The 141020-nt window shown below is 42.6% G+C and overlaps 11 protein-coding genes across 16 annotated transcripts in view; 5 read left to right on the top strand and 6 right to left on the bottom strand.

The window, feature by feature from the left end:
- Positions 1 to 714: 714 nt before the first annotated feature.
- Positions 715 to 10103, top strand: exoc1 (exocyst complex component 1). 4 transcript variants are annotated; one of them, XM_022751537.1, is made up of 20 exons: positions 715 to 763; positions 1373 to 1504; positions 1610 to 1740; positions 1861 to 2020; positions 2328 to 2345; positions 3168 to 3355; positions 3491 to 3718; positions 3966 to 4098; positions 4207 to 4316; positions 5706 to 5855; positions 6326 to 6434; positions 7091 to 7135; positions 7535 to 7698; positions 7793 to 7906; positions 8200 to 8279; positions 8461 to 8689; positions 8820 to 9003; positions 9080 to 9279; positions 9388 to 9582; positions 9678 to 10103. In XM_022751537.1, exons 2-20 carry the CDS (start codon positions 1381 to 1383, stop codon positions 9828 to 9830), a joined length of 2715 nt encoding a protein of 904 aa, XP_022607258.1. In that variant the 5' UTR covers positions 715 to 763; positions 1373 to 1380; the 3' UTR covers positions 9831 to 10103. The 4 variants fall into 4 exon arrangements, with proteins under 4 accessions (XP_022607258.1, XP_022607259.1, XP_022607261.1 ...); XM_022751538.1 differs by lacking the exon at positions 2328 to 2345; XM_022751540.1 differs by lacking the exon at positions 7091 to 7135.
- Positions 10104 to 10435: 332 nt separating this feature from the next.
- Positions 10436 to 18792, top strand: cep135 (centrosomal protein 135). Its single transcript, XM_022751499.1, has 26 exons — positions 10436 to 10504; positions 10863 to 10977; positions 11093 to 11283; positions 11380 to 11547; positions 11698 to 11839; positions 11923 to 12007; positions 12107 to 12235; positions 12407 to 12622; positions 12755 to 12820; positions 12993 to 13143; positions 13230 to 13459; positions 13559 to 13714; positions 13800 to 13937; positions 14327 to 14404; positions 14561 to 14712; positions 15021 to 15136; positions 15247 to 15401; positions 15554 to 15609; positions 15705 to 15873; positions 15972 to 16082; positions 16183 to 16368; positions 16497 to 16706; positions 16824 to 17026; positions 17127 to 17231; positions 17999 to 18136; positions 18390 to 18792. The coding sequence occupies exons 2-26, from the start codon at positions 10865 to 10867 to the stop codon at positions 18409 to 18411; spliced, it is 3486 nt and encodes a 1161-aa protein (XP_022607220.1). The 5' UTR covers positions 10436 to 10504; positions 10863 to 10864; the 3' UTR covers positions 18412 to 18792.
- An 86-nt stretch (positions 18793 to 18878) lies between these two features.
- Positions 18879 to 21920, bottom strand: chst14 (carbohydrate sulfotransferase 14). Its single transcript, XM_022751498.1, has 2 exons — positions 21252 to 21920; positions 18879 to 20229 (listed from the first exon to the last, which is right to left on the bottom strand). Exons 1-2 carry the CDS (start codon positions 21543 to 21545, stop codon positions 19402 to 19404), a joined length of 1122 nt encoding a protein of 373 aa, XP_022607219.1. The 5' UTR covers positions 21546 to 21920; the 3' UTR covers positions 18879 to 19401.
- Positions 21921 to 36844: 14924 nt separating this feature from the next.
- Positions 36845 to 44089, top strand: kiaa1211 (KIAA1211 ortholog). Its single transcript, XM_022751510.1, is given in 9 exon segments — positions 36845 to 37013; positions 37331 to 37463; positions 37563 to 37718; positions 38278 to 38526; positions 38604 to 40935; positions 42065 to 42255; positions 42370 to 42532; positions 43919 to 44048; positions 44050 to 44089. Coding segments are annotated over 8 exon segments (3303 nt in total). The 5' UTR covers positions 36845 to 37013; positions 37331 to 37421.
- A 1555-nt stretch (positions 44090 to 45644) lies between these two features.
- Positions 45645 to 54037, bottom strand: aasdh (aminoadipate-semialdehyde dehydrogenase). Its single transcript, XM_022751405.1, has 14 exons — positions 53724 to 54037; positions 53365 to 53485; positions 52491 to 52750; positions 52222 to 52414; positions 51886 to 52127; positions 51688 to 51803; positions 51417 to 51589; positions 49577 to 49916; positions 49386 to 49498; positions 48619 to 49306; positions 48381 to 48544; positions 46825 to 46950; positions 46614 to 46745; positions 45645 to 46049 (listed from the first exon to the last, which is right to left on the bottom strand). Exons 1-14 carry the CDS (start codon positions 53960 to 53962, stop codon positions 45645 to 45647), a joined length of 3312 nt encoding a protein of 1103 aa, XP_022607126.1. The 5' UTR covers positions 53963 to 54037.
- Positions 54038 to 54598: 561 nt separating this feature from the next.
- Positions 54599 to 58419, top strand: LOC111226378. 3 transcript variants are annotated; one of them, XM_022751488.1, is made up of 8 exons: positions 54599 to 54727; positions 54872 to 54935; positions 55663 to 55718; positions 55826 to 55859; positions 55956 to 55981; positions 56064 to 56139; positions 56266 to 57822; positions 58040 to 58419. In XM_022751488.1, the coding sequence occupies exons 1-8, from the start codon at positions 54650 to 54652 to the stop codon at positions 58093 to 58095; spliced, it is 1947 nt and encodes a 648-aa protein (XP_022607209.1). In that variant the 5' UTR covers positions 54599 to 54649; the 3' UTR covers positions 58096 to 58419. The 3 variants fall into 3 exon arrangements, with proteins under 3 accessions (XP_022607209.1, XP_022607208.1, XP_022607210.1); XM_022751487.1 differs by having other exon boundaries at positions 57990 to 58419; XM_022751489.1 differs by having other exon boundaries at positions 57913 to 58075.
- A 136-nt stretch (positions 58420 to 58555) lies between these two features.
- On the bottom strand, positions 58556 to 71892 carry ppat (phosphoribosyl pyrophosphate amidotransferase). The gene is made up of 11 exons (XM_022751470.1): positions 71203 to 71892; positions 63271 to 63337; positions 62833 to 63039; positions 61651 to 61763; positions 61420 to 61565; positions 61127 to 61199; positions 60887 to 61038; positions 60677 to 60804; positions 60368 to 60589; positions 60004 to 60124; positions 58556 to 59271 (listed from the first exon to the last, which is right to left on the bottom strand). Exons 1-11 carry the CDS (start codon positions 71328 to 71330, stop codon positions 59096 to 59098), a joined length of 1533 nt encoding a protein of 510 aa, XP_022607191.1. The 5' UTR covers positions 71331 to 71892; the 3' UTR covers positions 58556 to 59095.
- A 44-nt stretch (positions 71893 to 71936) lies between these two features.
- Positions 71937 to 75504, top strand: paics (phosphoribosylaminoimidazole carboxylase and phosphoribosylaminoimidazolesuccinocarboxamide synthase). Its single transcript, XM_022751471.1, has 9 exons — positions 71937 to 72052; positions 72152 to 72349; positions 73466 to 73644; positions 73730 to 73909; positions 74018 to 74131; positions 74221 to 74304; positions 74650 to 74830; positions 74926 to 75084; positions 75172 to 75504. The coding sequence occupies exons 1-9, from the start codon at positions 72037 to 72039 to the stop codon at positions 75336 to 75338; spliced, it is 1278 nt and encodes a 425-aa protein (XP_022607192.1). The 5' UTR covers positions 71937 to 72036; the 3' UTR covers positions 75339 to 75504.
- Positions 75505 to 77370: 1866 nt separating this feature from the next.
- LOC111226379 (GTP-binding protein REM 2-like) lies at positions 77371 to 85713 on the bottom strand. The gene is made up of 5 exons (XM_022751490.1): positions 85656 to 85713; positions 81842 to 82151; positions 81619 to 81692; positions 79949 to 80126; positions 77371 to 77915 (listed from the first exon to the last, which is right to left on the bottom strand). The coding sequence occupies exons 1-5, from the start codon at positions 85707 to 85709 to the stop codon at positions 77623 to 77625; spliced, it is 909 nt and encodes a 302-aa protein (XP_022607211.1). The 5' UTR covers positions 85710 to 85713; the 3' UTR covers positions 77371 to 77622.
- Positions 85714 to 89204: 3491 nt separating this feature from the next.
- LOC111226356 (transcription factor MafA-like) lies at positions 89205 to 92701 on the bottom strand (the record flags this gene model as incomplete). Its single annotated transcript, XM_022751458.1, has 4 exons — positions 89205 to 89497; positions 90303 to 90518; positions 91594 to 91881; positions 91979 to 92701. Coding segments are annotated over 4 exons (1389 nt in total), but the record flags the coding sequence as incomplete, so codon positions are not given.
- A 25194-nt stretch (positions 92702 to 117895) lies between these two features.
- The window catches only part of LOC111226325 (capping protein, Arp2/3 and myosin-I linker protein 3-like), a 32834-nt gene continuing 9709 nt past the window's right edge, over positions 117896 to 141020 (bottom strand). The window contains exons 12-40 of the mRNA XM_022751404.1: positions 139960 to 140046; positions 139321 to 139430; positions 139108 to 139185; positions 138928 to 139004; positions 138344 to 138448; positions 138084 to 138153; positions 136726 to 136807; positions 136472 to 136568; positions 136197 to 136251; positions 135581 to 135753; positions 135421 to 135489; positions 134884 to 134977; positions 133662 to 133760; positions 133453 to 133572; positions 133254 to 133367; positions 133001 to 133176; positions 132771 to 132858; positions 132561 to 132680; positions 127076 to 127142; positions 126613 to 126800; positions 126352 to 126431; positions 123003 to 123179; positions 122359 to 122557; positions 120985 to 121726; positions 120791 to 120897; positions 120577 to 120703; positions 119494 to 119565; positions 119255 to 119362; positions 117896 to 118509 (exon numbers count right to left, since the gene is read on the bottom strand). Coding sequence (XP_022607125.1) covers positions 118469 to 118509; positions 119255 to 119362; positions 119494 to 119565; positions 120577 to 120703; positions 120791 to 120897; positions 120985 to 121726; positions 122359 to 122557; positions 123003 to 123179; positions 126352 to 126431; positions 126613 to 126800; positions 127076 to 127142; positions 132561 to 132680; positions 132771 to 132858; positions 133001 to 133176; positions 133254 to 133367; positions 133453 to 133572; positions 133662 to 133760; positions 134884 to 134977; positions 135421 to 135489; positions 135581 to 135753; positions 136197 to 136251; positions 136472 to 136568; positions 136726 to 136807; positions 138084 to 138153; positions 138344 to 138448; positions 138928 to 139004; positions 139108 to 139185; positions 139321 to 139430; positions 139960 to 140046 — 3722 coding nt within the window. The 3' untranslated portion in view covers positions 117896 to 118468. The remainder of the gene's footprint in view (positions 118510 to 119254; positions 119363 to 119493; positions 119566 to 120576; positions 120704 to 120790; positions 120898 to 120984; positions 121727 to 122358; positions 122558 to 123002; positions 123180 to 126351; positions 126432 to 126612; positions 126801 to 127075; positions 127143 to 132560; positions 132681 to 132770; positions 132859 to 133000; positions 133177 to 133253; positions 133368 to 133452; positions 133573 to 133661; positions 133761 to 134883; positions 134978 to 135420; positions 135490 to 135580; positions 135754 to 136196; positions 136252 to 136471; positions 136569 to 136725; positions 136808 to 138083; positions 138154 to 138343; positions 138449 to 138927; positions 139005 to 139107; positions 139186 to 139320; positions 139431 to 139959; positions 140047 to 141020) is intronic.

Genomic DNA, 141020 nt, shown 5'->3' with positions numbered 1-141020 from the left:
TTGTTTCTTCTCCATCTCATGTCTGACTCCACTGTGTTGACACTGTTGACTTTCAGCTGACTCTTTATCGCTTCATGGACTGTTGCTGTAGATCAGAACAATGGATACATCCTTTTTATTGTTAAAACAGAACAAATACATCATTACAGCACTGACAACAAAGAGACACACACAGGCCGTATGTAAGAACACAACACATAAAACAGGGAACTGGTATTTATGGCAATTATAGCTATTATGTGGATTCACAATGCCACCTGGTGTTCTGAAAAGATCATGTAGACAGTCTGTGACATGACTTGTCTCAAAAGGTCCAGAAGAGAGGCTCAGAGCCTCCTCTCTTCTGATTGGCTCACCGACCTGTTGTTTTTAGAGCTACAGAGAGAAGCCTGAGAGAGGAGATGTAAAACTACACTGAGATCGTTTTTATATCTTCTTATGGCTCAACACTTCAAATAAAACACAGAAGAAGAGGAAAATATGGTGCATTTTAAAATATGTATACTGTATATTTGCTCTAATAATGAAGGAAACTAGATTTTAGCGTAAGCGCTTCAGGCTCAGGTATTGAAGCAGAGTCCATCTTTATATTGTGTTTTAATATGGGCATATTATCACAAAGCAAGTCCCACACAGCTCAGCTCAGCTCAGCCTCTGTGGGTGGAGCTGGATGTTGACAACAGTGTCACCACCACATGACAGCTACGTCACAGAACCAGGAAGTGGAGAGGGCGGTGCTTTGCTGGTGGGCTGACAAAACAAGGTAACGGCAACTAATGACATATACCTCTGTCAAAAATACAAAGACAGAGCATTTTGACTAAAAGAAAAAAAAAAGAAACCACAGAGGTGCAGTTTAGTTTATTTCCCTGGCGTAGTGTCAAACTCTACGTGTTCTACTGTAGCTAGCTCTGTCAAGCTAGCAGCCAGCAAGCTAACACACAGAGAGGACATCGGTGCATTTACATTGTGAAGGGCCTCATTACTTTTAGTGCAGTGTTTCCGTGGCCAACACCGGTATCTACCTTAAGAAATTCGTTTTTAACGTCTTTAACATTTTTTACGTAAACAGCCTCTGAAAACATGTCAGCTAGCTGCCGTTAGAAGAGTGTTTGACAGGCTAAAAGACACCAGTATTCATTAGCGTTAAGATAACTGCTGAAAATATGTCATGAATAAGTCAAACGCAAAGAACAATGGTTGTAATTTATGCTAAATATAATTAAGTAAATGTTAGATTGATACATGTGCACTCAGGAGGAAGGTTTGTCCCTTCTCATTAGCAGGACTGGCTCTCCGCTTTCATACATTTGCAAAGACTGTACAGTGAGTCACCTACATGTCTGCAACATTATGCTGTGCTGTGTTACAGTTTCCACCATGACAGCCATCAAGCATGCCCTCCAGAGGGACATCTTCACGCCCAACGACGAGCGGCTCCTCGGCATCGTCAATGTCTGCAAGGCAGGAAAGAAGAAGAAGAACTGCTTCCTGTGTGCTACAGGTCAGTGGGTAACAACCACAGGAGCAGCTGTAAATAACTATTAATCATAAAAGGTAAATGTTTCTTAAATGATAATAATAATGTGCTCCCCCCCCCCTCCTCCAGTTACCACAGAGAGGCCTGTCCAGGTTAAAGTGGTGAAGGTGAAGAAATCTGACAAAGGGGATTTTTACAAGCGCCAGCAGACCTGGGAGCTCCGAGATCTGACAGAAGTAGATGCCAAAGATGCGAGCAAGGTTAGAGAATAATGTATTTCTTGTATCTCTTTCCTTTATGTCACCCATAACCATCAAGAAGGTATTTTTCTCCCTCGTTCAGATTCAAAATACTCTCTCGGTTTATTTGTTATCTTATAGGAAAATCCTGAATTCGACCTTCATTTTGAGAAGGTGTACCGCTGGCTGGCCAGCAGCACGGCTGAAAAAAACTCCTTCATCTCCTGCATCTGGAAGCTGAACCAGCGTTATCTGAGGAAGAAGGTGGAGTTTGTGAATGTCAGTTCTCAGCTGCTGGAAGGTGTGGAAACTCTCTATCCCTCAGCCACCCCTGTGACCGCATGCCTCTTTTCATGATTTGATTACATTTGCTTAAAGGCGTGTCTTTTTCTCTCAAAACATTAGCGCTGACCCTAGTGTGTATTGGTCATGTTTGATGTATTCTAATTTTGACCAGAAATAAGGAACTTTGTCAGCTTTCAGTTGATTTGATTTATTAATAGCATGTCTAGAGATCTCTTCTTCTTTGTATCCTGGTTTGTGGTATGGCTTTCTGTGTTAAATTCTCCTTTATTCTCACTCTTCTCTTTTAAACTTTCTCTGGCCAGAACTTCCTAAAGCGGAAGGTTGGTAGGACTTAACTTCCCCCCTCTCCTCACTCCTCTCCATTGTATGCTCATGACCTCAAAGACACCATTCTCATTAGAGACTCTTACCTTCTTAAAGCTCCTGCTGTTTGAATTACTTGTAAATAAGGATGAGCATGATTCCTTTTTTTATTTTAATAATCGTAACACACATCTAGGTCATGTTTTTACTTCACTTAGTTTTTTACTTGTTCATATCATCATAATTCATAAGATTATTTACTGACATGTGCTCATTAATGTACTCTGTATTTAACTTGACCCAAAGTTGTTACCCATATTGTTTCTAATTGATCCAGAGCAATGTAAAATGCAGTTGTTAGTTCAGCAGTTTTGCTTAGAGCAGCTATTTTATCAGGCAGAACAAATATAAAGAAGTACGTTTATCTGATAAAAACCATTTCAGGCTGCAGACGTGCTTCTGTTTCCACCACCTGAGACTGTTTGTGGTTTTATGGAGTTAAATAACCTGCAGTTAGATTTACTATGGTTTAAACTTCATGTTATATTTTCAACAGTGGTAGTGAATTAATACAGTTTCATAGCTTATTTAAAATGTGTTTTAAGACTTAATTATTCTAAAACAGATTATGACTTGTTAAGATAAATATATCTTCAGTCACTTTAGTGAGAATGATTTAAAAAGCCTTTCCCTGTTACTGAATGTATTTATGTGGGTAGTTGTCCCCATAAGAACAGTATAAAGCCTGGTGTGTTTGAGGATGGCAGAATGTGTCTTGAACTTAGTTTGTTTGTGCTCATGGCTTCTTCATGCTTTTTCATCTGTTTTCATGGGTTTAGAGTCAGTGCCAAGCGGTGAGAGCCAGAGCGTCGCCGGGGGTGATGAGGACGCTTTGGACGACTACCAGGAGCTGAGCACCCGTGAGGAGCAGGACATCGAGAGCATGATGGAGATGTGCGAGTACGCCATCTCCAACGCTGAGGCTTTTGCGGAGCAACTCTCCAAGGAGCTGCAGGTTTTAGACGGAGTGAGTGAAGCAACCAGAATGAAAAGTATTAAAGTTCTAAATTACATTATTTTCCCTGTGAGTTTGGACATAAGCATTAACTTTTTAAAAACAAAGAAACATATAAATACCCTCTTCATTGTCTCCTACTTTAAGGCCAACATCCAGTCCATCATGGCGTCGGAGAAGCAGGTCAATATCCTGATGCAGCTGCTGGATGAGGCGCTGTCAGAGGTGGACACCATTGAGGGAAAGCTGAGCAGCTATGAGGAGATGCTGCAGAGTGTCAAGGAGCAGATGGACCAGATCTCCCAGAGCAACCGCCTCATCCAGATCAGCAGCACCAACAATGGCAAACTGCTGGACGAGATCCAGTTCTTAGTGGTTGGTACATGTTAAAATGTTTTCAACTGTATATGCATGAAATTAATCAGTTGATCTAAACACAGTTATCAGAGCCCACTTTGTTTAAAAAAGTAGTCCCCATCTTGATTTTTAAGTGTTTTACTGTGTGTAAACCTGTTTTAAAACATAGATATTTTTATCTTGAAAACCTTTGTGTTTGAATACTAATTTTATTGTTAGATTGCTGGACTTTGTTTGATGACCTGGTGTGTTTTTCCTCACATAGAACTACATGGACCTGTCAAAGGGACATATCAGAGCTTTGCAGGATGGAGACCTGACCTCCCCTAAAGGTATCGAGGCCTGCATCAACGCCTCTGAAGCTCTTCTGCAGTGCATGAACGTGGCTCTCCGACCAGGTTGGTTTAAAGATGAAGTGTTATCGATTACCCGTTGATCAACTAAAGGCATTAGTAGCTGTTTTTGAAGTAAGTAATCAAATTAAACGTCTCCTTTTTTTGTCATAGGCCATGAGAAGCTGATGGCTGTGACGCAGCAGCAGCTCCTGTTCGCTGAGCTGAGAGACACCTTTGCTCGTCGCCTCACCAATCATCTCAACAATGTGTTTGTCCACCAGGTAACAGGCACATTAATATGACAAAGGGTTTAAATAAATAAGTACAGCAAAAGCAAGTACAGAAAACTTTAGTTTTACAATTTTATCCGGTTGATTATTTGGTAATATTCTTGTTGGTTAGATTTTATGACTTTCTGACATTGTCTTTGTGTCTTTTCTGCTTCTTAAAGTTCAGTGTCAGAGATTATTGGTCACTGGTGCAATAACCATCTTCATAAAAGTATATGCAGTTTAAATCATCTTTGAATGCTTTGTCATATTGAGCTGTGAAATTACACAGACTATACATCACTCTTGTAAAACTGATGTAGAGTCAAGAGTTGAGAAAATAATATACATGCTTAAACAAATATACATTTCATTATAATTTATTTCTGGAACCTGATGTCTCTGAATAATAAAGCAGAGTAAAAGCAACAAAGTAGGAGGAGACTGTCAGACTTTGTGTTGTCCTCACACGTTGCCATTGTGAGTCTGCTGCGCCATGGAGGTCTACAGTCTCTCCTGTTCTCTCTCTGTCTCTCTCTCTCTCTCTGGACTTCCTGTTTAGCTGTGACTCTCTTCCTGGGCTTCCTTGTGTCGTTTCCTTCCAGTTGTGTCCCTCCTATTCTTGACTCTCTGTGTTGCTCACTTTGAAACATCCCACTCTGCTCTCTGTCTCTGTGTCAGTTCAACCACTTCAGTCACTTCAAAATGACCATCCCTCAGTTCTATAGGTCCTCCTGTCTGTCACTTCCAGTGAGTACCCTCACAGCAACCCCCACCTCCCCCCACTTTGCTAATGTTTGACCTGGCATACCTCACTCCAACTTACATGTCATTACTTTAGACGCCCTCCAGGCACCCTCCATCATTTCTTGCATGGGATATGTTTTTAACGACTTAACATCTCTCATCTGAGCTCGGAGCTGAAGAGGCACCGTTCATCTTTCTCCTTCACTGACTGTCTGCACTCAGCTAAGGGCTTTTTTATGTTTGGGTGCTAACATGGCTTTGTTGCAAAAGGCCTCGTATCATAAAATCCTGTGCCTGTCTGCTCTGCGTGCATGTCTCGGCGCAAAAGCACTAGAGACTGAACAAGCTAACACTCAGGGGAAGTGAGGCGACCGTCAGTCTGTCAGTAAGAGTTCTGCTTTTCAGTAAGCTTGTCAATAAGTTAAGACGAAGAGGTGTTGGATTTTTGAGTTGTTTACCTTTTTAAAAACATCTGGTTTCATGGTCATTTGAAGTAATGATAGGAAGCAAGATAAAACGCCCTTAACGTGTGGTGTGTTTGTGTGTAAACAGAAAGATGGAATGAGACGTAGTAGCAGTGGGTTTGTCTATATTAACTCTTTAATTGAATATACTGCAAATGTCTGTCTCTTTATCTCTCGCTCCGTCGTCCAGGGTCATGACCAGAGCTCCACCCTGTCCCAGCACACAGCAGAGCTGACCCTGCCCAAACACAGCCCCCTCCACAGGGACCTGCTGCGCTACGCCAAGCTCATGGAGTGGCTGAAGAACACCCACAGGGAGAAGTACGAGGGCCTGTCGAGGGTCAGTGCTCTTATCCCGCTAAAACATTTTGGAAGATATGGGAGAGAGGATTGACACCACACTTGGGTGACAGTGTGGTTACCGTGGTAACGCCAAGTGCAGTTTACAGCAAACTCTTCTTGACCCCAACTTCGTCATAAATACAGCCATAAAAGAGTAATAATAGAATTAGGGCTGTAATGATGTCAGATTTTCACTGCAGGATTATCATGGCTAAAAGAATTCACAATAACGACATTATCGCAAAATCTATAGATAATTTGAAAAAACAATAATAATAATGATAATAATAATGTTAAGTAGTGAACTTTAAAGATGTTTGTTTATAGATTTTTTTTGTTTGTTTCATATTCATCTGACTCAGCAAGAAAAGAAACTAGTGTTTTTCTCAGAAATGTCAAACTACTCCTGTGATACTTGGGACATGGAGTTTAGAGAACCTAAACAAATGTTCTCTCTCTCTTTTTCAGACCTACGTCGATTATATGAGCAGACTATATGAACGAGAAATCAAAGACTTCTTCGAGGTTGCCAAGATAAAGATGGCGGGAACAACCAAGGAAGCGAAGGGCAAGTTTGGTAAGAGCTGTGATTCAGAGACGTGTTATGAAGCATGTCTGTCTCCTGCACTTGATGCTGTTATGTGTGATTAGGATTTTTTTTTTTTAGTAACATATCTGTTTGTCTTTTTCTCCTTTTTTTGCAACATGTAGTTCACTCAAAGGTTGTGTGAATTTCACTGCATCCGGAGTATTTTGTCCAATATTTGTATCGTACTGTCACACAGAAATTAATGTTTAAATAAGGAAACAAGGCCTCATTCTTTTCCAGCCTTTTCTACATCACCTCACTAATGTTCTCTTCCAAAGTGTTTAATGTTCTGCTTCATGTTTTATCTTTTGATAACGTCTCCTCTTCCCTTTTACATAATAAATTCTGTACTCTTTTTATTCTTTAGAATATAAATAGGATCCTTGGTTGAGCTTTGGTTTTGGCAGAATTATAGAACTCTGCTTTCTGCTCTCTGTATTAGCTTTTCCTTCTGAAAACAAAAAAAAAGAAAAAAGAATTTGTTTTCCAAAGGTTTGTCCAAAGCTACGAGCACATAAACTGCAGCGCACGTCAGCATATATGTAACTTTGTACATCTAACGTCTGGCCTCACTCCTCCCATGCTGCATGTTTTAAGCCTAACCTGTCTCTGTCTCTGATGCCTGCCTTTTTAACTGGCTGCAGCCACGCTTCCGCGGAAAGAAAGTGCACTCAAACAGGAAACGGAAAGTAAGTACGCTCCATCTGGACAGAGCTTTTCCACTGTTAATTACCCGTTCTGCTTCTCACCACTGTGCCTTACACAACTGCACTAAAAGTTGCTCAAACTCTTTTCACCACCCTGAAACACTTTCAGCCCTACAAACCATTACCTCGCCACGTACCTGGTTGGTTTGTGCTGAATGTTCACAATGCTGCTTAATGCATCATCACATAATCTGATTCTATGATAAATGCCTACAAAAGCTAACCATTGTTAACCATTTGTCTTTTATTGATTTTGAAACTCAATTGTTTTTAATAGTGTCATAATTGACAGACATAAACCTGCAGTTTGAATGATATTCCCAAAACTTGGGCTCTTTTTCATTAAAAGGATTAAACGCTGTATTTGTTGTGCTGTCTCAGGCCTTCATGGCAGCTCTGGGAAGCTGACAGGCTCTACCTCAAGCCTGAACAAGCTGACAGTGCAGGGCTCCAACAGCCGGCGTTCCCAGTCGTCCTCGCTGCTGGACATGGGCAACATGTCCGCCTCCGACCTGGACGTGGCGGACAGGACCAAGTTTGACAAGGTGACACAGCCAGAGATACACAGATTTAATCAAATCAGCTGTGTGTTCCTCTGTTGCTCTGTGATGTGGGATTAAACGTGGTATTTCTCTGCAGATATTTGAGCAGGTCCTCAGTGAGCTGGAGCCTCTGTGTCTCGCAGAGCAAGACTTCATCAGCAAGTTCTTTAAGCTGCAGCAGCACCCGACAGTTGCGCCCCCGCTCGCTCAGGTAAATCTGTGATCATGCACAGGAAATATCTGTGACAGGAGAATCAAACAGCACGCCACCAACTAATGTGTAGTCTGTTGTAACATGAAACTGTCTAATCCAAAATAATAACGTTAACTTCACTTTGCATCAGTTGCTCTACTCATGTGGAGCCGCCTGAAATTGGAACATTTTTCTCAAGAATCGCAAGAAATAATACAGCAATAACAGACGCTGGCATGTTTTCAGATTCATGTGCTCGTCAGCAGATGTTTGTTTGGATTTGTCATGTTTTATGTCCATTGTCCTGGCAGCCCGAGACAGAGGAGTCAGATGGAGGCATGCTGTCGAGAGTGCCTCCCCAGGCAGAACACAGACACTCCTTGTCATCAGAGTGAGTACTCGCACATCGTCTTCGAACAGCTCTGCTGCAAAGGTCACCCATCTTCACAGCCAGAAACATCATATATATATTTATAATGAAACCAAATTATATTCATATTTATCTCATGTGGCGCTCCCTTCTTCTCTCACCTCTGTCTTTTCCACAACTTCCTGTCCTGTCTTGACTGAAGGAAAGACATGGTGCGGCTGATGATGAATAAAATCTTCCAGAGCATCGAGACGGAGCTCAACAGTCTCATCGCTCTGGGTGACAAGATTGACAGCTTCAACTCTCTCTACATGCTGGTGAAGATGAGTCACCACGTGTGGACAGCTGAGAACGTTGACCCGGCCTCGTACCTCAGCACTACTTTGGGAAATGTGCTGGTCACTGTCAAGAGGAACTTTGACAAGTGCATTGTGAGTGGACGCCGTATGACGAGGAAAATTCATGCTTTCTTGTCTCTGGTTCTTGTCAGCACATCCCTAAATGAAAGTATGGTTTATTTCAGTGAAATAAAAAAAAGGCTTACATGTTGTTTTCTCACAGTCTGGTCAGATCAGACAGATGGAGGAGGTGAAGATTTCAAAGAAAAGCAAAGTTGGTATCCTGCCTTTTGTGACTGGGTTTGAGGAGTTTGCTGAGCTGGCTGAAACAATCTTCCGCAACGCAGAGCGTCGAGGGGACCTGGATAAAGCTTACGTTAAACTTATCAGGGCCGTCTTCATGAACGGTAAGAACCACCAGTCATCCAGAATCAAACACTGATTGGCAAGACACTAAGCTCTGAATATTCATTGTCTTTCCAGTGGAGAAGGTAGCCAATGAAAGCCAGAAGACGCCTCGGGACGTTGTGATGATGGAGAATTTCCACCACATCTTTTCCACACTGTCACGTCTAAAGATCTCCTGCCTGGACGCAGAGAGACGAGAAGCCAAGCACAAATACACAGATCACCTGCAGTCCTATGTAATCAACTCCCTGGGCCAGCCTCTGGAAAAACTCAATGTAAGAGGGAATATCGTTTAGAGTGATCATCAGTAATCATATGTAGGATATAGGAATCCTGACTTGTATTAAATGCATCATAGGTAAACTGTCATCTCTCTCTTGCAGCATTTCTTTGAAGGAGTTGAGGCACGTGTAGCTCAGGGTGTTCGTGAGGAGGAGGTGAGCTACCAGCTGGCCTTCAACAAACAAGAGCTACGCAAAGTTATCAAAGAATACCCGGGCAAAGAGGTGAAAAAGGGACTCGACAACCTTTACAAAAAGGTGGACAAACACCTGTGTGAGGAGGAAAGTCTGCTGCAGGTGAGAAATTCAGAGTTTTTAAAGGCGTGAAGATACTCTTCTGTGTCAGCCGCGTCACATTCCTCACTGTTGCTCTTCCTGATTCACTCCACCAGGTGGTGTGGCACTCCATGCAGGACGAGTTCATCCGTCAGTACAAGCACTTTGAAGATTTGATCGGCAGATGCTACCCTGGATCTGGGATCACCATGGAGTTTACCATTCAGGATATGTTGGAGTACTTCTCCAGCATTGCTCAGTCTCATTAGTCCAGCTGCTTCACACTGATAATTAGTGATTCACTACTGCCTCACACTGGCTGAACATACATTAGCTATTTACAAACTTCCCTGTATTGCTTTTTGGATGATGAAACATTTCCTCTATGTGTGTCTGTGTGTTGTAATGAAAGAGTTGCGGTGCAGATGTCTCTGCATTGTGCGTGTGCGCCTGTTTCTTTGAGAGTCAACAACTCTGCTCTAAATATTTGTTATATTTTTATGTCTTTATGCCATATGTACATAATAAATTTGCATCTGCCAACCCTCCATAGCTTTATCGTACCATTTTTTATCTGTTTTATTAAGCGCACAGCATTGAATAGCGTTTATATGCTTGAGCTCAAGCCTGACCCCGCCCCTCCGCCTTCTACTCGGACGACGCCGATTCTCAAAACAAGCCGCTCCAGATGTTCCGCAGCGCGTCTATGAACTTCCATGGTGACGAATCCAAACCGGAGGTCAGCGGCGCTCTTTTCAAACCCCTTTACCGCGGAAACATGTCAACAGAGGAGCTGTTGATGGTCAACCTTTAACCGAGAACGAGATGCGATGCTATAATCAAAGTCATGAAAATAATTTGTCCGAGCGAGACGTTTATGTCGACGATGTAGAGCTAAGTTGATGCTGGTTAAGCTAACGTTAGCACCATCCTTCAAAGCAAGGTGAGTTGAGGCAAACTTCCTGAGATTTAACGCTTTTAAAGTGGCTAACTGTTTTCAAACTGTGCTGACAGGTGGGCTAATGCTACTTGTTAGCTCTTAAAAAACAAGCAGCTCAATAGATACGTGCGCAGATTGCTAATATAGGCTTATTAGCTACTTAACGTTAAGCTAGCTAGCTAACGTTAGCCAACAATAAACGCCTGGCTAACGGTAGTGAGCTTAATTAGCCACTGTTCGCTACTCTCATAACCTGACACGGTTCTCAACAGTGCACGCTGTTTATTTCACGTTGTTTTAAGTATCTTCTTACTTTAGCTACCTTGCTAACCAACGTAAACGCTGCTATGTTGTGCCATAGCCATGAACAGCAGCGCAGAGAGGAAGTTTGTCAACTTGAGAAAGCGTCTAGATCAGCTGGGCTACCGACAGCCACTGGGGATAGAGTCACTGCCACTAGTGGAGAAATTGTTCAGGTAAAAAAAAAACCCTTCACCCCCACTGCACCTCCTCGCCTTCATCCTATAACATCAGCCAGGCAGTCACGGTGGATTAAATGTATTTAGGGCTGATCTTCTCTCTGTGTTACAGTGACCTGGTTCACACCACTGAGAGCTTGCGCAATGCCAAACTGTCAGCCGGTAAGACCGAGAAAGAAAGCCGAAACTTTGATGCTGTTCTGGAGCCGTACAGGACAGAGAATGCCCGGGTGGTCAGGGAGAACAACGAGCTGCACCTCGAGGTCCTGAAGCTGAAGGAGGACAAGGATCGTGTCACCAGAGGTAAGCCGTGATAAACTACTACTCAAGACAGTCTGAGACACACTCATCCACAAAAGACTGCTTTGATAACTTCACATAAATCTTGTCTGGCTTCAGAGCTCAAGACCCACATCAGAAAACTGGACCATGAGACATCTGACCTGAAGTTTTTAAACAATCAGTATGTGCACAAGGTTCGCTGCCTGGAGAAGGATAGCAAGGCGAAAGCCGAGCGCATCCAGCAGCTCCAGGAGAAGAACATGCAAGCTGTGGTGCAGACACCAGGTAAACACCAGCTGTCTGACCAAAGTTTCACAATGAAAGTGGCTGCACTATCTTTGTTTCAAAAATGCTGTTTCTTGAGAAAGACAGGTGAGATCATGTTTGACTTTTAAAGAGCATTCAAAAGTCACTTGTTAATCGTGACATTCACAGGTGGGAAGAAGCGCAGTATTCCTTTCAGACGTCAGAGGATGCAGATTGATGAGCTCACAACTCCCTCCTCCATATCAGCTTACCCTGTGTCGCAGCCTGACGATCCGTACATAGCTGACCTGCTGCTGTTAGCGGACGGAAGGTTTGTTTTCTTTTGTAACAGCTGAAATATATTATTGTATTTGCATCATTTCTGTTTTTACTCACTGTGAGTTTGATTTGTAGAATTCATGAGCTACAGGAAGACATCATAAAGGTCAAACTGGACCTGGAGAATGCTCAAGAATATATAAAACACTTAAACACACAGGTAAGAAATAAATTAACTAGAAGCTTCTACATTTGTGATGCGTTAAATGTTCATATGGAGGACGTTAAGTGTTGTTTTATTCTTATTTACTTCTATGAGGTGGAGGAGAGGAACAAAGAGATCGAGCGTCTGAATCGTGTTCTCCAAGGAGGGCGGCCTCATGATGTCATCTCTCTCGAGGCTCAAAACAGCAGCAACGAGAAGCTGATTTCTCATCTTAACCTTCAGGCAAGTGTAGTTGTCATAGAGGATATTAACTATCATTTATCAACGCATGTGGAATAATTTTTTAATATGCACTATGGTCTTCAGCCAGTTCCTCTGGAAGAAAAGAAGTCTGCATGGTTGCTACCCACCATCCTGCCTGTTGACTGGTATCTATGTCTTTGGGTTCCACAGATTGAGTACCTGCAGGAGACCAATAGGACGCTGGAGCAGAAGGTAGAAGGACTGCAGCAGAAGAAGAAAGACGCCTCGACTGAAGTGGCTAATCTGTCTCTGAAGAACCTGGAACTGTGTGAAGAGCTGACACACATAGACGACCTCGCGAAGCGGCTGGAGATGGACAAAGAGCGGGTGTTGGAAACCGCTGACATGGAACTCCAAGAAACTAAAGTGAGAATATGAGAAAGACTTACAATGAAAATGTACTGTATTTACAGGCGTTGATTATAAGTGCTTAAGGTAACTAAGTGGGGGTTAGAATAATGATAACAATCCAACAAAAGTTAAATGTTTTCTCAACAGAAAGAAATTGAAAGGCAACAGAAAATCATAGAAGACTTGGAGGATGTAATCACAAATACAAGGAAGGTATTTACAGTATAATCTGTTCTCATACTATATTTTCTTCATAGAAATACTCCTGAGTTTTAGTTTGTAATTCCTGAGTGAACATACACCACTATTCTTTGATAAAAACCTGTCCCATGTTGAAATGTTACACAAACCAAAAGCTCAGTCTGTTGGAAATGATTGAATCCAGGAGCAGGCTGAAGGTGAATTTGAAAGAGACCATCTCAGAGATCAGCTGGTGGAGCTCAAAGAGCAGAATGAGAAAATGGAGGGACTGGTGAACTTCCTGGAGGATGAGAAAATCAGGCTCCAGGACAAGATGGAGAAAATGATGGCAGCTGGTGAGCAGCAGTTTGGTGTACCTCAGCTGTTGAACGCTCCTCTTTAAGCAACTTTAAATTGTTGATGTCATTGTATCACTGACCAGACAAAGACCTGGTGCTGGAGCTGGAGACCATGCGGGCTAAACACGGTGTTTGTGGAAGGGAACGCTCCCCGTCACGTCTGGACGCATTTGTCAAGAGTCTAGAGGAGGAGAGAGATTACTATCGCCTGGAGGCTGAGCGCTACAAAAGAGTCCGAGGGGCCGGTGGTCTGGACTTAAGCCCGAGTCGTAGTCCAGGAAGAGGCAGAAGTCCGAGGTCCAAGGTAACAAGGGTAAGAAATCGCTAAATCTGATGACTGTTCTTGTTTCATGGGGTCTTTAAGTAATTTCTGATGCAAAGAATCTGCAGTTTAATGGCTTCAAATTTTCAGGGAAGTATCGCAGAAGCAGAGCTGCTCCGTGTCATGAAGGAAAGAGACGAGCTGAAGGCCGCTCTGCTGGACTTTGAGAAGCACATGGAGGACATCCAAAACAACGTGAAGGCCCTCTGCACCGAGAGAGACCAGTTCAAAACCCTGTTCAGACAGGTGAGTTTTAAAAACAACGTGTCATGAGGTGTGCACTTGAAATGACTTATTTTCTTCTGAAGACCAAACGTTGTTGTTGGTTCAGGCTCAGGAGGATTTACAGCTGGCCCGCAGCACGGATAAGTCAGCTGACGTCTTGAAGCTGCAGGAGGAGCTCAGACAGGCAGAAATCACCATCGAGCAGATGAGCGTTGAAAGAGACACACTGATGGAGAGATTAAAGGTTAGTCCCAGAGTAACCACTTCCACGGTGCACATGACTCTGTTGCTCCATACACGTATTACCATATAATAATAATAATAATAATAATTATATATAGATAAGTTAATAAATCTGCAGTGAAACCAGTACATATCTGTAGATTACACATCTGTAGTCTGTCCTTACTATTGGTCAGACTCATTTTTAGTTGTTGATTAGTCAGTATGTTTACTTTAGTAAAGTTAAGCATATCTGGAATGTTTAAGTTGCTCAAATTTACAGCTGAAATTATCATTAGTCAATAAGTCAGTTAGACAGTCACTTCCCTAACTTTCCTCTCTCTCTCTCTCTCTCATAACTTTGAATGGACAGCACGGAGCCTAACACACTGATATTCACACATTTTGCAGGTTGCCCAGACTTCAGCTCTCACAGACAGACAGGGGGAGGAGAGCAGGATTCTTGACCTGGAAAATGCCTTTAAGAGTGTAAGCCTGATGTTTCTGTAAATCTGCTCCAACATTTTCCCCTGACTGGATCTCAAAAGCCGCAGCAGAGAATTATTATAACGTTCCCTACTGTAACTTTGGTCCTTAGTGGCTCTGTGTTGCTGTGTTTTTACCTTTGTGTGTATTGTGGTGCAGTTGGAGCAGGAGAGACTAGACCTGCGGTCACAGGTGTGTCTGCTGAAGGAGAGCAGGGAGGCTGTGGAGGAGGAGCTGAAGGTTCGGTCTGCCGCTCTGGTCCAGAACGCAGAGGAGGCGGCCCAGCAGAGGGCCGAGTGTAACGCTCTGAGGTTCGTGTCAAAACAATAATGAAAGTTTAAATGTTAATAATATTACTGCTGCCAGAAAGTAAGTTAAATTCATATAGTCTTACAATTGCAGCAAATTTCAAGTGTTGTCAGTGTCTTCTCACTATCCTGTGTGTTTCATGAATCAGAAATCTCCCTCCCTCTCTGTGAAGATGCATTTTAAAGCCAGGTGTGAACTGATGAACTTAGAGCTGTCCACTCGTGATCGGATCACTGAGGACGCAGGTTGATGCCAGGTCTGAACAGGGCCTTACAGATGGACTGACTGGCTTTCCCCTGTCTCTCTACAGGCTGCTGCAGGAGCAGATGGAGCAGTCTCTGTCTGACACCCAGCACAGGCTCTCTGTGAAGATGAACGAGCTGCACGCTGCCCACGGGCAGATCCAGAAACTGGAGGAGAGAATAGGTGAACCTTTGTTGATTTGATGAGGTCTAGAATCAAGGGTTGTGTTGTTCTTCTGCAGTCTCTTCTCTGCGGTTGCTCGGCTGTTTGCCTGATTTGAGTTTGTCCGCCAGGGGAGCTGAGTCAGCGGGGCTCCAAGCACAAGGAGGACGTGGTTGTTCTTCAGAAGTCGGTCTCTGCCCTGGATAGAGAGAAAGATGCTCTCCAGGATGAAGTTGATCAAAAGACTGAAAAGCTGGTTGCTCTGCAGGAGGAGCTTTCCACGAAGGTAGACATCACAAACAAATATCAGGATTACAAACTCTGTACAATGAAAAAGTATTGGTCCCTGTCTGTACTGCCTATTCCAATGTACAGTAAGTGATGGATTAAATTCTGTCTCTGAGCCATAAGTTGAGAACTAATGAAGCGTTTCCACAGGAAAACACCCTGGAAGACGTGAAAATCACTGTTACAACGATGGAGAGCTCAGTAGCGTGAGTATCGTGGTCTCAAAGCTCCCTGGGTCGGTTTTCTAATACAACAGAACGCCATGATAAAAGTCTGACACATTAATGTGTGATCCTCTCAGTCAGCTGCAGGGGGCGCTAAACAGCAGAGAGAGGGAGATCACCAGCCTGAGGAGGCAGCTGGACGCCTCTCAGGAGGAGCTGGCTGGACTCAGGAGAGACAAAGAAATCACCATCAGAGAGAACAGGAGGCTGCAGGACGACCTGGCCACAATGACCAGGGAGAACCAAGTGTGTATTAGAGCTTGTGTTCAGTTCTTCTGTGTCCCACGTAGAGAAGGTGAAGAGATAACAGCAGCTCCTCCTGTGTCCCGTGTGTGTCTGTGCAGGCTGTTCACATGGAGATGGAAGAGGCTTTACATGAGAAGGATGAGCTGAAACTGAGAGTCCACTCCTACATTTCTGAAGTGTCCAGAATCGAGAAACTGATGGCCACAAAGGCAAGAGAGCGCCGCACGCTCCTACTCCTCCTTTTCCACAGTGTCTGGACGTCCCATAGGTGTCCACTCAGTCTCACTTAGCTCGGTGTTTGACCCACAGGAGCAGGAGAACAGGGACCTGCTGGAGAGGTTCAGGATGGCTCACTCTGAGGTGGAGGAGCGCGAGCAGAAGCTGCAGCAGGCTGAGGGCCTCACGAACTCCATTCGCCTGGAGCTGCTCTCCTCAGACACAGAACGCAGGCACCTCCGCGACACTGTCGGCCACCAGGAGAGAGAAATCCATCAGGTGAGACACGAGCTGGAACGAGCAGCCGATACATCCGTGTTAGGGAGAAAGATTTCCAGCAGCTACTCTAGGTCAACTCTTTAACTGACGTGAGGTAAATGAACCTTTCACCCTGCTGTTTTCCTAAGCACACGCAGGCCCTGCAGGCTTATGAGGCCCAGGTATCTTCGCTGGTTCGCGGGATGTCCCGAATAGAGGAGGAGCTACACAAAGCTCAGGAGGAGAAGGCAACTCTCCTCTCAGATGTGGCTTCAGTCAGGGAGCTCTGCGTCAAACTGGACTCTGGCAAGGAGCTCACCGCACGTCAGCTCACCTCCAAGAGCATGGACCTGGAGAGGGTGAGGGTCACTGCGGCTTTGACTTCGCTTTAAACACACGGCTGTGAAACGTTCGCCGGCAGCAGTTCTCTGTTCTGACATACTTGTGCTTTCTGTCAATGTGTGCACGTTGGTTAGGTGACAGGAGAGCTGGAGGATGTTCGGTCAGAGGCGGAGCTACTGAAGAAGCAGCTGGCCAGTGAGAGGTTGACCGTCCGTAACCTTGAGACGCTGCTCTCCACCAATCGGCACAAGGAGTTCCAGACTCACCTGACAGCCAGCGAGAGGGAGTCGGAGCTGAAACTCCTTCGTGACAGACTCACGCTGGCTGACAGCAAAACGTAAACAAATCCAATTCAATAAAGTGCTTGAAATGAAACAATTAAATGTGAAGAAAAGAAAAAAAAAAGTTGAATATTATTTGTGTGTACATACACTCAGTGCGGAACATTCCCGGGAGGTGTCCCAGCTCCGTGGTAAAGTGTCTCAGCTGCAGACGGAGATGGATGTTCTGAAAAGACAGCTGACCACTGAACGATTCGAACGGTGAGGTCGACGACTGCTGGTCCTCACACTGCCCCCCCCCCACCCCCAGACGTAACTCGGCTAATATCAATGTATAATTTATCCTGTAGCCTCATAATTACATGAGTAGCATAGTTAATGCAACAGCAGTGTTCAGGAGCTAGATTATTAACCCGTATTAAACTAGTTTTGTGTGGAACAAGCTACTGAAGCTGTCAGAGCAGGAGCATCTCTCCCTGTCTCCTCTCTTCAGAGAGCACCTCCTCTCCTAACACCTCCAGCACACTAACACGTCTAACTAGCTCTTACTGTCAACTTTCACTGCATCTTCTTGCTCTTTGCATTATTGAATAAATGTAGTATTTAGTTCTTACACCAAGGTTTCCTGCTGCACTGAAGCTTCAGTGATGACCCTCACTGCCAGACCAGTAAATGTAATGATGTAACTACTGAGGACTCGTGGGTCGGAACGTGAACATGTTGACAGGCGTCACAGCTGATGTGATACCACATATTATATTATATCACATTTAAGAAGCTGGAATCAGTTATTTCTGACTTTTCTTTTTTTTTCAAATGATCAAAATTGTTAGTTTTTTGTTTTCGACAATCAATTAATTGACTGATTGTTTCAGCTTTCCTCAAATATAGTTATAGAAAAGCGTGATTAGCTACAGTAAGTATAAGTAGTCGAGTACTTGAAAAGCTTTAACGCATGTAGTACAAGGACGTAAACAACACGCTGGAGACGCAGCACATTGTGACCTCGTCTTGCTGTCTGTCCTCAGAGAGAGGGCGATCCAGGAGATGCGCAGGCAGGGTTTGTCCTTCTCCTCCCTCAGCATCTCCTCCGGTTCTCATCACATCTCCCCGGAGCGCTCCATCCTCCGAAGTCTGGAACGCTCCATTGACAAGTGCGCAGACAAGTAAGACGTTGAAAATGAAAATGATGAAGCTGTTTTTAGGGCTAATTATTTTACATATATTTTATATTTAGTAATATACTTGTTTGTCAAACGGGAATGATCATTTTTGGATGTTGGGGGATAAAATCTGGGTTAAAAACCAGATCTGGTCCTTTGATCAATGAAAACTAATAAAAGCCAAAAAGAACGAACCATAACTATTTTTAACAATTATTTCTCATGTGACTGAACTTTCTTCCCTTCCTCTTTTCAGAAGTGTGAGCTTCAAGGATTAACAACGAGACGGGGCAAATGAAGGCGCCGATGAGTGAGTCAGAAACCACTAGAAGCCTGTGCTTGAAGTCTGAAGTCTGGACGTGAATTGTGAAGGTCTTTATAAGTCTGAGTATTAATTAGTCTGTAGGATACCTCGGTACAACTTTATTCCCCGTCTATCCTGAAGCACCCAGGATGAAATCATGCTCACTAAAGCTCACATTGGAACAGACTGTTACATAACAGGAGCCTCCTCTCTGTCAGTATGTTGTACAGCCACTGATAGAATTAGGACTTAACTTAGTGCCTTAGAAATTAATTGTTCTCAGCAACTATAACCTCACACGTGTAGCAAGGGAAGTGTTGGTTCAGCCCTGTGGTTCTGTGTATTATGTTTAATATTCCTGTTGTTTTTTTTTAATGATGTCTAAATTATTAAATTATTCACAAAATAAAACAATTGAAAATGACAGAAACTGCAGCGATGTACATCACAACACTTGGAACTTCTGCTTTTATTAGATGGAATATAATGAAAGTAAATAGAAAAGATGGGAAAGAGGCTTGATTTAAACCCCACAGCCCTCTGGGTACATGCTGTGTGTGTGTGTGTGTGTGTGTGTGTGTGTGTGTGTGTGTGTGTGTGTGTGTTTTAGCCTGCTAAACCACTGAATGCCCACTGAAGCCATTAACCCTTCATCTCCGCCAATATCTACATGAAGAAACGACTTTATTTACATCTGCGTCTGTCGAGTGAAGTGATTCCTTTACTGTAATAGTAACAGTGTATGTAACGTACATCTCAGTAACTTTCCTTTGTCTGCAGCTGATTTCAAGCTTTAGTGGTTTTGACGTCAAGTCTCCATCTCCTCCAATAATCAGCATGTTGCAACGACGTGAGGACATCTCAAGTAAAAAATGTGTAACAGCCGTCAACGCTCCCTAAGCATAAAAATAATACAAATGATTCTCTATAAAAAATAATCTCCAAACTATAAGACATTGCACGTTTAATGCCGGCAGTGTTCAGTGGTTGTGTTGGGGAGCGGATAAGTGAAGAGGGAGAAGTCTAAAATGTACTTGGGCAGGAGTTCCCTCAGCAGCTTCTGTGGCAGGCTGCACAGATAATAGTGTAACGTCTCTGTGGTGACCGGCTTGTACCACGTCTGCCTCTCCGGGAAGTGAACGTAAGGAGGCGCTCCGATGCGCTGGAGCACAAACTCCGCGTCGCTTTCCAGGTGCTCGTAGGAGCCGATGAAGTCATAAGACACGGCACAAGGTTGGCACAAGTTGTACACCGGCATCCAGTGCTCGTTCATACGCTCCACATCCTCGTCCAGCAGGTAACGGACAAACTCCGCGAAGGTCACATCATCTCCTCTCACGGATGAGTCCTTGGCGCGGCCCTTCCTGTACCGCTTTATGATCTCAACGCCATACTTTTTCTGGTAGGACTCGATCTCTCCAAACTTGTTCCTGTAGGCAGACAGCAGGCGCTCCATGGGCTCCCGCACGAACATGAATTTGAAGTAATGCTTGAGGCGGTAGCGGATCTCCTCGGGTTTCAGAGAGGACAGGAAGAGCAGGTCGCTGCGGTGGTCCATCTTGATGTTGACGTCAACGCTCTCCAGCGCTCCGTTCAGAACCTTCAGAACCCTCTTCCAGTTGGAGCACGCCACCTTGGGGACGTAGCAGTAGAGGAAGTGGTACTCGTCGTTGACCAGGACGTGCTGCAGCAGCGTCTTCCTCTGCAGGGGGCTCAGAGACCAGATGCTGTGGGGCATGTTCTTCTGGCTGCACATGGTCCTGATGGTCCGGTTGCGGATCTCCTGGAGGATCTACACGTGGACACAGAAAGGAGCATTTTACCTATTTTACACCAGTATTACTGAGATGTGAAAACCTTTTGTAAAGTTGCAGAGGATTATGGGAAGTGAAGTACAATGTTTTTGAAATATGACCCACAGTGGAGACTAGAAGTCAGGAAATCTAAATCTCTGCTGCCCAACACTTAGAAATATTAGTTTAGTTTATTGGTCCGACTTTACAATAAGACTACTCTTACAAAGGATTTATAAATGGTTTATAATTAGGTTATTAATTTAGATGTTAACACTATAATCACAAAATAAACAATCTTATAACTGTCTTATTGTAGCTCATTAATAAATTATGATGTGTTTTCCTTTTACAATAAGGCTCCTTATCCAGTTATAAATGGTAGTAAGTCATTAGTAATACTAATGAGTAGTTAACATTAGTTTGATCTTGCCAAATTGTGAGCCTGCATCAACTGTTAAAACTTGTTTATAATTGTTTGTGATTTATAAAGTGTTATTATAAACCATTTATAAATCCTTTATATGGGTCTTATTGTGAAGTGGTACTAGTTTATTTATTTATTTATTTGATTGGGTAAATGCAATTTAACACTTTCAAAACCGAGTATTAAACTAATGTGTTGCTCAGAGAGTTTATAGCTGTGGTAATCCCTAGTTGGGCTTTTACATGTGTAATGGACTTAAAACAAAAACAACTGAACAGTCAGCTGAAGGAACTGATTATAGGAGGCTGCTGTGGAGGGTAAACACACCCAGCTCCCACCTGATCCAACTTCTGAAGCCTGCAGGAAAGTTTCTGCTCAACGCATTAAGTTTTAAAAGAGAGAAATGACACATGAACGTGTTGTGGTTGAGTGAGGAAACGCCTCTGCGGCTTTTCATCCTGTTTACGGCAGATCTGCTAATATTGTGAAATGCCTTCACATAAGTCCGCAGACAAAGCAAAAAAAACCCCTGCAGGCTACACCGAGCCCGGTCAACCTCCGGCAGACCTCCACGGTGCCTTTCACGACTGTTACCTGGGACTCCACGTCCACTGCAGCCGAGCTGTGCTTCCCGGGCTGTCGGATGGAGTCCAGCCGCCTGCCGCTACCCCGGGGTGGAGGCGTATCCATGCTGTTCAGCATTCCTTTCTCTATCATGAGCAGCAGGCCTCCGGATGCGACGATCACCAGGAACGTTAGCACGGACGGCAGCACGGCGGAGCTGCGGCGGACCGAGCCCGAGCTCACCGTGGTCCTAAAGTTCATCACCGAGCCGCTGCGCGCGGCCCCGGTCCTCTTCACCCCGGAGTCCGGCCTGCGGGGAGCCATGCTGGGTGTCCGGCTGCTCTGATCCACACCTATCGGCTGTTTGAAAGTTTACGGTTAACGACTACGTCAGAAGAGACCGTCGGTTATCTACCACGTACCCATACTTAACTTTTAAACTGCGTGAAGTCAGCCGGCGTGAATATATCGATTCCTGTTTGAACTGTCAAAATAAAACCAACTTCACGTGTTACATGTCGCAAACACTTTATCTACAGTGGAAAAACTTCCTTTTCCTGGACTCTGTCACATTGTCTTGCTCTTTATTAATTTCCTCTCACGGGGCGTTTTCATCTGAAGACACTAATATCAAAAACAGCCAGACTTTTAAAAAAGAGATCCGGTTAACATTTTCAAAATAAAGTCATCCACTGTATTTTTCCACTAGAAAGAGTAAAAACATATAAAGACTAACGTGAATACAATTCATGATCATTTTATTTCGTCAGAATACCTTAATGTAGGCATATTTATAACTACAGAAAGGTGTGGGAGTGTTGTGGGGCCTTGCAGAGGGAGGTGCTGTGAACACACCAGTCCCCAGCACCTCCTCCCAGGGACTCCTCAAATGCCCCCAGGCAATCTGGGAGATGTAGTTCAGCTAGTGTGTGCTGTGTTTGCCTTGTTTAGCCAAAGCTCAAAGAACCCTTGAACCTTAACTCCCAATAATTTTTCTCTTTTTTAGTTATTTTTTTTTTCATGCCTTTATTAGAGTAGCAGAGAGAGAGAGACAGGAAGGTGATGACATGCAGCAAAGAGTCATGGGTCGGATTCGAACCCAGGCCGCTGTATAGCTTTATGATCCCTCAGTCTGTTCTTGAACACTCATTGAGGAGTCAACAAGGTCTCTACAGTCAAAGACACACTCAGACTGCGACTGAACCATAAGCACAACACTCGAGTTGTAATGGCCCACTTCATTCTTCTTCATTTTTAGCCCTGTTCACACACTTCCTGTGTTTATACCCCTCTCTGCTGCATTCACGTTCTCCAAATGGTTTATACTCCCAGTCAGAAATAACCGTCTTCTGACAGTGTTTCACAGGCGTCACGGTGCTGTTAGATTCACGTCTGTAATACAGTGAAGAGTCTTTAGTCACGATCCGGTGGAGATCAGTTCTTGTAAAATCGCTCAGAGCCACGTCACCTGGCTCCTCTCACTGTGGAGGAACAGTGAGCTGAGTCAGCCACATCCATCCACTTAATCATAAACTTAATCATTACCATTAGAGCCTGATTCAAAACATGATCACTGCACATTAGCACCAATAAATCCTGCGTCTTTACAGTCTTTAATCAGATGCTACCTGAACCTTTCTGCTCAGGGCTGTTGCTCGCTCTTAATCTTTTCCTGGTGGTAAACCAGAGTCCAAACTCTGAACATCACATTCACATCAAAAGACTCTGAAGTTCATCAACTTCTACACAAAAGGCAAACATTAGGCCTACACAGTCTTTAACCAACTAAACACGTTTTAATGAGTCTGACCAGGAGTTAACTTTTCATCCAGTGTGATTAACATGATAACGCAAAGTAGGTACTTTTTTTTAAAGCATATTTTTTATTGGTTATATCAACTTTGTTATAGTAAATCTAAATATAGGGTTATATATTCACCCCTTTAGTTTGTAAAGCTTATTACATATGGACAAAATAGATTCTGATATTGATCCTGCGCACACGTCCTGCATCATGTATCTGCGTCATCAAGTAATCTTAAATAAGTAATGTGAGTAAAATTATTAAAAATAAAAAAATCAAAGTTTCATATTGTAAAAATAAGTTAAAACATATTTATTTGTTAATAAATATGTTAATAAAAAACAAGCTTTTCAACCTTTGTATCAACAGGTTCATGTCTGATGTTCGGAGGTTGTTTCATGTGACTTTCTGCCCTTTCATTCCAGGGAGTTGCAGTGCTCGGCATGTTGGCGTGTTTCTTATGGAGTCATTAAAAAGAATAAATCTGTAAAAGAATAAGAAAATAAATGTGGAAATATAAACAGGAATGAATAAAGGAATTTATAGATAAATAAATAAATGTGGAAATATAAAGAGAAATAAATAAAACAATAGAAAAAAATGCCTTTACCTGTTGCTTTTGCATTTAACGTATTGTTTTTGCTTGTTATTGTCTATTATTTTGTATTTATTCTTTTTCGTGGCGCTCTCATGACTCCATAGTTTCTTCCAGAAAGCTGATTTTTAAAAAAAAAGCACTGTTAAATATATATTTTTAAAAACAGCCATTTTGTCATGTAACTTTTTATTTATTACAAATTTTTGGACAATAAATAATAATAAAAGAGGAACAACAGTTAAAACACAAAGCCCCTCCTCCTCTCTGACCCCGCCCCCCCTAATAATTTTCGTACAGTCCCTAACATTCAACTGAAGATTACTGACAGATAGACTGGACTTTATGCTCATTAAGGCTCAGAGATGTGAGTTTGAACTACAGTTATTATACAGTATTACTCTGTATCATCGGAACCAGTGTGAGAGAAACACAGTGACTAAGAGCAGTGATGGTTATAAATAGGTCTACAGTTGTATGGTGAGTTCACTGCCCCCTCCCAGTACAGTAAACCACAGATCCCGGTGGGATGAGCACCTTCCCCTCCGGAGCGATGCACCGTTTCCATTCATCTCCTCCTTTCTCCTACTAATTACTTCCGACAGGCACGAGCTTACGTTACAGTAACGTGCTCGCATCGTGACAGGAGCTCGTATGTTGGCGGCGCTCTGTGCTCCACCGCCACCGCCACCATCATCACCACCACCACCACCACCACCACCACCACCGCCGCCGCCGCCTCTCGCCTTTCTCTCGCAGCCACACCCTCCCATCTCCATCTCGCACGCGTGCAGCTGTGCGGGGCTTGACGGCCGGTGCGTGCGTGCGTCTCCCTGTCGGGCACCCGCAGCATCAGCAACACAAAAGGGTCGGAGCAGCCGGAGCCGGTGTTACCTCAGCGCTGATCTGAAGGAGGAGGCGGAGGAGGAGGAGGAGGAGGACTCGCGTTAGGAACAAAAAGGTGCTGGATTTTTCTCCCTCTCTTCTTCTTCTGTTGTTCGTGTTGATGGTTCTGATTGTTTTCTTTCCATTTTCACGACGCTGGTGACCTTGTCTCTGTCTCCCACCTCATTTCTCATTGACCTGCTCAGATCTTCTGCTCCATCCTTCGCAGATGTGTGTGTGTGTGTGTGTGTGTGCGCGCGCGCGCGCGTGTGCATGTGTGTGTGCTGTAAATGGGCTGGGACTTGGGATCTGATGCGACTTGAAATGCGCAAACGCCGATGTCAACAGGCCAAATTGTCATAAATGATTCTGTGTTTAAACGCAGAAATATCGCTGATCAGTTGAACCACATTTTGAGCTCATGCGCGGTTTAATGTGAGAAAAGCAGAGGCCGGATTCTTTGTTCTCCACGCGCCTTTTAGTCTGCAATTAATAGACTGTAATCCCAGTGCGGCAGCATCCGCTAATCTACAGTTGACGGCTGCGTATCGATCCGCGCCTTTAGGTCTGTGTAGATGTAATCTTTCACTACAGCCGTCCGCACACACGGTGCAGCCCTTTGAGATGTCAGGGTGTTTGAGTGAGATGGAAAACCATGCGCAGGCCACAGACTATGGCGTGGGCCTGCATGTGCAAAAAAAGAAAAGAAAATGTAATTATGGATTATATTTCCACGCGGCATTTAAAGGCTTTTTTTAAATCACCGCTGCATTGCTGTCACCGTCAGTGGACTGTGGTGCTGAGGCAGGAGAGGCAGGGAGAGAATGGATGGCAGATTGCCAGAGATTAATTCACAGGCAGCTGGTGGTGGATTTATATGGTGCTGGTTCGAGTAAACGGGTCTGGTTTTTGGTTGGCTGCCTCAGCACCTGATTGACAGGATGGGTCGTAGTGTGTAGTGTCATCTGGAAGATATAAATAATGAATAGATAACGGTTGAGTGATGAGAGCTGCTCCTGTGCCTCCCAGCTTCTAGGGAAGAGACTACATCACCACCCCACTGATTCAAAACAGTGTTTCCTACAGTCCTGCAGTTTCACAGCCGACCTGAGGCCGTGGGCTCTCAGACACAGAGAGACTCAGTTATCCTGTCTTCACTTCCACAAATGAGACTAATGGACATTTTTCAGAGACATCTGTGGAGGGCCTTTGCACTGCCAGACAGCATCCATTTTTTATTTGAGTCATGCTTCACCCTTTGACCTCAGATAAAGCAGCAACGATGGATTTGGATTTAATCGCTTGTACGGCAGACAAGGGAGGTCTGACTCATTGTTTTCTGTGCATTTAAAAGCCAATTGATTCACAGTCTCATTAAACACACAGAACTGGAAACACCCGGTTTGTTAAAACAAACACCTGCATTCAAAATGAAAGGGTTGATTTTGATATTGTTTTATTATCAGTGCTGCTCTTTATCTAAAGCACAAAACTGTAATTACACCCGGCTCAGTTTCTTACGAGGTGGTCTGCCCTAATTATTCAGTCCTGTGTGGTGCAAGTTATCATCAGCCTCCCTGATGAGGCTGGACATGTTCATGTAACACGTCTCTGTCATACAGTGTCTAACCTTTTAACACTGTCCTGATTTTACTGACACGTCTGAGGCGTTTAAGTAACGACAGAAATTTCAGTGTGTATCTGAAATGACAAAATAAACAAAACAAGCCAGAGTCAAACTTTGATGATTCTGAGGCATCGACACAGAGATTTGTAGGTTCCTTTGTGATCAATCATTTATTGTATAAGATAAGATAAGATAAACCTTTATTGATCCCACACTTGTTACTGCAGCAGAGGAAAACGAGGTAGAAGAAGAAAACAAGTAGAACAATAACAAATCAAGCGTAAATAAGACGGTATGTACATTATAAGTTCTTGCATTTGTAGAGATATTTAGAAAGATATTTACATAATGTGTAAACAGAGAAATAAGTAATAGAGTTCACATTAGTACAAAATATACAAATAAAAAAAACAAAAGACAAGATTAGTTTTAAACATATGCAGAGACGCATCAGGAGTCCTCCACCAGCAGGCGAGGAGACAGCAGCTCAGAATAAAGACAGAATTACTATAAATAATAATAATAATGATGATGGTAATAACAAGAACATCAAGAAAAGTCAATTACAAAACATAAACACACAAAATTAAGTTATTTTGAGAGAGTGATTGAGAGATGTGTAGTTCAGTTTAAAATTAGTCTTTTTATTTTCTTTTCTCCCCCTAGACGATCCTTCTCATCCATTAGCTTGTACAACATCACTTCACACACACACACACACTTACATAATTTGTCAACATATTCAGATTTTTATCTCTTGTTCTCACTTCCATGAGGATTCAGAATGACTGCTCCGCCACATGTCAAGAGCGCCGGCTGCTCCCGCCTCACTGAGAGCAGCTGAGGGTGGTTGATCCCGACCTTCTCCTCACGTAAAGTGGAGTCAATAAGACTCTCTGCTTGTCCTGGTGTGTGTGTGTGTGTGTGTGTGTGTTTGTGTGTGTGTGTGTGGATACATGAGGGTGTGTGTGAGAGCATGTTTGCACTGCTTTACTCTGGGGTTTCTATTCCTGCACAGACTCGGTCAGAGAGCAGTCTGTCTTTGAAGTGCTATGCTGCTGTAATATAGGCGGCATCCAGGTTGGTGAAGCCCCATCATTAACATATCTCTCTGAGGCTGCAGTGTGAGGCTGCCAGAACTAGAGAGAGAGAGAGAGTGTGTGTGTGTGTGTGTGTGTGTGTGTGTGTGTGTGTGTGTGTGTGTGTGTGTGTGTGTGTGTGTGTGTGCTGGGGTGGGGGCTGGCCTTATTACACACTAATGCTATGCTTATTACACACGGCTATTATGATTCCAGCTCAGATGAATATGACCATAACGTGAGGATCTTATTGGCTGGTGAGGGACTGATGTGTGTCGCTGCTCTGAACAGACGCAACAGACATTTATGACCGTGATGTTATTAAGCGGTTGTGGTGCGCCACATTACAAGGCATTATAATCACACATGTGCAAACACGGATACTGTTAAGCCACAATGAGAGTCTCTGTGTGCAGCGGCCAGTGGAAGTGATGAATGCCACTCTGTTCTCTACAAACAAAGTGTGACTTTGTGCCTCCTCAGCACAGCAGCACTAACAGACACAGGAGAACGCCCATCTCTCTTCACTCACTGGTCTCCTCTGATGACACGCCCCCCCCCCCACCCCAAGACTCTACATGTGCTCCACTCCAACACACATGTGCACTGGTGTGAGGTGAGCCCACAACACTGGCATGAGTTTCCAGTTTTCAGTCCAGAGTACGTGACTGCGCCTTAGGAGGGCAATCAAACTTTCATCAATATGAGAATATCAATGGATGTTTACTCCGCCATTCTCCACACACACACACACACACACGCACACACACACACACACACATACACACACACACACATAACTAAGCCCTCACTGCATCTGACACCTGACTCCAGGTAATGCCCTAGATCCACAGTGACAGCAGGCAGGTGGAACGGCCGCACACTCGCAGATACCCTCGCACACAGAGCGCCTGCAGGACGGTAAGAAGACATTCTCATACAGGAGGGTGATAAACTGTTAGCTGTAGCTCTTCATACTTTGTGCAGTCTGCATTTATTCTTTCAGTGTACTCGTGGATCCGTGCGTTCAAGACCGTTCTGAGCAGCCGGTTGTCGTACGAGGTGATTCAGTGAAGTGTATCGATATCCCCGTACGTCTGAACCCGTCAGCAGTCACAGTGTTTTGTGTTGGAGATGCTGAGGCGGGATCAGAAGGTCTCTTTGTTGATTGTTTACACACGAGGATTGTTAGTTAACCGTTGGCTAGTGTTGAAAATAAACCGCGGTCATGTGATACGTGTTGCGTGTCACTCTGAAGTCCATTGTTTCTCCTCATGCAGCCTTTGGACGTCCAGCACAGATAAATGCCAAGAACGTCTCGCAGCATAATGTCAGAAAGAGAAAATACTGAGTGTTATATAATCCTCAAAGGCAGCGTTGACGGGTTGTTGGACTGGAATGTTTCGTATCTTGAACCAGGATTTAGCAGCTTGGCCACCATTGTGTTTAATACTTTATTAAGTCAGTTAATGTCAATGAAACATTCTACATTTCTGGTTGTTTAAACATTTTGACATTTAAACATGTTTTCTTTTCTCCCGCTGACCCTGAACACAGCACATACATGACACGATAGGGTGAGCGACAGTGTAGATGTTACTGCTCTATATATCTATACCACCAGGTTCCCACATACAAACACAAACATGCACACGTACACAGATGCACCTACAAACATATACACACCCTTGTACTCATATACAGTTTATGCACAAATGTGTAATTTATTTGTATAGCACATTATCACACACAGAGGTCAGTCAATGTGCTGAACAGAAATAAAAGAAGCATAAAAATAGAAGTAAAGAGAACAATCGATCATAAAATAAGAAGAAAATAGAGCAGTTTTTAATAAAATACAAAAAAAATCAGTTTGTTTCATGTTGCTATTTCATGTATAATACTTAAATCATCTTCTCAACGTGATCCGTCTGATGTTTCATTGACATTCATAGTGTGATTAATCAACTGGCTTCGCTTAATTTGAAGAGGTTCCGTCTTTTTTTCCAGCTTCCTTTCGTTATTATTGATTCTGTAAGTTATTATAAATGTCTTCTTCTGTTTCTAACCACTTGTTTACCCTGGGAGGTTTCTAGCTTTTTCCAGCCCTTTGTTATTTGCGTAAGAGCTGCAATTCTCAAAATCCCAAAAATATAATTCTTCCTTTTGCAGGTTTTTGGGAGTTTTTGTTCCGAGTTTGTTTCACTTTCCTGAACGTCTGTGATATTGAACAGACTGAAACATCTCAACCATTAGGAATCAGGTTTATTGCCAAGTAGGTTTCCAACATACAAGGAATTTGCTTTGGTGTTTTGGTGCATATCAATAGACGAAGTTAGAAGAAAAGAAATATAAACAAGGCAGTTCCTGCAGTGAAGAAAAAAAAAAGTGGATTTCCATTAAATGTTGTTCGTACTGAAGATTCATGGTCGTCAGAGGATGTACCCCTGTCCTCAGTGATCCTCTAGCACCAACTTTCACTTTGTCAGTGGTATTTCCTGCTGTGTCAGCATGCTAACAGGATGAGCACAGTAAACAAACCTGGTTAGCACGAGCGTGTTAGCATGTCGACGTTAGCGTTTAGCTCAGAGCTGCTAATGTGAGTTCCTTGTGGTCCAGTACACTCAGACGTAGATTTGGGTCAGACGTGCTGAACTCGACTTGTTTGCTAACACATGTGGGACTCGTCTGTTGTCACGGCAACGTGAAGATTACTGTGTTTACAGCGTGCGTGGAGCAAAGGTGAGAGGAGAAGGGATTCTCATGAAAACAAAGTGGAACATGATCTTTGATGTCGTGCTGAAATAGACGTCTGAGGAACAGCTCTGTTGACAGCAGCTGTAAGTGAGATGCATGATGGGAAATGTGCAGCAGTTACGTAATGATGCTGAATAATGTGAATAAACACTTTGATTCAGATTAACATCACAGATGAATGTTTACGGTGAAGCCAGTGTAGCAGTGGATGATTCTTCTGGAGGAACGTGGTGTTACTCTCGTGGCTGACTGAGCAGATAATAATTAATCACACCCACACAAGCCTTTTGCTCTGAACTCGTGCTAAATGACAAGTGCGCCTGGGCGCTCCCTCCTCGTCCATGTGCCTGGCACCTCGTCCTGCTCGGTGCAGCTGCTGTTAAAACATCAGTGTTTGTGCACGTGCAGGTGTGCGCCAAGTAAACCATTTCAGTCTGTTTACAGTGATAAGGATTTGTTGTGCGAGTTCGTCTGTCTCCCTCTGGCTCCGGCTGCTGCAAACGTGTTGCCGTGGAAACCAGAGGCTGCTCAAAACTACGGTATATGAGTGAACAGTGATGGTGAAAACGGACGTTCGGTTTGTCGTAGACGCGTCACACATCATGTTCTCCTGTTTGGAAGTGCTTCCTCATCCTCCCTCTCCCATGTCACCCTCCACGCCACCGTCATGTCCCCCCACCATGTCCCTCACTCTGAGTGCACCTGATGCTAACAGACCTAACAAACCCAAACCTGCTCTTGTGTCTCTGTTCTGTATTTATTTCACCGTTTTCTCCCAAAGCCACAGCGGAGGCAGCATCGTCTGGGTAAAACGAGCTTTGTGCAAAAGGGCAGATCGATGTTCCCTAAGGTTTTACTGCAGTGGTGCGCAGCCATCTCAAGCTGTGCAGCTGAAATAGGTAAACTGTTACACGGCTCCGCCACGTCCGTCTGTCTGCTTTGTCAGCAAGCTACTTGTGCTGTAAGGTTATGGCCCTTTGCCGCTACAGCAACACTAAGCCACGCCATCAGGACTCTGGCAGTTGTCTGGCCCGCTCTGGTGCAGAGCTGTGTCACCATCAGATGATGTTGAGCTGCTGGGTTGTTGGAGATGCAGCATCGTGCTATGCCACTGCCATACTATGATGCAGCTGTATCCTCGTCAAAGGCATCGCTCTGCTTGTGTAGAGCACATGGCTGCTCCTCGTGCTTCTCTCATCCCATCTCTATCTGCTCCCCGATCTGTCCTCTGCAGCAGCAGGTTTACAAACACACACCAGCAAACACACACATCTGCTGCACATCAGGAGCGGCAGCCAAACAGTCAAACAATACAAAAAGAAAATCCACAGTATCTCTCTTTACACCAGCAGACACAATCACATACAGTCTCTCACACACTCTGTCTGTGTTCACACACCCCCTCCTACCAAACATGCTTGTTCGCTCCTTGTTCCTGCGCTGGCTGGAGTCAGACGGGACAAAGAGCCTTTTTTTGGGTGGCGAGACATTTCTGAGAGAGTCGGTCCAGCTCTGTCAGCCTCAGGAAGGAAGCCCACGGCATGCTGATCCCACTGGAGACAGCGGGCTCCTCTCCAGCTCTCTCAGTACTGTCTCTCACACCCTCTCTGGTTTTCTACAGCCGGCCCGGGCGCTTGTGGTTTTACACAACGACACACATTTCCGCAGTACATCAGAAAACCTCTGGCTCTGCTCTGCGGATAGGTGTTGGCTGGAGGCCGCGGGGGTTCAGGGTTCAAGAAGCAGTCTGTGCTTTGTTTGTTCCTGTCAGTTTATGAGATGTAAATATAGAGGCGGTTCATGTGGTTTCATGTGATTGTTTCTGCTGTATCTTTATGGAGGATCTCTAATCATTAGACAGGACAAACAGTTATCTGTGTATTTTCTAGTTCTAACATTTCTACACGACCAAGCGACATCGCGCTCCAGGCCGATCACCTCTGTCTTCCCTCACACTTTCTCCTTTAAAGCAGACAACAGCATCCCCATGATCACTTCCTTCTTCTTTCACCACAGCCAAGGTGTGCAGTGACCATGGCAACGGACGCCGTGGAAACTAAGCATGACATGCTTTTAGAGGTAACCGAATCCAAAGGCCCAGGTAAATAGGAAAAATTGAGTGCTTTCAGCGACATCTTAAAGAGACAGTGCGTTCAGCGAGCACGTCAGCAGGAACAAATGACCTCAGTGTGATTCTGGTGTCACTGTCTCTTTAAGAACTGCATGGTGTGGTGATGGGTTTGACCTGATGGGAGAGATCTGAAGAAACCTTTACTGATGTTTGTGGTGTGCTGTGTCTTCTTCTTTGATCACATATACTCCACCACCTTCTCTTTAAACAGTTTCAGACATAATCTGATGAGATATGAGATATGTTAGATCTGTAGTGTCGGAGAGACTGAGGACGGTTGCAACATTTTTTTAAATTTCTCTCAGTTACTCAGAGAATATTTGGACCAGAACAACCAAACTTTTATGTGTCTGCTAATTACCCATACCACTTAAAGATGATTACATATTATATATCAGTCACAATATTTATTTGAATGGAAGAATTCAGATGTTGCAACTGACCCAAAACCCTAATTAACTTTTGCTTTTTGTCTCAATAAGCTTAGTATTCTCAGAATATGCAATGTATATAATATTTGTTCATACAATAATATTAAAGTATTATTTATTTATTCAGTAATGTTTATCCAAAGACAGTTTTGAGCTTTGTTTTCCATATAACATATGTCCAGTTTATCTGTTTTATTGCTTATGATCAACAGAACAGGCAAATATATTATAAAATAATCCTAAAATAACTTGTTTGTATTTTTTTATTTGTTAAAATATTAAAATTATTGTTGCATCTATTGTGCTATGGGACAAAATTAGCTTCATATTTTGGTGAACACTGTTCTGTGGTCTGTTTTGATTTGGCTGCTTGACTGACAAAAATACAGCTCGTGAAAAAAAAATACTTTCATTCGTTTCAGAACAAGTTGTGTTTTTCAATAAATGCAGCAGCAGATGTTGATGTGTCATCACTCTAGTATGTTTCTGATTGGAGAGTCAGACGAGTAGATGGATGCCACTCTCATATATGGCAGCTAAATGTGAGGATATGGCCAACAGGAAATACACCTTTTCACTTTCCTATACCAAAAGTTAGCTGAGAAAATCAATACTAGCAGCAGCTGGTTAGCTTAGCTTAGCTTAGCTTAGCATGAAGACTGGAAACAGGGGAAACAGTTAGTTTGGGCCTAACATTATCCACCTAGCAGCACCTCTAAAGCTCAGAGACATATGTTAGTGAGCATGATATGTCTCATTTGTTTAATCCATACAAAAAAACAAAGTTTGAAAAGGACAGTTTGTCTTTTTATGGTTCATTTATGTGCCAGACTGTTTCTTGGCTCGTCGCAGAGTCTCTGCACCACATTAAACAGTTGTCATTTTTACATTTTATTTTTCTGTATGAATCAAACAAAGGTATACCATGTTGATTTTAATTATTATCATAATTAGTGAGTGTTAATTTTGTAACCTTCTGTCAGAGCCATGCTCGCCGATAACCCCTGTCTTTGTGCTAAGCTAAGCTAATAGGCAGCTGACTGTAGCCTCATACTGAACAGACATGAGGGTGGTATCATTGTTCTCATTCAACACACACTCACCCTTAAAGCAAATATACATGAACCCCTAAATGTCAAATTACTCCTTTAATGACACAGAAAACCCATAAATTTAAACCCTGAATTTTCCGTCTAGAGGCTCTAATAGAAAAGTCGGCTGCATTTTATCTTGTATTAATAGAATTCAGAGGCAGTTCTTCTCAGCCAGCCTCCTGCTGCTTCTCTGTGCTGTCAGTTCATTTGCCCTCACCAGATGTGAACTGTTCCCTGTTCACATGGTCTGAGTGAAAACCAGCAGGGGTCTGAGTCCAGAGGACCTGGGTCCAAACAGACTGCACTGCAGACACACAGGAAGCACGAGTCCACGAGCGTTGGGTTAGTGTGGCAGCTCTGTGGAGCACCGCTGCGTCGTCTACGCTGCAGAAAAAAAATGTCCTTTCTGGTTTCACGCATGAGTATGTGAGCACGCCCAGGGCAATGCATCATGGGCTTTGTACCAGAGTGGAGGCACCGGACGGGCCCTGATGCTGGGAGAGGATGCTGCAGGGAAACAGAGCATCAGTGTCGCGCCTTCACTTCACTCTCTGCACTCACAGCCAGTATTGAACGTGTCGACAGTTTTACTAGTGCTCTGTTCGAACATCGAGTGTCTCTATTTAAACAAGACCTAGATTTTTTATTGTGATTGACAGATGATGAGTGAAGCCATTGAAAAAGATTCATGATTTTTTCAATATATTCTTATTTAATATATTGAAGGATGTGGAATTATTTATTTATTATTGTTTATTTATTATCAACTGTTGTTATTGTTATCACCAATGAGCTAATGGACGAATTTATTTCCCCTAGGGGATAAATAAAGTATCTATCTATCTATTGAAAGAGTTAAATACATGAAATACTTTTAGACGAAACAAAAAACAAACAGAAAGAAAGAAAGAAAGAAAGAAAGAAAGAGAAGAAAACAAAGCAACACTTAATATCATCAAAACCCAGTAGAGTTTAGATGATTAGTAGATTTATTCAATGATTTGTGAACTGATCAGTTTGTCAATAGATTTTTTAAGCCATTCTTCAAATGTAAATATAGAATTCCAGTTTCAGCTCCTCAAATGTAAGAAAATTATATTTTCCGCCTTTTCCTGTCTCCATGTGACACACAACACAAGCAACTCACACTGGGCACTTCATCAAACTTCAATTATATATGTATATTTTAAATGTAACATCTTGGTAAATCTGCTTATTCGTTTTCCTAGAGTTGTATATGAAGCTACAACCAGCAGCCAGTTAGCTTAGCATGGCATAAAGGGGAAGCTAGCTAGCTCTGTTAAACAGTAATAATCCTATTCAAAGGTGTAAAAACAACATGTAGGATTTAAACAAACTGTGTTAATTAGAGCTTCAGCTGTTACTGTTGGACAGACACATGCTAGTTGTTTCCACCTGTTTCCAATGTTTATGCTAAACCAAGCTAACTAGCTGCTAGCGATAGCGTCATCCTTAAGAGTGGTATCAATCTTCTTTCCTAACGCTTGTTGGTTGTGTAGTCAGGGAGATATAAGTACATGTAGCTGGAAGGGCGGGTTTGTAAACTGTTAAAATCAGTTGGGAAAAAATTCCATTAAGAAAAAACACACTTTAAACCTTTTCTCAATAAATTAGATTTTCTCCTTTCAGTGAAAAAACAAAATCATATTTTCAGTCCAAATAGAGAAAGTGGAAGAAAGAGGGAATTTCCAACCTTGTCAAATTCAATATTCTTCTCATTTCTGTGGGACTATATCACAGTTATGGTGATATAAGACTGATGCTGTAGTTTCTGTAAAAACAATTCATGGCTATTGATTGACGTGATTTACATCGTCACATTCACTCTTACTGGATAAAAGCCTTCCCTCTCTGTCTGTACTGACAGGAATAACAAATACCTCCCACACTCTATTGGCAGTATGATCATATTTCTGTAGGTATATATATATATATAGTATATAAATATAAATACTTCACAACTAAACATGTTCTTTACTCTCCCGCACTAAAAGACGCACACGTCAGGGTCATAGATCTAACTGGGGAAATGAGTTTACTGTATCATTTCCCATGATGCCTCTGGTTTAGTGAAACCCCACACCAGTTGCTACTTATAGCTGTGAAAGGGATCCTCAGCGAGCCCCGAGGACGCCTGTCTGCACAGTGGTGTAGAGTAGCTCTGCCTCTCTGTAACCTCACCCACTGAGTTTATCCAGCGGACCTCCAGGAGAATCCGCTCAGACGCACAAACAGACACACGGACGAAAACAAAACACACAGTCAGACTTCTGTAAGAGGACGGAGCTGCTCTGAAGAAACACTCTTTAGTGTATTTTAATAAATAAAGCAAAGGGAGAGAGAGATATCTGTTTTTACATCTTCAAATGACATCATGTCAGCAGATCTCGTCTTTGGGATCCTGAGGAGAGAGCAGAGTGACGTTTTCCTTTTTCACACATGGGAAAGTTCAGCCTGCGGTTAAGAGTTTACAGCTTTCAGGCACGAAGGATGATGAGGAAATAAAGATAACAACCAAAAGTCCAAAGTTAATTTCTCAACTTTGCTTCTTGACTTCCTCATGAACCAGCACTAGTAGAGTTTATTACATCTTTTCTGTTTTATTGCGTCAGTCACATTTCTTATCTCCGGCCTTTATTATGCTAATTGATGGTTACAGGGGTTGCCTCGGTGACTGATGGATAAGAAAATCTTCCAGTGATTAATAGTGAAAAATGTGTCATTAAGTAGCAATTATTGTCGTTATCTAAAATGTTGCAGGTCAAATATGATACGAGTCGCACATTTGACATTAACCCTCGGACAGTCAGGGTGCCTCTCTCTCTCTCTTCACTACTTTCCTTTCTCTCAGGACGAATCATGGAGTTAATGTTCCTCTGTCTTCGGTCAAAGATATTGGTCACTGTTTTGCTAGAGCTGCTATTGGCTGTGGGTCTGTTATCATGCGTGTTGTTTATCTTCTCCGCTTCCTGTAAATACAAGTAAGTATGAACCCAAGGAGCCAAGGTTTTCTCCTCATTCCATCTGCTGTCTTCATTTATTTTCCTCTGATTCAACTGCATTTCGTCATCTACACACATACAGAAACATGCCCCATAGGCAACAGTCCTGCCCGTTATCTAACACGAGGGTGCAATATAAAGATTGATGATGTGATTGTGTGTAGCTGTGGTTATCATCTCTTCTCTTCCTCCGACAGAGAGAAGGCGGCAGGGCAAATTCCAGCCCTTCAGACGACTGTTTGGGAAGAAGAAGAAGCGGGAGGCGAAGGGGGGCTTCGATGGAGCAGAGCTAAAGGCCAGTTTTTCTACTGGGGAAGTGTGTAACGGAGTTGTCTCTGATGACGAGGAGTCCAATCAGAATCTGAGGTCAGTACATGGATCCTTCCAGTTTTATTTTGTCTGTGAGCTTTCACTCTTCGTTTATGTCTCACCGCCTTTACCCAGAGAGTGAGTGACGACAACAGCTTCTTATCAGAGACTTTCACTTTCAGACACATGAAAGCGTTAAAACAGATTCTCATAAACGCTGCACGTTGTGGTTTCACAATCTGTAGATCAAAGCTTGACACTCAAATACGGCGTGTGAAGAGGTCTCTCATTTTAACTGTGCAAAGTGATTCACGTAGAGCTCGTGATGAATGAATGAAAGGCTGACGGTGAAGACGCTCTGTCTCGTCCTGCAGGGAGTTGAATCCCATCGGATCTCGAGCTCTCTCACACGACAGCATCTTCATCCCAGAGGAGCCGGCGACAGAGTCCGGTCTGGATCACAGCATGTCCCAGGAAAACGTGTCGGATAAAGTTCGGAATCTGCAGGTGAGAGCACGTAGAGATGTCCGCTCTGTCACAATCACTCATCTCCTGTGTGTGTGTGTGTGTGTGTGTGTGATTTTTCCCTCTTTGCTGATCTCACAGAGGCAGATAGCACAAGGTATAAAGTTTGGCCAGAGGCCGTCTTCAATGAGGAGGAGCGAGGGAGATGAGGGGAGCTCGGATGAGGAGGAGGTTCCCCGCAGCCCTCTGAAGGTGATGGCCCAGGTAGAAGCTGAGCCACCGAAAACAGAGCCAAAGGTAAGAACTCTTCAACTTGTTCAGATCCATTTTTAAAGGAGTACGACTGTGTGTGTGAAGCCTTTTGTGGCTCCAGAGGAAGCTGCAGGAGCCAGATAGTGAAGTGTGAACTTCTGGCCCAACATATGTCTGGATCCTCGACCCGAGTCCGGCCGCTATCCTCCGCCAGAGGATTTTTCTGTGTGTGCTCCAGATGTGGAAGGAGCATCTGGTGATCGTGCTGTATATGGGCCAGATTCGGGCCGTGGAACCGGGTGTTAACTGGGCCAGAACAAAACAAGCATGTGGCCCGAGTAAGGGCCGGATTTATTCAGCTGATAGCTAAGTGACATCACTGAGCTCACCAGACCTCTGTACCCGCTCCTCGTCAGCACAACCGTCTGCGCTCTGTTGCATTGTGGATAACGTAGGCGCCATATTCGGAGGTTAATGTGCAAAATAAAAAAGACGATATCTCTGATTCTGCTTCATCGATTCCGATTTACGTCCAACAATGTTTAAGATATTAAGACGATCAGGTGTGTTCCAGTTTTAAATGAATCTGTTGTTTTGATGACAGCAGGTCCCGGGGGCCCACGCACACACCACGCCGGTGAAATCCCCCAGATCCAAACGAGTTCTTCCACCCACTGGTACGATTGAGTCCATCAACCTGGATGCCGTCCCGCAGTCTGTTCCTCGCTTGGACAACACCGCCGCCAAGCACAAACTGTCCGTCAAACCAAAAAACCAGAGGGTTTCCCGCAAGCACCGGCGCTTCACGCAGGTGAGCCGGAGCCATCGTCGAGATACGAGTTGTAACGAGCATGTTGTTGATTAATTTTGTGACCTTTCCCCCCGTTTCCATGGTGAAGAGACTAATCGTACTTCCACCTTCCTCCACAGGACCTCCAGGAGGTGTCCATCCCTGGTGTGGTGCAGGAGGACATGGAGGCAGCCGGCGTCTCCGGTGACGACCAGCGCAGAGCTTCTGTTGAAGAGTCTCTGGAAAGCTTCAAGAAACAGAGACTCCATGAGGAGGAGAGACAGGAGACGAGGAGGAGGAGAGAGCTGGAGGAGCAGAGGCTCAGACAGGACGAAGAGGAGAGGAGGAAGAGGGCCGAGGAGATGAGGCTGCGTGAGCTGGAGGAGGAAAAGGAGAGGTGTCGTAAACAGCAGGAGGAGGAAGAGAGGAGGCTTCGAGAGGAGGCAGAGAGGAGGAGGATGGAAGAGGAGGAGAGGAGGATGAGAGAGGAGGAAGAAAGGAGGCGGCAAGAGGAGGAGGAGAGGATGCAGAGGGAGGAAGAGGAAAGGAGGATGCGAGAAGAGGAGGAGCGTCGACAGCGGGAGGAGGAGAGGAGGCGAGTGGAAGAGCAGAGGAGGAAAGAGGAGGAGGAGGAGGAGGAGAGGAGGAAGCGAAAGGAGGAGGAAGAGGCGAGAAGGCAGCAGGAGCTTGAGGCTGAGAGGAGGAGGAAGCTGAGAGAGGAAGAGGAGGAAAGAAAGAAGGAGGAAGAGGCGGAGGAGCTGAGGCTGCAGGAGATGGAGCAAAAGAAGAAAGTGGAGGCGGAGGAGAGGATGAGGAAGGAGGAGAAGCAGAGGAGGGTGTCAGGGGAGGAGGCTGACGGCAGCTCAGATCCACAGGAGAGGAAGAGGAGGGCGGAGGAGCTGCGCTGGAGGGAGATGGAGGAGCGACAGAGGCCGTTCTCCTTCAAGGTTTCCTCTGGAGAGAAGCAGATCTTGTTCCAGAAGGTCAACCTGACGCCTGTGACTCCGCCCCCCGGCCACCAGAGCGGCGCTGCAGCAGAACAAAGAGACGGAGCGAAGGCTTCGTCCTCTGACGGACCAGAATCCCCCAACCTGCCGACGTCCCCGTACGTCCCCCACACGGCCATCTTAGTGACAGGCGCTCAGCTCTGCGGGACCGCCGTCAATCTGGACCAGATCAAAGACACCGCCTGTAAGTCTCTGCTGGGGCTTGGCGAGGACAGAAAGGCTCAGGGGACTCCGCCCCCCAAGAGCAAGACTTCACCTGACCGCAAGTCTGGAAAAACCAAATCACTCAACGAGTCCGCGCTCTCCACAGACCAGTCCAGCGCCTCCATCCTGGCAGAGTGGGCGAGTATCAGGTCCAAGATATTCAAGGGCGTGGAGGAGGGGAAGTACGATGAGTACACAGACCTGAACAGGAACCAGCCTCAGCCCGGCGGCGATGACCAGCCGGCGTTCTCCCACTCCAACCTCAGGAAGACCATGTCTGCCAACGCCAAGTTCTCCATCACCCCTGCGAAGAAGAAGTTTGGAGATTCAAACAGGAACTCCGAGGTGTTCGCTGTCGACGACAAGGAAGCGGGAGAGGAAGCTCCTCCCACCGACAGCCCCACCGCAGCCTCGCCAGCTCCGACCACCAAACCTCCGAGCAGGACGAGTAAAACGGTCCGCATCATCGAGAGAGGGTCGGAGGAGTGTATGTTTGCCAAAGACCTGCCCTCCTTCCTGGTTCCCAGCCCCGGAGAGAAACCTGACGGGGCGGAGCTGAAGAGCAGGGCTCCGAGCGAGACGGAGGCGTCTGACAGCAGAGAGGAGGGGGAGGAGCGGGGCCAGGATGGCGAGGAGAAGCCGTCGCCTTTTGGCATCAAGCTGCGGAGAACCAACTACTCCCTGCGCTTTCACAGCGAACAGTCCACCGAGAAGAGGAAGAAACGCTACAGCGCTGGAGACAGCTTCGACGGCGTCCCCTCGCCTCTTACCCCCATGGAGCCGGACTCTGACGCCTCCTCTGTCTTCTCTGATAAATCAAGTCCTGCCTCGCCCCAGAAAGAAGGCGTGGTCTGCAAGTACTTACACGCATCCGCCTCCCCCGCCGTCCCTCGGGCTAAACCGGGTAAGTCCACCAGCCCGACCCCGCACAGCGAGGGTGAGAAAGTGCTTTCAAAACCGCCGCTCTACCGAAGACCGACTACATCACCCAAACCCACCGGAGCGGTCCCGACACCTCCCCCATCGCCGCTTCCTAAAGCGGTCCACGTGCCGCCCGGCGACTCTGTGGCGCCCGTCCTCTCGTCCAGCCAGGAGCAGACGAGCAGGAGCGAGGAACCTTCAGCCGTGGCACACCTGCACCGCAGCAGCCAAGGCCAGGTCCACGGGGAGGAGGAGCCCAAGGAGAAGAGGTCGTTCTTCCCCTCCATCAACATCCCCTGGAGAGAGAAGGCGGACAGGAAGACGGAGCTCATCAGGAGAGGTGAGTGACGCTACGTCCAGGAGTCCTGCTGCTAAAGGAAGCCTCAAGATGGCGGCTCAGTGAAAGTGCATCTTCAGACACTTTCCCACCAAATAATGAATTTTAAAACATGAAATCTTGGTTCCTGGAGCAAAATCCTCCGACCTGCAGCGCGTTGATCAGGGGTCTCACGTGGGGCTGGATTGTGAACGGTGTCAGGACAGTTCAGGTGTTTTGACGTGGGGTTGTGTGAGGTAGTCACATATAGTCGGTACATTACCTGCATTAGTTCGGAAAGCCGACCGTCAGCTCCGTCAGAGTGATGAGCTGCTGTGGGCGGGGCCACGAGAAAAAAACCTGTTTTAGACACTTTTAAAAGACGCCCACCGAAACAATCCAACATCTGTTTAAATGAAGCTTCATGTAGAATATTTTCAGCTCTTTATCTTCCCGTGAAAACAGCATTTTTCCTTTGGCACTACATTTTTTCTACCGCTGAACTAACGTATTCCTACACGCAAGCGCACCTGCGAATACAGTGCACTCCGTAGGTGCGCTAGTGCGTAGGAATACGGTAGTTCACTTTTTATGTGTGAAAACCCAAAATATGAATCATAGCAGAGGATTTTTACAGAGTTGAAAACATGTCTGGAGGAACTTTAAACAGTTCCTTTTTTAAAATAAAATCTTGTCAATGTTAGTCTTTTTGTTTAGGAAAACTTCTTACTGTTCATCCACTATTCAGATAATAAAGAGGGAATTTCACACAAACTCTGACTGTAACTTGGACGTAGTCTGATATTTTTTCACAGAGCTGTGGATTTAGTTTCCCTTCAAGTTAGATTAAAATTAAATAAGTCAGGGGTTTCTTGCCCAGTAAGAACAGGAGGAATAATTGCAGTTTTATTCAGTGTAAATGTGGGAATGTGAGTGTTGTATTAAAGTAGGCTTGAAAACATGTGAACCCCCCCTTTAATATCTGAGAACTTCTGCTTCTTTTCGTTGAATGGAAAATGGGTTTTGGTAGAAAAACATGCTCATATTTCTCAAAGTGAGGAACAGAAGTGAGAGACCTGAGACACACTTATCATAGGATTTTAAATGATATCTTTCCTAGTAACATACAAATACTCATGTGTTCCTCGTGCAGAAAAACCGTCCCTTCAGAGCAGGCACTCGCTGGACAGTGCGAAGGTCCAGGAGAAGGAGGCCGGACCCTTGTGGATCACACTGGCTCTGCAGAAGCAGAAGGGCTTCAGGGAGCAGCAGCAGAACCGAGAGGAGCGCCGCAGCCAGAGAGAGGCCAAGCTGGCTGAGAAACAGGCGAGAGAGAGAGACAGCGTACGTGTGCCGGACGGCCTCTTCACCCACTTTCTGATCCCACCCCTGATCGCACACAAAATCTCCTCAACGGTAGCTTCTCCCCTCTGAAAGAATCACAAATCTGTGTTGCAGGTCACACTGGTGAGTCCCACCGAGAGCAGAGGCAGCGGGAGCTCCAGTCCTTCCTCTAAACCTCAGACCCCAGAGGAGCCCAAGAGACCCGACAGCCTCCTGGGACGGCTGGAGCGCAGAGAGCACCTGAAGAAGGCCAACACTTTACCCAGCTCCGTCACCGGTAAGACCCACACCCGCTGCGTGATAATCGCTTCATCACTTAAGACGTTCACCAAGTAAAAATGTTAAACAGCCTCTGAAATGTGAGGATGAGTTTACTACTTTACTTAAAGTGGTACTACAACAATGTAAGAATACTTATTCTTTCAAAATACACTTAGTAACAGTCAAATATACTTAAAGAATTATAAACGTTAAATAAAGTTAATGCAGAACTGCTCCCCTAAGTTTAATACACCATTTTACACAGTATATCATGTATCAGTGTCCCCCCATAATCTTTATGTTAATGAGGAACTATAGATGTCAAATAAATCCAGCAGAATAAAATGTACAATATTTCTTAAATGTAATGAAGTAAAAATACAAAGTTGTAAAAATTCACGTCAGGAGAAAACTTGGCTCATGTACTTTGTGAGGCAGGTTGCGCAGGAACAGGATGAGTGGATCCAAAGTGGCAATCAAAACAATTTAATGCAAATTTAATGCAACGTTTTCAGTATTAGACGATGAAGGTCGAGGACTAAATTGTTAGTTGCGAGTCCGACAGTGTGTGGGATTCTTTTTGTAACTGCTCATCTCAAAAGAAGAAGAAACTGAATAAATTCCATATTAAAGCTGCAGCAGTTTGTTGATTAATTGATTAGTCGATTGACAAAAAACGATTAATTATCATTTTTCAACATTTGATGGTACCAGCTTTTAAAATGTGATATTTCTTCATTATAGTAAATAAAGTATTGGACAAAACAAGTCATGTGATGATGTCGCCTCGGGCTCATTGAAGATTACATAAACTAGAATCACCTCCTCGTGGTTGTATCCCTCCAGGTTACATCCCTGTTTATCCAGAGTCATACAGAATATGAACCATTAGTGTGAAATTTTGTCATAATTGATGTGTGAAGTTTTGAGTTATGGCTAAAAAGTGTTTTCTGAGGTCACCATGACCATGACCTTTGACCTTTGACCACCAAAGTCTAATCAGTTCGTCCTTGAGTCCAGGTGAACGTCTGTAGGAAATATGAAGAAGTTCCATCGAGGCCAAAACTGTGTTTTGTGAGGTCACCAGGCCCGTGACCTTTGACCCCCAAAATCTAATCAGTTCAACCTTGAGTCCTAGTGAATGTTTGTGCCACATTTAAGAAGTTCCGTCAAGGTGTTTTTGAGATATTGTGTCCACGAGAATAGGACGGACGGACAACCTGAAAACTCTCTGTTGCTGCACGGAGGAATGAAAATCAATCGAAACAATAATCAACAGATTAATCAATAATGAAAATGATCATTATGATCGGTCAGAATACAGTCTATCAATCTGTCTAAAGAGGTCGTTTGGTTTAACAAAGAGATCTTTAACTTCTTGTGTCTGTGGTTTGCATTTCAGTTGAGATCGCGGACTCGACGCCGTCGCCACCTGCTGTCAAAGACGTGTCAAAGCGCTTCCCCTCCACTGACTCTCCGGCAGGGTTTGGGTTTTTTTCCACAGAGCCGGCCTGGCTGGCGCTGGCCAAGAGAAGCCAAAGCCTGGAGCGACTGTCCTCAGATCATCAAATAACCCCCCCCACCCCCCACCCCCCAGCTCCCCTTCCCCCCAACCCCCCCCCCCCTGTCCCAGCTCCACTCTGGGCTCTGGCACACCCCCTCCCAAAACCCCCATCTCTCACCACGAAAACCCTGCTGACTGTGAAACAAGTAGAGCCCTCCATCACCTGACCACACACACACACACACACACACACACACACACACACACACACTGGCTGGTACTATTATCATCATTATAAAGTGCGCTTCACATTCAAATATTCCAATACAACTGCACAGATATATGTAAACAACTGTTGCGAGCATGCACACACTGTATACACACACAGTATATGTCCTGAGAAGACGGTCCTCAGCAGCCAATCACAACCATGGCTGACCATTGCAATAGCCAACCCCATTTTATTATTATTTTATTTCCAGTTTGTAGGCGACGGTGTCACCATGGTTGTAAATAAACCACCTGCTCAACACAGCAGAAGTGTTGTGTGTTAGAGAGGTGGAGCTCTGACATGTGACAGTGTGGAATCAGCTGAGGGGAACTGTCTGAACCGTGTTTTAAGGGCTACCAGTACTAACAATAACTCAGCTGAGGGAGGCGTCACAGGTGATGTTTATGTGAAGCAGCGGGTCGATCTGTGTCTCTTCTCTGAGCCTCGTTTGTCATGTACAGAAGAAGAAGAAGAAGAAGAGGAAGAGGAAGAGGAAGAGGAAGAAGAAGAAGAATTTTCTCTTTTTTTTTTTTTTTACTCATACTTGGAAACTTTAGCGTAACAAACTCTCACTGTGTCCGTGATTACTGTGACGGCTGTCCACCGAGCTATTGTACAATTCTGCCATTATGAAGTAACAGAATCTGAAATAACCACGCGGTGTTTGCACCTGAACACAGCACTGAAGTGTTACCGGGCATTTCGACAGTGAGCTGAGCTGCACACACACACACACACACACACACCGACCCTCACAGCTGTGTGACGGTGTGCTCTGCACGTGACGGACACGACACCTGCTTGCTGTACCTGTCCTCCTGTAACACACCTGTGTTCGTGGGCTTGACGCCTCCACTTCCTCGTTAATGTGATACGATCTGACATGATGTAAAAGAAACATTTCCTCTATAACACAAAAAAGAAAAAAAAAATCCTACTGCATTCTCATTTCTTGCCACTCACTTAAGGATCTGTATGTATGTAAGTATGTACTGTATGTGAGTGGAAGGCGTTAGCAGAGCTGCGGTCAGAGAGAGTCACTCTGTCATTTCGTTTCTAACTTTGGTCGTGCACAATAGTGTAGTGTACGCAGTGTTATATGTAACAAAAAAAATGTTTGGTATTATTTGCACTTTTTTGTCCCACTTAGAGATATTCATGAGAAGATTCTTAAGGAGATACAAAATGTTATGAATAATGTAAATTAAATACTGATGTCTGAACCGCAGGACTGTAGACTCATTATTTCTGCTCTACATCTAAAACCCTGAACTTTAATTAAAATCCTGTTTCCGCTCTGACACAGATACAGACGCTTCAGTGTTTGTTATAAAAAATTTAAAAAAAATACATTTAATCCTTCTCTGCTTCCTCTTGGACACTCAGCTTCAAACAATACACAGAGTCATTGCGGCACCCGATGACAAGAGACTGTTCATACACCACCGGGGATGAGAACAGCTCCCCGGGCAGAGTGTGCGAGGCCAGCGTTTGTCCGTTGAGACCGTCCAGGATCCAGACGGTGCCGTCTGTGGAGGCCAGCGCCACCAGAACCCCCGTCCTGCCCACAGCGGAGCCATCGAACACACACGGGCTGGAGTACACTTTGCCCGACGTCCGGAAAGTCCAAACCAAAGAGCCGTCGGCGCAGTTCAGACAGTACAGGTGACCGTCGTGAGATCCACACAGAAGCCTCCGCTGGTCAGGTGTGACGCACGGAGACGAGAAGACGGGGCCCTTTGTTGGAAACTGCCACACCTGCGGAGAAACACAGGAGTCACGTTGGAGTATGACCTCACGTACAAGTTGAAATTCTTCAGATTTCAGTCCATGGGTTGGTTTGGTAACACTCGTGGTAACCGTGGTGACGGCAAACACACCGTTAACCAGCTGCAGCAGACGCAACACAAGAGCAGCAGGAAGTGTTGGGTTAGCATCAGCAGCAACCGGACACAGAACAGTGACACAGACACACACAGTCATGTGTGTGTGTGTGTGTGTGTGTGTGAAGCCAGTAACGGTGACAACAATAAAAAGTATCAACACACAGAATGCTGTCCTCTGTTCTCTGACTGTTTATGACATGTTGAAATAAAACAGTCAAACAGAAACTGTAACTGTCATCAGATCAGAGCAGATGCTGTTCATTCCCTCAGGATCATATAAACAGAAGTCAGTATTTGAAAGAGTGACTTTTAAAAACGAATTCATTGAATATTCTGTATTACTGTAAGTTATTTCATTAATAAAGTAAAAACACAGAGGGGTCCTGTCACTTGGAGCGCAGTGGAGGAACACTCCGGTCTACGTTCTTCCTCTCACCAGTTTCCCCGTGTTGCTGAAGCAGCAGATGTTTCCATCCACTGAGCCAATGGCGACGCCACCGGAGGAGGCGTTTGGTGACGAGAAGAACGGGACGTCTCTGCGGACAGACCACAGCACCTCTCCACTGTCCTGGGGAAGAGAAGAACATCAGCTACATGCTTCATTCACTGAAGGTCAATGACTGAAGTCTGTGATTGTCTTCACTCACTGGGTGGAGGCAGAGCAGGTGACCCCCCAGCGACGCCACATACAGCTGCCTGAGGGTTGGCTGGAGCCAGGGGGAGGAAAACACGGCCCCTCCCCCACAGTGACGTTTCCAGACACACCGCTGAAGCTAAAACGTGAGTGATATAATTTTGTTAAAGTTTGGTCACAAGAACAGAAGATACACAAGTCAGAGATGTCACAGCAGGCGACCCGAAAAACACACAAACTAACACACACTCCAAGTGTTTTTAGGTTCTATGACTTCTATTTCTAGACATTCTGTCTTATTCTGTTTTCATTTCTATGATGCAGAAGGTACCTGGTACCTGGGGGGCGGAGGTAAAATGTGTCACAACATTATGGTGCATTGTGAGCTCCATAAGAGTTGTACAGAGACACCCTGACCTGCAGATCATATTCTCCAGATGTAAAGGAACATGTTATTTTGGTATAATTCCAACAAAAATCCCATTATCATTATTTTTTTTATTTTTTTTCAATGAAAATTAAGTGAAAAACGATAATTCCAACTGAAATCTGGACTCATATAACAATGTAGGCTAATTTCTTTCTTTAATTTTTTTTATTGTATCTATGTTGTGAATTGTATTTTATTCGATTTCATCTGTTTTCGTTTGTTTAAAGCTTCTCAAATCAATTTCATTGTATCTCATTGTCATCTTTCTCATACTTTTTTGTTCAGCTCATCAGTCTTCATCAGTAAGTATAGTAAGGCATAAAACGTCATAAAAACGTCTAAGTAAAGCAATGCAAAAAAAGTCATGAAAAAGTCATAGTATGATGATGTCATACTATAGTAAGGCATTAAAAGTCGTAAAAGGTCTTAGTATACAAAGGCAAAAAAAGGCATAGTACAGTGAAACATAAGAAGTCAAAGTATAGTAAGGCATAACACATCATAAAAACGTATAAGAAGTCATAGTATAGTAAGGCATTAAAAATCATCAAAAACTCATAGTATAATAAGGCATAAAAAGTCATGAAAACGACTTAATATAAGAAGGAATGAATACCTCATAAAAATGTCATAGTATAGTAAGGCATGAAAAGGTCATAATATTCATGGTGACATTTTCATGGGATTTTTTGACAGAAATTAAACTCATACTTTTATATATCCACCATTTTATGCTTACTCCTGCTAGGAACCCTAACTGCTAGCCTGCAGAAGACAGAAGCTATGGTTAGATTGCTAGTTAACGCTACCTAACATTGTTAAATGACAATCAGTTGACATTTTTCTGGTGATGTCAGGTACCACTGTGATATTTTCACATGACATGAACCTTAAGATAGCCCCCCACTCTTTCAGCCAAATGCTAGCATGCCTAAATCGATGATCTTGGAGACGCAGCCAATTAGGGACAATTCTATCCTCCCAAAATATAGGTATGGACATGTCCCTACTGTCCTTACCCAAACCTATGCCCCTGGTCTGAAGCTCTTCGAGCCGCACTAACCTGTTTGAAAAGGTCTATTTCAATAAAGTTTGACTGATTCAGAGCCTCAGTGTCTCTTCATGTCAAACACGCTCACCTTTGGGTTCAGGGCATAAACATGTCCATCATGTGATCCCACCATCACCAGACCTGTGTGGGGATCCACAGCGGGACAGCTCTTCACAGCGTCTCCCGTCTCAAATGTCCACCGCGTCTTTCCAGAAGCAGCGCACAAAAAATACACAGAGCCGTCGTAGCAACCTGGAGAAACAGAAAAATACACCTTAACTGACGGTTAAGGTTGAACACAAGATATTGAGAGAATTGCTACTGACCTATAACCACCAGAGTCCCGCAGCGAGACACGGCAGCCGACGCCTCGATTCTGTCCCCGAGGACTCGCTCCCACACGAGGCTCCCGGTGTCCAGGTCTAAAGCCTGGATCCTGTGAGAGTGTGAACCGATGAACACGGTTATTTGGGTAGAATCTGACCTCTGATCTGTTCTTTCATGGACCAGAAGCACCGGCGAGGCGTCCACACATCTGCCTGTATCTGAGGACCAGCTCAGACTGAGGCCCAGAGCAGCAGCTCCCCGTTTCTCAGTCTGGAGGTTTTTACTCGTCTCCTCATTCCTGACGTTGATTTCCATCACATCACCTGCTCGTCTTATAACTTTCACAGCCCGTCTCTCCTCCTGCGGCCTCTCTGCCACTCTAGACTCAGACTCTGTGCGTTGTCTCTTCACTAGAACAACAGGGGGAGCGTCAGTTTGCCGCTTCTTGGCCTCAGGAAGTGATGATGTGCTGTTCTCGAGTGGCAGCATCACTGTCGCTCTGGCAACGCAGCGCAGGATGTCAGAAAAGGTCCCGTCAAGTATAACCTCCAACAGTTGTGGTGCGGGGACTCCCACAGCAGAGAGGATGTCCTCACACAGGTGCAGCGCCTTCAGAGAGTCGCCTCCACTCAACAGGAAGTTGGATTCCTCGTCAATGGTCACAGCTTCAGCAAAACCTAAAGCCTCCTGTTGACAGACGGGTCACAGTGTTGAGTCTGAACACAAGAAGACAACAGGGGATTTAAATGTGGAGCTGTGTCATCACCTGCCACAAAGACTGAAGGGTTTGCTTTAGTTGGCTGACGTCTCCCTGCGAGGACTCCACTCTGTGTCTCTGCCTGTGGTATATTCTCATAAGAGCCTCCATGTCCACTTTACCTGCCGAGATACAAACATTAAAAGCTGAATGAATGAGCCGCTGTGTCTCCGCCGCAGTGACCAGCGTCCCGTGCTCACCATGACGAGTCAGGCTTAACGCCGGGACGAGGACCAGCGTGTCAGGAACGCTGTATGACGGCAGCAGCAGAGACAGCCGGTCCACTATCAGTCTGCGCAGCTCTCCGTCTGCACCGCCCGTCTCCTCCTCCCGGTGGGGGTGGTGCTTTACCAGAGAAGGGAGGTGGTCTTGATACTGACCAAGACCCGAGGGTGATTTCTCCTCACACTGCTGTACAGATGTGAGAGGAGACGCTGCGGTCTGGTCTCCAGATGTAGACGCCACAACAAAGGCGAGCAGCCGAGAGCCGTCGGACAGACCCACAGCACAGGCCTCCACCTGAGGCAGACTCACGATGAGCTGACGGAGGAAAACAAAAATACTTCTGTCATCCAACCAGTCAGGATTATTCTTTTGCTGATGCACAGAAGCAAGATTTATTTATATATTTGGTTATTTATAACCCAACTGGTCTCCTGATAAAATGTAAACCAAGAGAAGTATCAAGCTCTCTCTTTATGGGAAACTAGAATCACCTCCTCGTGGTTGTTTCCCTCCTCCACTCAGACTAGTGTCAGGTTACATCCCTGTTTATCCTCAGTCATATAATTGTGAATTCTTGAGTAAATGGTAAAAAGTGATTTCTGAGATCACTGTGACCTTGACCTTTAACCTTTGACCCTCAAAATCTACTCAGCATCATCCTTGAGTACAAGTGAATGTTTGTGCCAAATTTGAAAAAGTTGCGTCTTGGAGTTACTGAGATGTCGTGTCCATGAGAATCGGACGGACGGACGGACAACCTGAAAACACTGTCGCAGTGCAGAGGAATAAAACATTGCACTTACTGAAGAAGCAGAGACTTTCAGGGCAGAAATTTTACCCCATGACTGAAGGAAGGGAGCAAGTGTTTTGTCTTTACTTTTGAATTCTTATGCATTTTACTGCTTTTTGAACTGAACCTGGTGGATGGAGGGATGAGACACGGTCCAGAGAAGAACTCGGAGCAGATCCGGATCATTTACTATGAATTTGATTTTTTTCCTCTGAAGTCTGGTGTCTGTTGTTTGACACTGACCTTCTGGTTCTTATTTTATTCTATTTCATTTATTTTGTTGTGTATCTGTTGCTGTAGAAACAGTAAAATGAAACAGACATCTATTTTAAAAAACCTGAACATTAAAAAAAACTAACTACAAGTAATGGCCATTTAAAGCTGCACCAATCAATATCTTCATAGTAACAATTGATTAAATGACTGGATGTGATGTAGAAAGGAGTCACATGTGGTGACAGAGAAACATCACGTAACTCTGTAGTTCCACTGTACGGAGCGTTTTAGCTTCTTTCAGTCACAGTTTTGGTTCGAATGATCTGCAGATTTAATGTTTTGCGTCACTCCAACAAACTGACTCTCATTAGCAAACAGACGAACTCAGTCAGTAACGAGCTGCTGAACACTGTGGAGCGTTTAGCAGCTAAAGAGCCACAGATTCTTCACAGGAGCTGCTGCAGACCGAAATGAAGGCGGTGTGAGGTCGGCAAAGGAGGCGCTGATGCTGCTCCTGCTCTGGTTTTTATAAGCTTTTACTAGTGTGTGTTGCATCGCCACCTAGTGGCTAAAGAAGTCAACTGTTACTGTTTGAACTTCAGCTTCAGATCAACGCGTCTACAAGCCTTAAAACTTTACATGAATTCTACATTAGCAAGTGTTCAGACCATCAACTCCTTTTTATTGCCTTTGATTTGTGTATTTCGACGTAGATACATTCATTATGTTGACATTCCCTTTCTAGAAGCTTGAGTTACTACATGTCAGTGACCAAAAAATACACCGTGTGAACATAGAAAACATCTTACCTGCTGCACGCCGTCCAGGTTCACCCGTTTCCCATGGCGTTTTATCAGCCTGTCTCTGCGTCCCAGGTAGTACAGCTGGGCGTCTTTAACGTTCACCCAGTCTCCGCTGGCTCTCATCGTCCCGGGGACGACGGCCTGCTCCTCGTCCAGGAGACACACTCTGTCCTCTCCACCTGCGTCAAGCATCACGTGGATTTACTTCACCACAATTAGATCTACATGCGTGTGTGTGTGTGTATGTGTGTGTGTGTGTCAATGAGCTCTTTCTCACCTATGAACACCTGTCCTTCTCCCTCTGTAACAACGCAGCCATGTTCATCTCTGACCTCCACCAGCGTGTCCATCAGAGGAGTCCCGAGAGGCACTGAGGACGCCGCGCTGGAGGGACTGTGATGTTAAATAAAGTTGTGTTAAAGCTGCAGCTAAAACCAAGAAGCAGATTTAATAATAGATGGTTTTAAACACTCACGGGTCTGTGGCCTGCAGCAGAGACTGTGGGACTCTGCAGCAGCAGGCCCAGCAGGACACCTCAGTGATGCCGTAGATGTTGTAAATGTGTGTTTTGTTGTCCTCGTGTCTCCAGCTCCTCAGCGCAGCCGGCGAGGGACAGGCCTCTCCGCCCAGAGCCAACACCCGCAGCGAGGAGCCAGGCGACAACACTTCCTGTTTGAGGATGCGATGCCCGAAGCGGCTGAGCAGAGTGGGTGTGACCTGTGGAAACAAGAAAACACCACATTACAGAGACAGACGAGGATGTGGAGGCCAGAAAAAGAAAAAGAAACGTCTGTGATGAAGTGACTCCTGCCTGAAGGACGGTCGTCTCATGATCCCTGAACAGCAGCTGAGCCAGTCGACTGGGCGTTTTCTTGATCATAGAGGGAACCATGAGGAGCTGAGCCCCGGATGATAAGGCCAGGAAAATATCCACCACAGAGGGGTCAAAGGTTAAAGGTGAGGCCAGGAAAACCACATCACATGCACTCACCTGAAACAACGATCTGAGCAGAGAGAGGAGCAGGTTTTAGAATATCCATCAAAATAAAGCTCCAGAGACAAACAGGTGTAATCACTGACCTCAGGTGGAGAATATTGGGGAGGATACACTTGTGTGGTACTCGCACAATCTTTGGGAGGCCAGTCGTTCCAGATGTGTGCAGCACATACGCCAGGTCCCTGTTCCCAGAGTCCTTCTCCAGCTGGGCCACAGTCTGCTGTGTGTCTGGTCCGAGCTCAGCGACTGGCAGCAACTCGACTCGTACCACTGTTAGTTTGAACTTGGACAACACCAAACACACCTCCACCGACATGTGTGTGACCACAGCTGTCTGGAAACGCTTGATGGGAAAAGGAAAGAAAATCAATGTAAATATTCACTCAAAACACCGACTGAGAGGGAAACTGCTGATATACTACAGTACAACACACAACCAGAGGATTCCTTCAGGGCAAATACAAAGTAAAGAGATAAAATACAGATCTTTTGTATGAGTTATTGCGCTGCGCTCAGGTTTTTGAGGCACTAGATGTTTTTTATATTTCGGCCCAGGCTGGATTTGTGTGAGTGAATCTGCACCACTAAAGAACAATATCAGCTAAATGGCTCCTGACTTATTACCTAATATTGTGATCTTTTCTTAGAGGCCCTGCATAACAATATAGTACATAATATATATATGTATAATATTAATTTATTTGAATTCATATTGTGCTCACATTGGGTGTTTTTTCTACTTCAGGCTGTGATTTCCACAGATTGACTGTCACTCAGAAAACCTGGAGTCAGGTCGTATTATTTCACCACAGGCGCATTAAAGGGGATCTGGGTTCAGGCTCATAATAACAGACAATATTACATATAGCTGAACCTGAACATGTCTTTACATACTTTTATTGAGCTTCTGATCTGCACAGGTTTATATTTGTATGAATAAAATATGAAGTACTGAACCTGCAGCAGGTCAGTCTTCACAGCACAGTACTTGAGGCCACAGCGGTTCATGACTCTGGCAGAGAGAAGTCCTGGAGCCTCTGGGTCCAGTGGGACATAGGCAGCAGGAGACTGAAGGATCCTGGCGAACAGCGAACCATGATGAACATTAATCATGATGTTTTTCATTTTAGATCAATACTTTTAACAATGTTTATGTTCGTTTTATGTATTTTCTTTTCATGGGAATCACTTGGTGCAGGTCATTTCTTTGTTTTAAAGCACTTTCTGCTACATGAAAGGTGCTATACAAATAAAGTTTATTATTACTATTTTTATTATTGTTATATATATTACCATATACACAGCAGCGGACTCACCCTAGGATCCACACAGGTATGAACAAATCATCACGGCAGTACAGCCCGATGACGCCGTTACTAGCAGAGCAGTTCTCCCGTAAGATCAGAGACAGTTCACCGGTCAGTTCAACCAGGTCTCGGTACAGCAGAGACACCGGGCTCCCCGACACCGGGCCGCCGTCGTATGTCACGGCGGCTCTGTCAGGATGCTCAGCGGCAGCGGCGGAGACAAGCTCCTGCAGCGTCCCGGCAGCCATACTGATGAGAGGTTCACGGACCGCTGGCTCACTGAGTGTCGGTACCGGTTCTAGACAATAACATATCTCACATCATTTGTTATTCAGTTAAGGCGGATGAGGTTTTGTTTATATCCAGACAGAACACGTTTGTCGACTGAAGATGACGCATTACATTACAATGACGTCTCACTAATGGGTCGTTCGCGTCACTGACTGAAACTCTGAATTATCATAGTTAGTCTAAACAACAATGTACAAAAAACAAAAACAATAACAAAAAACACGGATTTGTCGTTATTGAAGTTCGTGAGTTTAAAGACGGAGAAAAGATATTTGTTTTAAACGTCTGCGTGTGATGTTTTACTATCTACCCACCCAAATATTGTTTTAACTATTGTTACACAGAATTATTGCTGACATAAAAAAATATTTGCGCAACTATATCGTTGCTACACATGGGCACCTCCACTATAAAAACAAAAACAAAAAACAAAGAGTTTTTATTTGTACTTCAAATTGAAATATTTAAACACGTTATTTCTAAGCATGATAGCATGAGTTCCTAGTAACAGTGAAGGCACCACATTTCCGTTGTCCAATCACCGTTCGCTCTTTTGTGGCAGAAGGATTTTGAACCCGAAAGCGCCTGAATCCTGCTGCTTTTCACCGTCTGTAAAGATCAAGAAAACGCATTTCACATGCAACATGGACGCTCATTTAAACGATCAACTGCATGAAAATGGCTTTAACTTCAAAAGGTCACTGGAGCGAATCATTGACAAGGTGAGTTGTGGCTGTTGTTGTCGGGCGCGGGTAACGTTAACGTTAGCGTGGGGTAGCTAACGTTAGCTGGAGTTAGCTTTAAATGTAAACTGTAAGAATGTGGAAAAAACCGAGCGTGCTAACCTCTGCTGTTGTTTTCCACAGTATTCAAAGCTTCAGTACCAAGACGGGGGGTATGAGGTGGACCTGGACAATACAAAAACCCTAAGTAAGATAACTATAAGCTAATATAACTGGCGGTGGGTCAATGCAAGAAACTGTCCCTGTATGAATATAAGGTCACAGAGAGGTGGACGATAGAAATATTATTAACCGTTATTTATTCAAGAGAGAGCTGAATGCACAATGTAAATAACAAACAATAAAAATATATATTAAAAAAAAAAACACACGAGGAAAATATAAAACATAATAGATGCCAAGATTATAAAACACAGCCATTTATCCAGTGAATGAATAAAAAAAAAAAAGGTCTCATCAGTCTTCTGTTTTGGGAAGGTTTAAATCTTGTTTCTAAAATGTGGATAACTTATAAACTGTCCATTTTTAAAGAGCTCTGTCTGTATCTTAGTTTGTGTGTCCGGGGCATTAAATCCAAATGCAGTCTTCCAAATTCAGAGTTAACCTTAGGTACAGTTTGGTGTGTACCAACTGAAATATAAATAATTTCCCAGTAAAGGATTTGTAAATAAATAGAAACCAATCCATGTTACCTCTTTCCAAGAGAGAGAATAAACGGTGCATAGAAATGAAACGGTGCTGAAAGGATGAATACGACAAATAAAGTTGACAAAAAATACAAAATTTGACAGATTGATCAATAGAGATTGATGTTAGTTACAGCCGTGCTGTCCTTTGTTTATGTCTTCAGTTCAGTAGTCTGTCATGTGGTCTCATTGTGTATCTTTTCTGTCTTGACTCCTTGCATGGTGAAGCTCTTGGACAATACATGATGCTGTCAAAACAAGAACTGAACAAGCTGGATTCAAAGGTTTGTCGCACTCTGCAGCCACATATAACACAAAGAGCATTCACCTGATTTAGAGAACAGTTTTTATACCTGCAGACTTTATAATCAAACACACGTCTTCTCCTCAGAGCCTGAGAGATCTGAGAGAGGAGTCATTGAGAGGTTAGTATCAATCACCTAAAAGGAGAATAGTAATTAACAGAGTTGTAAATGAATCCTATACTTCATCTAATTATTTGGACATTTCTTCCACCACAGTGCAGGACATTACAAGGAACTCTCAGGTAATTTTACCTTTTATTTATTAAACAGTTCTGTCTTGAAAATCGAACATCTAATGAATTTACTATGTTCGGTTTTCAACAGTTGGACGTCACGCAACAAGATGGCGAAGCTGATGAGACTTGTGTATCCTCTGGCCAACATTCTGGGGATGATTCCGGTAAGAGGAAGGAGAAGAATTTTTAAACAAGACTTGGATGGACAAGTTATGGCATACACTGATCTGACGCAAGTTTTATTTGTGGTCTCAGTTTAGGTAACGTCTCTTTTCTTCTCGTACCTACAGGGATGTCTAGAAGTGACACGACCCAGCTGACTGTGAGCCCTTTGGATGAGAGTCAGAGAAACGTCTCTGAAACCGAGCTCCAGCCTGAGGATCAAGACGAGGAACTGGAAATGACTCTGAGAAGTCACGGTAGCTCCTTTGTGGAGCTGTACCCCAGCATGATCAGTCGAATAAACAGGGCCCGGCACCGGCAGAACGTCTCTGAGGCCGCCGACTCTGTGCTGAGGAGGTACCGCAGGTGGCGGCAGCAGTCGAGCAGGAGCAGTCTCAACAGCACCTTCAACAACACCTTCATTGTGACACTGAGGAACACCAACAGCAACCCAAGAAAGATGACCAGCAAGATGCTGCACACGGAGAACTTCAACCCAAAGAAAAGGCTGTTCACGAGGGTTGAATCTGTCCCTCGCTCGATCAATCTGCAAGCGCAGCAGCCATCTCCTGAGAGAGGGAGGGGCTCGCTGAGAAGAGAGCAGCACCAGTCGATCCTCGTCATGGACCTCTCCGGTGCCCCTGACACCTCTCAACTCAAAGAGAACTCGTTGAATGAGACCTTCACTGTGTCTGAACTGTCCCTGCTGGGAGAACAGCCCTGCACTTACACCGCCAGTCCTTCACGATCTTACTACCCTGCTGCGAAAGCGTCCTCGGACCTGTCTCTCAGGTCTAGAAGGCTTTCTCTCTCGGCTCACTCGGAGCAGGCTGCTGGTTGCTCCATGTATGCGTCAGAAATCAGCGCAGTTAAAGAAAGAGCTGATAATTACGGCTCCCCGGTCCGGCAGAGTCCCTTAAAGGCAAGGATGATGACCAGCCTCAAAACACCACCTCACGGCTTTTTTAGAAGCTTCAGAGAATTTTCTGTAGAAAGCTTTTCCAGAGATTCTCCGAGGCCCAGATCAACGTCCACCTCTCTGTCCTCTCCTCCACGGAGGCCCTCTGTGCCGCTGAGGCTGCTTTGCCCTCAGGACTCACACCTCTCCCTCCAGCCACGGCCGCCTTCACCTCAGCCGGCCGCGGCAGCAGGTCGTCTCAGGCTCCGGCGGCACCTTTCCTTCGACTCCTCGCAGCCTTCGATCTCTGTCTCCTACTCACCGAAGAAGCTTGACGAGGACTTTCTGAAACTCTACCACAAGTTCGTCTGCCAGAACAAATCCTCTTTCTTCAACAGCCAACCCTGCCGTCTCTGCGCTAGAAGCTCTGAGGCCAGCAGAGGCCCCACCTCCTCAGCTTTGGCAGCCCTCGCCTTGTCGCCTCACCGCTCCGTCCTGAGGAAACGCCACAGGGAGTTTGGCTGGGGAGGTAATCCGCAGTCCAAACGCTCCAGGGACGAGAGCTGCACATCCTCCCCAGGGTCCAAACGCCACGGGAATGAGATGCTGCGGCGCCGTCTCTCTCTGGCTAAGCTGTCTCATGATGACCTCCCCTACAGCTCCAGTAAACACAGCGTGTTTCACAAATCCAGCTCGCAGCAGCAGCAGCAGCGTTCTGCAGACGCACATCAGGAAGTCGGGATGAGACAAGGATGGCCCGTATCTGCAGCGGAGTTCTCCGGCCTGGGTAACCCTCCTCCATGAAACACTGCATTATACAGAACCTTTTTCAGCCCCGTCTGCTGTTAAATTCATTAAATGATATTTATTTTAACAGGACGTTCACTTCAGAGCAGAATGGCAAACGGCTTCTCCCCCAGCTAATTAAACTCCTGTGTCCTACATGTTCTCCAGCGTTCCTGCGTTCTCTGAATCCTCCTCTCCCCTCCCCCCAACATGTGCAGAAAATGGTGAGCATGGATTACACCCATCGACGAACATCCTGCCCTCAGAGGTTTAACAACAGGAGCCAGGATGGAAAATGATTCATATTTTGTCACGTAACAAATATCAGAGGATCATGTAGCAGTGTGATGGTTCCAGTCCAAAGACTGGTGAAAGTGGAAACTGAAGTTCATCAGGTGACACAGCAGGTGATCTCTGTTGCTTCAGTCTGAGGAGCTCAGGAAATTCTTTTTACTAAACCTGTGTTGAGACGTTAAAGTGCTCATTGTTTTCCATCTTCGTGTCTGTTTTTAAAAAGATTTTACTCTTAAAATCACTGATTCGTTTGAATGACGTCGTTCGTCCTGTTGTTTGTTCTGTTACTTAATTTTATACTTTTTGTGCTGTTTTACATTAAATACATGAAGTTACTACAGCATCATATTCATTGTAATATCTGTTTATTATTCAAATAAAATTCTATTTCAATGTGAAGAAGCTGTTTCTAAAGATGAAAACACTCTTGTTCTCGTTGCATTTTTCTGTTTATTATTGAACTTTTCCATTATAAAGTTCAGAAAACAACATTTCCATTCAGACCCAAAACAAAAGAAACAGTGTTGAATTTTAGATAAAGGTAGAAAAGTAAACTAGATTAGGAAAGTATAGATAATTTCACTTTTTGGTCACTAGCCTTGTGCACTTCTCTGACACGATGAATTCTATGTAATGCTCATGTTTGTTAAGGCTTGGAATGTGAAAACTAAAGTAGTTTTAAGACTCATGAAAATACATTTACAGGATAATCTTCAAAAAGGGGGAAAAAAAAAAGAAGCATTAGTGTTGTGTGGTCAGATGTGCACCTGTAATCAGCGACACCAGGATGTAGTAAACACCTCTGCAGGTGAAACTACGACCACTAGAGGTCATCAAAAGCAACATTTCATCTCCAGTTATCAGAGCAAGTGGTTGTGTAATTCCAGGTTCTCATCCAGTCTATGGGAAACATTCCATCAACATGTGGGAGCCTGCAGCGACTCCACGGAGCCGCTGTAACCATGGCGATGGTACAGCGGTTACCACTCCAGCTCCACCGGATATTTCCCAGTCAGGCAGGCGGTGCAGTGGCCCACTCTCCTGCTGGGCTTGTTACTGGTGCTGATCATGTTGTCCTTCTCCTGGAGGGAGGCGATCCCCTCCTGGACGGCCGACACCAGACCCTCCACGGTCAGATACTGGACACTGTCCGCTCCTACACAACAGTTCAAGTGTTAACTTTATTTGATCCAGGTGTCTGTCTGTCTTCTAACATTACTCTGGTACAGATCCTGTCTTTGCTTAACGTTTCACTTTTATGTCCTCTTGGCTTTTATTCTGACTTTTTTTTACACTTCACTTCCTCTTCCTGTCCGTGCACTGCTCCGTCTCTGCAGAAACCCAAACTGGACCGTGTTTGGAAACAAAAGACAAATAGACCACGTGATTTTGTTTTTGGATTAGAATTAAAAGTTAATATAAGTTCCTGTTTTGGTTTCAAACTAAATAATGATAAAAAGGAATTGCCAAAAACCAAAAATGGACCAGTTTGATTGGTTTTTCATTTGGTTTTCACGTTTTGGTTTTCAGTCAAATGACGTATGAAGTATGGATTATCTGATGATACCTGAATCAAAATGATCTATTTTCTGTTTTTGTCAATTCCTCTTATTATTATTTTGTTTTAAACCAAAAACAAAATCACATGGTCTATTTGTTTTTTGTTTCCAAACAAAAAGCCAGAAAATCAAATTTTGCTTTCTGCAAATTTATTTTTTCATTTCTCGTTTGGCAGAGACAGCAGAACAGGGGACAGACAGGAAGAGGAAGTGACATGTAAAAAAAAAGTCAAAATAAAAGCCAAGAGGACATAAAAGTTTAACATTAAGAAAATAAATGTTTCTACTTCCAAGCATCAGAACAGGCCGAAGTGACAGTGTGATCTTACCGATGTATCCAGCGATGTCCTGAAACTCGGGCTTGTTGGCGATGAGCTCTTCCTTGGTTGGAATATTGATGCCCATGTAACACGGGAACCTGATCGGTGGAGAGGCCACTCTGATATGGACCTGTCAAAGAGTTAATACAGGTCAGTATGTGCATATACATATATATAGATATATAGATATATATATTTCATTGCTTTCATTTTTACTTAAGGACGGGGAGGGGAAAAGTGTTATTTTAATGTTTTCATTATTATTATTGTTTATTTCTTTGTTTTTCTTCACCATATATGTCTAATATATATATCTATATATATATATAGATATATATACATACTTTGGAAGATCAATAACAAAAAAACAAACCTCTGTTGCACCAGCCTCCTTGAGCAGTTTTATAATGGGGGAGATGGTGTTGCCTCTGACAATGGAGTCGTCGACGAGCACAACTCGTTTCCCAGTGAAATTGTCCGTCAGAGCCCCAAACTTCTTGGCAACTCCGAGTTGCCTCAGGCGAGTGTTGGGTTGAATAAACGTTCTCCCGACGTAGCGGTTCTTGCACAAAACCTCTATGTACGGCAGCCCAGCCTGTGAGAGGAGGACAGAGGGCCATGAGGAGGAGGGGGAGGGGCTGACAGCATTTCTTTACAGAGAGCAGACAGGTTGAACACAGACCTGCTGAGCGTAGCCCAGTGCAGCGGGCGTCGCAGACTCTGGCACAGTGCTCACTACATCAGCATCGGTTGGAGCCTCGATGGCTAACTGCCGACCACAGCGCTGCCTCACAGTATAGACCATCTGTCCTGCAGCACACAGATTCAACACACTGATCATCAGCTCTCTGATGAGTATTAGAAAGAATTAGACATATTCAGTTATTCATACCTTCGAAAATCGAGTCTGGTCTGGCAAAATAAACATATTCAAATATGCAGAAGGCGGGGAGGTCTCCCTCAGGGCGAGGCACAACACTCAGAGACTTGACTCCATGTCTGGATATCTGGACTATCTCTCCTGGTAAGACCTCTCTGTAATACCTGAGAACCAGGTGAGACGTGACAATGTTTGTTACCCACAGTCCGACAGTTGGAGTCAGAAGATATTACCTTGGTGGTGAAAACATACTTGGCACCGATGGACTGAAAGCTGCAGGACTCTGATGACACCACCCACCCCTCCGTGTCCTCCTCTCCAGCACCTGACCAAAGGGACAAAGACTGACGTTAATCATCCTCCAGCTCACACGTCTGACCTCTGACCTCTGATGTGACCAGACTTTCTGACTGATAACCTCTTGTGAGGCCTCTGCTTTACAGATAGCAGGAGTTCAGGTCCTTTAAGGACAAACGTCTGTGTTCAGCACATACAGCGTCTCTGATGCAACTGTCACACGTGAAGAAAAAAAATGTTTAGAAAACCTGGAGTGTGCAGTTTAGAGATGGGAACAAGCTGTCCAATGCAGAGTGGTCGATTTCCATAGGGGTCACGCACCGCGTAGATGACGTCTCTGAACATCATCAACAGTGAGTACGACGTCGGCGTCTCAGTCATGAGGTTTTTAATTCTGCAACCCCAAAAAGAACACAATTATTAAAAGTGTGTGTAGAAAATGATTAATATCAAACACAGCATCGTATCACGACACTGACCTGGCAACCCAGTCGGGTGCATCCACCTCCTCCATAGGGGGAGTCAGCGCCAGCAGCTGGGTGATGAGCTCACTGTCTGAGCTGGTGGAGAGGCCCACACCATGACGCATCACCTGCACATGACACCTCAGAGTTCATTTCACTGCATGTGTTTGAGGACAGGAATTATCTCTCACTCACACACACACACACACACACACACACACACACACACACACACACACACACACACACACACACACACCTTACAGTAGAGGTGACATGTTGCACCCAGTTCATGCACCACCGACTACAACTCGCACAGAACGCTGCTGCACAATGTTAACTGGCACCAGAGCAGCAGATAAACTTGTATATGAAGGTTATTGTGCATTTTGTGACTAAAGCAGGAAACTTTCTCTGTGTTTCTATGAACCAGGAAGTTTATTTTCAGACATGGAGGCGTCTCAGATGTGACCTCTGGGACAGGGCGGAGCCTCCCGGAGTAATGAGTGTGGTCCAGACCAAAATAGCATGTTAGCTTCTGATAAGAGTTCGCTAATGTGCTAGCTAGTCATGTGATTCCATGGAACACACAGCGGAGGATGTCAATGTTTTTAACAAACTATAGCTACCTTAACACCTGGGAATGGGGGGGGGGGTCTGCAAAACTGGTGCTTTAAGCAAAATTACGTTCCATGGCCACAGCAGCAAATACAAGTTTATGCAACTTGGCCTGATTATAACGATGAATGGGCCAAAAACTGGGGAAAAAAAAAGCAATGCTGAGGTCAATGACCTCTCAAGGTCACCAGAGGGCAGATATAAACTGCCCCCCCCGAAATAAAACCTCGGGTGTGTAAATTATCTGCTGAAACTTTAATACTTTAGTCATAAAATGCACAATTGGTTTGATTCACTTGAGTGTCTTTTAAAACTCTTCTTAAAAGATTCTTTAATCAGAAAGCTTTTATGAATGTTTGATATCTTGTTGTGTTTTATTTATTTATATATTTAATTGTTTTAACCTCCCATGATAAAATCAATGTTTGTTTTTCCTCATGTTTCTTATTGCCGTCTTAATTCCCCTTTTTTCTTTCTGTAAAGCACTTTGTAACTTTAAGAAAAGTGGTACATAAAAAAAAGTTTATTATTATTATTATTATTATATTACACTAGATTCAGTGTGAGGGTCATCCTCACCTTTTTCCGCAGGGCATGGGCATTAACCAGCTCTCCATTGTGAGCTACAGCAATCTTGCCGTGCAGCGTGTCCACCACGAAGGGCTGGCAGTTCTGCAGCTCCGAGATCCCGGTGGTCGAGTAGCGTGTGTGACAAATACCGAGGTTACCATAGCGCAGCTTCAGAAGAGCCTCGGGCGGGAAAGCCGTGCTAACTAGTCCCATTCCCTATAGAAACATTTAAAAAAAAAAAAAAAAAAACATGGAGAGGAGTGAGACATGTTTCCACCTGCACAATCTACATAAATCAAGTGACTGTAATCAACAATCTGAGTGTGGTAAAGCTTTAAACACAAAAAACTATTAACATGTTCAATTTAATCCTGTGTGTGTGTGTGTGTGTGTGTGTGTGTGTGTGTCTCTTTATTATAAGGTGATGTGCTCATGTTTCACTGTTACCTTGTGGGCTGTGTATGTAGGTGGACTGGCTCCATCACTCGTAACGATCCCGGCACTTTCCTGTCCCCTGAGCGGGACACACAAACAGCCACGTGTAAATTTCAACAGTGTCAATGAATCAGTGGGATGTGAGTTTTCTACTGAGTGATCCCTCCGTGTCTTTTCTGCAAGGGTGAATGTGAATAAACTTGTTCAGCTCTTGAAGCCTGATACGAGCCTTTAGGCAAAACAAACTGGTTTGACACTGAGGGGAAAAAAATAAAGCAGGAATGAGGAGCAGAAAAAAAAAAGAAAAAGCAGAAACATCTGCCTCTGTGCTGTGTCTGCCATGGAGGGGGAGTCGTCTCGCTGCAGTTTCAGCCTATTTACCAAGCTGCTTCTCGGATTACAGTTGGTCCCGCCCCCTCAGCACACAGCTTAAGCCAGTGGTGAGGCTGCTTTTCTGCATGGAGGCGTTGCTTTCAGGCTTAACCGCCTGGTTGCCTAGGGAACCGGGCAGCAGAGACAGACGGGGCTGGGGGAAAGAAAGCGTTTCCAGGTCAGCTCAAACATGGAGAAAGGAGCAGAGAGACAAAGAGGAGGTGATATGGAGGTGGTGGAGGAAAAAGGCTCAGTGGAGAGGCAGTGGGGGGAGGCAGAGGTGCTGGCTCTCGTGTCCGTGTGGGACGAGGTGGGAGCTCAGCACGTAGCTGAGAGCAGAGCCACATTTGAGCTGATCTCAGAGCGCCTGAGGAGGCTCAGTGTTGTGCGCAGCTGGTGGGAGTGTCAGGCCAAGAGCAGGAGCCTGGGACTTCAGAGCAGGAAGCCTGACGCAGCAGCAGCAGCAGCAGCAGCAGGCGCTTCAGCAGACTACAGCCCAGGAGTGGATGGAAGGCCGGTGGAGGGCTGGGAGGAAGAGGTGGAGGAAGTGGGTAATCAGAGAGGAGTCTACCCTTCCTCAGTCACTATCCCAATGCAGGAAGGTAAATGTAGGTTTAACCCCAACTGTGGCTCTCATGATCACAACATATGACGAGGGCTCAACACAATTTAGTATTTCAACTAAAACTAACATCAGAGGATAGAAAAGTGTTTCAGTGAAGTTATTTTAGGCCTGGAACTGAACTGAAATCACCTTTGTTTGCTCTAAAAATTGTAACTACACTACAGTCAGGGTGAATTAAACATGTCATACAAGATCCATCTTCTTTCTTTTCCTTCAAATCACTCTAAAGATAACACTGTTTGTGCACCTGTACAGGAATCAAGGGTCGAATCCATCGAGCGCTTCCTTACACTCCGAGCGTGGCTGAGGAGGGGGGCCGCCACTGGACGGACGACGAGGTGCGAGCGCTGCTGTGCGTGTGGGCCGACTGGCGTATTCGGGAGCGCTTGAAATGCACGCTACGCAACAAGTCCATCTTCCAAGAGATGGCCCGTCAGATGCAGAGAAACTTTGGGGTGGTGCGCAACTGGAAACAGTGTCGGACTAAATACAAGAACTTGAAGTACGACTACAAGACTGCTAGAAGCGCTCACGCCGCTGGGGGCAGCACGGCAGGAGGCCCCGGGAAGTACATGAAGTTCTTTGATGAGGTGGAAGCCATTCTGCTGGACCGCGGACTGGAAAACGGCACAACGGAAATGCAGAAGAGGTTGTATGATGGAGAAATAGCAGCAGGGAGGATAAAAACAACAGCAGGCCACGCAGCTCAGACGACGGCCTCAGAGACCGAGGTTGTCATAGAGATTGATGATGGTATGCATCCAGTCTGTAACACATGAAGTGGTTTGGTGTTCAAAGCTGAAAGGACAGTCACTTTTTCTACTGCTTATTTTATTTCCAGATGACAACAGCGATGACTACGACATGGACGGAGACATAGAGGCGAAATGGAGAGGAACAGGTTTGTGACATCGAATCACCAGGACGGTTTACAGTGTACGTCATTATTTATTCATCTTTATATCCATTTTCATTCACTCCAGATGTCCATCTTACAGATCCGTCCAGCTCCGACCAGTTCCACGTGGTCACGGTGTCAGACACAGGTCGAAACTGGAGCGACCAGGAGGTGCGAGCGCTGATTCAAGTCTGGTCCGATGAGCGTGTGTGCAGGCAGCTGGAGAGCTCGACCAGGAAGAGAGACATCTTTGTTCAGATCTCCAACAGGTTAATGCAGCAGGGCATCGAACGCGACTGGAAACAGTGTCACACCAAGTACAAAAACCTCAAGTACCTTTACCGCTCCCTCCAAAGGGGCAAGACAGATGATACTGACCCCAGACGCCTTATGAGGTTCTACGATGAGGTGGACGCCATTATGAACCGCACAACTAACGGCTCACCGCATGCCGCAGGACCTGCTGACCACCAAGCACATTCGGGAGGACTTGTGACGCTGGAGGGTTGTGAGGAGAGAGATCACTTAGACGTCTATTCGACAAAGGCCAGCGCAGTGACGACAGTGATGGGAGCGATGGAGGAGAGAACTTGTAGCTCCGACTCCGTCTCGTCTATAAGCCTCGACATTTCACCGAGCGTTGAAGAGCAGAGGCCGCACGTAGTGAGGGAGCATCGCTTGGATCAGCAGCACAGATTAGTGGGTGAGCCCAGTATTGTTTCTCATTCATGTCTAGTGTGAAGGTGAGTTGGAAGTTTTTTTTACTGTCAGGAGCAGAGATTCACAGCAGCCGAACACATCAAGCTTTGATCTGACTTTACCTCTCTTAAAAAGTGTTGAATTATTACTTATCCAACTATTTATCTCCCAAACTTCAACCAAGTGAAACTTTTAAAAAGGGTCAGTTCACATAAAAACATTTTCCTCACAGAGCCAGCTGTGAACATTTTTTACAGGGACTATATTTCCTGTTCTGAAAGTAGTTCCGGTGTGGATTATCCTGAATCACGAGGACATCGTCTGTGGATAGAAACTCTACAATGTCTTTTTCTTTCAATGTTGAGTGGACCACAAACACAGTCCCATTCACCTTTACGGTAGGGCTGATCAATCAAAATATTATCGAAATCAACATCTGGCCAGCTGCAATTTCATCAAGGTTTTTATATATATATATATATATATATCATCATTTTTATATTTTTTTCAGTGAAATTTAAATGCAATATGATTTTTCTTTTGCATATTCAGTGCTACTTTACTGCAGTGGAAGACAGGCAGAAATCTCAGACATGGCTTTTTCAAAACCTGTTCACATAAAAACAAAAGTATCTGCATGAAAAGACACCAATTAAAATATGTAAATGAGAAAATATGTAAATGATTTGTAAATTGGGTGAACTGACCCTTAAAACTTTCATTTAAGAAGATCCTTGAAATAAGCGAGACAAAAAAAAAAAAACATTTCTAAAGCCAAGAATAAAAACACTCATTTCCTTTAAGTGAAGTAATCCTGTAAAGACACTGTGGTAAAAAGAGATTTAGCTCCGTGTTTTATAAACGCTGTGAATGAAAAGAAATCCCCGAGTAAAACTGGTTAACGTCACAGCCTTTAGGTCTGTGAGTTATTGTTTAGTTGAAGCAGCTCTGAAATCTTTGCTGCTTTTGTTTGAAGAAGTCACGAGTCCGTCTGTCCATCTTCATTTAAATAGCATGTGAAATCATTTTTGGCCTGTTCTCTCGTAACCGGTTTATATTGCATGTTGTTCGCAGAATCTTCTGAGACAAGGGTAGAGAAAGAGGATACCTATTCAGCGAACAGAGGACTGAAGAGGAAAGCTGTGGATCAAGGTTTGAAACGCGCCTCTTTCTGTAATCACTTTGCATCTCACATGATGTTCACGACTGACTGAAGCCTTTGTCATTTCTGTCTCAGTCCCATGATTTGCCATGGAGCCTCATAATGAAATTATGGATAAGGGTACCATTGTAACTGCTAACAAAAGGCACAACCAGTGTTGGGAGGGATCCTTTTAAAATGCATTTCACTACAGATTACACAATACATGCCCTTAAATGCCGTTTTTAACATATTACATAAGTTACTCAAAGCGAGTAACGTATTTTAAATACTTTGGACGACTTCCACAGTGTCTTGCATAATGATTAAATGATAGATGCATTATGATACAGCCACCTACAGTAGACTGACGCCAGGAGTCAAAGACAGCAACGTTTTGTCTGGAAAAAAGGATGAACACCAGTTTTTCTTTGACCTTTTATTTTCCACAGCGTCACGTTAGAGTGAAAACCAGTGAACAAGATGAACAATGTGAATTTTAAAAAGGTCTGCAGAACATTTTGTTTTCACTTCGTTGCCTTAAAATGAATCCTCTTAAAATAAAAACAGCACCAGAAAAGACAGTTTTACCTTCTCTGGGTGAAAACAATATAAATAACAATAACAGAGGAAGCTAGCTCGCATCCCAAAAGGTTGTAGTTCTCAACAGGTTCCCTGACATTTAGGAAGGATTTACGTTACTGGACAGAAGTAATTAGCAAAAGATATATAGCAAACATCAGGCACCTCTTAGAGCTTCATGAAGACAACCTTGAGGTTCTTGAAGGTGTTTCATGTCTCGTCTGAAAGGTGTCTCCAGGTCTAGCTGACTGGTGAGGGGTTCCAGGTATTTAACCTCTTGTGGGGTCGTTGAGGTCACATGTGAGTCGTTGACCCACTCGGCCTTCATGTGAGTTGTCAGGGTCACCCAGTCCATGGTGGGGATGGGTATTGAGTTTCCTGTGGAGTGATCTCAAGACCGTATTGTAAATGGCGGATAAGTGGCGTCATAAACCACCTCCCCTGTTTGGTGATGGTCGTTCCAGCTTGTGAAGCAGTTGTTTGGTTTCCCCAACGTACAGGTGTGTGTATTCCTCACTGCACTGAACTGTGTACACTTCATTACTCTGATTGTGTCTGGGTGGTTTGTCCTTAGCGTGGACAAGCTTCTGCCTCACCTCGTTACAGGGCCTGAGGTGCGCAGGGATTTTGAGTTTGTTAACGATCCTCCAGCATCATAAGGAATGATAATATTACTCTGTTTATTGTTTTTTTCTCTGTCTGTTCTGTATCTTGTTGTTGTTTGAGTAAGTTTCAGTAACCACGTTGTTTAAGTGTTTCACTGATGTTTTTGTTCATTCTCCTCCCCTTCTGTCCTTGCCGGCACGTCCTGAACCCGATGCTGACCCCCAGTTGGTTCTCCAGTGAGTGGTGACTGTCAAAACAGTAAATATTGATCTGTGCGTGGGGGTTTTGTTGAGACTTCTGTTATCTTCAATGTGCACAGCACAATCCAAAAAGGTCTCTGACATCATCTCGAGTGAATTTGATGTTATTGTCCTCTGCGTTGACATGTTCTGCGAAGGCCTCCACTTCCTGTCTTTTGATTTTGACCCAGGTGTCGTCCATGCACCTAAACCAGTGGCTAGGAGCGGTTCTTGTGACGGGATGAGGGCTCTGCTCTCTACTTCTTCCAGATAGAGATTAGCCACTGTCAAAGACACTGGTGAGCCCCTCAACTGAGTCCAGGTTTATTTTTCTAACCTTGTTGGCAAAATCCTGGGAGTTTTTGATGCGGTGCGGAGAGCTGCCAACCAGAGGAGCTAGGATGGTGGCCAAGTGTTTGGCAGTGTTGAAGGTTACAGAGTTAATGCTGCTGATGATGGGTCTGAGTGGGTCTCCTTCTTTGTGTGTCTTTGCGGCGTCCCAAATAAATAAATGCAAGTTAGGTTAAACGTCTTCAGGAGCCTAAAACAAGACCGAGACCAAGACCCGCACAACTGACGACCTTCAAACATCATGCATGTTGTAAATTGGCTGGTTTCCACTTGGCGGTTAGCTTGTCAGCTAGACATGCTTAGCAAACTTGCTAATATGCTACAATGCTAACAGGTTGATCTGCAGGCACCAGTCAGTGACTGCAGATTTTAAAAAGTCCCTTTATGTAATACAGTGGTCCTCAACCTTTTCCAGCTCATGGCCCACTTGAAAATCTCCAAAATGTTGGTAGCCCACATCTGATCCCATAACAATACAGAGGCCGAATAATGTGTTATCAGAGCACTTTTTATTTTAATGAAAACAATCGAACATTTAGGACTGAACTGAAAGCAGGGGAAGCTTAATTTTTCTTATTTCTTTGATGGGGGAGACACCATCTGTCTCTTGACTCCTTTTTTCTTTTAATTCTTGTTGTTATTAACCAGTTATCAATTTTGATACTCCAGTTTTTGCCAAAAATGTGTTTTTTAGTGCACAATCACACTGAGCAAACAAGTTTACAATGTGGTCTGGCAGTAAAGTGGTCCGGCTGGACCCATCCAGTTTCTATCATTGGCTTAACAATGAAAGGAATTTTTAAACATTATTGTTTTTAAAAAATCATTTTTTTTTTTAAACCATTTAAGAGAATTTATATTTTATTATTTTTTTCATAACGCCATCTTTTCAACAAAATTGTTCTGATTTGCAAATGATTTGTCGGCCCCCTTGCAATACCTTCACAGACCACCAGTAGGCTCCAGCCCACAGGTTGGGAACCACTGATGTAATCTATTAGTTTTAAGAATGCAACTGTAATCTGATCACAACCCATTTAAATTGTGACTGTAACTTAATACAGTTACTCATATTTTGAATTCTAAATACATAAGCCAGTTACATTTATTATTACATTACTCCCCAACACTGGGGACTACACACGATAAAGTCCAGATGTCAGATCAAGAGACAAAAAACCTCTTCTCACCCATAGAGATCTAAAAATAAGAAAGTATCAGCATTTCTTTTTTTTTTTTTTTTTTTACAAATAACAGCATCCAGGTGACGTAAGAGAGATAGTTTGAAATAAAAACTGCTTTTGTTCTTCTTTCCAGACCCCAAACTCCAGACTCCAGTGAAAAAACTGAACACTGGCTCTGACTTTGCTGATAAGGTGGAGGCCCAGTGTAAAGAAGAGCAGGATCACATCCCAATAATAAAGATCAACTCAGTGTGTTCAATGGCCTCCCCTAATCCGTCCCCTGTGAGACAGGTAATAACTGCTAACTACATAATATGAAACCTTACGCAACCAAGATAGGAGCATATCTGAAACCGCCTGTAGGAATCAGAGCTGCAGCAAAAGATCAATCGAAAAAATGTCTCAATTACTATATTTTAACGACACATTTTTGTTTTTTTAAAATACATTTTATAAACCAAGCGATTAATCAAGAAAATAATTGTCATATTAATCAAAAATGAACATAATTGTTGCAGCCAGAGTAGGAATCCAGAAAAAACATGATGCTGCTGAGCTGGTAATGATAATGTAAATTCCGTCTTGAACATATAGGATTTTTTTAGAGCAGTAAGGATAAGTCCATTAATCATTTAACTAATCAACAGTTAAATCAACAATTAATCAGTAACCATTTTGGCAATCGATTAGTCATTAGTCTTTTTCTTTTTTTAACAAAATGCCATTCCCTGGTTCTCAGGTGATACAACTAAAAAATCTTATAGTTTTTGAGTGTTAGTTAAATACAACAAACATTTCATAAACATAATCTCGGTCTGTTTTTCTACTTTCTAACATTTTATAGACACGACATTAATCGGTTAATTCAGAACAATCTAAATCATTTATTTTATTTATATATTTCATCGTCACGCTTCTTTAATTTTCAGTCACATTTTTTTGTCGCAGTGAAAAAACGATACTGCCTCAAGTCACCCAAACAAACTTTCATTCTGTCTTCAGAAATACAAAACTAATTGTTTCTGAGTCACAAGTGTGACTTGTTCAGAAATGTCTGTCCCTCAGGAGATGATTTAAACTACTTTTACTCCATTTTTTGGACATAACTCAAACGTAGTCGATCCTGAACACTCCTCTAATTAACCTTTATACAAATGCTTTAAACTGACTTTTTTTACTGTCTTTAATCGTTATGTTTATTAAAGCCAGTCACGTTACAAACGTGCATACACCTTTCCGTTACTCACCTGTGCTGTAACGCCACCAGTCCCAGGGTTAAGACCTGAGCCACCTCCAGCTGTGTGGGCCACTCTCCGGCGGCCACGCACCCGAAAACCCCGCATTCCTCCCCGATACCGGACTCCTCGAACTCCATGTCGCCCCGTCGCTGTCCCGGTCCTCCCGTTTACCCACTCACGGATTCTCGTGTCCGCTTGCCTGAGAGCAGTCGGCGCGTGCGTGTGCGTGAACGCGCTCCGATAGTATCGACCGAACACGTGCCACTACACGGTGCAAACGGTTTAAAACACAAACTCCGCTGCCATCGTTGAAGCGGCTGTGAAGTCAGGAGTCCGACAGAGAGTAACGTCTGAAATAAAACCGCGCGTGCCGCTTCAAAAGGTTAAACAGGCCGCCATCACCTACAGTCATCAAAGCGGAGTTAATCAAACATATTGATTTGACGAAACGCACGCGGTTTTTTTTTTTTTTTTTTAAGGGTGAGAAAGATAACAGCTAATCTGAATCCAACTTGTCAATTCGGTCAACTGTTTTCTGTTGATGAGGTTTCTCATGAATCAGTCTTCTAGTCAGAGGGAAAATGGGGGAAGTTTAGTGGATAAATCCTAAAAAGTTCTTCGTCTTGCAAAATTTTTGATGTTGGAGCGTCTTCCCACCACGTGGTGACCAATTTGCTGCTGTGATTGGTTGGCTGAATCAGTTGAGGGACGTGATTGGTTGTCAGAGCACGTAAGATAGACTGCTTCCCTCGTCTTCTGCCTCTGAACTCGCCGTCTTTTTAAAGTTGGGTGATTCTTGTGTGTTTTGTCTTCCAGGGCTGTAAGTCATTAAAGAACTCCATCATGGCGTCCACACCAGGTACAGTACAACACGAGTGTGTACTTTATATCTTAAGTTAAATGTGCAGCGCTTAACTTTAAAGTGTATGCGTGTTGTTGTTTTTTTTTTATGTTTCAGAGCTGAAGATCGGCCAGAAGCTGAATGAGGGAAAAACAAAGCAGATTTTTGAGCTGGTGGACCAGCCCGGACTGGTTCTGGTGCAGTCCAAGGACCAGATCACCGCAGGGAATGCTGTGAGGAAAGACCAGATGGAGGGCAAAGCTGCCATCGCCAACAAGACGACGAGCTGCGTGTTTAAGCTGCTGCAGGAATCCGGTAAATGCACGAGTAAAAGTTATTGATTAAAAAAAAAAAAAATTAAAGAAAAGATAGGTTTCCAGGTGAATCAGCGGGCTGCAACAGCTGTCATTCACTCTTAGGTAACTTTCCCACATGTGGAGAAACATGTTTTGGCATTGAGTCTTCAAATTAAAAGTATTTTAAAACACACCCTAAAATTAAAAAAATAAATTTATCACTATATTTTTGCAGTGGCCTGAAGTCATCACCAGTTTGACCTCAGTAGTGTCTGAGATAAGAGGTCAGTGAGGTGACTGTAGTATTCAGAGAGAAAGACCTTTGTCCTATTTATTTACCTTTTTAACCATTAATGAACAGAACTCAAACAGTTTCAGTATTTTTAAAACATTTTTGTGTTATGTACATCATTTCAATTCAATTTGCTTCTTATTGTAAATAAAATAAAATCTGACAATATTTAGTTTATCACAGAAGTGAAAGGTTTTGAGAAAATAGTCATATTTGAGAAGCTGGAACCGGCAAACCTGTTGGTGTTTCTGTTTTTAAAATGGCTGAAAATGTAAATTGATAAATAAAATAATAATTTTCTGTCATTTACCCATTTGTTTTAGATCTTGTTTAGCTATTTGTCTTCATGGGAAAAAATCTGTGCAGACTTTTGATTTTTGTCTTCTGTGATGTGCAGGTGAGACTGTGTGTATGTGCATGATCCCTGCAATTAACAACACGTGCTTTTAAAAATGATGAAAGCATTCGTGTGTGTGTGTGTGTGTGTGTGTGTGTTTGTGTGTTTGTGTGTGTGTGTGTGTGTGTGTAAATTCCAAAATGACTCGCCACCTTGTTTTAATTTAGAAATAATTGGGTAACTGTAACCCACACGCCACACATGACTGTGGTGTGTGTGTCAGCCGAGCTGTAGTAATGGCTGCCTTGTGACTTGAAACACTGCAGTGCGTAATTCAGTAGAACATGACCGACCACACCTCCTTCACTTAACGTTAAAGTTCAGGTTGGAGCCGATCTGTGCTGCTTTAAACTGCTGCCGTCTCTCTGCAACTAAATGTTATAAATTTGGATTGCAGAGAAGTTCCTCTGCTTCGTTCACACTTCCTGATCGACCTTGTTTTCCAGGTATTAAGACGGCCTTTGTGAAGCAGCACTCAGACACAGCGTTCATCGCTGCCCACTGTGAAATGATTCCCATTGAGTGGGTGTGTCGGAGGGTGGCGACCGGATCCTTCCTGAAGAGGAATCCAGGAGTCAAAGAAGGCTACCGCTTCTCTCCGCTGAAGATGGAGATGTTCTTTAAAGTGGGTCTGACACCTGACCTCGGTTGTGTTGTTGCTCAAATGTCAAATCACATCTAACAATAACACATCTGCTCTGTTGATGTAGGATGATGCCAACAATGACCCTCAGTGGTCCGAGGAGCAGCTGCTGGAGGCCAAGTTCTGCCTGGCTGGGCTCACTATCGGTCAGTGTGAGGTGGATATCATGAACCGCAGCACCGTGGCCATCTTTGAGATTCTGGAGAAGGCCTGGGCCACTCAGAACTGCACGCTGGTGGATATGAAGGTATCTGCTGCCCCCTGCTGGTTAATTCAGTATCCAAGCATGACCATGTTTCTGCTGAGCTCCTGCAGCTGCTGCAGAGTTAATGAGAACAATCGTCTTCACTTACAGATTGAGTTTGGTGTCAATGTGAAAACTCAAGAGATCGTCCTCGCTGATGTGATCGACAACGACTCATGGAGGCTGTGGCCAGCTGGAGATCGAAGCCAGCAAAAAGATAAGCAGGTACGGATTATTAATTAATTAATTAATTATATTTGTCTTTTGATCTAAATAAAAGCTGAAAAAACTAACTCTGTTTCCTGTCTTTCTAGGTGTATCGTGACCTGAAGGAAGTCACCCCCGAGGCCATGCAGGTGGTGAAGAGGAACTTTGAGTGGGTCTCTGAAAGGGTCAAGGTACATTCAACCTAATCTTTGTTATCAGGTCAGGCTTTGGCTTTTGTTTGCCTTCAATCAACTGTTTTACTAACACAGTTCAACATAAACTAGTTATCTGAGCTTTGTTGCTTTTCCACTTTATCATTTTCTTTTTTCAATTCTTTAACACAGTTCTTGAATTAGTTTGTTTTCCCTTCTTACAGATGATGAGTTGCTTTTTATGTCATAGATTTTTACGTTTAAGATGGGTTCTAGAAACACACCTAGTCTCTGGTTTATGGAGACTAATGTTACTCACTTTAAGTGGACTAATAAACTGGGACTTGCATGGAGCTGATGAGTGCTTGTGTGTTGTGTCCCCAGCTGCTGCTGGAGTCCCAGGCCAGTGGAAGGGTGGTGGTTCTGATGGGCTCCACCTCGGACATGGCCCACTGTGAAAAAATCAAGAAGGCCTGTAGCTCCTATGGAGTCCCCTGCGTCCTCAGAGTCACCTCGGCTCACAAAGGTCCAGACGAGACGCTCCGTATCAAAGCAGAATATGAAGGTGTGCTTTCATCTCTGACATGAGCAGATTCCCTCCTAAAGAATTGGACTTTGTTACCTGTCATGTCATGTCATAACATCTGTGCTCTTCCTCAGGTGATGGTGTGCCCACTGTGTTCGTGGCTGTGGCCGGCAGAAGCAACGGTCTCGGTCCAGTGATGTCAGGAAACACGGCTTATCCTGTCATCAACTGCCCCCCCCTCACTCCAGACTGGGGTGCTCAAGATGTCTGGTCATCCCTCCGTATGCCAAGTGGTAAGCTCTTTAGCTCTTACTGTATTCTGTACTGACTCATGTCAGTGTCTTCATCACTGTGACTGAGCCTTTGTTTCCCCCCCGCAGGTCTTGGCTGCTCCACGATCCTCTCCCCCGACGCCGCTGCTCAGTTTGCGGCGCAGATCTTCGGCCTGACCGATCACCTGGTGTGGTGCAAACTGAGAGCCTCCATGCTCAACACCTGGGTGTCTCTGAAGCTGGCTGACAAGAAGCTGCAGGCCTGCAGCCTCTGAAGGGGCTCAGGACCTCGTTGAGCCTCGTGTGCTCCTCTGTCCGTCTACGCCTCGTCTTCGTTTACCGCGACAAACCCGCTAACAGTAGATCTAATCTACACCTTCTTCCTCACACGTGAATCATTCCACTGAAAGAGAAAATGATTAAAAGCTTCTTAATGAAATGTTTCTGAGGTTGTTTTAATGCTATTTTTTTCTGTAAGGGATAGGGAATAGTTTGAGTTTCAGTTAGATGAGATCCACACCAAACTCAATTTGGCAAAAGCATTGGAACAGAGAAACTGCTTCCTTGCTTCTGTCCAAAAGTTAAAATAAATAAATAAATAAAATCCACCTACCAGCACCTCTAAAGCTCACACGCTGTCCTGTTCGTTTAATCTGTACAAACAACAAAGAAACAGTAAGAGCAGCAAGAAAACAAGCTGCGTGGTGTCAAACACCATTTTTATCTGTTAAACAGAATCATGAGACTTTTCTTTTTCTGAGTTTACATTTTTTTTAAAGGTTCAGATTGATATTTAATGATTCTGCATATTGAGATTTGATTATTTCTGGCAAACGACTGAATACAATTTTGAAAGATGCTTAGTATTTGAGCGGAACACTGGCAGCGCGGAGAAAGCTTTATGATAGCATTTAGTTCATCTTGTAGGGAGATAAAATTTAATTTATAGACTTTTCAAAATGTTTGAGGGCAGCAGCAGCAGCAGCAGCAGCAGCGGAGGAATGTGGACTTCAGTATTTGCTGTGGCCCAGATTTGGTCCAGAGTGAGTTTTTCTTGCCTGTGATGTGATTTCAGCCTCAGAGATTCTGTTGGCGTGTTTTGTGGAGTATGCATCACTGAGGAGATGGCGTGTGGCTCAGGTGCACACTGCATATGAACTGCACACAGGTATAATGCACCCATGTTTAGAGCTGAATGATGAAGTTCACAGTGACTGTTTCCATTTGCATTTCTTACTTAATTACTCCCGACGCATATTTTACCAACGACTGCACTGATTTATTAGTTCATCTTCAGTGACGACAGCTCCTACCACACCTGGGCTGCAGACAGGTGGACTTCCTCTGACTGAATTAGATTCTGCTGAAGACACAGACACTAATGACCTAACGGATAGAGAGCTGCTCTCCCAGTTCATAAACCTTTCCCTTATATCTTCCACTATTTTCATGTTATCTTCATTATCAGCTCAGTTGCGGGACCTCGACTCGACCACAAGAGGGAGTCTGTGACCCACATGCTGACGATCCCAAAAAAATCTTCACCCTTCAATCCGTTCCAGCAGTTTGCAGCCAAGGGAGTGAGTCAGAATATCATGCTACCATTTTATCTTTTACTTCTATTATAGCACAGCTCTGCCTTTGATAGTAAGTGATGGGTATAATGACCTGTGATGTGCTAAATCTTTGTTCACGTGTGGGCGAAGGTGGGAGGATGGAAGTGCTGAGGGTAGAGAGTGAGTGCGGAGAAGCCGTTTCCTCTGCATTTTAATTTCAAGTTGGATTTTATGCTTAAAAACACAATGAACTCAGGCCTCCCGTCTCTAAATCAATATGCAGCATGAGGAATGGGGGAGCTTAAATAGATGTAATGTGTATGTCTATCCAGGTCGCCTTGACAACCGTAACATGGCAACAATCACTCTATATACAATGACCAGCTTGTCTTTGTCCATTTCTTCTCTCATCGCTGCGCTGAGCTCTGTGGCTCCATTTTTTTTATTTATCACTTTAATTCCCTTCTCCCTTTCATTGTTTCACCGTCCTCCATCCCCATGGATACCACTGTAGTCGAGAGTAAATGAACACAACGTGAATCATCAGCAAAGTCTAACCCACTAATGAGTGATGAATGTGTGTGGTCATGACTTCATCCCGGGGATGAACGGTTGTTAAACGTGATCGCCGGTGTAAGAACAGAAGCGGAGGCAGAGCTGCAGTGACTTTGTCGAGACTCAAAAAAGCGGTTTATTCAGCTGAGGGTGGCAGTTAACTATCACTACTACAGTTTATTTACAGGTGGTTTACAACAGTTTTAGATCTTCTTCTCTTCTTTGCGGTTTGGTCTTGTGTACAAAACGCTCTGAGTCATCCTACATATAAACATCATCACTAACATCGCTGTCATTCTCCCTGGATACACAAACACCGTCCTGCCGTCACACTCGCTTCCTCCTCTCCCGTTCACTAATTGCTGTATCGCCTCCTCTCCCTCTCTTTGTCGGTTTACTACATCACTTCCACTTCCTGCTACGTCTGTCACCGATCCAACCATCCCCATCACAGCGCCCCCAGGTCGTGACACGAGCGGGATTTCTGCCTCAGGAACTTGCCCACCTCCCGCTCTCTCGGGTAGCGGGGCACCAGGCTGGACAGGAAACGTTTGGCACGGGAGGTGATGCTCTCACGCTGACCTCCTCCGCTCAGGTCCTCCGCATTGGTCCCCGGGGGCCACGGGGGCTGGCCCCTGGCTAGCCGCACCGCGCACTCCAGCAGCTCCGGGGTGCGGTGATCCAGAGAGGCGGAGATCTCCAGGTACAGACAGTTGAAGAGGGCGGCGCTGGACATGGCCTCTGAGGGAAGAGACGGAGACGAGAGGGGAGAAGATGAAGTAAGATAAGTTTATATTTAGATTAACACAGTGCAGCAATGTTACAGTCTCTCTGGATCTTTGTAGTTATTTTGCTTTCTTACAAAATCACATGGTGCCCCTCCTTTACCAGCCTTACAGAGTCCAACAGTAAAACGAGTTAAACAAGCCACGAGCAGCCAGAGGTATTGTCATATATTTTGGCCTTTTTAATCCATTTTAGCAAATAAATAACAGGAACAACCACAAACGTTCAACACAACAGTCCTGCAGTAAAAAACGATTTAGTAATCGTATCTTTGGGATGTTAAATTTTGTTGAAATCAAACACAAAAAGCAGCACACAGAACAGTACATAACAACCACATTTTTTAGGATATGTTTTTCATCTTTATTGGATCGCTGATATTAGAGCATCACAGGTTCCCAGCTGTAATAAAAGCAGCTTTGTAATATGAGCTTTAACCAGACCCTGAAGAAGATAACAACAGTTTTAACTACAGAAACACCTCCACAAACTGCAGATGTCTTATTTTAGTGTCACTTAAATGAGCCTCTAGGCAGTAAACTGTAAACACTGTGAAGCATGTTAAAGTATTTTTTAATCAACTCCTTGTGATGAGCAATGGAGTCCAACATGAACATACTGTTATCTGCCACAGATAAAACACAGATTTCTGCATTTCAGTTTCTCCCCTTGCTTTTCCTGCTTGAAGTGGGTGGGGCTCTGTTGGAAAAAAGTTGATGTCACATATTGGCAGGCACTAATCAGGATTCAGTAATATTGGAATCTGAATGTCAGGACTGTTGCGGTTGTAGTCTTTCCCCCCTGTTCTGTACTCCCACTTCCTTTTTTCTTTAAATATCCTGAATGTTACTCAACACAGAAACACAGGTCAGAGCACATGGTATTATTTTTTATAATAATTTAAACCACCACTTTTAATTATTTATAATATTAACGTCGAACCCTAACCCACCCACAGGTTTCTGAAGAGCGGTTTTGAAGCTCAGAGTGAGCTGCTCCGCTGTCGCCATCTTGGCAGTGTCTGACTCCGCCCGCTAACTCCCAGCTAATCCAAAAATGGGCAAAAAGGACTTCAGTGCATACGCTCGCCCACCCGTCACTCAAAGTGGCCACGCCCTCAATTCGCCATAACGTTAAGCCTTGATAAAATGTAAACAGGTGAGTTGAATAAAAATCAGCTCTAGAGACCAAAACAGTTTTTGTACCAGGCTGTAAACATGTTTATTTCTGCTGTAAAGTTGGACATTTTAACATGGGAGTCAATGGGGACTGACTCACTGTTGGAGCCAGACTCTAGTGGTCGTTAGAGGAACTGCAGCTTTTAGCACTTCAGTGTTAGCTTCATGTTTCAGCCTCAGAGGTTGCAGCTTGTTCAATACCTATGACCATCACTTGCTGTTGCTATGGAGAAGAAGCCGCTCAGCTCTGTAGCAAATTCAAAGTGTTTTGTCGTTGAATTTGAGAAGAAATAGTTCCAGATCCAGAAATCAAAAGTGAATTCATATAGGCTCCATATTATGTTCTCAGCTCTCAATTTTACACAAGATGATTGGATCTTTCTTGCCAAAATGCACCTTGGGAGTCGTAGTTGTTAACTTCTCCCCCTTTTTATGTCCACATACTTGTACCTTAAATTTTTTATCAGCTGAAAAACTATACTTTTAATAAAGAAAGGATGAAATTTTAACGTTAACTATTGCTTATTCAGTCATGAATATTTGATGTTGTAGAGAAAGTTTTCAGGGGCTTTCAGTTGGGTTGTACGACATATAAAGGCTCTAATAGAAGTTGCCCACCTGTGTGTTGGAAAACAGTGAATGCTTTCTGGTGGCTGACACTGACATTCACATTTTCACATATGTCACCCCACGTTAGTGTTTTCTGACACAGATAAAGGGCAGAAAATGTCAACACCAACTGTGAAGACGTATGCCACAGCTGAAGGAAGCAGTAAACACAGGTGGGGGGGGGGTGGAGGATGGTCTTACCTTGAGAGGAGACCTCACGTGTGCGAACGAGGTCACTCTTATTACCAACGAGGATGATGGGAGTTTGGGGCTGAGTCTCTCTCAGGAGGAGTCGGAGTTGAGCAGTGCGGTGGAAACTACGCCTGTCAGTCACCGAAAACACCAGGACACACACCTCACACTGCAGAGCCGACAGGTCCTGAGGGACAGACGCGCTGTGTGTTAGTAATGAGCTGCTGTTTAAATACACTATAAAGGAAAGTGAAAGCTAGTCAGTCACGGTACGATGATGATTGTGCTGAAGAAAACAAATGACTAAAATTGAGTTCGCATTCACTGAAACCTTCATTTTAAATTAACTTATAAACACTCCTGGCAGTAAACACACTCTCATGTCTGACACTGAGCACAAACACTTCACTTCCCTCTCATCAATTCTGTCGTCGGAGCCGCATTTGCAGAATAAGTGCAGCCTTGAGAAGCAGCACACAATTGAATGCTCTATCTAAACTCCCCTGTGGTTTAGTGAAAAACTGCTACTGTGGATAGCACTGACTGCAATACACCTCACACTCCTAGGGACACACACACACACACACACACACACTCATCCTCTCCAGCAGCGAGGAGACAAGAATCTCTAAAAATAAAAAGTCCCTGAGTGAATCCTTCATAGAAAACTCATCCTGTCTTCAGCTGAAGCTGCTGCGCTCCATTGACTTTTCATTTAGTTTTGATTAAGTCTAGAATTGAGGACACACTAAAGACAACTTTTACACTCTAATGATGCAATTATATAAGAGAGTTCCTTATGAGGCAACGTTACACCGTCCCTCACCACAGATATAACTCATTATACAAAGAGTAACACATGAAAATGCCCACATTAAATAATAGGTGTTTATTTACTATTTTAGTCCACCTGAATCAAAGACATTAATGCAGTCATTTGGGCAGCTTCCTCTCTCGCTCGCTCTCTCTCTCTCTCTCTCTCACACACATCCACACACAGAAGCCTCTGAGCTGCACTCAAGGGAAACGAGGGAAAAACTGTGCACAACAACCCGATAATGAGCTTTCCTCATTCAACCTCATGCAGATGCAGCAGATTTATTGTCTTCTCTTTGCCTCAGTCTTCCTCTGAGCTTGGCATACATTTTTTTTATAGTGCTGTCAAATAAACAATGAAATGTTCTCCAGATGTACAGTATGAACCCCTGTATAATGTGCTGCATATGCAATAAGCGCTGCAGTTCCTTGTTATTCCTTCCTTTCTTATTCTGTATGCTAACTTTATTAGCAACCTTTCCCAGGTGTACCGCATCATCAGTGCAGGGCATGCTGGGATATGCTCATATTCCTAATTATGTATGAATGGATGAAGATTTCTCTTCACACTCAGCTTTAAATCCTGGTACTATTTCCCAAACTTATTTGCTAATAAAAAGCATCATCCTGTGCAGCACACACAGTGCTTCAAATAAAGAAAATCAAACAAAGCCTATACCTTTACCTTGAGTTTCTTACAACAGGTGGAGGCTTTGGCAACCTTCAGGCCCTCTGACAGGAGCATATATATAAATATATATTTCACAGCAACACCCTGTATACAGCTGCAGAGAGGGCTCAGTGGCCTAATGAGGGACCAGGGAGCAGGGAGTGTGGGAACTCTGAAGTGTTGTTTGGCTCACCTGTCTCCAGTTGTCATAGATAATGATGGTGCTCTCCTCATCATCCACTGTGACTGTGCGCACATAACCCTCCCCTAAGGACAGGGACAGCAGCAGTTAGATCTCAGATGGGGGATGAGTGCTGTGATTTATTTACCTCCTGCTCACTGTGTAAGACACGACACTGCAGACCGCCTTTCCACTGCAATACTGGATTAGTCTTGTCAAACAAACAGCTTTGTACCATCAGAATCCACAGACGCAGTCCTGTCCATGTCCCCGGCGAGAGCGATGGCCAGGGAAGACTTCCCCACGCCGTTCTGCCCCAGCAGGGCGATCCTTAAAGGCCCGTCAGGTCTGCCCTCCACCGCCATGGTCAGAGTGTCATCCAGGGCGGGGCTGAAGCTGATCGGTGAGGCAGAAGGCCCGGCTGCCCCTGATGTCCAGTCACAGTCATCGTGGACAGCTTCTTCTCGTCTGAGCTGGTGCTTAATTGGCAGAGGAGTGCTTCCTCTGCGAAGAGTCGGGGTGCTGGACAGAGTCATACTGTCACACTGCAGGAGAGATTGCGAGACACTTTGTTACGTAACATTTAGGAAAGACAGAACACAAAATAGATTGTTGTTGTGCTTCCATTGAACAGGGTGATTTGCAAGAGACTGAATGGTCAAAATCTGTGCAGCAGCAGCTTGACTCATACATTTACTCCCTTGTATGAGTCAAGCTTCCAAAACACTGGCTCATACAATTCCCACAATACAACTCATCTGCATCTGTCATCAAACCTTCCTGCCTTTAATGCCTAAATTTACCAGTTATCTGTCAGATATTTGATGGATCAAACAACAGCATTTAGAGCTTCTGCACATCATTATACTATGTAATATAATACAGTTTAATATAATATAATATAATAAATCATTGATATAACTTTTATAATGGGTAAATTAATTTTATATGTAAAATCATTGCAATGCTCCATTAACCTGTAATAACTGATTGGGGACAGAAACAAGCTGTAAAAATTACATATGGCGAGAACCTTGTTTTCACCTCCAGTCAGTGTTGAAGTGGGCCGGCACACAACGGTACGCAGAACCTTTACATTACTCTTTAATGAACTGTTACTTTTTCTTGCATACTTGCATCTCTCAGACTCTTCTGCCCTCTTCATTTCAGGATCTGGGCGATTTGTTTTTGTAAAAAAAAACGGGTCGGGAGATCTGACAGTGAATACAACAAGCGTGTGTCGCAGTGCCCCGCCCACAGCCCCATCTGATTGGTTAGACGTCACTAGTAATATCCTGTCACGCTGAAGGCTGCTGTGTAAGCAGAGGGACACTGCAGACCAGTTCCGGTTAACGAGCGAAGATATGTGTCGAAGGTAAGAGAGCAGACATCAAGAAGTTTTAATAAACATTACAATCCTCTAAAGTGAAGTTACAACAACACCACACTCTGATGAACAAGTCCATCTGTAGGTTCAAGACATACCGAGCGAGAGAGAAAGCGCTAGCTGCAAAGCTAAAGTGACTAGAATCTGAACAGCATGTAAACAACTGCTTAATTAGTGAAAGTCACTAAAAGGAACAGAGAGCTCTGGATGCTGGGGCAGAACTAGTGTAAGTTTAAATGTACAGCAGGTAGTTAGACACTGTGATGAAGAAAACAGCAACATTAACTGTGTTCAGACAGAGCAGCAAAAAACTCTACCGGTAACAGAAACTGGAGATAAAGACACCACACTGACGTCAACACGTCAGCACATCAACGGTCACTAACTACCATGACGGAAAAGACCTTTTACTGCAGTAGAAGTAAAATCACTGTGTAAAAATGTTCTCAGATAAAATTACAAAGTGAGTCAGTTAAAATGTCTCTGTTACATTTTTAAAAGGGGGAAGGGTAAAATATCTTATTTGGTGATAATAATAATAATAATAATAATATGTGATAAAACTATTGAATGAAAGAACATCTTTAGGCTGCCACGTGAATCAGTTCACAGATGAGGACAGCACCAAAATCAACCAATTAATTCCAGTCAGGCACTTTGATATATACACAGTTGGCAATTTGTTAGGAACATGTAGCTAAAACTGATGTAGTCTAATACAACAGTCCTGCAGTAAATCATCCTTCATGAATTATAATAATATATATAATATATGTAATATTCAGTTTGTAATAAAATTGTTTCAGACAGTTGCTGATTCAGCTGATCCTTTTAGAGGGTAGTGTTTTGAGCTGTTGAGCTGTATTAAATAATAAAGAGGTGTTTCTGTTATTTAGCCTACCTTCATTGATATAAAGGGGGTGGACAAAATAATAGAAACCCCCACGTCATAGGGTGAGTAGCGGCACTTTTTTTCCCACTTCAAGCACTGACTTCAGTAGATATGGAGCAACATTAGCATTTATTTGAGTCATGTTTTCTACCGCCTGACAAATCTAAGTCCAATACCCCCTGTCTTTTATCACTGTTTTTGGTCTCCACCAGCTCCTGAGGGAAATACCTGCCTCTTTACCTGCTGACTTTGTATGTCTGCTGTTTGGTGATTGATTGGGGGGGTCTGACCCTCCACGATTAAGACTCAGACCCCCTCAAAAGAGGTAAAAACAACAGTTTTTTTTACCTACAGACACTGTAGGTAAATGTAGGTAGCAGTAGCTAACTATCTAGCTTGTTTAATACACTTCACTTTCTTACCATCAGTCTCTGAATTAGATTGTGACAAGTCTTTTAGGATGAATGCTAATGTTATCTAGTTTCTAACTTTAGCCTGAAGTTACAGTTAAGCTAATAAATGTTAGCTAGTTTCTAACCTACAACTAATGTTTCCTAGTTTCTAACTTTAGCTTGAAGTTACAGTTTTAGCTAATAAATGTTAGCTAGTTTCTAACCTACAACTAATGTTTCCTAGTTTCTAACTTTAGCCTGAAGTTACAGTTTTAGCTAATTAATGTTAGCTAGTTTCTAACCTACAACTAATGTTTCCTAGTTTCTAACTTTAGCCTGAAGTTACAGTTTTAGCTAATTAATGTTAGCTAGTTTCTAACCTATAACTAATGTTAGCTACTTTCTAACTTTAGCCTGAAGTTACAGTTTTAGCTAATTAATGTTAGCTAGTTTCTAACCTATAACTAATGTTAGCTACTCTCTAACTTTAGCCTGAAGTTAATTAGTTATCGGACAGCACACCCTCTCATTTCCAGAGTTAGTTTGTCATTTTAATCATTTAAAATGTCACATATGATCTAATGTTAGCAAACACTGGTGCTCAGTCATGAGCAGTGAGACAATGGAGGATGAGTTGTTTTAAAGAAACGTTTTGAAATCAATATAGTTCATTATTTAATTTTAGTTAGTCATTTACCTTTAACATTCATTTTTATAATAGACACCCTGTTTTTTCACTCAGGATTCCAGGAGTTTTACCTGTTGGCTCATTGAACAATATTAATATACATGTGTACCCAACACCTCAGTTCACAGAAGCACGTGTCTGCGCTGTTCTGGGTTCCCTTTCCTCCTGGAGAAATATTTCACCTCCTGATCATCATTGTATAACTCGCACTCTGGGTGACAGTGAACCAAAACAGTAAAATTGTGGGTTGGAAAACCAAAACAATGAGCTGAAAGGTGTTAAAAAGCCTCACGTGACCACAGGTGATCTTTCATTTTACACATAAATCACATTAAATGCTGCACAAGACGCACGATAATCCCCCAGCTATTAAGATTTAGTGCTTCACAATAAAAACTGGTCTGCGAGTATTTTGTAATGCAGGACTCCCCTCCCTGCACCACTACCCACACACACACACACACACACACACACACTCTCTCTCTCTCTCTCTCTCTCTCTCTCTCTCTCTCTCTCTCTCAGAGGAAAACTGGTTTACTGTCAGTTCAATACACATCTCCGTTAAACTTGCAATTTGAGTATCAAACATGATCACACTCCACCAATTCGACCTAAAACCCGATTGGCTGATTGAATAATGGATTATTGGAGCTGTTTGCCCGGACCTCCGTGCAGCCCCGTGCAGCCTACCGTGGTCGCCTTCTCCTCGTTGTTGAGCCTGTCTTCGGGCACATCTGTCGGCATCTGCAAAATTGAAATTAACGATGGGTTAAAGACTCCAAAAAAACACACAAAACACCCCTCCCCAAACACCCCCTCACCCCCTCACCCCCCACTCACTTTATGAACCCCAGCCCAAAGCAGCTCGGTATGATCTCTCACCTGTCACGCGGCTCTCGGTAACTACAAAGTAAGCACCCTTTCTCTCCCTTTCTCTCTCTCTCTCTCTCTCTCTCTCTCTCTCTCTTCCCTCCCTCGCACGTTTTCTACCTCTCTCTCTCTCTCCCTCGAGTTGTCTCTCTCTCTACCTCCCCTCTCTCTCCCTCCCCTCTCCGTCTCCTCAGGTTAGGGCCCGGGTCCAGGTCTGCAGTCGGCACCGTCATTCATCACCGCTGCTGCCACTCTCTGGACCGGACGTGTGCACGCGCTCCAGATCCGGATTCTGTGCAGAGGAGGAGGAGAGACGACACCGGTCAGTGTGTGCGGCAGGTGCGTGCAGCTCCGGGGCGGTGATGCAGGCTGGAGGCGGGAGAGCAGCGCTGTGGAAAAGATGCTCAGTGACACGAAGCTCACGTTGACCTCTGGAAGTTATGGGAAGCGGCCGCTAGGAGTCAGTATAACACAAGCCTCCAAACTAGTTGTTTTTGTGTGTGTGTGTGTGTGTGTGTGTGTGTGTGTGTGTGTGTGTGTGTGTGTGTGTGTGTCCTTGGGGGGGGTGTATGTTTAAAATGTGTCATTTGGGTTTTCCTGTAGAAACCCAGCACCCTGCCCACCAGGTGAGTCAGTCTCTGTCCTCTCGTCTCCTGTGTCCTGTCAAAGACACACATGTCCTTCTCCTGGACGCACTCATTTCCATTTTGTTAAATTAAGTCATTTCTATAGTCCCCTGATCCAAGGAGTGTGTTTGGACATGTTTTCTGTCAGAATGTGAGTGTGGCCATGAGCAGTGGTGCGTCCCTCCCACACAAAGCCACAATAGGCTCCGGCAGTGAGCAGCCAGGGCGCTATTATAGCCCTAATCCTGCTCCTATTATACAGGCCAGAGAGAGAGCGAGAGACACAGAGAGAGAGGTAGAGCTGAAGATGAGGTCATCCCAAACAGTGCAGCAGCCAGGGTCACTGCCTCACTATAGAGGGACAGAGATAAAGAGAGGGATGGAGCAGGGGATGGGGGCTGCAGAGAAAAGGCCTGCAGAAGACTAAGAGTGGGAGATGCTCACATAGGTGAATGGAGAGGAGATGAGGTTCAAACCTGCGCACAAAACACACCACAGCAAGCCAGGTTTGGTAAAGTACTTTGTTTATTTCATATGCATATGAAACCACACTACAACAGGAGCAGGAAACCATGATAATGGCCATCATTTTTGTAATAATGTTAATTCTAATCACAGTTGGATAAAATAATAAACTGTAGGAAAGTAAAAATACACGCTAATGAAATAAAACCAGTAAAATAATTAGAATCAGTACATAAATAAACAATAAATACTGAATAAATAAGTGAATAAATAAAAGAACAATTTATTTAACCTACACCCAAACAAAATAAATAGCTCTAATGCATGAACCCTGGCAATGATTTCATGGGACAGTTAAGAAGGTGTCTCCATGAAGAGATATTTTTGCATTTTTTTATTTATTTATTTATTCTTTTTTTTTTTTTTTTTAAATCCCTGCACCGTTAATTTTCTGTTGCATCCGGAGTAGCCCACAGCACCGGAGTCCACAGTGACCAGCTCTGTGGTGCCACATGTTGCAGTAATGTGATGGTCCCTGTTACAGAGGTGTTCAATCTGCCCCAAAATAGATTCTCTCGTCTGGAGAACTGGACACAACCACACAAATCATGCCACACTGTTTTTTGTTTTTGTTTTTTGTCGCTCCGCTGCGATGGGTTGTATTTGCCTCTTTCACCATATGTGAGTCGCTTTGTTAAGCACACACCACCAGCTCCACTTCTTTGTGTGTAAAAACCCATGTTTGAGAGCAAGCAGCAGGTCCTCTCTGTCGCTGTGAACGGCTGAAAGTCAGTTGCCATTTTCAACTAGATTTCTCTGCTAAAACACAAGAGCAATATACCCCACTATTCATTTAGCACAATCACCGGAAGATTCCCACGAAAGGTTTCCTTGTACATTCTTAAATCTATGATTATTCATCTTACAAAGAATAATAACAAGTCTTGGTGAGCTTAAACACTTTGGTAGGCAACTGTGAAAAATTAGCTGGCAAATACTTAACTGCATGCCGTGGATACTTTATCCAAGCCCATACCACTCCACATCCAGCACCACTGCACTACTCAGACCTCTGCAGCTTTAGCAGCTTATTATAGAAAACAAAACTACGATTTGAGCCTCAAACACTCACTGGGAGAGAACATTGCAGCTATTTAATATTGCATAGATAATATACTCAGCAGTATGGAGGACCAGGGATGTCACAGGAAAAGTAATAAAGCATATCTTTAATTTTATATTTGAATAGGCATTAACAATAGGGATTGTAATTTAACGATTAATCCACCAATAAATGCTCAAGATTTAAAAATGGATTTAGAGCATAAAACACTCATAAAATAAACCATTTATAAATACATTTATTAATTTATGAATAAACAATAGAATTTGACAAAGTATTTGAAAAGACATTTAGAAATGGAAAACACTCCTGGATTCCCTCTTCTTGTTCCGTTTCCTTTTTCCAGCTGCTTTTCCTGTTAGTTAATCGATTAGCTTAGCCCTTTAGCTTCTCCTGCTAGCCTTCAGTGCTGGTAAAACCAGACTGGTTACCTCTAACCAGAGAGCTTGTTACAGCTCATGGCCAATTGGGATTGGACCAGGAAAGGCTAAATGACTAAGCTAATCGAGTAGCTAATAGGAAAAGGAAAAGCAGCTGGAAAAAGGAAATGGAACTCAAAGAGTGAATCCAGGAATGTGTTCCCATTTTTAAAATGCCTTTTCAAATAGTTCTTTAAATACATGGATTAATTAATGCACTTATAAATGGTTAAATGAGTTTTAAGTGTTTTTTGTAAATACGTTGTTATATCTGAAATATTCATTGATGGATGAATGAAATGAAGGAAATGCTTCATTACTTTTCCTGTGACGTCCCTGCTCCTCCGTACAGCAGCGTCAGGGACTATTGATATGTTTTTAAAGCTTTTTTGATTCCACTGTCACAGCCGAGTGTGTGTCCACTGTCGCACTGATTTCACAGGCAGGAGGTCCCAAAGAGCTCTCAGCCAGTTTTTGTGCAACTGTCGTTCACAGTGAAGTAAAGTCCAAGAAGCAGCAGCAGCCTAGAGCCGAGTCTAACGCTAAGAATTAACAGTCAATTCCCCTTTTATCAGTCAAGGGTGGATTTCACAGTTGTACAGCCCCAATACTGCCAATGTCTCTCTTTCACTTTCCCTCTTGCACACACACACAAACACACACACATGCGCACACACACACGCATACACACACACACACACACACACACACACACACAAACAAACACACACACACACACACACACACACACACACATACACGTCCTTCTTTGCTTCCCCAAGTCTGATTATTCATCACTGATTGCTCCATGTTGGCTGGGCTTGTTTTTTGTTTTATCCCCCCTCCCCCTCTCTTAATGGGTAAAACTCAGAGGAAGTAGTCAGGGGGCGGGGAAGGTGGGTTGCTGGTGCGGGTCGGTGGGGCGTCGGCGCCGGTGCCGTGGTTCGTGCTGAGGAGCTTCTCGTAGCGAGCCTTGTAGGCGTCTCTCTCCCTCAGCACTCGAGTCAGCTCACACTGTAGCTGTTCCAACTGAGGGGAAGTTCAGAGAGAGAGAATCATTTCAAAGACGCTGATTTAAAGCTCCACATTTTCTTCTTCTGTGTTTTATTTGAAGTGTTGATCCATAAGAACATATATTAAAAAACATCTCAGTGTAGTTTCACATCTCCTCTCTCAGGCTTCTCTCTGCAGCTCTAGTAACAACAGGTCTGTGAGCCAATCAGAAGAGAGGAGGCTCTGAGCCTCTCTTCTGATTGGCTGACTGTTTTCTGACTGATCCAATAAAAATATAGCAGATTTCAGGTAAAAACACTCAGAGAAACCAAATCCTGTAAAGGTTTGGATGGTGGGTCCAGGTGGGCGGGGCTTGGTGACTGCTTTGTTGTGACATCACAAAGTTCCAGAAGTCCTGACGGCTGGTTTTAAGGCTCAGTTTCTGAATACAGGCTGTGTGCATTTCTCTGTGGACTGAGGCTTTGATACTTTCACAGTATTAATATAGAAGCTAGAGCTGATCTATAATCACACTACACATGGACACAGACCTTTACACTGGAGGAGCTTTAATTTCAGGGCTTATTGTATCTGTGGAATGTAAGTTTAGGGGATTTAGGGCTGTCAGAGTGTCACTGGATTTTTCCTGCCTGTCATTTTCTCCTTTAGAAGCTTTTTAGTGTCAGAAATTCCAAATTTAAGGTTGAAATTAGATTTAGGATTAAGTTTGGGGTCAGATGAGTTCAGGATGAGCATGTACTGAGACAGCGTGTGTGTGTGTGTGTGTGTGTGTGTGTGTGTGTGTGTGTGTGTGTGTGTGTGTGTGTGTGTGTGTGTGTACCTGTTGTGTGAGCACATGTTTCTCTGACTCCAGAGCGTGGCGGTGCTGTAAGCGCTTGTAGCGGCAGGACTGCGCGTAGCCGCGGTTCTTTAGCGTGCGGCGTTTCTGCTTCAGGCGCACCACCTCGTCCTTACTCACGCCGCGCAGGTGTCGGTTGAGCTCGCGCACCGACAGGCTCACCAGCTGCTCGTCAGAGAAGCGCTCGTTCACCCCGCACTGCTGAACAGATGGAGGAAACACACACAAGAGAAACATGCTGCTCCTCAATGTTAATTGGCAACGAGACACATGCTGGCGCGTGCACAGTGAGAGGAGTGTGAAGTGGATTCATCCAAGAGTCAGATTTAAAATATATCACCACATTATGACTGGTGAACATGTGGTGTGCGTGCGTGCGTGTGTGTGTGTGTGCGTGCGTGTGTCAGGGGGCACATTTCGGCACCACATGTTCATAATCTGTCATGTAATCTGACTAAGTGTGGGTGACAGTTATCAGGATTACGCACAGCAATAATAGCAGATATTATCATAAGCTCACAGTGTGCTCCATATAGAGATCCGCCCAGACATCTTGATCGACCACAACGCAGATTACAACCTTTATTTACCTGTTGAAGTTACACCCACAGGAGACCAACCGCTTTTAGCCATTTAAAGTGTCAGTTCTCGATAATTATTCATTTCATTGGTTAAAAGATGAAGAAATTTACTGTGTGAAGGTTGAAACGCTGCATTTATAACACTTAATAAATGGTTTATAACACACTATAATGTAATTGTAAGCAGATATTGTTGATTCATGTATCTGTCTCAAGTGAAAATATAGTTGTAATAATATAAACTATGTCTTCATAGGAGAAGGTGATAAATGCTGCATTGAAATGTCTTTATATCTGCGTACACCTGCACTACAGTGTGTTATAACGCATGTATGAAGTGTTTATATGCTGCTGATAAACACCAAATACTGAGAAATATGTTTTTTTTCTGGTGGGAAATGAAGACTTTGTGTCCTGAAAGACAAAGACTTCACTCCTCTTGTTGTTGGCGTGTAGAGAGCAGTGATACTTCAGATAGACACAGACATTAATAACCATGTTCTAATGTCCTAATCCTAATCCTTCACTGTACGATCCCTCTCTCCTTACGCTCAGCCCTCTAATACAAGGGCCTCTGTTTTCTCACGTTGCTTCTTTCACCTCCAACAACTTCCCGTGTTTTACTGATGATGAGAGTCGTTATCAGTAACGAGCCGCTCTCCTCTAGGCTGATTAAGTGTTTCCCCGTGTACCTGATTAACTTGAGGGTGGTGATGGTGGTGATGGTTGCCGTGCATGGGGTGGTGCGGGTGGTGCTGATGATGGTGGTGCTGGTGGTGATGAAGGCGGCCCTGGGGGCTGAGAGGCTGCGGGTAGGGGGCCGAGGCCGGGGCGGCGTTGGGGAGCGAGCCGGGGCCCGACGAGAGGAAGACGAGAGGGCGATGGCACATGTCCGCCCCCTTGGTGCAGGAGATGTCTGCACCGCTGTCGCTGCTGGAGTCTCCCAGGTTGCTGCTCGAGCTCTGAGAAAGACCTGGGAACTGTAGAGGAGGGGGGGGGGGGCACAGAGGATGATGAGGAGGCAGCAGAGGTGTGAAGAGGTCACGTGTAAAAGAGAGAGGAATCATAGATTGTTACCTGTGAGCTGACAGCTGCAGCAGCTGAGTTCAGCAACGCCTCCACAGCGTCCTCACAGCCCAGAAAGCCGTTCACCGGCCCCCTCTCTCTGTCCCCTCTCTCTGGTACTCCTCCCAAGGCCCCCAGCAGAGTGGCAGGCCCCGTCACCTCCCCTCCAAACTGTTGCTGCAGGGCTGCCAGCCAGATCAGGTCCTCCAGCGAAGCCGGGGTGGGACCCTGAGGTCCCCCGTGGGCCGGGCTGCCCTCCACGTTCCCCTGGGAGCCGGAGCTGATGCCAGAGGTAAAGCTGTTGGAGATGGAGAGGGGGAAGGAGATGGAGGAGGATGACGAAGAGAGGGAGGAAGAGCCCGAAGGAGGCGGGTGGGCGTCGCTGAGTGTCGGCGAGGGTGGCAGCGAGTTGTAAGGGCTGGAGCTCAGGCTGGAGTCCTGCGGAGGGTGGCTGGTGTACGGAGAGCTGGAGGGGTCGTGGGGGAGGCCAGATTTGGGATACGCACACGGAGGAGGGAGTGGAGGAGTGTCAGATTTCACCTCAAACTTGAGGAGGTCAAAGTCATTCAGGTACTCCATGGCCAGAGGGCTGGGGGGGAGCGAGGGCATGGGGAGGGAAGGAGAGGACAGTGTGTCGGCTGCTGCTGCTGCTGCTGCTGCTGCTGCTGGAGCTTCAACAGGGTTTTTCCGTGTGTCAGGATCGCTGGAAGGTCCACTCCTCCGCCTCGGTGCAGCTCATAGACAGCAGCAGCGGTGAGGTCAGGAAGTCGACTGGCTGGTGAGTGTCCTCTGTGACAAACTGTTCGTCCCCGTGTCCTTGTCTTTGTCTCTCTTGTCCTGAGGGAAAGGAGGAGAGTTGCATGTTTGTCAGGTGTAAATCTGAACAGGCTTCTCTAATTAGGCACCTTTTATAAATGGTTTCTGAGCTGTTACTAATAGTTTCATTAATTATTAATAGTAGTATTAATAATAGAGTTTTCCAACAATTAATCCACCAAAGTGTTTAAATCAATGCTGCAAAACTGGAGATATCGGCTTTTTTATTCTACACTTTCTTCTCTCTTGTCAAAACTTACCTACATTACCCACAATGCAACTCGACTACCATGACTTCAACCACAGATTTGGGTGTGTTATGCTAGTAGCAGCTAATGTAGCCTCAAACAGAGAGGAGGAGTGGGCTGCAGAGGTCTGGTAAACACTTGTAGTGACATCACTGCAGGACATTCATCAGATTTACCTCAGGCAGTATTTATTACCCAGAACCTGTAACCAGACGTCCTTCCTCCTTCAGCACTATAGGCTTCCACTATAGGCTAATCATTTATTGACCAGTTATCAGCCGTTAATGAGAGGAACTTCTCGGGTTGCCAGGTTGTGGAAAATCCTCCTCCAGCATGACATTTACTTCCATTTTCAACCAACAAAATCCATTTATAAACAACTTATTGACACTAACTTATTGTGTTAATCAATTGAGTCCATTTAATGATGCGTCCTGAGGAATTAAAGAGATCGTTAAAAGTACAAAGTAAGTTCCAGGTTCTCCAAAATTTGTTCTCATTAATGGCCTCTAACTGATCTGTGGAGCATTAGTAAATTATTAATTAACCACCATTAAAACCATGAAATACATCTTATAAACCCTTCATAACGTCCCATTAGAAAGTTGTTAAACATCATTTATGCTGAAAATAACTGGTAATGTAATTGTATGAATTATGATACAAATCAAAGGAAGCATGTGGCTGTAAATGCTTTGACAGAAAGGTCAGAGTCAGACTGTGAGTCTGAGTGGCAGGTATGGTTGCGTTATATTAAGACATTAATCTGCAGCACCCCCCCCCCCCCCCCCATCTTATACACACATGTATAGGACTATAACCGCATGCACGTTCACACACACGTGCACGTTTATACTTTATTATTCGTTTACTCGACGTGCACAGACAGACAGGGACGTCTCCGCTCCGACAAACTTTTACACTGCGCTTGAAACTTTATCGTTTGCGCCACGTACATGTTCAACACGTGCACACTCACACATTTTATACTGTAAAAGTGACAAATTAAGATCCTCACTTTGCCGAAAACTCCAGAAATCATCTTGTGACTCAGAGAGAAATAAAACAGTCTCATGGTTTATTTGTTTAAAACACGGTCTCATCTTCTGCCAAGTGTTTCATTCGTCTTTATGTGGAAATTATTCCAGTGATCACACACACAATGGATATAACGTAATATTTCTAGAAGGATCTGCCTGCTGAACACAGAACCAACCGAAGCGCAAGAATTCAAAAGGGCTTAATCATTTTTGACAGAAAGATCCACAAGTCTCAGAGAGCAAATCCAATTATCGGCAGGTTCAGACTTTAATCCACTGACTTTCCAAAACGAATCGAAAAACACATTTTCATACAGACAGAGGGCTGAAGAAAGACTCATCGTTATCTGAGGCTGAATGTTAAACTTTTTGGATCTTGTCTGCTCAGATTCAACAGCAGAAGCTTTTGTTTGGTCCAGAAACACAGTAAAAGTGATGTGACAGTAGTTTACAGGTCAGAGAAACCATTCAAACAAACCTCCAAGTTACCTCCTCAAAATATCAAGAGAAAGTTCAATATTGTTCAACATGCTCCATCAGTGAAAGCTGTAGAAGAGCAAAGCTCTTTCCTCCAACATCACTAATTAAGGACTAAGGACTTCAGATGATAGTGATTATTATCAAAATGAACATGTAATTAAAAAATCCACCTTTGACTGTAGCGCCTCTGGGGCACAGCTCATTAGTTTTGCCCCCTGTGGTTCAAAATGGATTGTAAAAGAAAGCAAACAGTGACAGGGCTCCATGGAGGCCTCAGTCTGGCTCCAGACCAAAGTCACGGCAAAAAAGCCAGCCCCAAAAAAACACAGCCGCAACACACACACACACACACTTAAACACACACACACACACACACAAGAGAGAAATAAGTAGATGAAGGCCTGACAGTCGAAGAGAATGAAATGATCTTACCGTCGCTCATAGAGATGAAGGATGAGTACGAGCTCTGTTCAACATCCCGCACCAAACACACACACGCACACAAAAATAATCGACTGACTGGTTTGACTGACACGTTTGGAGAGAGACACAGAGGAAATGCTGAGCGTGTGTGTGTGTGTGTGTGAGTGTGTCAGAGTGTGTGTGTGTGTGTGAGTGTGTGTGTGTGTGCGCATGGGAGTGTGTATAGCACTCTGTCACTGAGTGCCACTGCCCCCTTTCTTTCTTTCCCCTCTGCTGCAAATCCCTGTTTGCAACAATCCCCTCCTCTCTCTCTCTCTCTCTCTCTCTCTCTCTCTCTCTCTCCCATATCCCTCTCTCATGGTTCACAGGCATGTTCACACTCTCTGGCAATGTCTCTCTCTCTCTCTCTCTCTCTCTCTCTCTGTCTCTGTCTTTATGTCTGTCTCTTTATTTCATTTTCAAGTTTCGTGTTTTATTCCTCTGTATCCGTCTTTCTCTCTCTCACACACACACACACACACACAGACACACACACACACTCTCTCTCTGCCACATTCATCAGGTGTTTCTTTTTACGCCATTTTTACTCAGTCCTCAACAGTTGTCTGTGTGTGTGTGTGTGTGTGTGTGTGTGTGTGTGTGTGTGTGTGTGTGTGTGTGTGTGTGTGTGTGTGTGTGTTGAGACTCAGTTTGTGTCAATTAAAATAATGTTTCCTCCCTCACCACTGAGTTAAACGGCGTCTTGACAGTTGTGTTGGCACCGTTGGGGCTGTAGACTCTGCACTGCCTCACAGTGGACACTCACAGCTACTGAACTGAGCCTGTTAATTAACGAGGAGGGAAGCGCCTCAATTATAACCTGCTGGTACCTGGTGAAGTTATGAACGGTCAGAGGGAAACTGATTATTTCATCTAATACACACGTTGACCTCTTTAACCCCGTAGATCCTGTCGACGTGGTCAACTAGAGAAAAAAACCCAGAGCTGCGTTGTTTAGGTGAAACAGGTGCAGAGATGTTCAATTATCATTTCAAATCAAATGTTCATTTAATTTGGAAAGACATTTAAGAAAGATTATGGGCCATGAACCTGTGACTTCAGGATATAATCTGTTACTTTTAAAGTGTCTAAAAACAACTAGATCTCTGTTCTATATGAGGTTGAGTTGTGTTCTTACATCATCACAAATGTTTCCATCAATTCTCAAACCAGAGAAATCTGTGATTTTAATCATGTCAACAGTCAATGACACGCTAATCAACATTAATGCTAAAAATGAGCCGGTATTTCTCGGGTTAAATGCAATAACACATACTGTACCTACATGGTGTCACCGTACCTGAGCTGAGTTCTCTGGGATGTGGTTCTAATAGCATTAAACACTCGTTGTTTAAGATGAATAAATTGAAACAGAAACATAAAAAAGCCTCAATATAAACCGTGTTCTCAGTAACTTGGTGTTTTGTTTGCACTGAAACTTTATACATTAGCAAAACGTCAGGGTGCTACAGCCTTAAAGATTTCCAGCCTTTGTTTGTGCTCTGACAAGTGACGCCCCCTGTGTCTCCACACTGTGTCTCCACACTGCCCCGTCTCTCTGTTAGACTCAAAATCTGTGAATTCATTCTGGGGTTTTTTTTTTTTGCCTTGTTTTGTTTTTTTTTAATCCACCGAGCAGAGAAATGCATAACAAGCGTTTCTCAATGCTCCTTAAAAGCTTGAAGTTGTTAATCCGGAGTCTCTGTGTGTCTTAATGGTGTCTCGTTGAGGAATCAGTGAGTTAATAGTCCCTTCACAAATCTGATTTGGACAGTAAACAAAACCTTTAAGGCAAGCAGACGTGCTGACTCATGGAAACAGCACAAGGCTCCCAAACAGGAGTTTTACTTCTTTTTACTTCACAGCTCTTTGTTGAGCTGGGCACAAACTGAGGGATAAAACATGACAGCTGTTCTACACATAATGCTCCAAATATTTTTTTAAATGTGTATAATGTGTATACAACTCTCTTCTTTCAGTTTCTCTTCCTCTCTTTCTCTACTTTAACCTCTCTATCTGCCCATCATTTGTGTTTCCGGGGGAAAGCTTAGCAGCTAAACCAACAGGGCCTCTCCCATGAGGGTGAGAGACAAAGAGAGGGAAAGACACAGAGGAACTTACCTCATACTTCATGACAAACACACACACGTCTGCAGCCGTACACATGCGTGTGTCCTGCAGCCGCCTCGCATTCAGGTGTTCAGGACGTGTTCGATATACACAGCTGAGACTGTTCACTGTTCTCCTGCAGCCTCATTTCCAGAGGTATACTTAAGTAATTAGCCCTTAATGAGGATCCAACGCTGTGATTAGCATAATGAGTAGAGGTAGTAGTGAGTAGATGCTGTAGGGGTTGTATTCTGAGTGCATGTTTAATTTTACAGCCGTTTTCAGTTTTTCAACATTTTAAATAAATGAGATTATAACGAGTTATTTAGCAAACAGTTATATCTTAGTATAAAGACACTGACAGATGTTTTAGGGCCTTTGCGCAGCTGCACTTCAAAGGAACTAAATATATATATAATATATATTTTTGTATGGATTAAAGAAACAAGATTTAGCTTTACAGGTGCTGTTGTTTTTAATTTGTTTTTATTATATGCTGTTACTCGCAAATATTTTTTTATCCCGTTATCTCGAAAACAAAACTCAGTCAACCGTTATCTCGAGATAATGAGATAATTATTCTTTTATCTCGATATAACGGGATAAAAAAATATGTGCAAGTACGGCCTTTCTCAGCTTCTGTCGTGAGGTTATAGCTGTGACTGCTAGCTTTAGCTTTATGTTGAGCAAACAAACATGAGAGTGGTGTCAAAGCTAAATGAGGAAGTATTAGCTTAGTTTAGCTTAAGACTGGAAACGGGAAACCGGCTCGGCTCTGTCCAAACGTTTTTTAAAAAAAACAGCTTATAACCACTTCTAATGGTCATTACTTTAGAAATGTTGAAATGTTTTAAATGATATATTTTTATTAAACGCTTTAATGTGCGCTGAGCAAGGCTAACTGTTTCCCTTTGTTTCCAGTCTGTATGCTATAAGCTAACCAGCTTAGTTTAACCAGTAGCGTTAGCTCCAGTCTCTCTGGGCTGTTAGCGGGATACAATTTTCTTTAACTGTCTTCTGTAATCACCACCAACACGACTGTCACATTCACACCTGTCCCCCTGGAAACAATGGTGGGAACCAAAAGTGCTCCACACTAAAGGGGTTTGTAAATAACCAACTCAAATGTTACATTTACAAATTATATATGAAATTATAAAGTACTGCAACTGATAATCAAATTATATAATAAACTCAATGAAGTAATATTGATTAATAATATAATAAACTCAAATAATAAACACTATTGCAGCACTTAATATACAACACAAATTAATATGGTAAACTTCATCTAAATGTTTTCAATGATGAAGGTTACAGTGTTAGCAGTTTTTTTGGGGCTAAGAACCAATGAAGTTGCAGTGAATACTTTGTGAATAATCCAGGTTTTTAAATGTAATTTTTCAATGTGCGCACCACAGAGGAAATCCCAACCACATCCATTGTATTAAGCTAAAAACCTCACAGATGGATATGTTGGGTAAATAAAAGTAGATTTATCTGCATTGCGGGACGCCACACGAGGTGAGAGAGAAAATATGTTTTGCCGATTTGGGTGAATTGACCCTTTAAGCTTAAGCGTCCCTCATCGGTGCCCCTAACCCCCTGGATGGGAAGATGACCCCTCCATCACCCTGTTAACCCGGTTCCATATCCTCCAGCTTTATCCTCCGAGGGGCTCTAAAGGCCAAGTGGGGTCATGAAACAGAAGCTGCTAAGGTGGGAGAAACTCAGGACATGGCTCAGCTACAAGCAGAAGGAGAAGAAGAAGAAGAAGAAGAAGAAGAAGGAGAAGGAGAAGGAGAAGAAGAAGAAGAAGAAGAAGAAGGAGAAGAAGAAGAAGAAGAATAGTGAATTGTAGCATATAGACTGACAGGACAGGGGGAATGGGAGAGTTGAGGACAGACCTGCGATGTTTGGACAGATGGTGTGAGGTGGAGGTCTGCAGGGTCCCACTAACTCGGCCTTATCCCACATATACATGTCCTAATCCTGCCTAACTCTGCTTCAAGCAGCAGGCTTACACGTCTCACCTCACAAGGACCCCCCCTCCCTGCCCCCCTCCCTCCCTCGCTCTGAGGACCTGTCTCCTTCACTCTCTACACACACACACACACACACACACACACACACACACACACACACACACACACACACACACACACACACACACGAGATTAGTCACAAATGACAAAACAATAATGAAAATACTGAGAGGATTTTGAAATGAGAGGTAGAAGAAAATATGTAATCACTTCAAGAAGAAAGACTTTAAAGGGCCAGTTCAACAAATTTATTATTTATTATTTGTCCGGGTTTCATGATAACTGTCTCTCAGACTTCTGCCTCCACCCAAATACAGTGGAGGTCAATGGAACTGGAAAATAAGATAAAAATATCAACATCTCTTTACAGAGTCAGTCTCCACTACACTGGAATACATTTTCAACAGTTTTCATAGGGACAATTAGAGAGTAGCTCAAATGAAAACTGTTTACAGAGAGTAATTTGAGTGAAACAGCCCTTTAACGTTTTGGTAAACGACCATTGTGAGCACAGGTAGGTCACATCAGGTTGGACAGTTATAAGTTCTCCTTCACATCAGACACTTTTCTTCTTTGAGCTTTGTGCTCCTATGAAAACCCAAAGTGCTGCAACATCCAAAGCAGGGCTATTCAATCAATACTGATCGGCCCGCTGATCAATTGTTCAATTACAAACGTATGTACTGTACATACCTTGTGGTTGTATCCCTCCGCCACTCAGACTAGTTTCAGGTTACATCCCTGTTTATCCACTGCGTATGAAATATTAAACATTTGTGTGAAATCTTATCATAATTGCTGTGTGAGGTCGAGTGATGGCTAAAAAGTATTTTGTGAGGCCACCGTGACCTTGACCTTTGACCTTTGACCACCAAAGTCTAATCAGTTCATCCTTGAGTCCAGGTGAACGTTTGAAGAAGTTCCGTCAAGGTGTTACTGAGATATCACATCCACGAGAATGGGACGGATGGACGGACGGACGGACAACCTGAAGACAACATGCCTCCGGCTCTGACTGCCGTCGGCGCAGAGGTATAAAACATTTTTCCAAACTTTCAACAATAATTTGTTGTGTGGCATCAAATACACAAACAAGTTCAGTTCATCTTGGACTTTTTCTTTCTCTTAGCTCTCTTCTGTTGTTTTCCTCCTTCTGTCATTTAAGAGATCCTGTGATGGATCAGACAGCGGACATGATGTGTTTACTTTTGTTAATGTCGCAGCTTTTGTCGCACAGAAAATCAAATGAACCATTCATCCTGATTAATTAAAGGAGGCCTATTTAGTGTCTTTCTTAGTTAATGATTAGGTTTCCTTTGCAATGTGGCAAAATAAAAGTTTTGAAAATGTGATGCCATGTTGAGTCAAGTGTACATACAGTATGAGAATAGCTCAGGGAAAATGTCCAGCCCCCGGGCCCTTAGTTTTCAGGAGATGTGGCCCCCTGAACAACGTTGAATAGCCCTGATTTAAAGTTTGAGTTCAACCAACAGACCTTTGTTGCATCTCTCCCGGCTAACAAAGATCACTGATTAGCATTCAGCCTGTTGTGGCTCATCTTTTTCTAAGACTCAGAGACTATTTTATTCACATGCCTCCATCTCATCACGCCTGGATCGCTGACTCTATTGACCGTCTCCAGACTGTACAAAGCTCTGCTGCCAGGCTTCAAGACACATGATCTCATCACTTCTGTTTTATTTGATCTTTAGTATTCAGTGTGTTTCCAAACTGTTGCGCTTGATACATCCAACATGTCTGACTCTGACCAGTGCTCCTGCACGTCACACAGTTTTCTTCTTTGAATCTTGTGCATCTCTGAAAACCCAAAGTGCTGCAACATCTTTCCTAGCTAACAAAGGTAATTGATTAGCATCAATTAGCTTGTTGTGGCTCATCTTTGTAGCAATGTTTGTCCTTCTAATAATGTTGAGAGTTTAAATTTGACACTCTGGGAAAAGACATAGTTGTTGTCTTGCTGAGATTTAGATGAAATGATTGAAACCATTCTTGTATCTGTACAGCAGCTAATGTTACAGCAAGGTGTCAGTTAGCTTAGATTAGCATAAAGACAGGAGGAAGGGGGGCTAGTCTAGATAAAAAAAATGTTTAACCTAAAATGAATTTGTGAACTTTAAAGGTGCTGGTTGGTACTATTTAACCTTCTGACAGAGGCAGGCTAGCTGTTTCCCCCTGCTTCCTGTCTGTAAGCTAAGCTAACTGTCTCCAGGCTGCAGGTTCATATTTAAAGGACTGATAAGAGAGCGGTGTTGGTTCCCAGCGAAAAACAGCAATAAGCACATTACCCTAAAACATCAAACTACTCCTTTAAAGTCCTTTGAGGCGTCTGCGGTGTTTTGTCTAACCGTATGGCTATGAAACTATGGCTTGAAACATTATTGTAATATCAGCAGGATGCCTCTCGGCTGTGTGATTTTCTCGCCCTGCTGATTGAATTCAAACAGAAAACAAATGTGGCATGCTGTGAAACGTTCATTACCACCAGTCACATACTGCTTTTTTCTCTTTATCTATTTAGCGAAAGCCATTATTCTATGTTCCCTCTGCCTTGGGGAACGTTGTTTATCATTTAACTTCCCTGCTCTCTGTTCTCCTGGCTGCCTCCATAATCTCAGTGTTTTTGTAACAGCCATCTAATCCATCACTTGAACTGTTAAGCTTTAAATTGCCCATTTAAGACTGACTCTGAGCTTGTGCAGCTGCAAGATTACACATTTCATACGTCTTAAGCTATTTACTGTCTTTTATTGATTTTCATTCCAGACCATCCTACTCGTGGTTGTTTGTGTGTTTGTGTGCGAGTGTGTTTACTCATGTTGTCCACATGTGGGGTCTCGTTGTGAGTGGACTTAACAGGCTAGTCATGGGATTAGCACTGATTCTCCCCCTGAAACTAGTGTCAGATTAACAGATACCCCTGCCTTCATAAACCGTCTGTAATGTAGACATAAGCTGTCAGTACCCCTGCTATTACCTCACCCACCCCGGCCTCAACTGTCTTATCACCATCTCTGATGAGTGGACACACTCATCATGATCACGTCGCTGTGTTTATGGTGGTGGTGGAGCTAAACTTTGAAATTTAGACATTAAATCCTAATCCTACCCATACGCAAATGTAATATATGTACATATGTTGAATTTCCATAAATGAAATACATGCACATAAAATAAAAACACACACAAAAAAAGAATCCCATCAAAAAATGGAACAATTTTCCAATATTGACAAATATGTCATATAAATATGTATGTTTATGTATGTATGTTTATATTTAAAACATATGTTAAATATGTTACGTACATACATATGTTTAAAATTAATGACAATATATATAAGTATTTTTTTTAATATGTATGTTGTTTTTTCTTAATAAACACAGATATTTTTAATATATATAGATATACAAGTTTTACTTTGGGTAATGTTATGTTATAAACTTATATCTTCATATATCCAGAGGATGTATATATGTGATAATAATATATCCCCTTATATTTAACATATATGGCAACATCACTCTTGACATAGGGACATATATGTCATATATTACATTTCTGTGTGGGTCACGTTTGCTATAACGTGTAATCATTATTGAAGTTCTTACTGATGTTCATGTGCATTGCATTTAACATTATATTGATTAAAAATTCACTTACATCATGTTCAGTGAATGCACATCAATCATAATAATCTCTTCATTCTTTACAGATCACAGAAAGTTGCTAATAAATCATGATCGCCCACAAACATCTTTTTGTATAATTCATGTGCAGCAGCCGTGATGTTACAATCTGTCGCTGCGTGGCTCTAAATATAGACAGACGGCTTAAAATGTGCAACCGCACATCAACAACTGACGCATACAAACAAACATAAAGAATCAGACGACTTTAATCTTAAAAAAACACAGATGAGCAGAGATGGAAATCACGGGGTGGCAGCAGACAGAGAGACAGAGACGGAGGTTAGGGAGGATGAGGAGGAGGAGGAGGAAGAAGACAGGGATGAAGGGATTAAGGTGGTCGATACTTTGGCTCCTCTCCCAGACTGAGAGATGACACTAAATCTGTTCATTCATCCCCCCCTTTCCTCATATACTGTAGTTGCTGTGATTCCTCTTCCTCCTCATCCCCCTGCAGGATTATGATGTTTTACTGGAAAAAATTCTTCAAATCCAAAACAAATGCTGCATTTAAAGTCAAATTTATTGATTGCTGAGATTTAATAATAAATTACTCACAAAAAAATGGCAGAGAAAAGTGCAGGGAATTTAAAATGATTAAAAAAAAACAAAAAACATTTGAATCCAGAACTTTAAAGTTATTCTAAAGTTATTGTAAAGGTGTAAAGCTTAGGAGACATTTACTCCTCTGCAGTGCACCTGCAGGTCTGCAACATTAAAATGCACACTGAGGACTTCCTGTGCGCCAATTTATATATTTACATTTTTGCTGTCTCACTCGTAGTGGTGTCACATGCATTACTCATCACTGTATGTTCAGGTGCATACATACATAAGGAAGTGTGCGCCTGTTTGTGTATGACCATGAGTCTACCAACATGCAATTGCTACTGTTTCTAACTAAAATGACAAATACAGAATCTCTTTAAACTATTGTGATAAGCGGGTTATTATAATTAGAGTGTATAATAATTATTTATCTATATTAGTATTTCTTGAATTGTCATTAAATTTGAATGTGATGAAATGTCAAATTGTGTGTAATTCTTTTCTTATTCATAATGGTTATATTTGATAAAAAATCCCATAAATATCCCTTGTATTTGTATTTCATCCACAGTATGCAAAAGGCTTGTGATTATATACCGATCAACTCAATTTATGAGTTCTAATCATTTATAGTTTACATTAAAGTCTATGGAGTCACATTCAGTCACTCCATTTATGACTCAGCAGCTGTATACACTACAAACTCCATTAGAATCTTTCAGTAAAATGACTATTACACACTGATCAATTGTTCATAAGTTCATTATGACGACATGTAGCCTACAATTAATGAGTTAAATACCATAATGCAAGTGTTTTAAGGCTCCTATTCACTGTCATTCCTTCTATAATTGAGCTAAATACATTTTCATATGATTTATAAAGTCATCATAAATTTGCAGAGCAATCACAGGGATTGTGATTGTGCTCGGTGGTACAGTGGTTAGAACTATAGCTCCACACAGAGAAGCTCGTGGGTTTGAATCCTGGGCTCGGGCCTTTCTATACCATGACATTTTTATGCCTACTATGACTTTTTTTATTACTTTTCATGCTTAATTATATAATTACTTTTTTAAAAATGACTTTTTATACATTACTATTCTATGATGTTTTTATGACTTTTTATGCCTTCAGTTTTGATCCACACAGTCTCAACAAATACAAATCTCTTGCCACAAGCACAATTTGTTTTCACATACACAAACTTGAATTTCTCCTGCAGATTTATTTTCCAGGTTTACAAAGTTTGATTTCCAACTACAAATTATTTAATTATACGAATTATTTGTAAACACTTTATAAGCTCAAAATCATTTTGAGCCTAATTTGAACCGTTAAGACAAGGCCGGCACTGGGGGTCGCGAGCTAGCCGCTGGGCGAATTTAACAAGTTATTAGATTGCAAAATAATGTAATAATAATGTACTGTAATGTAAAAAAGTGAGTACTTTCTAAATGCACTGTATGTGTAACTGATTGATCTGTCCAACATCCATCTCTAGTGTGTTTTCCCAACAGGTGCCTCCCACCAGGGAGTTTCTCTAGGATGAGGTTTAATTCAGGCAGAGTACATGTTCTTACAGCTGCTTTTACACCACTGCTGTGATATTAACATTTGAAACCTTTGTCTCTCTCTCTCCCTCCAGGTGACAAAGCAGCTGCTGGTGCTGCTTCTGAAACAGTTGCCTGGGTTACCGATGTTGGTGTGTTGGATTGATAATGCCACATCTTGTCTCATTGAGGCATAGCGGTCCCAGCTGGAGGGGAAGCGCGGGATGCTCGGCCTGACTGGTGCCAAGGTGATCCAGAGGATCTCCTGGGAGGAGTGGAGGCTCCACTGTTGGAGGAGGACACATGGGGCAGAGGAGACGTCCCTCCTCATCCAGGATCTCCACGTCACCCTGGATGTCTCTTTGCTGGATTCTCTCTGCATCCAGGACATATGGAGACACAGAGGAGCCACCAGCTGCATTCAGGACCCAGCAGGTGCAGCTGTACAGAGACTGGTAGACTGACAAAGGGGCGGGGTAAGCCTTCTGGTTTCCACCTTAACCAGTTCATCACAGGTACATGCGTGTGTCTCAGAGCTTGTGATTAAGTATATTGTGTATTATCATTTCATGCAAACATAAAATTCATTCTTGATCCAAAACCTTTTTCCTCAAGCCAGTGCCAAGTACTTCCAAGCTCCTGACAACACCTGCCTGACAGAGCAGGAGGAAGAGCGAGTTGTCTTCCCTCCCAGAGACCAGGAGAGGCAGCCCAGGTGACAGTTCAAGGCAGCGACGGGGAAGAACACCTCCTGTCCTGGGAAGGAGAGTCTCCAGAGGTGAGAGTCACTTCAGATATCACTGTTTCCTCTAATGAATATCAGATCTATATTCACACACACTGCTCTCTGATTATCTTTCAGCTGTCTTCTTGGACTGAACACTGGCCCTGCAAACTGGGCCAGTGTTAGCCGCCTGGTGGAGGCCGTTTGCAGCCGGCTCTGCGTCTTCACCCGGTGGCCACGTGGTCCAGAGGGACCGTGAGGACTCGTGGTCATTCATTCTTAAGGATTATGTGGCATCAGAGAGGCAGTGCTGGCCGGCCCCAGGTTGATGGCTCAGACCAACATCCAGCTCTTTGAATTGAATTGAGGACTCGGTGGTAAGAGTTTGTCATAAAGCTGTTGGTGTGTTGGAATCTGTTCTGTGATTTATCTTTTAATGAAAGATGAAAATCCTAAAACAGTCAGTTTGTCTGTGTGTTCAGGTGCTGGCCAGACTCTCCCTTCAGCAAAGGGTCTGTCCTTGGTCCAGGTGGGACAAGGACAGGCAGGGGTCTGCCTCCTCTTCCTCCTCCTCCTCCTACTCCAGACGATGAACAGCATGGCCCTTCATCCAGTGCTGTTAGTCCTCCCCTCACTCCAGCTCCACTCCCCTCCTCTGTTCATCCACCTCCTCCGGACTACCTGTACCCAGGACCAGAGCCTACAGGAAGAGGAAGGCGGCCCAAAGCTGCTGTGGCAGAGCGGGGGCCACTGCCTGGAGGAAAAACCCGCTGACCGGCACACACTCTTTAGTGTGAACTGAACATTGACAGTTCATATTGTGNTAGTCCTCCCCTCACTCCAGCTCCACTCCCCTCCTCTGTTCATCCACCTCCTCCGGACTACCTGTACCCAGGACCAGAGCCTACAGGAAGAGGAAGGCGGCCCAAAGCTGCTGTGGCAGAGCGGGGGCCACTGCCTGGAGGAAAAACCAGCTGACCGGCTCACAGTGTGAACTGAACATTGACAGTTCATATTGTCAAGCAGTTGTCAGTGTAGTACAGCTCATGTGCATTAGTTTTATTCAGAACTTAATTGTTGTCATTGAAAAGATGTTTAATAAATAAACCTGTGATTAAATTGTACTGAGTATGTTTCTTCATATTTACCATCTGCCTCATGATGAATCTAACAGTCACTTTGATGAATCAATGTTTTCATTGTTCTTTTTATGCCTTACTATTCTGACTTTTTCATGAATTAATATACTATGAGTTTTTATGCCTTACTATGATATGAATTTTTCATGACTTTTCATGCCTTACTATTGTATCTCCTTTTCATACTATACTATGACTTTTTCATAAATTACTATTCTATGACTTTTTGATAATTTATTTTATTATGACTTTTTTATGACTTTTTATGCCTTACTATACTATGACTTTTTATGCCTTACTATACTATGACTTTTTATGCCTTACTATACTATGACTTTTTATGCCTTACTATACTATGACTTTTTATGCCTTACTATACTATGACTTTTTATGCCTTACTATACTATGACTTTTTATGCCTTACTATACTATGACTTTTTATGCCTTACTATACTATGACTTTTTATGCCTTACTATACTATGACTTTTTATGCCTTACTATACTATGACTTTTTATGCCTTACTATACTATGACTTTTTATGCCTTACTATACTATGACTTTTTATGCCTTACTATACTATGACTTTTTATGCCTTACTATACTATGACTTTTTATGCCTTACTATTCTATCAACTTTTCATGACATACTATTCTATGACTTTTTCATGACTTATGATACTATGACTTCTTATGCCTTACTATTCTATGACTTTTTCATGATTTACTATACTATGACTTCTTTGACATTCTATGCTTTACTATGCTATGACTTTTTATGCCTTACTATTCTATGACTTTTTCATGACATAAAATACTATGACTTTTTTGACCTTTTATGCCTTCCTATTCTATCACCTTTTAATTACTTACTATACGATGACTTTTTCATGATTTTTTATGCCTTACTATACTATGACTTTTTTATGACTTTTTATGCCTTACTATTCAATGACTTTTTCATAAATTATTATACTGACTTTTCTATGACTTTTTATGCCTTACTATACTATTACTTCTAATGCCTTACTATTTTATGACTTTTTCATGACATACTATACTGTAACTTTTTTATGACTTTATGCCTTACAATACTATGACTTTTTATGCCTTACTATTCTATCAACTTTTCATGACATACTATTCTATGACTTTTTCATGACTTATGATACTATGACTTCTTATGCCTTACTATTCTATGACTTTTTCATGATTTACTATTCTATGACTTTTAATGCCTTACAATACTATGACTTTTTTATGCCTTACTATTCTAAGACTTTTTCATTATTTACTATACTATGACTTCTTTGACTTTTTATGCCTTGCTATACTATGACTTTTTATGCCTTACTATTCTATGACTTTTTCATGACTTACTATTCTATGACTTTTAATGCCTTACTATTCTATGACTTTTTCATGACATATGCCTTACTATTCTATGACTTTTTCATGATTTACTATTCTATGACTTTTAATGCCTTACAATACTATGACTTTTTTATGCCTTACTATTCTAAGACTTTTTCATTATTTACTATACTATGACTTCTTTGACTTTTTATGCCTTGCTATACTATGACTTTTTATGCCTTACTATTCTATGACTTTTTCATGACTTATTATACTATGACTTATTATGCTTTACTATACTATGACTTTTTATGCCTTACTATTCTATGACTTTTTCATGACTTACTATTCTATGACTTTTAATGCCTTACTATTCTATGACTTTTTCATGACATAAAATACTATGACTTTTTTGACCTTTTATGCCTTCCTATTCTATCACCTTTTAATTACTTACTATACGANTACTATACTATGACTTTTTTAGGACTTTTTATGCCTTACAATACTATGACTTTTTATGCCTTACTATACTATGACTTTTTCATGATTTACTATACTATGACTTCTTTGACATTCTATGCTTTACTATGCTATGACTTTTTATGCCTTACTATTCTATGACTTTTTCATGACATAAAATACTATGACTTTTTTGACCTTTTATGCCTTCCTATTCTATCACCTTTTAATTACTTACTATACGATGACTTTTTCATGATTTTTTATGCCTTACTATTCAATGACTTTTTCATAAATTATTATACTGACTTTTCTATGACTTTTTATGCCTTACTATACTATTACTTCTAATGCCTTACTATTTTATGACTTTTTCATGACATACTATACTGTAACTTTTTTATGACTTTATGCCTTACAATACTATGACTTTTTATGCCTTACTATTCTATCACCTTTTCATGACATACTATTCTATGACTTTTTCATGACTTTTTGTGCCTTACTATACTATGACTTCTTATACCTTACTCTTCTATGACTTTTACATGACATACTATACTGTAACTTTTTTATGACTTTATGCCTTACAATACTATGACTTTTTATGCCTTACTATTCTATCACCTTTTCATGACATACTATTCTATGACTTTTTCATGACTTTTTGTGCCTTACTATACTATGACTTCTTATACCTTACTCTTCTATGACTTTTACATGACATACTATACTGTAACTTTTTTATGACTTTATGCCTTACAATACTATGACTTTTTATACCTTACTATTCTATGACTTTTTCATGACATACTATACTGTGACTTTTTGATGACTTTATGCCTTAAGATACTATGACTTTTTATGCCTTACTATACTATGACTTTTTTATGACTTTTTATGCCATACACTACTATGACTTTTTATGCCTTACTATTCTGAGTTTTTCATAAATTATTATACTTTAACTTTTTATGATTTTTTATGCCTTACTGTACATAACTTTTTATGCCTTACTATTTTATGACGTTTTCATGACATACTATACTATGACTTTTTCATTACTTTTTATGCCTTACTATACTATGACTTTTTATGTCTTACTATTCTATGACTTTTTTATGCCTTGCCATACTATGACTTTTTATGCCTTAATATTCTATGACTTTTTATGCCTTACCATACTATGACTTTAACATGACTTTTTATGCCTTACTATACATAACTTTTGATGCCTTACTATACTATGACTTTTTTATGACTTTTTCATGACTTACTATACTATGACTTTTATATGACTTTTTATGCCTTACTATACATAACTTTTGATGCCTTACTATACTATGACTATTTTATGACTTTTTAATGACTTACTATACTATGACTTTTATATGACTTTTTATGTCTTACTATACATAACTTTTCATGCTTTACTATTCTATGACTTTTTCATGACATACTATACTATGACTTTTATATGACTTTTTATGTCTTACTATACTATGACTTTTTTATGACTTTTTATGCCTTACTATACTATGACATTTTCATGACTTTTTATGCCTTACTATACTATGACTTTTTATGACTTTTTATGCCTTACTATACTATGACATTTTCATGACTTTTTATGCCTTACTATACTATGACTTTTTTATGCCTTAATATTCTATGACTTTTTATGCCTCACCATACTATGACTTTTTTATGACTTTTTATGCCTTACTATTCTATGACTTTTTTATGCCTTACTATTTTATGACTTTTTATGCCTTAATATACTATGACCTTTTTATGCCTTTTTATGGCTTACTGTACATAACTTTTTATGCCTTACTATTTTAGAACTTGTTCATGACGTACTATACTATGACTTTTTCATGAATTTTTATGCCTTTCTATACTATGACTTTTTATGCCTTACTATTCTAAGACTTTTTCATGATAAACTATACTATGACTTTTTCATGACTTTTTATGCCTTACTTTACTATGACTTTTTCATGACTTTTTATGCCTTACTATACTATGACTTTTTATGCCTTACTATACAATGACTTTTTATGCCTTACAATACTATGACTTTTTATACCTTACTACTCTATGACTTTTTCATGACATACTATACTGTGACTTTTTATGCCTTACTATTCTGAGTTTTTCATAAATTATTATACCGACTTTTTTTATGACTTTTCATGCCTTACAATGCTATGACTTTTAATGCCTTACTATTCTATGAGTTTTTCATAAATTATTATACTATAACTTTTTATGACTTTTCATGCCTTACTGTACATAACTTTTTATGCCTTACTATTTTATGACTTTTTATGACATACTATACTATGACTTATTCATGACTTTTTATGCCTTACTATACTATGACTTTTTATGTCTTGCTATTCTATGACTTTTTTATGCCTTACTATACTATGACTTTTTCATGACTTTTTATGCCTTACTATACTATGACTTTTTATGCCTTACTATACTATGACTTTTTATGCCTTACTATTGTATGACATTTTCATGACATACTATACTATGACTTTTTCATGACTTTTTATGCCTTACTATACTATGACTTTTTATGCCTTACTATACAATGACATTTTCATGACATACTATACTATGACTTTTTCATGACTTTTTATGCCTTACTATACTATGACTTTTTATGCCTTACTATACAATGACTTTTTATGCCTTACTATTCTATGACTTTTTCATGAATTTTTATGCCTTACTATACTATGACATTTTCATGACTTTTTATGCCTTACTATACTATGACTTGTTATGCCTTACTATACAATGACTTTTTATGCCTTACTATACTATGACTTTTTATGCCTTACTATACTATGACTTTTTATGCCTTACTATTGTATGACATTTTCATGACATACTATACTATGACTTTTTCATGACTTTTTATGCCTTACTATACTATGACTTTTTATGCCTTACTATTGTATGACATTTTCATGACATACTATACTATGACTTTTTCATGACTTTTTATGCCTTACTATACTATGACTTTTTATGCCTTACTATACAATGACTTTTTATGCCTTACTATACTATGACCTTTTATGCCTTACTATCCTAAGACTTTTTCATGACATACTATAGTATGACTTTTTCATGACTTTTTATGCCTTACTATACTATGACATTTTCGTGACTTTTTATGCCTTACTATACTATGACATTTTCGTGACTTTTTATGCCTTACTATACTATGACATTTTCGTGACTTTTTATGCCTTACTATACTATGACATTTTCGTGACTTTTTATGCCTTACTATACTATGACATTTTCGTGACTTTTTATGCCTTACTATACTATGACATTTTCGTGACTTTTTATGCCTTACTATACTATGACATTTTCGTGACTTTTTATGCCTTACTATACTATGACATTTTCGTGACTTTTTATGCCTTACTATACTATGACATTTTCGTGACTTTTTATGCCTTACTATACTATGACATTTTCGTGACTTTTTATGCCTTACTATACTATGACATTTTCGTGACTTTTTATGCCTTACTATACTATGACATTTTCGTGACTTTTTATGCCTTACTATACTATGACATTTTCGTGACTTTTTATGCCTTACTATACTATGACATTTTCGTGACTTTTTATGCCTTACTATACTATGACATTTTCGTGACTTTTTATGCCTTACTATACTATGACATTTTCGTGACTTTTTATGCCTTACTATACTATGACATTTTCGTGACTTTTTATGCCTTACTATACTATGACATTTTCGTGACTTTTTATGCCTTACTATACTATGACATTTTCGTGACTTTTTATGCCTTACTATACTATGACATTTTCGTGACTTTTTATGCCTTACTATACTATGACATTTTCGTGACTTTTTATGCCTTACTATACTATGACATTTTCGTGACTTTTTATGCCTTACTATACTATGACATTTTCGTGACTTTTTATGCCTTACTATACTATGACATTTTCGTGACTTTTTATGCCTTACTATACTATGACATTTTCGTGACTTTTTATGCCTTACTATACTATGACATTTTCGTGACTTTTTATGCCTTACTATACTATGACATTTTCGTGACTTTTTATGCCTTACTATACTATGACATTTTCGTGACTTTTTATGCCTTACTATACTATGACATTTTCGTGACTTTTTATGCCTTACTATACTATGACATTTTCGTGACTTTTTATGCCTTACTATACTATGACATTTTCGTGACTTTTTATGCCTTACTATACTATGACATTTTCGTGACTTTTTATGCCTTACTATACTATGACATTTTCGTGACTTTTTATGCCTTACTATACTATGACATTTTCGTGACTTTTTATGCCTTACTATACTATGACATTTTCGTGACTTTTTATGCCTTACTATACTATGACATTTTCGTGACTTTTTATGCCTTACTATACTATGACATTTTCGTGACTTTTTATGCCTTACTATACTATGACATTTTCGTGACTTTTTATGCCTTACTATACTATGACATTTTCGTGACTTTTTATGCCTTACTATACTATGACATTTTCGTGACTTTTTATGCCTTACTATACTATGACATTTTCGTGACTTTTTATGCCTTACTATACTATGACATTTTCGTGACTTTTTATGCCTTACTATACTATGACATTTTCGTGACTTTTTATGCCTTACTATACTATGACATTTTCGTGACTTTTTATGCCTTACTATACTATGACATTTTCGTGACTTTTTATGCCTTACTATACTATGACATTTTCGTGACTTTTTATGCCTTACTATACTATGACATTTTCGTGACTTTTTATGCCTTACTATACTATGACATTTTCGTGACTTTTTATGCCTTACTATACTATGACATTTTCGTGACTTTTTATGCCTTACTATACTATGACTTTTTATGCCTTACTATCCATACCTTTTAATGCCTTACTATTGTAAGCCTTTTTACGCCTTACTATTCTGACTTTTTTTTGCCTTACCATACTATGACTTTTAATGACTTTTTATGCCTTACTATTCTATGACTTTTTATGACTTTTTATGCCTTACTATCCATACCTTTTAATGCCTTACTATTGTAAGACTTTTTACGCCTTACTATTCTGACTTTTTTTTGCCTTACCATACTATGACTTTTTATGACTTTTTATGCCTTACTATCCATAACTTTTTATGCCTTACTATTCTATGACTTTTTCATGACATACTTTACTATGACTTTTTCATGACTTTTTATGCCTTACTATACTACTACTTTTTATGCCTTACTATACTATGACTTTTTCACGCTTACTATACTATGACTTTTTATGCCTTACTATAATATGACTTTTTATGCCTTACTATGAATTTTTCATGACTTACTATACTATGCCTTTTCATGACTTTTTATGCCTTACTCTACTATTACTTTTTATGCCTTTCTATTCTATGACTTTTTCATAAATTATTATACTATGACTTTTTTATTACTTTTTATGCCTTACTATACTATGACTTTTTATGCCTTACTATTCTATGACTTTTTTATTACTTTTTATGCCTTGCTATGCTAATACTTTTTATGCCTCACTATAGTATGACTTTAATTTATTACTCTTTATTCATTACTTTACTATGACATCTTTATTACTTGTCATGCCTTACTATACTGTAACTTTTTTTTAACCTCTATGCCTTTCTTTATAAAGCATAGAAGGCATACAACTTTTTCATGACATTTTCGTACCTTAGTATAGTATTACATTTTTATGACATACTATACTGTGATATTTTTATTTATTACCATACCATGACACTTTTAAAAAGCCAATCTATTTGTTTTGAAGGGGTGGCAGGGTTGTTGCGTCCCGACCAAGGTTTAGAAGAAACTTACGCCCCTTTACAAAAGTCACAAAGCATTGGACAACAATTGCGTCACAGCCAGGTTAATCACTTTTTAATGTTCCCTGGAAACACTTGTGTGTTTAGCTCCTAGGGCCACTGTACATTTTAACTGCTTAACCTCAGCATGTCAACAATGTCACTGTGAGCCTATTAGCATATTAGCATGGTGACATTAGCATATATCATGGCTGTGTTCAGATCGTTTATTTTACATTTACATTTTACACAACATTGTAATTTATTTATCTTTGCTACAACTTTTTGTTCATGTTGTTTTTGTTTTTTTTCTGTGATACTGTGATGCACATGTCTTTGCCCAACCACAATGTTGTAATATTGAAAAAAAATTATACAGATAATCTCATAATCACAAATATGTAATGTAAATGTAATTCTCATAAATGTACAACATCTTTTAAAAACTATCTCCCAAATGTAATTACATAATATAATTAGCCTACATTATCCTGATTATCTGTACCCAGTAGTTGCACAGGTCTGTGTACATGTTGATGAGCTGTCACACACCTGTGACTGCTGCTGTTTGAGCCGCTCTGTCTAACAAACAGGCTGCCGGGCCATAAGGTAACTCCAAAGGCAGTGCTCCCTGTCACCCATTAGGAAGACAGTTCCCATGACGACCTAGCTGAACAGCTCACTTATGACCTTTTGTATGGTTGTAATTACATTAAATTACACTGCATCTTATCATCGTGTGCTTTCATGAGTCATTTCCCATGTAACTGCCGCTGAGGCACGAACATCATCCAGCAGGTCTGCTGTGAGGAGCCGCATCCAAACACACTTTCACAGCTTGTTCATGCTCCGACAGCGTGGAGGACGACGTTAAACAACCTCATTCAGGATCAAATAGTTTTAACATGTAATTTAAGTAGATTTACTGTGTGTGTAAGTTTGCTGTTTTCAACTTTAATTCTGCATGAACTGAACCTGGTCTCACAAGTCTCAAAGGCCTGATGGATCCTCCTTCAACCCGGAAGGAAGAGGATTTGGATTTGGACTTCTGGGTGGGGGGGGTATTGTGTGAACAGAGTCATGCACATTTCTTTGGACAGCCTGCATCCTTTTATTTTCACGCATCTTTCTCCTCTACCCACACATGTTCTCTCTCCAGCTCCTCTCTTCCTTCGGCCTTTATGTGATCATGTTGCTTGGTAACAGCACAAGAATGATGAGAAGAGTGGGATGTGTTCGGGTGCTTCCTGTGTGATGTGATGTGTCTTCACATCAGCTGTAAAGAAATACGGTCCAGTGCTGCCAAAATAACAGCAGGATGAAACTTAGTGTGAAGTATCTCCCTTTAGATTTCAGATGTGAAGATGCAGGAGAAAATGAATCCTCGTGTCACTGGGGAGCGGAAAATTATGTTTTTGTTAAAAATAAAGGTGATAAGGGCAAAATGTGGGCGGTAAGAACATTTGAGGTGCCCCGAGCAAGGCACTAATATCTAAGCAGCAAACAGACAATCTTTGCATCTTTGCTGATATGAATGAACATAACAGTATAATGTGAATCTTATCGATGCAGAAAAAGAGCTAAAATCCTGCTTGAAAAATGTTTAAAAAAAAATAATAATAATGATAATGATAAAATAAAACAAGAGTTAGAAATATTAAAAAATATCTGAGCAGAAAAATGTGACAGCGGGATCATTAATTTTAGGGGCATATTATTACATGAGAGGACTTGCCTCTGTGGATGCCACATTGCATTTGAGGTGGAGTAGGAGTAAAAGTTCAATCTCACCACTACGGATATATTTCACCATATCTGTTATGAAGTCATTGTTGCAAAGACTGCCAATACGCTGCGTCTAATCTCTCCATAAATCAAAGTTTGAGATGTAAAATTGCTTCAGGAGAGTCAGGGCTAAGAGTGGATGTGGGGCAGGATATTAAATCATCTTTTATCTGGGAAACTGCTGTGATTAATTATAAAGGATATGGAGGCTGAGTGATTAAATAGATCAATTTAAGTTCATATATAGAATATCTCCCTCATCTGTCTCCAAGCAGCTGCAACATTTGGGGAAAATAGAGGTCTATATAGTACAGATGCATTTATGAACTGTGCAAATTATACATGTGTATCACTTACTGAGCAAAGCAAGTATTCTCAATCAACTGAAAAGCCTCTTTAGCATTTCCCATGAGGCTGTTTGCTTGTGAAGAAAGAAAAACACTGACATGATGGAAAAACAGCCTCTTTAGCTCATTTTCAGCAAACTGCACAGATTTCCTCTCTGCATGGTTTTATTCCTACTCATATCTGACTCATTTACAACATCTTTAGAATAAAAGGTCACGGCATAGTTGCTAATGACAACCTGCAAGACTGCTGCTCTGCTGCAATCGTGTGTGTGTGTGTTTCTGTAAAGCCCAGTGGCTGCCTCATTTGTAGGGATCAGTCGCCCCCTGCTGTTTCTCACATTCTTCCACTTCCACTGAATATATGTAGTTGCCATGCCAACTGAGGGAGGGGGGCATTTGTGGAGTCAGGAAGTAAATTTAGCATCCACCTGTGATCATGAACATCAAAGCAGGCAGTTAGATCCATGTAACTGTAGTTGTTAGCTTTGTCAGATTAAACAGGTTAGGATGATTGTGAACTAAGCAGAGATGATGTCACTAATTATATTAATTACAATAATTGCAGTTTTATGTGCATCAAATTACAATTAAAGTTGAGACTCATAATCACGTGTGGCCACTTGGTGGCAGCAGAAACAAGCTCAACACACAACATAAGTTTACAGGTTTATATTAGTGAACTTGCTAGCAAGCTAGCTGCCTATTTGTTACACATTTAGCAGATTAATTTAGCAAAGAATATTAACTCTCCTTTAGCTCTTTTTTGGTCTCTACCAACTCCAGAGGAAGATAAATATGGCTCTTTAGCATTAGCTGCTACATGCTACACCAAGTTCCTGAGCTAAGCTAGTTGCTAACTTTTATTCTCTGTTGGTTTGTTGACACCAGCGAACTCTTTCACACTCAAGTAGTCATCCATTGTTAATATAAAAATATTGATTATAGTCGTGTTAAATGTATTTTAACTGAAACAATACTTTCAATTTGCAATGATTACTTGTCAATTAATTGATTGACCGGCCATTGACAAAATATTAGCCAATATTTTTAGTCTCCTTTGGCTCTTAACAGGCATTTTCCCCAAATTTTCACATTTTATAATCAATAACAACAATATGCTGACAATGAGTTGTAAGAGTCACAGTTGTTTTTCCATTAGTGTTTTATTCATACAGTGAGGGTGCTCATACATAATATTTACTTTTTCTATAAAATATATTACCTTTCAGTTCCTGAAAGCAAAACTAGATATAAATCATCAAGTTTCATTTGATAAGAAGCAACTCATTTTCAAGTGTCAAACCAAGGCAATCAACTGTTATCAGCATTCAAGGATCCACTGCAGGTTTATGAAATCACATTCTAACAAAGACATTCTTCTCTCCTCTGTCTAGCAAAGCCACAATGCTCAAGTGCTCAGACCATCGTCCACCGACACAAAAGACAATGATCATTTGGGTTTTCTAAAGTAGCAAATACTGTTAAAATACTGTAGCCACAAAAAATAGTTGAGCGAGTTTTCACGTGAGAGGAAAGCAAAGACAAACACGGTCGGGGTGAAGCTGACGAGGGAGGGAAGTGACATTAAGGAGAGTGAGTGTTTCAACAGAAACGTGTGACTGATGCTTTATGTCTGTCTTGTTGCGCTGTCAGACTTTTTCCCTCAGATGTTTTCCGTTGTCTCCTTGCCGGATTAAATGCTCCACGGTTGTCATGACAACACTTCGGCCGGACAGCGGGGGAAGGCGAATTTCCAGGGCATCACAACAGCTCGCTGTGACCAGGTGCTGAGTTGATGCTGTCTGTGAAGTCAGAGCACGACCGTTACAAAACAAATAAATATAAACAAATATAAATAAATATAAACAAATAATCACTACAGATGATCAATATTAATACATCATCTGTAAAGAGAGTTATTAATGGCATGTAGTTTTATACAATAAAGTAAAACTAAACACTTCACTTATTTGCACATACATGCACACTACCATGAATATACATGTATATTTTTTCATAAACACATACATACATACATAGCACATACCTAAGCACACACATATACTCATACACATACACACCTATTGTCACGTTATGCAGCCAAGTGTGTAGATACATAATAACTATATGCATATATATATATATACATACATATACACACATATATATACATATATGTATATATATGTATGTATATATATACATACATATATATATATATGTATATATATATATATATATATACATATATATACACACATATATATATATATACATATGTGTGTGTATATATATATACACACACACACATACATATATATATATATACATACATATATATATATATATATTTATATGTGTGTGTGTGTGTGTGTGTGTGTGTATTATTATTACTGTATTTCTATTTTAGATAGCAGTTTCATAATTATATTCCACAACAGTAACACATAGTGTCTGTTTACCACATGACTCACACTCTGTATCATCTGCTGCACACACACGCACACGCACACACACAAACATAAATAAAAACAGAGAGACATGTACCAGACAAGTCCAGTGACTTATTTCTGTTTTGGGGTAGTCTAGGTTTTTTCACAGGGGGTTTGCGGTTTGGGGGCTTCTCAACGTTATTAGGACTTTCCCTGTCAGTGCCTGAGTTCAGTGAGGACAGGAGACACAAATGAACAGTTAGATACAGACGCTTTACACACAGATCAACATATATACAGGAAGTGACTTTGTAGTGTTAGGTTCATGGTAACTGCACACAGGTGAAACTGTACCTGCGTCACAAGACATGGCCTTTCTGTTCCTCTGTGGTTTCACTGGTGCCTGAGGTCTCAGTCCTTCTTCACCTGAACAACATGAATGGAAGCAAACTGAGGAACAGGTGTGATGGTCACAGTGTTTGTGATGCTCAGTGTTAACATCGTGTGTATAAAGAGTATATCTATTGTTTATATAGAGGACAATATGGCCTGTTGTGTGTGTGCTGAACATTACAGCCGGCTTCATGTGGGTCCATCTGATGTTTTATTGTGCTTTACAGGATGATTGAAGGGCTACACGTTTGAGGAAAAGGTCCTTCCTGTATGACGAGTTGCTCTGGTCAGGTGATTATAACGGAGTTAATCTGTGTTTTAGGAAGAGACTCCATCTCAAGTCTGTACTATAAACATGAGTTCTCCCCTCTAAAGTTCACTATTTAACACGTTGCATCTTGTTTTGTTTTTTGGAAAGAAACAGCGCTGCCACGTGCCGGACTATTTAGTGACTGGGAACAATGACATCCTGCAGTCTCCACTGGTTGCCTGGCAACCTCATGGTGATAACAAGGCTATAGGAAGTGTCTGAGTCCGGTAGTAGTCCAGCTCATAACTCCCCATCAAACAGCAATTTACTCCCTGCTTCCAGTCATTATGCTAAGCTAAATTAAGCTACGTTAAAGCTAATTCTCGGGAAAGAAGTGAATCAGTGTATTTCCCAAATGTATAAAAGTATTTCTTTACAGTTTTCTGCAGGTTGAGCTGCTTTATCTGCACCTTTGATATCATGTGAAACTGTTATTAAACCAGTGTAACTCACAGATAAACCACAGCAACAACATGAACAGGCTCCAGGTGTCTCTTCTCACCTGGAGAGGTGTCAATCAATTATAGTTTGATCAAAAGTGATTTACTGTAAATCAAAGTGAGGCAGGAACCTGAACCTTGTTTTCCATGAGGGGAATGTGAATGTGAAGTTATACATCAAGGAGAATGACTCCCATAGTGATTTAATGCTGTTGGTCGTTATGTAATGATACGTTCTGACTGACGACCTGTTGCTTCTGGTTGTGTGTGTGTGTGTTCTCTCGGAGCAGGTACCTTGACTTGCAGCTCTGTCTGGTAATCCATGCAATGGCTTGAAAACAGGAGGCGGCACAGGAGGAGGAGGTAAGTTCCTCTCAATGGCTGATTCTTTTGGAAAAGTCACATACGAGGACGTCTTTGGCTGCACGTCAGATCAGAAGAGAGAACGTGAAGGAACCACAGGGACAAAGAGATCTATAGGATTTACAGAAACCAGTGGACGACAAACCTTTTCTGGAATCGGAGGAGGTTGACTCTCTGAATCTCTTCTTTTTTCTCTTTCTTTCTTTTCCATCTTTCCAGGATCCCTCTCTGGCTCTGCTTCCTCCTCTGTACCTGCAAATGAGAAAGAAGTGGCTGTCAGCTGGAGGTGTGGAAATCTCTCTGACCGGCGGCACCTTAGCGAGGATGACAGTGAGGTACCTGGTAGAGCGTCGGAGCTCTCCAGCCGATGTCTCTGCCTCAGCTTGGACAGGTTGGGTTTGCTGCTTTGTGGCGGGGGGTCGGGTTTAGATGCAGAGGGAGCAGCCCGACCTCCTCCTCCTCCTCCTCCTCCTCCTCCTCCTGCTGCGCTGCCTCTCCATCCTTCTGTAAACCCTCCACCAGCGTCGGGACTCATGAGTCTGTCTCCCTGTGCGTCCTGCTGATGCCAGTCTGCCTCTGAGCTTTTCAGAGGGTCTGCTTCCTGTTTTGGCGAAGGCGTCCTCTCCGCCGGGTACGGAGGCAGCGGCCTCTGAGCCAAGTGAAGCGCCGGCACTTGTCTGTCCATCTTTTTGCCCGGATGTCTGCTCTCTGTCCACTGACTGTCCACCTGTACGTCCGCGTGTCTGTTCTCCGACCACGACCTGTCTATCTGTCGACCGCCCATCCACTGCCTCTCTATCTTCCTGTCAATCTGCCGTTGGGTGTGTCTGTCAACAGTCCACTGTCTGTCCACGTGTCTGTCTGGATGTCTGCTCTCAGTCCAGTAACTGTCCGTTTGTCTGTCGGCCGTTCTGGGATCTGTGGTTCTTTCTTGCAGCCTGTCGTCAAACTGCTGATCGCTCTGCCTCGCCTCCATCCACTGCTTGTCCGCCTGCAGCACCTCGGATGTCCTCTGCTTGTCGTCCGCCCAGTACCTGTCTGTCTGCACCGGCTGATCAAACACAGCGTCTCCCTCAGCTCTCTGTCAAAACACAAAACAACTAGAATCAGCTCCTCGCCGTCGTTTCCTGCATCAACCAGCCGGTCACAGGAAACACGTCACAGTTCCTGAGTCACAGTGTTGAACAACAGCAGGAGTGTTTTTACAGAACATGATGATGTCACAGTGAAGTTGACCTTTGACCTTTGGATATGAAATATTGGTCATGGTCAGTTTATCCTTATAGACATAGGAGTTAAATTGTGAGTTTGTGAGTTATGACTAAAAAACATGTTTTGTGATGTCATAGTGTGACAGGAAGTGATGAAATTTCCTCTCTCCCTCACAAGAACATGAGGTCATCGTGACCTTGAACTTTGACCTTTGATCACCAACATGAGTCCAGGTGAAATTTTGTGCCGAATCTAAACAGATTTCCTCGAGGTGGTCTTGAGGTACCGCATTCAAGCGGCCTAAACCATGTTTTGTGAGGTCACACTGACCTTGACCTTTGACCTTTGACCACCAAAATCTAATCAGTTCCTCCTTGAGTCCAGGTGAATGTTTGTGCCAATTTTGAAGAAGTTCTGTCAAGGCCTTACTGAGATATCATGTCCACTAATACAACAACAGGCCTCATCATGGACAGCAGCAGCGGGTCGCACTGACTCTACCTCTCTGGGAGAATAAAAGGGGTGTTTGCCCCCCCCCCCGCCTGGGTGAGGGATGCCCGGCACCGGCGGCGGACTCAGAACGAGAGTATTTTTCCCCTGGAGATCGTTCATTTTCCCATCAGCCCCTTCTCCAGGAGATCCCACTCTGGCGGAGGACCTCGGCGGCTGGAGGAACGTGTACACGTTCTCCGTGGCGGTCCTGGAAAAACAAGTTGAAGGACACTGAGGATGTTAGTCTGCTAATATTCCCACAAATTCAAAATGTAACGAGCTCTGAGAAGAGTTAATTAACGAGTATCTCTTCAGCTCGGTCCTAATCTGTGTTCGACATGCAGCGTGTTCGTGTCCGATCGTTCTGCTGACTGTTGGATCCAGAGTCTGTCGCCGACGTCTGTGCACACACTCTGCTATCAGCCTCTCCTCTCATCAACAAAGAAACGAGGGAGATTTACAGAGATTCTTGTTGGAGTTACACAGTTCAGTTCTGCTGATTGTCCCCAGAAGAAATGTGAAGATGTGGAGTTAGAATGAGTCTTTTCAGATGGGGAGTATTGTTATCTGCTTCGTCACACAGGCAGCCAAGGCCATGTCTTTCTTATACTAATCGATTTTCTGTGTGTGTGTGTGTGTGTTCATACACAAACCCTGTGGGTGCTGTAGCAACAGTGTGACACCAATCTCCATAACTCTCTGCCTCAGACTCCTGGGGACCCTGACCGGACAGAGTCTGGTTGCGGTTTTTACGGAAGCCAAAGATGGCGAGCATGTTTCTCCTCTTCTTCCTCCTCAGGGAGTGAGCTTTGTGCAGAGAGGACAGCTGGCTGAAAGAGAGAGAGAGAGGCTGAATGTCAAACACACAGTCCGGTCCTGAACACTCATCTTGTTTGTCCACACATGACTCATCCCTGCCTGGATGTTGTTCCAGTCCTCCACGTCCACGTCCGCTGTTTTTCTGCTCTGCTCTTGCATTTTGCGCGTTGCTAGGCTACGTCTCTCGGTACACTGTGATTTATCTGAGTGCTCTTTTTTTATATTATATTACAAATGTAATCCTATTAAAAGCGTTGGTTTTACCTGATGATCTGCAGCAACATTAATCTGATAAGAATTCAGCTCCGTCAAAATAAAGGTCATCAAACCACTGCATGTATATTTTAAAGGTTCACACTGCAGGTTCTGCTTCTTCTCGCTCATTAACTCTGAACTATTTACACTTAATGCAGTTTTACTCAGTCGCTTTGATGCAACTCACACGAGACAAAAAGCCTCTAAAACGACTGAAACATGACGTCAGTCACTTCAACACTGTCACCAGGGAATTAAACCTTTTCTCCAGAGGTTCACGACCTGACACTAAAATACAGAGTAAAAACATGTTCAGACTCAGCGCTGCACTGCAGTTACAACAGTAACGTGTATAAACAAGCCTGTGGAACACAGAGGAGCTTTAGATTTAGAACATGATAAATCCAAAAATTCACTATAATGAAAAAAGTTTTTGGCATTTGATGCAAATACGTGATTTTTACATGTTTTTGCAGCAGATTTGTGGCACTTTGCATTTTGTTTGTGCAATTTTTGAAGAGTTTTGAAAAAAAAATTGAAAGCAGTTGTAAAAACTTTATCTACAAATTCACAGAATACATATATATTAACTATATATATATATGTATAGTTAATATATATGCAAAACGCTAAACATGGAACTATGCATCGGAAAATAGACCAAGAAAAATATTCCATCAAACTTAGAACACAACATCATTTATAGAAGAGTGAATTCACACCACACACAGTAAATGTGAATATATATGTGTGTGTGTGTGTGTGTGTGTGTGTGTGTGTGTGACTTGCTCTTTCATACATATTTGGAGACAGTTGGAAGTGATTTGATTGAAAACACTGAAGCTGCAGGACGGTATCACAGTGAGTGAGAGTCTGTGATTCTATCTGACGACGGCACAAACTGTTTCCATGAGTCAGAGTCAGACGAGGACTGAATCAACACAATGAGAAAAAGTCATGATGAACTGCATTAACCCTCTGAGGTGGATGGATGTTTTTATTAAAATCTTTGTGATGACACAGAGTAGAAATATGGTTTGAATGTTGTTAGAATCTGTCGACTCTCCACTTTCCATTATATATTCTTGTGAGATCGTACGTGACTCACAGCCTCTAAAATCTGGTTAAAGTAGAGACAAGACGACACTACGACTCAATATTACAAAAATTTCATTTTAGGCATTTATTTACTATTTTACTCACATGTTGCTTTATCTTTATGAAGCTACAGACTTTGGTGAAAACATTTCAATCCATCCACTTCAGTAAAGGTTCGTTTTCACAAGAGATTTGAAGAATTTTAAAATCCAGGCTTTAATTTTTCAGCATTTGGGCCGAATGATCTCTTGACTCATGGCGTCACGACAGAGAGAGCTGACACTGTTCTGAGAACTGAGAACATAAAACACTTGTTATATTATATGTTATATGCAAGAACCCTTTAAAAGGTGAAGTTAAGAGATAATGTAGAAATGGAGAAAACGCCCTCAGAGCTCTAAAGGTTAAGAGTTGTGAGAATGATGTTTCTGATGTGTGGATTGCATCAAAGCCATTGAGAAAAACCGTAATGAAACCACCAGCTGCTAACGACCCCAGCCACATCAAATAACACAAAGACCAACATCTTCCTTTGATCCACAACATGCAAACACCAACAGAGCCGTCAAACCACCGGCTCCACCTCCACTAATCATCAAAGGGGCAACAGCGTTTATCGTTTAATCGACGATCTGAGAGATGACGGATTCATCTAGAATCTGGATCTGAACGAACAAACTGACAGAACTTCTCCACGGGATTACTTCAAAGACAGACAACACATTCGTCAGAGAAACACAGCCTTGTTGAATTATGGATATAAAAGAACATGAAGATGTAAGAACTCAGCGGGGTTCTCACAACAAGTGAGAGAGAATCATTCATTTATATCGACTGAAACACGTTCAGTTTTATTCTTTTTTCTGTGACTGTGTGTCAGTAAATCATCTGTTTGATTTCATTAGAAATCTCATGTTGCTTGAAGCTTTATTGAATTAAGATTCAATTTAACTGAAATATTAATGTTAAAATGAGTGTAACATGACTCCTAAATACTGTATGTACAACTTTAAAGTGTAATGAAATGTATTAAAGTGGATTCAGGCGAATGCGGACGGTGTGAGAACCAGTCAGCATCTGGAGCCGCAATTTTCACATTCACCTCCTATAATAGAGTCATTTATCCATTCATCTTGTGTCTTTTGTTGTTTCTTGGCTTTCTCTCCCTTTTGTGACACACAGTCATTTTTATAATGATGGATGAAAAATCCTCTTATTGGACTTTTATATAAACTCATCTTGTATAATTCTCCGACTGCGACCTTCGGTAAAGATTTGTTTTGCCGACGCTGCCGCAGCATCCCACATCTTTACAGTGATTTTCTATCATTTGAACCTTTCATTTCAGTACACTGGGAAAATCATCGTTATTCAAACTATTTAGAAAACTCTGCTCGTTGCTGTTGCATTCAGGGACGCTCCGACACCTCAGATGTAAGTGCCGATTGTAGACCTTTAACTGACTAACTATGCTGCTGGAAAATTAAACCCAGAAGAGCTAAAGTAAGTAATCCTGTCTTCTTCTTCTTCTTCTTCTTGTGTTTGCTGTGAGAAGGTAATTCTGTTGGACATCGTTGAATAAGGAGAGTTTCTGTGCTCACAGCTGCATCGCGACAATAAACAACAGTGAAGGTGACAAACGGCTCACGGTGATGGATCACCTATCTCAGGCAAGTTTGAAGTCTGTAAGTTGATTTTCAAAGTGCGGTGGATATCTAAAGTAATGAGTGGATCTAAAGTTACTGTCTGCTTCAGAAAACGGCAGAAATTTAAAGGAAATGTGATTTGTAGTTGAAACATGTGAAAGGAGACGAAAGAAAAACCTCTCACCTGTCAGGGAGAACTCGTTTTGTATAGAAGTCTGGGAGTCCATCATCAAGAGGGCTTATTCCTCCATTTTCACTGCAGTGCTGTAAACACACACACACACACACACACACACACACACACACACACAGACACAGACACACACACACACACACGCTCTTTTAGAGAGGGCTCCTCACTCTTGCAGTAGATTTTATTCGTAAATGTTCCGTATGAAACAACAAATGGATTAGACATTAGACAGACAGACGGACAGACAGATACCGTCTCAGAAGCGACGTGTCCTCCTTTGTGTCTCCGCGGAGGTCTCGGCCGAACCCTCGTTACGTGATGGAGAGGCAGGCCCTGTGTTGGCAGCTCTGACAGGCCCTCCCAGGATGCCGAGCGGGATAGCGGCGACGAGTACGATGGCACGGAGGGGGGTGGAGAGGAGCTGGAGTCGTCACACAGACCTGATGGCAGCGAGATGGGGGAATTACAGGGAGCCATCATTTCCGCTTCAAAGTCATTTCATTTGAAACAACTGGAGAGCGCTCTGAGATGAAGTGACTCAGACTTGACTCGGGCCAGATTAAAACAGCCATTAACAGACTTCTCAGATGGAACAACAGGGAAAAAGACTGGAAAGAAAACACACTAATGGTGCCCTGAAAGAGACAGGATGAGGCCGGAGCTAGACAGGAAAGAGGGGAGACAGGAGGATAAGAGGATACGCTGCAGTACTCACTCAGCCGGGTGGAGACGGGTCGGATTCGTCTTGTTCGCGAGCTGCGCTTCTTAATGGCTATTGTGTCCTGGGAGGAAAAAGATGGAGAGAAGTATATTGAGATACGGGGTACGACATACAAACAGGAACAGGTAAACATGTTGAGTGGGACGAACGCTACAATCTGGCCAATCAGTGTTTTTGCCAGAGGAGTTCGCATGCTGAGCAGAGTGCTGCTCAAACTGCAGGCGAAAGCTGACAAACAGATCGTGTGAAAATAGACGACACAAAATCCCAAACACACACTTCATTATAGAAAATCTTCTCAGCTGCAGGAAACTGACTCTAACTGCTGTAATGATCCTGTTCCTGAAAGATCACAAAGAAAGATTCAGAGGGATTAACTACGACTCATTAGGTCAAGATTTGAATTAGTCCAGATGTGGTTCAGAGGTCGGCTCCTGCACTGTACCTGGCTCTGTACTAAGGTGAGGCTCAACCTCTGTGACACCTTGACCAAGATCACTGGAGCTTTTTTAAAATTAATTTAAATTGGAAATTTTACAAACAATCAGACGTATCAGTTCTTAAATAAAAGAGATGGATAAAATGTATTAATAATAATAATAATGATAATAATGATAATAATAAATACATAAATTAAAAAAGGATAAATATATGTGACAGACATCTTCAGACAAACATGGATTCTTGTTTGTTCCCAATTTGAGAGACTCAAAGTAACAAGAGAAACAATTTAAAATAGGGAATTGATAAGGATTAAGGATTTTGCCTCATTAGATACTGAACTTTGCTCAATGGGAAATTTTACAAACATCAACAGATCCTCAACTAGAATTAAATTTATGAAGATTGCTCTGTGTGTGACCAGGAAACGCAGTGACATGGAAATCTGGTTCCCCTCTCCTCAGTGACAGATGGTTGTCAGAAATGAATAGTTGAATCCCTCTTGAAAAGGTCACAGCTTAAGGAAAGAAAACAGCTTTCTGAGTATCTGGCAGCTTTATCTAGAGTCTATAGGAACATCACTGACACCACCATAACAAGCCGTCTGTGGTTAATCAAAGACTCTTTTAGGGAGATACCAATGTCAGCCTAATGTCTCAGCCTAATGTTTTTATGCATATTCTATTTTGGTATATATTTATTTTTTTTAAATGATTTCAGTCTTTATTTATTTTGACATATACTGCCAAGGGGATTGCTGCCAAACTTCATTTCGTTGTGTTTTTAATGCAATGACAATAAATCTATCTATCTATCTATCTATCTATCTAGTTCTGTAAAATTGTTAAAATAAATGTGAAAAATAAAAATATTCAAAGAAAATAATAATAAAAAAGATTTGAATTTAGTCCAATACTTTGGTTTATGACCAAACACCTGAAAAACTGTAACAACATTCCCATCAACCTCAGCTGTACTTTATGTGTAGTTCTAATTAGCAAATGTTAGCATGGTAAACAACATACTGGATACACATCAGCATTGTCATAGTGAGCATGTTAGCATCTTTATGTAAGCATTTACATAGATATGCTAAGTACAGGTACAGTAAGGGTCTATGAATTACACATCTTTTGTGGTTTAACTGTGACATACAACAGGAAATCATCAGCGTAACATTGAACAGAAATATATGGGCTGCATTTATATAGCTCTCTTCTAGTGTTAATGATCACTCACAGCGCTTTATACTGCAAGTCACAGTCACCCAATCACACACTCATTTCATACAGCATACCTCTATCACACATATGCCTCGACACACCGATTGCACATGGGGGGCAATTTGGGGTTCAGTGTCTTGCTCAAGGACACCTCAAAACGCAGACTAGAGGAGCTGGGGATCGAATCACCGACCTTCTGATTAGTGGACTCTACTTCTTGAGCCACAGCTGCCCCAAATTATGTCTGAATAATTTAAAGAGGACGCATGTAAATTGAGAAAGTGATGGGGCCTAAGATTGATCCTTGAGGGACTCTGGCCCATGTTAACAGTCAGCAGATCATTTAACACCATCATAAGGTGTGATTGGTTTAATTCCCTCAAATATAGATGCTAGTTAGTTTGGAGATTGGATGAAAATAATTCAAAGCTGTTTTGTAAAGAGTAGTTGCACTGCCGATTGTTTGAAATGGGATGGTGAGAGACCTGCTGAACGCTGAAACCAAAAGGTATTTTAAGATTAACTCTGGAGGGCAGAAGAAATTGGTTTCAACTTGTCTCTATCAGCAGGATCATCCTGTAAAATACTGAGGTGTTGAACGAACGAGCGCTCTGACAGTTTAAGCTTTACAAACAGAAATGTTTTAAATTCCTCACCGGCTGTGGAGGAGACATCAAGGCTAGAAGTGTATGAGAGTGTAATGACTGAACAGTTAGTGATGAAAAGGGCCCTGGGCCTGTGGGTGATTCTTGAGATAATGTCAGAGAAACAGTTTATTCCGACAGTTTTACCTGCTTCCCTGTAAATACTGAGCTGCTCTTTTAGCGAGTCTACAGGGATTTGCAATTTATTCTTTTTCTGGTTCACTTGGCTTCCCCTACATTCCTGCCACAGTGGCAACATTCAGATAAGATTTATCTTCAGGTTCAGTTTTCATTTGCTGATAAAGAACAATTGAGAAACGTGTAGAAAAATAAGCTTTTACTGTGATGAGCAAAAGTGGTAGCAGCTTATAGCTGAGAACTAAAACCACTAAAAACCGGTGTGAAAACCAGGAACAAGGGAGGAGCGAGGCATCAAAAGATTGCCCTGAGAATACATTAAAAAAATAAAATCCCAAGCCATGAATTTAAGGATGTATTATAAAATAAAAGGAAAGACGTTTAGAAGAGCAGAGAATATGGAAGTTGAAATCCATAAAAGTTCAGACTTAGATATAATGATAGAGAGAAAATGAGAAACCTTTGGTGATCTATACAGTGCTGCATGGGGGCACAGAGTACATGACTAACCAAATCAATGCAAATTAACTTCATCATTCAATCAACTTACATCATCACTTTTAGATCAGAGGGTATCATGTATATAGATAACTTGATTTGTGGAAGTTAAACGTCAGCAGGCTTATGGTGTAGGAATCACAGGATGTTTGAAGTTTAGACTTATAGGTCATCATGGGGGGGAGGGGCTGTCACTGAGCGTGACCTGGGACCAATGACTGCCTGCAACTAAGGACAAACATAATCAACAGTCTATGTCTGGCCGGCCTCTGGTCAAATCACCAAACACAAGAATTAAAGACAAAGACTGAGCTGTGATTTCAGCTGGATTTAGAAGAGACAGAATATCTTTCTTTTTTGTAGTAATTTTTTCAGGTTTTTGCCTCTATTACAGTCAGAGTGAGACTTTCCTTAGAGGCAGGTCTTCATGTGTAACTCCCTCTTTTTGATATGTGGAGTTGATCATAGTCGTTAGTACGAAGCCTCGTTACCAATGACTTCTCTCTCTCCTGCTTTCTCTGCTCAGTGTGTCTTATGTTTAGTTATTCCTCTGCCTCCTTTAGTAATAATGACACATGGAATCAAAGTAGTTTCTTTACTGTAATGGAGGTGAGACTCAGTGTATTGGAAGTGCTCCTCCTCTTCCCTGCAGCTTCAGAGCAGCCGGGAAACCAGAGCAGCTCAGACTGTGACTCGGCACTCCACTGAGCAGGTGTGGAAATATGATCAGTCAGTCAGTCAGTCAGTCAGTCAGTCAGTCAGTCAGTCAGTCAGCCTTGCTGTTGCGGTCCAGCCAAAAACTAACAATGTAGAAAATGAAAAGGTGGACGAGAAAACCTGATGAAAACATGAAAAACTCAACTGTTTTCTCCAGTTATTTGAAACATTATTCTTGGCTGAATACTGTATTAGTCTCTCATTCGTAAGGTCAACGTCACTTTAGAAAGGAATAAGAAATGAATGATCTGTTGTATAAATATTTTGCGTCAGTGAAAAACTGCGAAAGGCCAAAACACAATTGAACTGACAACAAGTCATCCTCCAAAGCACTGGTGAAATGTCTCTGGTGGAGGAGTTGGGGCTTTTCAAATCTTGACCTTTACCTGAAGTGATCCTGTCAAGAAAGTCAGGGTGATGTTTGAAATGCCAAAACCCGGCGGGAAAATCCATCACTGCCCAAAACTGAGCAGCATCACTTTGGTTGGTGGTAGTGCTCAGGTTTATTTATATGGTAAACACAAAGAGGAGAGTGAAGCTAATTTATTTAACATATTCATTAATTCCATAGAAGACTGAGGGTGAACATCTAATATCATGATTATACAATAGGAACTACTGGACTGTGAGAATCAGGCCTGGGGTTATCTGGGGAAGTCTGGAATAATACATGAGGAGAGGGTTGGAGGAAAGTAAAACAATATTTTGTGATGGAAATGCAAATTTACACACAGAGGCTCTAAGGGATGAAACAAATGCTCAAAGCAGTGTGGTAAAAAAAAAGTGGCCGACTTTTTTTCTTCTTTTCTGGGCTTGTTCTTATTTCTTTTATATCAGCAAGAGACAGCTTAACAGATAATGTTCATTTTAATCTCTATGAAATATTTCTAGAAAGAAAAACCATCAGAGAGAGACACAGAGAGGCAACAACCACAGGGCGCCGGACTGCAGCTGTCAATGAAATCGACCTCTGTCTTAGACTTTATCTAATGCGACAACATGAATTTATTGATCATGTGAACCTACTAATTTAACTTGAAAATATTATAAAAACAAATAAAAAAAAAAAACAATAACCTTCATCACAACATCGTGTTACAGAAACGAGTTAATCACCAGATTCAAAAACATGGACACTGACAGTCGCAGAGTTTCCGTTGCAGTTTTGCGTAAAGTAGAGAAGTCGACAAAACATGATTGCGAATGTTCTGTGTTTCCACTGAGTGATGTCATGTGAATAAAGTTGGGTTTTCTCCTCTCACAATATCGTTCCAATTAAACATGAAAAGTCTAAATAATCTCCTTTCCTAAAAACTTCTCCTCCACGGAAAACGTCATGAGGTCAAGGAAAGATGTGAAAAGAATTCAACAGGATTTAGGAAAAGAATCTGACTGGATGAAAACTCCTCCTTTCTTAACCACTAAAACAAAACAAACCATTGGAATAATTAATAAATAAATAGATATGAACTATAAATTCAATATGTTTGTTCTCCATGATGATGATGAAGAAATCTAGTTCAATCTAGTTCTTGATCGTGTCACAAACACAAAGTAGCTGCTCTGTTGTTTCTACATTTACGTGGCTCTGCTGCGGTGAAACTACGACGTCGCTTTAAATGTTGCTGCAGCAAAGAATTATGGGACGGCATTTTTCTCCTTTCCTTTTCGTAATGGAAGGTCCAGTGTTTCCTACGCTAAAGGAGATAAGATAGGAAGTACTGAAGCTCCTTTCCTCATCCTCATGACTGCCGCTCAGCGACTGAGATGTTTGAGTCATCAGACCGTGACAAACAGAAAACACGTCACTACACTCACTATGCTGGTGCCGAGCTCCTCGTCTGTGATGTCCAGAGAGTCTCTGTGTCTGTTAAACCTCCAGCCTGTCCCGTCTTCACACGTCCCGTCCCACCGTTTGAGGTGGGACACCTGCCGGGTCTGAGACAGACAGCGCTCTTAAACCTTTTGGCAAACACACAGTGACTCTCACACACTCAGCACCTTTTACAGTAAGTGCTTTGTATTTACCAGGGTCTTATGGGTGGCGTAGAGCTCCTGCAGGATCTGGTCCACGATGGAGTTGGTGAGATAGGAAACCACTGAGAGCTTCACCTCTCTGCAGGAGATTGGGTTAGAGGGAAGGGAGAGACAGACGGGAAACAGTTTGGTAAAAATGAGATCGAATCAATAACCTGTTTATCAAATTCAGACCCATCACTGCCGCTCCGCCCTCTTCCTTCTCCAGATCCCTCTCTTACTCTAAGGCTCGGTGAATGTCCTGCGCTGCTCTCTCCATCAGGGCGGTCCGAATGGCAGAGCGAGGGATGGACACGCGCTCGGAGACGGACGAGAGCGGAGGACTCAACCTCTCCGCCGCAGAAGAAGATAAAGGACAGAGCTCGCGACAGAGGGACACCATTGAGTCCACGATCACCTGCAACGGATGCTGGTTATCAGTAACTCACTCATCTGTTGAGGACGGCGCTGTGAAAAGAGGCTGTTAGCTGCTACCTGAAGCTCCTTATCTGCAGCTTTAGCGAGTTCCCCAGCCAGAGAGTCCAGTCTCTGCCGCACCGGCCCGTCCACAGACAGCACATGAGCCAGCTCACACAGTGAAGGGTAGAGCTGGGGGCACCAGAGAGGACGGATCCGTTCAGAGTCAGAGCAACAGTAAATGAAATACTACAGTCACACATTTCACACCACTCACAGCGCGGGAATTCCTGGCCTCTTTTAGCACTTGTTTAGCAGCTTGAATCTCCTCCATCTCCCCGACACCTCGCAGCAAACACACCTGCTGCTGGACACGCACACACAGGCGCTCCATCACCTTGGAAACAGACAGGCAGCGGAGCGTTACCAGCGCAAACACACATAAAACACCCTCATAAAGGTAACGCGCACACAGACGGGTGCTACCTGTTCGGCGGTGCTCGTGACCAGGCCCTGGTGCAGCCGCAGAGCCTGGCGCTGAGAGAAGCTCTGGGTCTGGTTGTTCCTCACCAGAGCGCGCTGGATCTGAGAGGAGGAGGAGGAGGAGGAGGAGAGGCAGGAGGATGAGACGGGCAGAAACACACCGAGGAGACATGATAAAAAAGACACGATGATATATAATTTTAATGCAAAAAAAAAAAAAAAAAATTCAGTGGTAAAAATTCACANAACTGTGACTTTATTGGTTTCTATCTAAATTGAAGACGAATGTCCTCATATGTGGACATCATTTTTCTCAGAAACTACATCATATAAAAACATAATTCTTTGTTGTTACACTCATCAGGTCCCAATCAGCCTAAATAGCAAAGAGAAATTAAAAATGCACGCCATGCAAGAGTTCGGGTCTTAGGAGGTTAAAATTTGAAACACATTTGTGTCCAAATCAATAACTGTTCAGTTGATTTCTTTATCTGGTGACACAGATTTGCTTCCATAGACTTCACATCTGCCACCTCCTCCCGCCACCATCCACACACAAGTAATTACAGGAATGACTGCAGCACTAAGATGGGAAAACATTTCCTTTACTTATGTGTGTATTTGCAGCAGCATCAAAGTAAAGGATCTTTACCTGCAGCCTGATGTATTCATCTGCTGGCAGAAGCTAAATCCATCAGAATGTCCTTTCTTTAACTTTAATAAAGGGAATCATAAAGAGCAGCGAGCTGGAAGTTCTCACTGTTTAAACCACATTAAGTTTCATTTCCATACTGAACATTTCTATTCTGTCGTTTCCACAGACTTACAATGGGACTCACATTATCTTTTGAGTCCTGGTCATTTTTTCGTCTGAAGAATAAATCAAACATTTCGCTGCTCTGTGTAGAAATGAACGGAGTTCTCCAGTGGCAGGAGTTTTATGATAAAATGACTCTTTATGATAAAAGCTGACGACCAGACGCACATCTCACAGAGCGGCAGAGGTCAATTATCTTTTCTGTCAGAGCACTCAGACGCCTCGGTTACGATCCAAAGCGCTCGATGAATTCACGTCTTAGTTGAAGTAAAATCCGGTTTTGAGGATGTAAAACACTGATGATGATGTTCTGATTTCATCTCCCAGATTTTCTTTCATCTGTCTTTGAATTTAAGTTTTTTCGTCCTGACAATGACAATGAGACAATGGCTGCTCTCGGATGCCGACCTTGGTCAGTGCCTGCTCTGTCCTCTCGGGGGCGCTGCGGTACGCCTGGCTGATGTCACTTAGGGGGAGAGGCATGTATTGCAAGGTGAAATTACTGAGAGAGAGGGAAGAGAAGAAGAGGAAGGAAGAGCAGAGGAAGGGTCGAGTTATTGAGGGTGACAGTAAAAGACTAAAAAGGAGAAAATAAAGTGGGTTACAGATTCAAGGGTTAGTTAAGGTTAATATCCCCACTGGACAGAGCTCATCCCAAAATATCGCTCCAATGCCACACGGCGTGTGAGTAATACTTTGATCTTTGTAACCATGTCATCCTTAGCCTAAAGGTAAGTCTGGACCATTTAAGATAGCAAAGTGGAAAGCAACAATTTGCTCAGCTCACGTTGCACATTTCAACTTTGATAAATGTTCTAAAAACAGAAGGTAAATCTAACACGGTTTCTAGAAATCAATATGTTCCTTACAGCTGATGTACAGAGTATCCTAGATCCCAGCAAACATATGTAAAAACACATTTTGCTGCTGCGTCCGCGCTCTTACTGTTCAAGTGCTCGTGCCACATCCAGGAACCCTGCTGCGGAGGTGTTGTTGCGATCCCATGTCACACTCCTGCGGGGCAGAGCAGAGCTGCACTTAATACAAACCTCCATACAGAGCCACAGAGTCACAGATCCTCCCGCTCTTCAGCCTGACCCTTCACCTGAGTGTGGTGTTGATCTGCAGGGCTTTGCTCAGCATCTTGGCTCCGATGTCGTCCATGTTGTTCCCACTCAGGTCCACCTTCCTCAGGCAGGTGTTGCTGCCCAGGGCGTTGACCAGCACGGTGCCCCGAGAGCGTAGGCGCGAGTCTGTCAGCGACAGCGACTGCAGGGCCTGGAGTGGGGGGGTGGGGGGGGTGGGCAGCATGAAAGGGGCACGTGTGTCTTCAGTGTCTCAGTTTGTCTCGGGGCGTTTTTAGAAATAAACGAGGCCGAGAAACAAACTGAGCAGTGAGAGAGAAGATGAAGTGCAGTGGTGAAATTTACTTCAGAGTGATGAGACCGCTCGCCTACATGACTCCACATGCTGTATGTATGAATTATTTACAATATGTGTGTGTACTGATATCGACACTAAACCCACAAGGGCAACACAGAAACAGTAAAACACTGATACATCTGCAGTGAAATATAAATATAAAGTGGAAGAGTTTTTCTTTCCCCTGGCAGAATATATTCTTTCATTATTTGGATGATTTGTTACGAAGCACACTTTGCACAATTTGCATTTTACAGTGTGTTTTTATGAGTGCAGACTTTTCCCGCATGATCACTCACACATTCCTCCTCCTGTATGATTTGGACCAGCTTCTGCAGGACCTCATCCAGAACCCTGCAGACACAAACCGCAGAGACAAACACAGAGACGAGGCTACATGAGCCGGCACGAGTCATTTCCTGCTGCTGGCGAGCTGTCTGCCCGCTTATGAAAAATCACTGACACGTACATTGAAGCCGGCACATGCTGTGTAAACGCAATACACACACACACACACACACACACACACACACACACAAAAGTGCAGTAAAATGAGAGAGAGCAGCAGCTGCACCTGTTTTTGATGTTGAAGTTCTTGCCCAGATGAAGGTGTCTGAGGGAGGGGTGTCTGGAGAGGGCTGGCAGCACTGTGAGCAAGTCTGCATCCAGACCTGTCAACACACACAAACACACACACACACACATATATATATATATATATATATACACAAAGCTCAACATGACTTCCATTAACAGCCCACTCAAACCTCGCATGCCTGAGGACTAAAAGTCAAGGTCACAGAGAGATGTGCTGCAGCGCCGTCGTACCGTTGTCTGAGATATCCAGAGTGGCGATGGAGGAGACTCTGGGGAAGAGTTCCTGGATTACAGCAGCTCCTGCAGACCTTAGCTGGAGAGAGGGAGAGAGAGAGAGAGAGAGAGAGAGAGAGAGGGAAAACTAACATGTGCACAGACATGAATCAGAGTCAATTTAGGTTCGGTCTTCGGGGATTAGTTCTATTTCTCCAGACTGAGGCAAATTTATTGATGCCTTTTTTATGTCTCTGCGAGCAGTCTGCAGTCTGAGGGCCTGTTGAACTGAGAGGTTTGCTTTGCTTATGTTCTGCAGCAGCTCTGCTCAGCGGTCGGGAAACACTCTCTGCCACTTATTAACTAAGCACTTACATATACTTAAAAATCTGGAGGAGCTGTTTCTGCACACAATCGACCCACTCAGTGAAATGAGCAACTTTGAACCAAACGTGTGAATTAAAAAGAATTATTACTTTCAACAGGTGTTTCTGTTGAACTGAGCGGCCTCCAGTCATCAGGGGGAAACTGAACAAAGCACATTCACTCAAGTGCAAGTTTGAGAATTATAATTATGATAAATATAATTGCACTTCGTTACATTTCAGAGGAAATTCATGTATTTTCCACTTTATTTGTCAGCTGCTGTTTCTGTTTAATATTCTAAATACAGAACGTGTGATAATAAAATATATTTCATTATTACCCAACTTAAAACTCAACTTCAACATTAAGATGCTACAATAATAATCCAACACTATATAATATAACTGACAGGGGCCAATCTAACTGCATAGTAGGTACGTTAATAACATTCCCGTGTTATAACATTTTTATTATGATGTTATAACACTTGTGTGTTATCAGCAAATCCGTGTAAAAACATTGTGAATTCTACAGTTTGAAATTGAGTATTTTTATATTGTTTCTACTTTTACACTGAATATTTTTAACACTTGGAGCAACAAGCTGATATCGCTCACGCGTTAGCAAACACTTAGCTATTTCTACACGTGACTCACAGCCGAGTGACAGGACGACACTACGACTCAGTGATTCACTATCTTTATGAAGCTATAGACTTTGGTGAACACATTTCAAACACCAAAACAATCCATCCACATCAGTAAAGGTTCGTTTTCACAAGAGATTTGAAGAATTTCAAAATCCAGGCTTCAATTTTTCAGCATTTGTGCCGAACGATCTCTCTGCTCTACGACAGAAAGAGGCGTCATGACAGAGAGAGCTGACACTGTTCTGATCTTATATTCAAGAACCTTTAAAAGGTGAACTTCAGAAATAATGTAGAAATCTAGAAAATGCCCTCAGAGCTCTAAAGGTTAATGATGAGGACAGATAAACAGATGAACTCTTACCTCACAACCACTGATGTCCAGATGAAGGTCATTGATATGAGGGTTGGAGGTCAACCCTGCCAGGAGAGCCCTGTGGACAGAAAGAAGAGGAGGTGAGTGTCAGAGACGAGACGAGGAGGAGGAGGAGGAGGCGGTGATCACTTTGTCGACTCAGCTGAGGAGGATAGCTGTAATTAAAGTAGCCTGAGCCTTTATTGCATTGGAGTTCAGATAAAAGGGAGCAGGTTTCGATAGAGAATGAGAAGCAACATGGCGAGTACCTCAGAACATCAGGGGGCAGCTTCATAGAGGCCAGGCTGACGTGAGTGAGGCTGAAGGCCGAGCTGAAGAACTGACGAAACATCGGCAGCGTGTCCTTCACTTTCCTGTTGAATTTAAGAAAGAAAAAAAGCAGAGGGATGAAAGAGACGTAGGTGTGAGAGCCGGAGTGAGACGGGCCGAACATTGTTGACATGCCGGGTAAACACAAGTGCAGCGCTGAGCGCAGAGTCACTGACACAGGATGAGGAATGAAGTGAATATTGCTTTGGTGTGAGAAGGGGGAGCGAGTGGGGTCAAATGATAGATAGCTCTGCTTAAATATTCATGAGTCTTATCTATGCAGACAGCGCTGAGACTTCTGGTTTTAAACAGAAGGAGACACACCCACAGAGAGCAAACACAATGTTCCAGTGATTCCCACAAAGCTCATTTCTGATTTCCCATTAAGCAAAGAGATGGAGATAATGAGCGAGGAAAAAGAGGGAGTGGAGGAGGCCTTTAAGGTGAAATAAGGATGATATCGTCCCAGATTTGGATTTGCCACAGCCTTTATTGTTCAGGCAATCTTAAAGACATGACTAACCTGTGGGAGAAGGAATTTTTGGAAAGATTCAGAAAGGAGAGATCAGCGCAACACCCCCTCAGAAGAGCCCCAAATAGCTGCATGAGACACAGGGTGGAAACGGTTAAACTGGGCTGAGGATTGTTCAGACAGAACGTTGCACGTAAACACTCCATCATCCCGAGCCATTAAAACACTCACTGAGTCCACGGAGCAATCTGTGCCGGACAGATCCAAATGGACCAGGCAGTTGGGCTGAGACAAGAAGAGATACAAGTTCTGCAAACAGAGATAGAGAGAGGGAGAGAGAGGGAGAGAGAGAGAGAGGGAGGGAAACATCTTATTCAGGTGGAAAAGTGCAGTAAAAATGGAACCGAGTGTGTTTTTATTTCCAGATGGGTTGTGCTCTCTGACCGAGGCATCCTCCCCCGAGAGGACCCCCGGGTTCTTGCTCAGGTCCAGGTGCAGGAGAGAGTTGGAGTACTCGTCGCTGGAGCACAGAGCCTGAGAGAGAGACACCACTCCTGAAAAGAGAGAGAGAGAGAGAGAGAGAGAGGGGTGGGGGTGCAGATGGATAAAAGGAAAAGAAAGAGAGACAGAGACATGATGGAGGAGGAAGTTGTACAATATTAAAAGAGAGCGAACACTCAAAACATTTTGTGTCATTACATTATTCATACACATCTGCAGCAGCAGCAGGTATCAGTGGATGTAGCGGGAGGCAGCGTATAGTATCTGCCTGCTTCAATCTAATATTTAAATTCTCCACTGAGTGCAGGGGAAGACGAGACAGGAGCAGGAGGCGCGCTGCCCTCAGGCCGCCACGAGACGCCGTGAGTCAATATGGAGTCGTAGCAGGGCCAAGAATATGAAACACGGCCGAGAAGCAGCTGGAGCTCTGCAGGTTTTACATTCTCTAACCTGCAGTATTTCACAAGCTGAGCTCAATCAGCTGGAGTTTTAACCCATTCACACATGATTCTGGAGAATTACTGCTTTGCATTGTGGGAAATCCTGCTGCAAACTACCGAGAGGAGAATAAAGGGCCCAAACCTTTGGAGGTGAGCGAGGTCTTGGAGAGGTTGAGCAGACGAAGTCCCTTGCTGAGGCGACACACCTGCTGTATTAAGTTGGACACACCTGCAGCAGAGGAAGAAAAACCAGAGTTACAGAGGCATGTGTTCTGTGGAGTCAGTGTTTGCATGATCTTTTTCATTCACCCTGTTCTACTGAAGCCTTTACTTCGACAGTAACTCATCTTAGAGAAGCGTGGGCTGCTGAGTTAAACGCTGAAGCGCCACATGACGGTTGAAAAGAGGGACGATCCAAGGTCACACATTCATGTTGTGATTACTTGCCTCAAGTGTTGATAGTTTTCTAGGATACTTAACCTTTAGAGCTCTGACGGCGTTTTCTTCATTTCTACATTATTTCTTAAGTTCACCTTTTAAAGGGTTCTTGCATATAACATCATACATACAAGTGTTTTATGTCACAGTTCTCAGAACAATGTCAGCTCTCTCTGTCGTGATGCCATCCAAATGCTGAAAAATTGAAGCCTGGATTTTGAAATTCTTCAAATCTCTTGTGAAAACGAACCTTTACTGAAGTGGATGGATTGAAATGTTTTCACCAAAGTCTGTAGCTTCATAAAGATAAAGCAACATGTGAGTAAAATAGTAGATAAATGCCTAAAATGTAATTTTGTAACATCGCTGAGTCATAGTGTCGTCTTGTCTCTACTTTAACCAGATTTTAGAGGCTGTGAGTCACGTACGATCTCACAAGAATATATAAAGGAAAGTGGAGAGTCGACAGATTCTAACAACATTTAAACTAAATTTATATGCTTCGTTATCACAAAGATTTTAATAGAAACATCCGTCCACCTCAGAGGGTTAAGAAAGACATAAAACCAGATCTGTCCTTCACCATCGTTGGTCGTTATGAGAGGACGAAGCCTTCAATACACATGAATGGGCCAAAACTAATTAAACTCTCAAACTGAAATTCTTTCTCTATGTTTTAAAACAAGAAGCTTTTATCATTAAAGTGGAGCAGCTTTGTTTCATCCACCATCCAGTTCTGGAAGTTCGGTGGCCGTTCCTCGACTT

Source organism: Seriola dumerili, unplaced genomic scaffold, assembly GCF_002260705.1.
Source record: "Seriola dumerili isolate Sdu_G_001 unplaced genomic scaffold, Sdu_1.0 BDQW01000155.1, whole genome shotgun sequence".
Lineage (NCBI taxonomy): Eukaryota > Metazoa > Chordata > Actinopteri > Carangiformes > Carangidae > Seriola > Seriola dumerili.
This window is presented reverse-complemented; position numbering and strand designations above follow the sequence as displayed.

Bases quoted from the DNA above. Each gene is read 5' to 3' on its own strand.
- chst14 (XM_022751498.1), bottom strand. From the start codon at position 21,545: ATGGCTCCCCGCAGGCCGGACTCCGGGGTGAAGAGGACCGGGGCCGCG. The intron at 20,230-21,251 runs GTAACAGTCGTG...GTCCACGTGTAG, and splicing joins CAGTGGACGTGGAGTCCCAG to ATCCTCCAGGAGATCCGCAA.
- LOC111226379 (XM_022751490.1), bottom strand. From the start codon at position 85,709: ATGCCGACAGATGTGCCCGAAGACAGGCTCAACAACGAGGAGAAGGCG. The intron at 81,693-81,841 runs GTACAAAGCTGT...CCCTGTCCTTAG, and splicing joins TGCGTCTGTGGATTCTGATG to GGGAGGGTTATGTGCGCACA. The intron at 77,916-79,948 runs GTAAGACCATCC...CTCTTCCCTCAG, and splicing joins ACGTGAGGTCTCCTCTCAAG to AGGCCATGTCCAGCGCCGCC.
- ppat (XM_022751470.1), bottom strand. From the start codon at position 71,330: ATGGAGTTCGAGGAGTCCGGTATCGGGGAGGAATGCGGGGTTTTCGGG. The intron at 61,039-61,126 runs GTATGTTTTCAC...CCTGGTTCTCAG, and splicing joins TTTCAGTCCATCGGTGCCAA to GTATTACAGAGAGGTCTTAC. The intron at 60,125-60,367 runs GTTTGTTTTTTT...ACTCTTTGACAG, and splicing joins AGGAGGCTGGTGCAACAGAG to GTCCATATCAGAGTGGCCTC.
- cep135 (XM_022751499.1), top strand. From the start codon at position 10,865: ATGAACAGCAGCGCAGAGAGGAAGTTTGTCAACTTGAGAAAGCGTCTA. The intron at 12,008-12,106 runs GTAAGAAATAAA...TACTTCTATGAG, and splicing joins TAAAACACTTAAACACACAG to GTGGAGGAGAGGAACAAAGA. The intron at 18,137-18,389 runs GTAAGACGTTGA...TCCTCTTTTCAG, and splicing joins ATTGACAAGTGCGCAGACAA to AAGTGTGAGCTTCAAGGATT.
- exoc1 (XM_022751537.1), top strand. From the start codon at position 1,381: ATGACAGCCATCAAGCATGCCCTCCAGAGGGACATCTTCACGCCCAAC. The intron at 3,719-3,965 runs GTTGGTACATGT...TTCCTCACATAG, and splicing joins ACGAGATCCAGTTCTTAGTG to AACTACATGGACCTGTCAAA. The intron at 9,280-9,387 runs GTAAGAGGGAAT...TCTCTCTTGCAG, and splicing joins AGCCTCTGGAAAAACTCAAT to CATTTCTTTGAAGGAGTTGA.
- paics (XM_022751471.1), top strand. The intron at 74,831-74,925 runs GTGTGCTTTCAT...GCTCTTCCTCAG, and splicing joins TATCAAAGCAGAATATGAAG to GTGATGGTGTGCCCACTGTG. The intron at 75,085-75,171 runs GTAAGCTCTTTA...TCCCCCCCGCAG, and splicing joins ATCCCTCCGTATGCCAAGTG to GTCTTGGCTGCTCCACGATC.
- LOC111226378 (XM_022751487.1), top strand. From the start codon at position 54,650: ATGGACGCTCATTTAAACGATCAACTGCATGAAAATGGCTTTAACTTC. The intron at 55,719-55,825 runs GTTTGTCGCACT...TCTTCTCCTCAG, and splicing joins TGAACAAGCTGGATTCAAAG to AGCCTGAGAGATCTGAGAGA. The intron at 57,823-57,989 runs GTAACCCTCCTC...CATGTTCTCCAG, and splicing joins AGCGGAGTTCTCCGGCCTGG to CGTTCCTGCGTTCTCTGAAT.
- aasdh (XM_022751405.1), bottom strand. From the start codon at position 53,962: ATGGCTGCCGGGACGCTGCAGGAGCTTGTCTCCGCCGCTGCCGCTGAG. The intron at 52,128-52,221 runs GCAGGAGTCACT...TTGTTTCCACAG, and splicing joins ATGAGACGACCGTCCTTCAG to GTCACACCCACTCTGCTCAG. The intron at 48,545-48,618 runs GTCAGTAGCAAT...CTGTTTCTCCAG, and splicing joins CGGGACTCTGGTGGTTATAG to GTTGCTACGACGGCTCTGTG.